The 124,399-nt window shown below is 32.9% G+C and overlaps 9 protein-coding genes, 2 long non-coding RNA genes and 1 pseudogene across 22 annotated transcripts; 4 read left to right on the forward strand and 8 right to left on the reverse strand.

Moving 5' to 3' along the window:
• Positions 1–17,212: 17,212 nt before the first annotated feature.
• LOC107930092 (zinc finger protein CONSTANS-LIKE 13) lies at positions 17,213–20,153 on the reverse strand. Of its 7 annotated transcripts, XR_001692954.2 has the most exons (6): positions 19,398–20,153; positions 18,991–19,161; positions 18,296–18,576; positions 18,082–18,180; positions 17,794–17,857; positions 17,213–17,576 (listed from the first exon to the last, which is right to left on the reverse strand). XR_001692954.2 is itself a non-coding variant. In XM_016861678.2 (5 exons), the coding sequence occupies exons 1-4, from the start codon at positions 19,911–19,913 to the stop codon at positions 18,090–18,092; spliced, it is 1,059 nt and encodes a 352-aa protein (XP_016717167.1). In that variant the 5' UTR covers positions 19,914–20,153; the 3' UTR covers positions 17,213–17,576; positions 18,082–18,089. The 7 variants fall into 7 exon arrangements, 6 of the variants coding, with proteins under 6 accessions (XP_016717167.1, XP_040938335.1, XP_040938333.1 ...); XM_016861678.2 differs by lacking the exon at positions 17,794–17,857; XM_041082399.1 differs by lacking the exon at positions 17,213–17,576 and having other exon boundaries at positions 17,784–17,857.
• A 2,741-nt stretch (positions 20,154–22,894) lies between these two features.
• LOC107930069 (membrane-anchored ubiquitin-fold protein 3) lies at positions 22,895–26,220 on the reverse strand. 4 transcript variants are annotated; one of them, XM_016861637.2, is made up of 5 exons: positions 25,546–26,220; positions 25,001–25,138; positions 24,540–24,764; positions 23,844–24,017; positions 22,895–23,135 (listed from the first exon to the last, which is right to left on the reverse strand). In XM_016861637.2, the coding sequence occupies exons 3-5, from the start codon at positions 24,670–24,672 to the stop codon at positions 23,080–23,082; spliced, it is 363 nt and encodes a 120-aa protein (XP_016717126.1). In that variant the 5' UTR covers positions 24,673–24,764; positions 25,001–25,138; positions 25,546–26,220; the 3' UTR covers positions 22,895–23,079. The 4 variants fall into 4 exon arrangements, with proteins under 4 accessions (XP_016717126.1, XP_016717131.1, XP_040938336.1 ...); XM_016861642.2 differs by having other exon boundaries at positions 25,001–25,163; positions 25,546–25,838; XM_041082402.1 differs by lacking the exon at positions 25,546–26,220 and adding an exon at positions 25,298–25,453.
• Positions 26,221–30,057: 3,837 nt separating this feature from the next.
• LOC107930060 (monothiol glutaredoxin-S9) lies at positions 30,058–30,740 on the reverse strand. Its single transcript, XM_016861623.2, has one exon. The coding sequence runs from the start codon at positions 30,562–30,564 to the stop codon at positions 30,259–30,261; it is 306 nt and encodes a 101-aa protein (XP_016717112.1). The 5' UTR covers positions 30,565–30,740; the 3' UTR covers positions 30,058–30,258.
• A 12,727-nt stretch (positions 30,741–43,467) lies between these two features.
• On the forward strand, positions 43,468–48,721 carry LOC107930051 (OVARIAN TUMOR DOMAIN-containing deubiquitinating enzyme 5-like; annotated as a pseudogene).
• On the reverse strand, positions 45,077–48,207 carry LOC121210799 (uncharacterized). Its single transcript, XR_005905982.1, has 2 exons — positions 48,053–48,207; positions 45,077–45,743 (listed from the first exon to the last, which is right to left on the reverse strand). It is a non-coding gene; the product is annotated as an uncharacterized lncRNA (long non-coding RNA).
• A 7,914-nt stretch (positions 48,722–56,635) lies between the features above and the next one.
• Positions 56,636–57,268, forward strand: LOC121210800 (monothiol glutaredoxin-S1). Its single transcript, XM_041082403.1, has one exon. It carries the CDS (start codon positions 56,711–56,713, stop codon positions 57,017–57,019), a length of 309 nt encoding a protein of 102 aa, XP_040938337.1. The 5' UTR covers positions 56,636–56,710; the 3' UTR covers positions 57,020–57,268.
• Positions 57,269–59,085: 1,817 nt separating this feature from the next.
• Positions 59,086–59,808, forward strand: LOC121210801 (monothiol glutaredoxin-S1). The gene has a single exon (XM_041082404.1). The coding sequence runs from the start codon at positions 59,125–59,127 to the stop codon at positions 59,431–59,433; it is 309 nt and encodes a 102-aa protein (XP_040938338.1). The 5' UTR covers positions 59,086–59,124; the 3' UTR covers positions 59,434–59,808.
• Positions 59,809–61,126: 1,318 nt separating this feature from the next.
• On the reverse strand, positions 61,127–61,826 carry LOC107930043 (uncharacterized). Its single transcript, XM_016861606.2, has 2 exons — positions 61,575–61,826; positions 61,127–61,473 (listed from the first exon to the last, which is right to left on the reverse strand). Exons 1-2 carry the CDS (start codon positions 61,628–61,630, stop codon positions 61,281–61,283), a joined length of 249 nt encoding a protein of 82 aa, XP_016717095.1. The 5' UTR covers positions 61,631–61,826; the 3' UTR covers positions 61,127–61,280.
• A 10,054-nt stretch (positions 61,827–71,880) lies between these two features.
• Positions 71,881–75,954, reverse strand: LOC107930015 (BTB/POZ domain-containing protein At1g03010). Of its 3 annotated transcripts, XM_016861582.2 has the most exons (5): positions 75,328–75,954; positions 74,147–74,213; positions 72,843–74,039; positions 72,386–72,763; positions 71,881–72,308 (listed from the first exon to the last, which is right to left on the reverse strand). In XM_016861582.2, exons 1-5 carry the CDS (start codon positions 75,420–75,422, stop codon positions 72,300–72,302), a joined length of 1,746 nt encoding a protein of 581 aa, XP_016717071.1. In that variant the 5' UTR covers positions 75,423–75,954; the 3' UTR covers positions 71,881–72,299. The 3 variants fall into 3 exon arrangements, with proteins under 3 accessions (XP_016717071.1, XP_016717059.1, XP_016717065.1); XM_016861570.2 differs by having other exon boundaries at positions 71,881–72,763; XM_016861576.2 differs by lacking the exon at positions 75,328–75,954 and adding an exon at positions 74,323–74,707 and having other exon boundaries at positions 71,881–72,763.
• Positions 72,829–77,554, forward strand: LOC121210802 (uncharacterized). The gene is made up of 4 exons (XR_005905984.1): positions 72,829–72,968; positions 73,215–73,630; positions 73,718–74,092; positions 77,234–77,554. It is a non-coding gene; the product is annotated as an uncharacterized lncRNA (long non-coding RNA).
• A 1,202-nt stretch (positions 77,555–78,756) lies between these two features.
• Positions 78,757–83,327, reverse strand: LOC107930036 (zinc finger CCCH domain-containing protein 32). Its single transcript, XM_016861594.2, has 7 exons — positions 82,954–83,327; positions 82,661–82,803; positions 81,924–81,986; positions 81,673–81,792; positions 81,279–81,569; positions 80,880–81,197; positions 78,757–79,457 (listed from the first exon to the last, which is right to left on the reverse strand). The coding sequence occupies exons 1-7, from the start codon at positions 83,045–83,047 to the stop codon at positions 79,059–79,061; spliced, it is 1,428 nt and encodes a 475-aa protein (XP_016717083.2). The 5' UTR covers positions 83,048–83,327; the 3' UTR covers positions 78,757–79,058.
• A 12,728-nt stretch (positions 83,328–96,055) lies between these two features.
• On the reverse strand, positions 96,056–96,478 carry LOC121211278 (uncharacterized). The gene has a single exon (XM_041083916.1). The coding sequence runs from the start codon at positions 96,476–96,478 to the stop codon at positions 96,056–96,058; it is 423 nt and encodes a 140-aa protein (XP_040939850.1).
• Between the last annotated feature and the right edge of the window lie 27,921 nt (positions 96,479–124,399).

The following is a 124,399-nucleotide window of genomic DNA, read 5'->3' on the forward strand; positions in this document are numbered from 1 at the left end:
ACGAAAACAATGACCAATATGTTTGTGTTGTTATCACCCGCACAAGGTAAAGACCCTAGATTTGTGAAAAGGTTGAAGAGTTTGCAGAACCGATGTATAATTGTGATTTTCTTTTCTTTTGAAGAGAATATTCATTATTCATCATTTTCTTTTCTTTTGAAGACTTTTGTAGGCATGCAAAGAATCCTCACTATTCACCTCTTTTATTTTCTTTTGAAATTTTTTGAAGACTCTTGTAGGCAATCATTTCAAAAACTTTACAGGGAATCTCATTATTCATCATTTTTTTCACTTCTTGGTTTTAGTAATTGTCATCGTTGTAATATTATCTGCAAGATCTATCATTTTCATTAGCGATATTGAGGAATTGTCGTCTTTTAAATCGAAGTTCATTGAGCTTAACCTTTTAGCCATAAGTTTTTTTGTATTCTTTTTTTGTATTGGCCTAAGGTAACAATGCTCTGGTAATAGAGCTGTCCATGGACTAGGCCAAGTCTAAACAAGGAGTTTATAGATATTCTTTATGCCCAAGCCCGACCTCACCCAAAATATGAGCTTGATATTTTTCCAAACTCTAACTGTAACACCTCTATCCCGTATCCGTCGCCGGAATAGGTAAAGGGGCATTACCGGACTTGAAACTCATATCAGAACAGTAAAAATTTTGAAAATTTTTTTTAGAACATTCCTTTAGATAAATACTAAAGACAGTCAGGGATACAAATTGAACTTCTATAAGTACACATTCAAAAGATGCCATTTTCGCATGGCTTATATACATTAACCAAAATATTCTTCGGCCACTGGTCTATTCTTTACATGCCATAAAAGAACTCAAAACATAACAGTAACAAGCAGTGGATAGTGATAGTGTGACTAGTTGCTGACGATCCCCGAGCCTGTAGCTTCTGAATGAGATCTATAAAACAGAGGAAACAAAGTAAACGGAGTAAGCATTACAATGCTTAGTAAGTTCTAAGCAGTGTCAACAGATAACAATCAAATTATAACATAGTTGGTCGTATTTTTATTTCACTCTTCCTTCGGGCATACCATCCCTTTACCGAATATGCACATCTCATCATATATAATAGGCAGATAACTTTCACATAAAAGTGAGCTCATGTGACATAGATATATTGTATAATTTCACATAACCCCTCACACTGATCCTATGTCACATAATCATAGGAATAATCTCATAGATTGCTAACGTATGCATCACATAACTACCTTATGATTTAGTTCAAATCAAGCTCACATATAAACTTGGAGTACATACCTGTTTAACCTTTCGCATTGAATATATTTATAAGCAATTCTTATTGCGAAGTCTTATAGCTTTAACCTCTACTCAGATTATCGACGAGACCTTTAGCTCAGATGAAATCTCCACACGAAGTTAGCGGGTCTTAACCCAAACATAGTCACCACATATGGTCATCTGGTCTTTAATCCCAGGTTTACATCATAGAGTTTCATGCATATTTATTCACATGTTACAACATTCACATCGACTATCATATTTGTAATTCATTTACCTCATATCCATCTCATACACATTTCGCATTAGCCATTCGGCTTCGCCACATATATACACTTCCACGTTCATCACATTGGCCATTCTACCTTACCACATATATGCATGTTCACATTCATCACATTGGCCATTCGGCCTTATCACATATTTGCATGTTCACATTCATCACATTGGCCATTCGGCCTTATCACATATTTGCATGTTCACATTCATCACATTGGCCATTCGGCCTCATCACATATTTGCATGTTCACATTCATCACATTGGCCATTCGGCCTCATCACATATTTGCATGTTCACATTCATCACATTGGCCATTCGGCCTTATCACACATATGCATGTTCACATTCATCTCATAGAATCCTAAATCAAAATATAAATTTTCATGTATTCACATCACAATTATCCGAATATACTTCACATACCACATATACTTTCACGTATACACTTTGTCTTGGCTGAATCTACATCTATCATTTTCCAATGAAAAATTCAATTTCATGCCATACTATCATTTCATATTCGAATACTTATAAACTTACAATTTCACAAATTTTAATATCAAAGATCCATCTAACACTCATATATCATTTTACAATATCACAATTTAGAATTCCCGTATGGGTTTAATCAATAGCTTATGAGCAACTAAAACAAGTTTTATCCATGTTTACAACATAACCACAAATTCTCTACAAGCTATTTTTCCTGAGCAACAGTCGTTAAATTATTCGTAATTGGGGCTACGAAATTCCAAATTATGTGCCGTTAATTTTCCATGAAAATAGACTCGTATATCCTCTATCCACAAAATTTTCAGAATTTTTGGTTTGGCCAATCAATACCAGATTTTTCTTAAAGTTTTCCCCTATTTCACTATTTGACTAATCTGACCACTCTTCACTACGAATCAAATTTCTCATTGTACAGAATTCAAAATGTGTTCTATTTAATTTCATTTGAAACTAGACTCATTAAGGAGTCTAAGCATATAAATTTTATCTTATAACCATTTTTGTACAAATTATAATGATTTTCTAAAAACAGAACAGGGGATTTCGAAGTCATTCCGACGCTGTCTCACACAACTTTAAATATCTCTTTATAGGAAATTTCTTTGCTCACATGGTCTCTTTTACAAGAAACTAGACTAATTAAGCTTTGATTACATATTTTATTCAGCCTATAATTCCATACCAAAAATTTATGGTGATTTTCTAAAACCACGTTACTGCTGCTGTCCTAAGCAAATTATTACAATTTGCTCTTAAATTTCTAAGTCCAAACACTTATGAACTTACCATTTGAGTTTAAAACATATCATGGCCACATCTTATCTTATTAAATCAACTCATTATGTCCTATCATGATTGAATTTACTCAACATTTAATCACTTAAAACTTACAAAGGAATCAAACTCAAATACTTAAGAACTTACCTCGGAAATTGCCGAACGATTACAGATCGACTATTCGGTTAGGTAGCTTTTTCTCTTTTCCGAATTAGACTCCCTAAGCTCTTGAGCTTGAATAAACAAATTTAATCTATTACAAACCAATTATACAAACTCATGGCCGAATATAACAAGAAGATTACTAGATTCTACTAGCCACTCATTGCTCTATTATTAACCTTACTTAATTATAAACGCATTCGGCAATTTGATAATTAAGTTAATATCATGGTATCATAACTCAACATTTATCAATATATCATTAACAAAATATGCTCATGTCAAATTTACTCCCAATCACATCTCAAAATTCAGCAAGCTTAGAACTCATTTAATAATTAAATTCGGTAGTTTAATCACTTTGCTAACTACTTATACATATAATTCAATGATTTTTACATCATCTTACAATCACCATTATTCAAGACTTTGAGATTTCCACAAATGTTCATCTAATGCCTCTAGGCCGAATGTAATATTGCATCCAAATTCACATAGTTTTTTGTTATATCTAATTCTAATGTACATAATCATAATTCAATTCAACATATTATAAACCATTATCACCCATTTAGCCGATTATAGGGAATTAAATATAATATCTCTAGGATATACTCTACATGGCCGAATATACCACATTAATTTTTAACATTACCCATGTAATTACCTATAGGTTCTTATACCTTAAATTTACACATTTAACCTTTTAATGCCTATTGATCATTCATTTGGTCTTAACCTAAATGACAGCTCTCATTCCCCATATTTCAACCGAATTTTTCATAGCATCAAGACTAAATTTTTTTTATTTTTGCACCTTGAACTTCATACATTTATAAAAACTTTCATAACTCATTTGGCCTTATCAAGAACCATTTAACATGCAAGGAAAATAATCATAGAGGAAGAAATTAACATTCTAAATAGACTCAATCTTTGACCGAATGTACAAGGTGCCTCTAAGCCACTCATCCAAAAATCTTTACCCCATTCTAGTCATTCCCCCATTGTTCCATACAACATGAAAATAACCCCTAATTCCAACACTTAATCATTCGGCATATTGCTCAAATCACCATAAGAAATCTCAACTTTCTTGACATTACCAAGAATGCATCCACAATTTAACTTAGCATATTATAAAGCCAAATCAACAAATTCAAAGCTTACCTCCTAATAGCTAAAGATGAATGCCGAATTGCTCTAGGTAAGTTTTCCCTTCTTTTTCATCTTTGTTTCGGCTTGAGAGAGGTATGAGAAGAAGATGAACACCATCCTCTTTCTTCTCTTTTATTTAATTCCTTTTATTACAATTATTAAATCATTTGTTAATACAAAATTATTTTAATTTTGAATTAGTGGAGCATTATCTTTCCTTGGCCGGCCACTATGTTTATCATGGGTAAATTGACATGCAAAACCACTCTTTTCAATGCATGTACTATTAGACCATTGTAAGATTAACCTCTCACTTTCCAACAATGTTTCATATAAGTCCATTTTAATAAATTCACATAAAAATGATCAAATTAATGCATGAAACTTTCACACATGCATTTACTCACATCATAAACACATAATATAACTTTTAATTATTTATAAGACTCGGTTTCGTGGTCTCGAAACCACTTTCCGACTAGGGTCAATTTAGGGCTGTCACACTAACCCTATATAAAATATGGTAATTCAGCCCTAATCGGCCCCACTTGTCAAAAGATTAATTGTATTTTTTTAAACCTTTCACTAATAATAAACAAAACAAGATTGAAGTACAATATGATTGTCTAAATACATAGGTATCTTCGTTACACCAATTGCTTGTCCAAGCTAAGTATACTCGTGTCAAGTTACCAATCAATGTTAAATATTTATAACGAAACATTCGATTGCTTGTCCAAGCTAAAAAATATACATGTCAGGTTACCCGTCTGGGCTAAACCTTTAAAATGGTATTAGGTTACCAGTCCAGGCTAACCCTATGTCACATGTATCTTCAAGTCCACAACAAATGTTGGATCTCGGTAATCATCTGTAATTGTCCATATAAGTGTGCACAAGACCCTACTGGCATGCCAGTTGTATTTTAACATTTACTAAGTTCAAACGAGCATTTATTATACAAATTAATATTTCTTTACAATTTACTCCAAATCTTACCTTTCATACCAATTTACCACCAATTAATTCATAATCAATTATAAATATACAAATCAAAAACATAATTATTTAAACACATAAATATCATATGAACTTACTTGGTCAAAACAACTAGAAAATTGAATCCTTAAGGACTATTCAACAATTTTGGCTTTTCTCTTATTATCTCTCGTTTGATTCAATTATTAATCTAAACAATTATTTTAGACAATTCATCAATATCAAACATGTTTATATCATTCCATGATATGCATGAATCTATTTAATTCTATTTTTGAATGTCCCTTAAGTTTTGCATTTGATTCAATTTAGTCCCTAAAATCGAAATAACAATATATTTCAACTTTGAGCTTCGGTTCCAAAACCGATCTCAATCACATCCATTATAGACCGTTTACTATCTATTATTATCAATTTTTACATCAATTTCACATTTTATTCACTTTAGTCCTTTTATAAAAAACTAACAATTTAAACATTATAATCTAGTCTTTTTTCACATATAAGCTTAAAATCTATCAATTTAACACCAATTTCTTCAAGAAATCATAAATGGAAACTTTCAAAAACTTAAACAATTTTGCAAATTGGTACATAGGCTAGCTAAATTAAGCTCTTATGACCTCAAAAACATAAAAATTACAAGAAAATGACTTAATTGAATATACCAATTAGGGGTCGAATGTTTGAAGCTTTTTTAACGGTTTTAATTTCTTTCTTGTTTGGTGGAGAAGAAGATAAATAGAAAATTTGTCTTTCTTTCATTTTTAACTAATATACTTTGATTAAACTTGATTAAAAATTAATTAATTAAACTTTAATTAACCAAACCTTAATCTTAATTAGTCAAATTTAGTGGATTTTAATATCATCCTCCAACATTTGATGAAACAAAATGTTTTATTTACCATTTTGAGCCTTTAGCTATTTAAAAATTCATAGTGATGAGACTTTTACAATTTAGTCCTTGTACCTTACTTAAACAATTAATAAATGAAATTGAAGGACTAAGATTTAATATTATTTTATAATAAATCTATAAATATTCTAATTTAATATTTATGGACTCAGTTTACAGAAATGAGCTCAGTTTATAGAAATGGGGTTCTGAAACCGCCTTTTTCGACACCACTAAAAATCAAGTTGTTACAAATATAATTAAAATTGCTTGTCATCTAGCAAAAAAATGCTTTGAAGAAATATTTTGAACATATTTTTGTAAAACTATTTTTGAAGATATGTAATCAATTCGTGAAAGAAACTTTTTGATTTAACAAATCACTTTGAAATTTTGTAATACACAAAAAAATCGATAATTTTTTTTTATTGTACTATAATTTTGCTGAGTTGGATTTTAATGCCTAGAAGTAAACTAGGCTTCAATTCTCCGACACATCTCTCGATGACTTCTTTTAGGTCGATTAGTTGTAGGAGCCACCTTAAATGTACTAGATTTCGAGATTTATCTGACATTAGAAAACCCTTGATCAACCTTAGTATGAATGCTCGAGTGAATTGTTGTCTTTCAACTACACTAGAAGAGTTGTTAAGATGTGAGAAATTATCTTCAAACCATTTCATATCTATTCGGTTAACTCTAAACTTGTTCGACATCTTACTTAATAGTTGGTGGCAAGTTGTGCTCCAATCATCAATGCGCACTACCCCCATAACGACTGACCCATCAACCGATAGACCAAATTGTAAAGCCACATCCTCGAGTGTAATCGTAGACTCATCGCACAGAAGATGGAATGTGTGTATTTTAGGTCTCCATCTTTCTAGTAAATCATTGATAAGTGCGAGCTCCAATTTAGCAACTACAACTTAAATTTCTCTTCGTTGTTAATTTAAAATATTTTTTCTTGATTATAATTTTTTATAGCTTTTAAAATATCTTCTTATTAGATTGTAGTAAGTGCATGGTTCCACCATCCTTTGAGTTGGCTAGTAAAACCAACAGCTAAAAGATTGGATATATATGATTACTAATTAATTCATTTTGGTTTGGAGTTTTATAAACATTTGAAACCATTGTCATTTATTGTAATAAACTGAAAATATTACATTTAAACATCTTGTTTTTATTTCATTCATAAATGGCATTGACATTGTATTTGTTTTGAAAAACAAGTTTTTCTTCTATATTAAGGTTTAGTGCAATGCTTTTTGGGTAATATAGTTGTTTTGGTTCTTTCCAAGTCATTTTGTTAATTTGTTCTCCATTTGACTGATTAGAGTCAAATTGGAAGGACTGATATAATGTGTTGACTAAGTATTGACCTTGCACTAAGATGTCTAGGTTAACTAATTCGGACTTGTAACTTTCCAAAACATCAAGTATTTTGAATTTCTTTTAAGAAATCATTTGGGGTGGAAAGGTTTTGGTATATCATATGGTATAAATATTGGTTCTTTTGGACATCTTTCGGTAATTTCATTTACCAATTCTTTCCTAATTGGTTGGTTTTCTATCAAATTTTTAATATAGTCCAATTATTTTCTTATTGTATGAAGGTTGAAATTTGTGTTGTTCTGTTCCACTATCATTTTAACATCTTTTGTTGAAATTTGTTCTTTTACATCAGGAGATCTCATTCTTAAAAGGATTGCTTTTATTTCAATATTTTTACGAAGGTATTGAACCTATGTTAAAAGGGATGTTGAGATTCAACTTCTCTTATATTTGTTTTCCATTTAGTAGTATTTTTTTTATTGTATTGACAATTTTCAAATAATGTTCTTCAAACCATTCAAAGAATTTTATATGGATTTTCTGAGTGTTCATAAATTTGTAATATTCTCGAAGAATGCTCTCTTTCTAATTATTGTAATTTTTAAGGTTACCTTTTTGTTGGAATAGAAGTGTTTTTTACACCACTATTTATTGATCTCAAAAGACTTTTCTACTACAAAAATTTTTGTATTTTCTTCTACTCTTGCATTATTCGTCATTGTTGAGTATGTTAGTGACATATTAGGTGAAATTGGGGGGGACTTTCATCTTGTCTATCATAGGTAGGTTGGGATATATTTGAGGAATTATCTATTTCTTTCAGAAATGTAGTTGGCATGAAAGAGATAGAAGCTCTAGCAATCCTAAAATATGTTCTTTGTATTTTTAATAAGGGTTGGGGCTAGGGGTGAAGTTAGAAATTTTTTTAAGGGGTTGAAATTAAATTGTATATTTTTACGATAGTAAAAATGCAATTTCACCATTTTAATAGCCTATTATGATTTTTAAAGGATTAAATCAAATTTTTATCATTTTGGGGATCGAAGTGTAATTTTACCATTGCTAATTTAAAATTTTATAAATTATAAAGGGGCATAAATGGAAAATTTTTCATTTTAGGGGGAGTCGAGGCCCCTTCCAGCCCCCTAACTTCGCCATTGATTGGTGCAATAGGATCTGTAGCATCTAATCTCCACTAGCAAGGAGTTGAATTTCATGTCGCCGTATTATTCTTGAAATTGTGGTATGAGATCTTGAGCTATTTGTGCTATTAAAAATGATTTTTCCGTTTGGGCTATGGACTAAAACCTTAGTGTTGACTATGGAGTACATTAATTTTTCTAAAATTTTTATATCATTTTGCAATTTTTTAATATTTTTAATTATTTTTAAACTAGTCAATGTGGATAAACTTCGATCAACCTACCCAGTCATTTATCATGTCACTAAAATAGCCATTTTCCTTTCCTTTTTCTTTTCCTTCTTGGGTTGAACTTATAAACTTGTGGACTTTTGGCAATTGAGTCCATTGAGTTTTTTCAACTTAAACTAATCTAAACTAGCCCTGTTAAATATGACTCCTATTTTCAGTCAAATTTGAAAAATAGTCTTTCAGTTAAACTCTATTTACTTGTTTCAATCAAACACTGATTAGTTTAGATTATTTTATTATTATTTGATCTATGAATTTAGCCTATAAATAGGCTCTTTTACAACCTTAGAAAATACACCCATTAGAGATTAGAACTCATAACACGTTTAGAGAATTTTGTGTTTACGTTTTGTGGGTTCTTTGTTTTCGGTGTTTAATTTTTATCTCCATCTTTTGTACTCTTCGTTCTTTTGCCATTATAGTAAAATTATCTTTGCCTGTGGTTTTTTATCCTCTTTGGAGGGGTTTTTCCACGTTAAATTTGTGTGTTTAATTTCTCAATTTATTCTACTATTTTCTTGTTCGTTACTTAATTGGGTTAAAATCCTAACAAGTGGTATCAGAGCTAGTTCAATTGTCATAGATCAGCCCGTTCAGAGATGGTAACAACAAGGTTTGAAATTGAGAAGTTCGATGGTGAGACAAATTTCAATCTGTGGCAAGTTCGGATGATGGCAATTCTAGTTCAATCAGGCTTGAAAAAGGTTGTTATCGGGAAAAAGCCTGAGAATCTAAATAAAACAGAATGGGAAGAGCTTGATGAAAATGCTTTATCTGCAATCCAGTTGTGCCTCACAAATACGGTATTGCAGGAGGTATTGATGGAGAAGACCTCATCTGCCTTGTGGAAAAGGTTAGAAACTCTTTATGCGACTAAGTCTCTAGCTAACCGTTTAGTGTTGAAACAACGTCTATTTACGTTTCGCATGAACGAAGGTGAGCTTCTTAGAGATCACATCAGTCAATTCATTACTCTTTTAAATGATTTAAAGAATGTTGAGGTTCATATTGACGATGAAGATCAGGCTATGCTATTATTGTGCTCTTTACCCCCTTCATACAAGTCTTTCAGGGAGACTCTGATTTATGGCAGAGACAAACTCTCGTTCGAAGATGTGAAGGGTCATTTGTTGATTAGAGACAAACTCGACAATAAGCTTCATTTGGATAGCAAGACAGATAGGCAAGCTTCCGTTTTGGTAGCATCAAAGAAACGAGATAAAAGGTGTCGCTATTGTAAAAAGTTAGGTCACGTTAAAGCAGATTGTTATAAACTGCGAAATAAAAAAGCTGTTGAGAGTAACGAGGAAGATGTAACTGGTGCTAATTTGGCCGATGAAAATAGGGATGATTTCTTGTTAGTGTCAACAAGTGATAACACCAAGCTCATGTCCGAGTGGATCCTAGATTTAGGATGTTCTTTCCACATGTGTCCCAATAGAGAATGGTTCTCCACATACAGTTCGATTGAAGGTGGAGTTGTGCGCATGGGAAACGATTCATCTAGTAAGGTAATTGGTATTGATACTGTTAAAATTAAGATGCATGATGGGGCGATTAGGACACTCTCAGATGTCAGATATGTACCTGATTTACGAAAGAATCTCATCTCCTTAAGTATTTTAGACTTGAAAGGATGCAAAATCAACATCCAGTCGAGCAATATTAAAGTATCTCGTGGAGCTCTCGTTTTGTTAAAAGGTAAAAGAACCGGCAGTTTTTATATTCTGGAAGGTTATACAGTGACTGGTGAAATCGGACGTCCCTCGTCCGTTACGGAGTTGAAGTCAACTTGTTTGGAGCAGAGGCAACTTGGTCATAGGAGGGAAAAAGGTATGATTGTTTCGTTGAAGAGAGGTTCTCTTTTAGATGTAGGTTTTGAAAAGTTAAGGCACTGTGTTCGTGAAAATCAGACCCGGGTTAGTTTTGATTTGGCAGTGTACAAGTCGAAGGCTAGAAGTCTTCCAGTTTCTAAGTACAAATTCGACTCAATTAATTCCCTGCATAGTTCAAGATAGGCTCGTGGCGGGCTTTGGCAAAGATGGCGTTGTGGAAATATGAGTCAATGTGGAGATTTGTTAAATATGACTCCTATTTTCAGTCAAATTTGAAAAATAATCTTTCAGTTAACTCTGTTTACTTGTTTCAATCAAACACTGATTAGTTTAAATTATTTTATTATTATTTGATCTATGAATTTAGCCTATAAATAGGCTCTTTTACAACCTTAGAAAATACACCCATTAGAGATTAGAACTCATAACACATTTAGAGAATTTTGTGTTTACGTTTTGTGGGTTCTTTGTTTTCGGGTTTTCGGGGTTTAGTTTTTATCTCCATCTTTTGTACTCTTCGTTCTTTTGCCATTATAGTAAAATTATCTTTACCCGTGGTTTTTTATCCTCTTTGGAGGGGTTTTTTCACGTTAAATTTGTGTGTTTAATTTCTCAATTTATTCTGCTATTTTCTTGTTCGTTACTTAATCGGGTTAAAATCCTAACAAGCCCATTTTTTCAAAAAAGGATCCAATTGGTTTTTTTATTTATGGTTCAACTGTGATTTTTTTCAATTCTCAATACGATCTAATTCAAACAATCATGGCCTTAAATATAATCTAATCGCAAAAAGTGGGTTGACTCCATGACCTGAAATCCCATTCCATGTTGCTTTGCTGTGTTGATTTTAAGGTCTTATGGATTTCGGTTGGTTATATGATAAGGGTAGAGATTTGGAGTTCGTTTAAATAATAATAATAATAATAATAATAATACTTATGATTTAGTATAGATGTGTTGTTATGATAAATTTGAACTCTAGTCTAGTGATCAACCTAAGAACATGCAATTGTCTTTCATAACCTCTCAATAATCCATCTATTTGTGCTTCTAAAATGTGCAACTTTAGAGCTGTTTCCCAACACCTGTTAAAGTTAAGTACTAAACAGCTTAACATTTATCAAACAAAGTTTTGGATTCAAATCAGAATTTTACCTTTCATTTAAGGATATAACTCTGACTCGACTTAGATTTAGTTAGAACCCAGTTTAGCTCACAACTCTTTGTTTATAAACAGCTTGAAAGGCATGCGTACGGGCCCCGGACCAAATTCACTTATTCCATCTTCAGTCTTCACCACTTGCCACCACTAGCAAGACGATGCCAAACAGGTAAGTTGTAGTCTTGATAAGATATTCGCTAAAATCTTCAAACTATAGGTTGTATTATGTAGAAACATGGGAGTTTACTTGAGGGACAAGGTTTAAATTGCACTAGTTTATTGAGGAAGAAACCTACCAGTCAATTAAGCAAGTAGTCACTATTTTTCCATGGAAAAGGTTAACCAATTAGGCATAAATTAAGGTGAAACAAAGAGGTAATTAAAGGAATTGTTTTCTTTTATTTTTTTGAGTAATTTATAATTATTGACGACATTAATAAATTGTATTTCACTCTTAACAAAATTTAAATTTGAAATTTAGAGGTAATATTATTAAAAAACAACTACAACCATAAAAAAATGAATATTTGCTATTACATGGTTGCTTTGTAGCTAGAAGTTTTGGGGCGGGTTTTATTTACTAACAAATGATATTGACATGAGTAGTAAGTATAATTTTCAAAGTGACAAGTAAGGTATGTTTCACCTTTTCTCATATTTAATGTACTGATTAATTAAATATTTTTTTAATTTTTTAAAGTATCTATTAGAGCAAACTTAATAATTAATCTTTTACCTTTTGTAGGGTCATTAAGGGGTAGATGTTGGCCATAAGTTTTAAAGCTGATCTATACTTAGCGCGAAGATTAAACCCTCAACCATTGATTAAGGTAATAAAGACTCTTATTATCTTACTTAACTCCCGTGATTAATTAAATATTATTTTTAATCCAAAGTCATATAATTTTTGGAAAATTAAATATTGTCAGTCCTTTTCAATAAGATTAGTCAATATTTTGATGCTAAGGACCTCCTTTTACCATAAAAATTTCCACATCCGACTTGACTTTAAACAAATGCATTCTATTTTGAAGTAATTCCTTCCTTCCTTCCTCCTCCTCCTTCTTCTTCTTCTCCATTGGGGCATCAACTGGTTTTTTTCTTCATAGCGTTGGAGATGGGGCAGTTCTGCATAGACCTAGACGTGGATATCATGGGACTTGTCCTTGCACTTGTTATTGCCATCGCCCTCATGCTCACCTGTGTCAACCAACCTCCACGCCCACGCCCCCGCCCAGCTATGGTTGTCACTCATCGTATAGCTTGGTAAGGGCTCAAGCAAGGGCTCTTCTTCTTCATCATCATCATCATCAATAGGCTTGTTTCTTTTGGAGTTTTTTTTTTTTTTTAAGTTTCATGGGATAGTTTTTCATGTTTTGAGAATTGGGATTGTGCCAATGAACTGATAAAAGGGTTTAAAAAGTTAATCTAAATTTTGTAACAGAGTTTGCAAACTCCTTTAATGTTATTGAATTCTCATATTATAGTGAATGTTTGTTGATGTAATGTAAGACAGAGATAAAGAGGGAATACAGTAAAAGCAAATTTGTAGTAAATAAAGTTATTTGATGTCAAACATTTGTAACAAAAATCAACCAAATTTCCAATATACATATACTTTCAATACTTACAAAATGCCTCAATTTTAGTTCTCCCAACAGAGGTGGATGACTGCTTCTGGGTCAAAATCCAAGATAATCAACTAAATTTTGAAATATTTATTGTTTATATAACCCGCTTAAAAAAAAGTGATTTAACAATTCTAAAATTTAAATCAATGGTTGGCGGTCGTCTAGGTCTGAAAATCCATCCGAAAAATGAGAGAGTTTGGATAAAAATATAGACTCGAAAAATAGGCTTGAACAAAAAATAAGGCTCGTTTCTTAAATGGGCCAAGCCTCAAATAAGATTTCTTTTATCTCAGGTCTGGCCCGAGCCGAATCTGCCTAATTTTTTTTTTCCTGTTGCTGTTGTTTTGATGTCATTTTGCTATTATATTACTACTATTTTTTTGTTATTGTTTGGATACTGTATAACTCTTGTTTTATTGTTAATTTTGTTAGTATTTTAAAGACATTTACTTGCTAAGTTGCAACTATCTTAGGCTCCATTTGTTTCATTAAAAATGAGTTTCAGAAAATGATTTTCTTTCTGGAAAAGCTAATATTTGATGGTGTTTGGATGAATCTGTATAAAATATTTTCTGTTGTTTGGTAAATTTCTTAAAATTTTTTCATAAAAGTTGTTTTCAATTAAACAAACATACATTTGAGATTTTTTTATTTTTCCATTGTTTAATTGAATTTATTTTATCTATAATTTTATATTTACATTGTTTTTGCATACATTAAAAATATTATGTTAAATTCAGATTCATTACAACGTCATTTTTTAATTACATGACTACTAAGTGAGTATTTTTTTATTTAAAAATGTGACATCAACAAAATTGACAAAAAAAATTAACGATGTTAACAATTGGACTTGATTTTTAAATTTGAAAAGTAAAGGGACTAAATTCTTGAAAATAAAAGTACAAAGACTAAATTACAAATCTATGAAGTGTACATGGACTTATGAATATTTATTATTAATATATTTATAATTGTAATAAATATTTATTATTAAAATATTAATATTAAATATTTTCAATAATATGTGAATAATATTATTTAAAATTATTATTTTTAAAATTTATTGTTAAAATAAAATTAAAATATTAAATAATTTATTAAAATAATAAATTTTATTTATTATATTAATAATTTATTATATCACTAAATATAAATAATTAAATATGTATGTTTAATAATATTAAAAAATATAATATTTTAAATATTTTTAAAAATAAAAATAAAATTTATGATCAATATAATAATATTAAGCTTGATTTAAGTTAATTTTTATATAAAAATAAAATTATTTATAGATGAGCTCTTTTCCGAAAAATGACTTACGATTACCTTGACCTGTAAGTCATTTTCCGTTGACCAAACTATTTTCTATGAAACGAATACAGGAAAATGCAGAAAATATTTTCGATAAAACCTTTTACATGTAAACAAATTGACCCTTAGTGTTATTTAAGTAAAATTTTGTTTAATGTATTTTCAATTTGTTGGGAAACATTTATTTTAATATTTTTAGTGTATTTGATGTATTATATTTTTTTAAAAAAATTTTATAAAAAAAAATTAATATAGGTGGGTTAGGTTGGGCTCAGATTTAGCATTTTTTATCTGGATCGAGCTTGAGCAAAACTTTAGGTCCATTTTTGGGTCGAGTTCGAACCTAGAAAATGGGCCTAAATTTGATATTAATCTGACCCGACTCGACTCATGATCAGGTCTAATGCAATCTTTTCCAAAAGATTCAGCCATATATGTAATTCTTTTTATTTTATTTTTAATCATTTTTATTTTAAAAATTTTAAATTTTATTTTATTTTTTTAATTTTTGGAAAAAAAGTTAACTGAACTGTGCACTGAATTGCAGCCGGCATGAATTATTTTTGAAAATAATTATGGACTTTTTCTTTATAATTTGTTGAATTTTTTAATAATTTGTTGATTTTTTATAAAATATTATGTTAGACTGATTAAAATTTTAAATTTTAATGGCTTAGTTAAATTTTTTCGTCTAAAAAATTTCTAAAATTTAAATGATTAAAAAAGAAAAATTAGAACCATAAAAAGGTTAAACGCTAGGGACTAAAAAATTTATTTAAGCCACAAGTTTTAGGATGTTAGATATGTAACTGATAATTTTGACAAAAATAGCTAAATTTAATGGTAGCAGGTACTAAGCCAACAAAGGTGCTATGTTATCTGAGTATTTGATTATAGGTTGACACTTTCAATGTATTACTTTTCCATAGCCACCCCCATTGAAGCCATTGGTTTCTTTTCTGTTCACTACCCTGTAGACTGTAGTTATGGATATTCCACATTTCACATCTACCCTATACTTTGAAGCTTCTTTTCCAACCCAATGACACTGCACTTAGAATTAAAAGTTTTCTTTCTAAGAACCATTAATGTCCATGGAGTTTGCATCCCTTTCCTCCAACTCTTCTTACCAGAGATGGGAAAAGTTATTTGCTACAAACTAAACAAATACCAAGGCAACGGTTCATATGCATCCCACCACCTCCTCGGCGAGCTATGGTGGTCGCACCGCGTATAGCCTAAGAAGGTCTTTGTTCATTACTTGCTTCCCAATTTAGCTGTCCTAGGAAAGCTTTACATAAGTTATGTTCAGTTGTTCACTTTAATGTTGATGTATGATGATAGTGATGTAAGATTAATTAACCATCTATCATGGAGAGTTAAATACTTGTGAAGGGGGTGTTAAGGTTCATGGGGCTGCTCCTTACGTTGGTAGCACCAGACTCTGACGGCTGTCGACAAAGACAAAGACTGTTTCTGTTGGTTTTTTCGAAAACCATGCTCTCCTTGCATGTCCCTGCTACTGCTACGTGGCACTACATGTCTTTGCCATGGTATATGTGTTCTTATCTTTCAGTTCCGTTGTTCATGGTTTATGTTTAACATAACAATTTACTAGTAACTTTCTTGTTTTGCTCTTGCACCTAGATAATGTTTATTAATGACCATTGCAATAAATGGCTTGGTTTGCATGGTTGGGTCCCACCCTCTTTTACACGTATAGTAAGCAAGTTATAAACCTTGGATCTATCTGTCAATTAAGAGGTTAACAGGACCAGAGATATTTTGTGTCTGTAGATGTAGACAAAAACAATGACAAATGAAATGACGTCATGTTTTAGTTTCACTCTTGAAATGCTCTCTAATTAGAGTTAACTCGTCCTACATCCTATTTAGCTTAAATGTTAATTGCCGATGAGGTTGACTTAATGGCAATGAAGCATTCTGAAAATTTTCAAGTGACAGAATCAGGAATTTTCTGCAAGTGCATATCTTTTGTACCATTATAGTTTCACTATGATGAAAAACATAGGTGATTCCTTTCAAATGCAATTGCAATTGTATGAAAAGTTAGAATATATTTTGTTTTTTTATTTAAAAAATAAATAAATTTAATTTTGTAAATTAGATAAAATAGTAAATGAATTTTTTAGTAAAAAATTCATTCATTTATATGATTAAAAAATATTATTATTTAAATCGAATTGAACTTACTGGTTGGATTGAAAATTAGATAAGATACCGATTTGGAGAAAGGTATTAAACTAATTGAATTATAAATTGATATGAATTGGCAACTGATTAGGTGAAACCGGGTTATTATTATTTTTTATCGAATCGATTGAATCGGTTGAACCAATCAAACTAACAAAATGGTGATCTAATCAATTCGATAATCAGTCCGATTTTAAAAACATTATTAAAAATTATATGATTCACGAAATAATTAAATAATAATATATGACATGACACATATATCTAATGTTCGCATACAAAACTAATTTATTAAATTGTCTATTTTTAATAGAGAGTAAAATGGAATACTCGAAATAAAGGTGCTTCCATGGCATTTAAATACACAGCACTGACAGCAGCATTACTAGTAGTACCATTGTGGGTCAAAACTTCCAGAAACAAGACCGCAATATTTATCGTCATCCTAGACGTCACCACAGGGCAGCAATGGCTGTCAGTATCTTAGGCCAAGAAGGCAACTCGCATGTCCTATCGAAGAAGGACCGGATTTTGTTTTATATGGTTGTTGGCGTCTTTGGTTTTGCATTTGGCTCATAGCACACGCCATATTCAACCTTCACAACAAATCAAGGTAGATGAGCAGTTAAGAAGGTTGATGGGGACTGGGGAGTCATTAGGGGGCTATTAATGGTAGTAAAAAGTAGGTTCGGTGTCGTACATGAGTATTTAATGAACTTCCCAATGGTGTTAAATTTGTAGCCAAGCTGGTTGTGGAATCTCATTACAGTAAAAAATGGAATATTCTCAACATAGAACTCAAATTTCACTAACCATCGTTTTATTTTGCATGACATGATTGCAAAAAGTCCAAGATTCCAAATAAGGGCTTTCACTGCTGTAGCCAATAATCAGCATTTCAATGCACAAACCATCAGCTTAAAGGTTAAAAAATAGCCTACATGATGTAATTATAGGTATTACAATTCAATATTTTACAAGAAACCTTGCATCTTACTAAGATTTTAGCTTCAAAGGAACAAAGAATGAACAAAGGAAAACATTATCTAGTTACAAAAATGATCCATGTTCATAGCAATTCCAGTCTCAAAAGTAGTTTACCAGTAATCTCAATGCTCCACCTTCGCAAAACGTCCTTTAATTCTCGTCCTGCTTTCGGCTCTAACCTTTCTTGATTCGTACCTGATGTGCTTATCGAATCTGTCATGATTCAATGAAACATTGCTCAGCAAAATGCAGAAAGGAATGTTTAATGTGTCAAAAGAACTTCCTGATCTATAATGTTTAATATGTACAAAACAAAGTCAAGCAATACCTCCTTGTTTTCCTTTTCTCCTTGTAGCGCGAGATCGCAGAGTCTCTCTCCTGGCTATTTAACTCGTGGACAGCGACCTTTGGAAGTGCTGACACGGTTCCAGTATCAATTTGATGTTGTTGGTTCCCAAGACTATCACTCACAGGTATAGTCCTACTTGAACCTAGATGTTTATCAGGAACCACAGCACATTCCTCAGTATGACCTCTTAATTCCGAGAAAGGCACAAAAACTTGGTCGGTCATCTCAACGTTGTCGCCGAAGAACCGTAGTGCGCTTGACTGCATGAAGAGAAAAAAGATTAGCCCTCTATTTCTGGTAAACAAGCCAAAACTTTTAGATGCTCCATAAACACAAAAGAAATCTATTGGAACCCATTCAAAGCATATCAAAGGCTGTAATCTATCATCGACATAAACTGTAAGCCATATCAGACTTTACAGCCAAACAACAATACGCCTCTTTGCTAACCTAATTGTCAATTTAACCTCACCCAAATGACAACGAAGGCCAATAAACAAGCCTCTCAATTGTGCTACATATCCATGGCTAATTTGCAGCTGCTTCGGTTTCCAAAATAGCATCTAAAAGTGGTATATTTATCAATCAACATCCCATACAAAACTCAATGTTCTATATTTCAAAAAGGATTATACAAAATCTCTTGGAGAAACAAGAAAAGGACATGATCATGCCTCATAAGCAGGAAATGGAATTGGAGCTGTATCATTTGTGCAACTTGTATGCACAGTTCCTGTCTGCAAATCACCAGTATTATCAAAGCTGAGGATAGGTTCAGATTTTGCTAGTTCACGTAGTTGATGAAGTACTTCCTCTTTATGTTGTCCACAATTAGCATTACGATTCTGAATCAGAAAAAAACAAGGGTACAGTGATCCATGTTATTATGAACTTGAAGCTTCAATAAGCAGAACCCTCACGGGCATCAATGTCAAACAACTAATTCAAGACTTTTTCACAAGCATAGCAGTAGCATTCATAAAAAGGAACAACCTTTTTAGCTTCTTTACATGTCCTAGCCAACCAACATAGACCCAAAATAAATGCAAAAAAGGTGGAAAAGGTTCAGCTCGAAACCTACCTTGGGCAAAGGAAGAACATCAGTTGGCTTAAACCCATGATCAGAATCACTCGAAACAAGCAAATCATCAAAGCTAGAAATCACCGGATTTTCCCAGCTCAACAAATCCAACCACCCATCATCATATCCACAATCATCACCACCTTTCTTTTCACCCAAATCCTCAATCCCAACAATACTCACCAACTCATTCACCGAAGGACACCCAGTAAACCCTTCTATTGGCCTCCTATTATGCAACGAAGACGACGAAAACTTGTGGCTTTCCCAATCACAGTTGGAGCAAAACACCGATTGCTCTGTTTCGCAAAAGATGGAAGCAGGGGAACCATCACAAGCGTCACAGAGCTGTGACCGAGAGTGCTTAGAGAATAGTTGGTTAGCCGAGTGAACTTCCCTGTCACAAGAAAAACATAGCTTGGCGGAGTCAGCTCTGCAATATAAAAGAGCTTTGGATTGGTTGCAATAATCACAGAGTCTCCCCTGTTTTTGGTTACTTCTCCTCTGATCAGTCATGTGTAATTGATATAGGTTGGGTTTTTTTAGGAAGGATTGGTTAAGAAGAAAAGAGAAGAATATATAGCATTTGAATGGCGCCAAGTTTTGGGTGCTTTGGCTGAAGAAAAATGGTGGAAATGGATAGAGGGGTATAGAGTCTAGTAAGTTAGGCTTTTCTTGGTGCGCAAGTTGTCTTTCAATGTGTTAGTTGAATTTTTCGTTCTTTGCTCCTTTTTAACTGGAGAAAGTGATATTTATATATATTCTACATGTCCACCCATAATTAGTATTTGGTTTGGAAGTGACAGGCTGACAGCACAGGTTTTATTATATTATTATTAATTATTCACCTTAAAAAAATATAGGGTAAACTCATAAATAAATTTATATTTTACTCATTTAATTTTTATAAATTATAAAATAATTATTAAATTATTTAATGATTTTTTAATTATCATGTAATACTCGTTAGTCAACCTAAGCTTATTACTAATTTAATAATCTTTGGTGTAGTCTACTAAAAAAATATTATATATAAAAGAATAAATATATGGTTATCCGAAACACAAATCGGCATTATCATATTAGTTCAGATTTGATGTGATACATATTTAAAACATGTGAATTAAAATTTAAATATATATATATGTACATGTTACATTAACAATTTGGATTTGACATTTAAAAAAATAAATTTTCTAAAACTTAATAAGTGTTTTTTTTCTTAAACATATTAAATTCAAACTGTCAATGGAATATATATACACATATTTACAACTTGATCAATATGTTTTAAATATATTACATGTCAAATTTGAATTAAATTTAATGCTCTTGTTGAAATGAATCAATTTATTCAGTATCAAAATTTTAAAAAAATACCATTTCACCAAAAAAATTTAAAAAAGATCAAATTTTTTTTAGCAAATTTGGGAAATTCTACACTACTTACAAATGAAAAATATGGAAAATTTTGTAAAATCAAAGCATTCATGAAGTTGGAGGAAAAAAATTCCTTATAAAGAAGATATTGAATTAAGGAACAACTCCCAATGCCTTTTATATTCATATAGTAGAACCATTACCTTAACCTTTTTTTCCTATTCAATATATGAAATTAGTATCATTTATACTCATCCGAGATTATTATTTATTTCTTAATTAAATTATAATGAAAAATTTTAAAAATTATAATTTGTTCAATGTTTTTGTATTTTCCATCTATTTGGAATTTAATATTTTTATTTTTAATTTTAAAATTTTAATTTCTCTTTTTTTTTTGAATTTTAAAATTTAAGTTTATTTATTAACATTGTTAAAATTCTTGGGTGTTAGTGTGACATTTTAAAAAAAAACTTGGTATCAACATAACAAAAAAAATATTATAAGGAACCTGAATTAAAAAAAAAAGAATTTTAACGGTGAAAGCAATTCTTAAAATTTCAAATCATCAATTTTAATTAGATTTAAACTAACTAATGGATTATAAAAGTTGAAGTACCATATTATGTCAAATTTAAAATATATAAATTAAATCTCAAATATAAACAAAATGTAACAATCAAATTGAAATTTAACCACTTATAATCTAAAAAATAAACAGATTCATAATGTTTACAAGAAAAATATGATCAGATGTTCATTGTGGAAGGCCTTAGGGCTTTCATTATATATATATTTGTATAGATTATGAATGCATTTTTCTAAAATAAAAGCTAATTAAGAGGTCCATAATTACAACAAATGTCGAAATTCTATGATCAGAGTAAACTTTTTAACTTCTTGTTTTATTATAATATTATCCTAAAGCTAATTTCTATTTACAAAAGAAAAGAAATAAATAAAAGGATTAATATAGCATTTAATATAAGTTTAATTTTTTTAATATAGTACTTGTGTTATTTATTGGTCTAATTTGATACTTACTTTTGATAAATATTATATATTTTGATATTAAAAAATAACTATATTAATACAGTCTAATCATGAATATGATAAATTTTCATCAAATTAACTTCTAAAATCTAAATTAAACACTAAAAAATTAATATTGGTATTTTTATATATCAAAATATATAACTTTTGTCAAATATAAATATTATATTGAATAAAAAAATAATATCAAATTTAAGTAACAATTTATATATTTAAGCCTAATAAATTAATGAAAGCCAGATTCAATGAATGATTTATGATAAGATTCGCACAACGAATTTCACGATTGATCACGAGAAATTGCTGTGAAGTATTTGACTGATCAATTTGAGAATAGGTATTATTGGATAAGGCTTAGGTCGATCAGTCGTATCAATGGCATACTTCATGCTAGAAAGTTTTGAGTTTAAAAAGGGAAAAATCTCACATAATTTTAATGTACAACTCGTGACTCATACACAACAGTAGGTCCGACATCAACATTAATGATGGGGATTTATGCGCTAACAACAACGAACCCGTCAAGTCTGTTGAATTTGAAAACTAAACTCAAATTTTCCATATCCAAATAAGATTCAATTTTTTTTCATATGACACCTACATCTCAATTCTAACTTGAATCTAAAAATTTAACTAAATTAATCCGAATTCTTTAATTCAAATATGACCTAATTCAATGCTATTATAAAAAATCAACAACCTAAATTTAAAGATGACTCGAATTAAAAATTATCAAAACCTAAAATAATTTGAATAAGAAATAATCAAAATTCAAAATGATCTAAACTTATAATGACTTGACCAGAAAAATCCAAGTCTCATACCTGACTGACTAGAAAAAAAAAATCAAAATAACCCGAATTTTAAACAACCCAAACACCCAAAATTTGTAAAGCCCGAATTGATCCGATAACCCGACTTGCTCAATTAATATATACTAGGTTGATTGCATGATTAACCTTAACATGCTAGCTACTCAATAATGGAGCAATTAGATATGGATACATAAAAAATGCCAAAAGGTAATTTGCTCAAACCTTGACATGACCATCTCTATCTGTCTCTGTCTGAAAATGCATTTGATTCATCTGTACAATCGTAGCTTTTACAAAATGTACTTCTGAATAGCCTAATTTTACTGATAAGAGGATGGTTACAGAACTCCGTAACCTGAGTAATCACAGTAACAAAGCAGCCACTATACAGATGATAAGTTGAAAAACTAGTGGGAAACATGTTTATGGATTAATTAAAGGATAACACACCGGCATGAATTCAGCTTCTGCATATCCTCCTTGCTCTTTTCTGCATGCAGAGGACCAAAACAAAAGGGCAAAACCAAGTGAAATTAGAGGAAGTTTAGAACTCAGGATTTTTCTCTTATCAAATTTTGATAATGGAACAAAGGAATTTAATTAGAATGCAAAAAGTATCCAACATGGTTTGATGAAATTCCATTGATGACAATCTGATGATGATAAAAGTTTATATTAACCAGGAATTGTTTTCAAATTTTAATTATGAACACAGCAACTAAAAGATTAAGATCAATAATGTATCCTTAAAGACAATTCAAAGTTAGAATCCTTTAACCTCCACTCCCCTTTCGGAAAAAAAAAACATAATAGATTTGGTGAGGGAAAAAGGCAAAATAAGCCTTTGGGGCCTTGTTACTTTGGTGGGTAAGAAAACAAAACTCCAGCCTAACTCAGTTTCTTGCTTCTCCAGTAGCCTCACAACTACTTCATGAGGTTTATTAAAGGGATTGCTTTTTTATAGATTCCTTACTTAAAGTAGATAAATTAAAGAGATTCTTCATTTTGTTCCCCTTTTGTTTATTTATTTTCCTCGAGAAATATGAGGTGTTTAAATGACCACTATATGTGCTATAGACTACATGTTATGAAGAAAATATAGACCTACTGATTCTCGGTAATCTTAAATACCAACGAGATTTCATGAGATACATTCTCCCAAACATTTTTCTTTTATAAGAAAGTGAACTTAACAAACCTGTTTTATTTTTTGCTATAGTAGTGGGCTGCACCACCACGTGCATGGTGATAACACCAACAGGAAGGTCACCAAAGGTTATCCTGGAATCAGCGAGTGATTTGTTGTTTTCCAGAACTCTACCAGCATGTATGAGCTTCAAATCATTTATTGACTTTGGTATGACAGTTTTGTCTGAAAATACACAAAAGAATCCATTAACTCAGACAGCTGTTGCACGGGAGCAGCATCATCAAAGACATTTTAGATTCAAATTTGCTCCTTACGGACATGCCCCATATATGAGTTTGTAGACATGGCCAACATCACACCTTTTCTTCAAGCAGAACGGCATCATCAAATGAAAATAGAGGCCAATTCTGTTCACATGCATGAACACTGTGGCTAAACTATTTTCATTCAAATGAATATAAGCTATTACAATAATTTTAAACATACAATGAAGCAATGTTATCACTATACTGAGACTAATCAATGATAATGCCAGCAACAGGAAACAGAGAAAAGAAACTCGCTAAAGTAGGGAGCAAGTGATCCTCAAACATGCTTAGTTCAAAAGTGATCAGATGAAAGATAGAAAGAAACATAAACAAAGACAATGAAACTGCGCACCAATGATGTTTAATCCAATTATGTAGATTTCGGAAAGGAGTAAGTTAAGAGGAGGAAATATGTAAGCAGAAGCATATTAATAACCTTGTGGCCACTCAGCAACAATCTTTTGTTTAAGGGTTGCAACAGTCATAGATGATGCGTAAGTACTATGTGCAATATCTGTCCCATCATAAATGCGGAACTTAAGCTCAATAAGCTCCTTGCCCTCAGCCATAGTAGTCTTTGTTCTCTATTTCCCAGCACACAGGTCGAATGTGATAGCAAACAAACAGTTTTAGTCTCAGAATTCAGTCTCCCTTCACCCACCTGCACAATAATTCCCGTCACATCGCCTAAAATTTAAACTTGCAATATTTCATAATCAGCTCAATTACCTATCCTAGTTTACTTAGACAGACGCAAAAAGAATTATACGTTATCAATGGTATCAACTAGAAAGCGGAAAATGCAGAACTTGTTGTTACCTTTTTTTCTAAGATTGCTCTCGTACTCAAGTCGAGTTATGCATAAATCTAATTCAAATTGCAAAATATTAAACTAACCTCAATTAATCCTCGGCGAAGTTTGTTTAGTAAGAGTGCAAGTGAATCAACTTCAAGACAACGTCTCAAACAGAGTGAGCACTTCATATGTTCTGATAACTGACAAGGTTCCCGGTCAATATCTCTCAACCAATGTTCCTTTAACAAAAATGCAGAACTCAACCTCAAAAAGAGAACAAAAATATTAATAAAATCTAAATATTCTGCTATCTTCTGATTGGAAAAGAAAATCGAAATCAACAAAACAAGGCTTCTATTAAATATCTAATTAGCTAACAAGAAAAGAGTAATTAAAACCTAAAAGAAATTAATTCGGGTAAGATTTCCTTTTCTTTTTCGTTTTATCAATACACAAAACTGAAACTACGACCAACATCACTTTTCCTTTTTTTTCTTTTTCCTTTCTAATCTTTCCGCTTTATTTTTATTTTTTCAAATTTTCTCACTTACCAAAAAAAATGATAGAATCAAGGAAATTAATCGGAAATAGTACATAAAAATAGAAAAAAAAAGTAATCAAGAGAGGAAATAGGAAAAAAAAATACCTGAGCAAGAAGCCATTGATGAAAGATCGGCGAGATAGAGAGAGAATCGAATCGAGCAAAAGACTTTTTCTGGCCACACGGTCGGTGTTTGATCGAGAAAAAGAAGGGTGAGAAGTAGAAGTCTCCGTTCCTTTCTTTGGTAAATTAAAAAAGAAAATTCATTTTAATTAATTTCCCCAAAATCTCTGTGATAAGATGTCGAAAATCGATATAAGATGGCATGGTGGATCCAATCCCCAAATTTATACTATTACCCCTTCTTTAAATCATTCTTTTTTTTAAGTAATATTTCGGATTTAAATTAAAAAATAATAATTTTAATCTATTTTAAAATTAGCTCAAATTTATCTCTCAAAATTTTAATTTAATCAACCAAAATAATTGTTTTTAAAAAGAAGGAACCCTTTTTTATCCTGAGGAGACAATATGTTAAAGCTCAAAATTTTTCCATTCTCTGTTTGCCACGTGGACTCATAGATTTCTCTGAATGACTAATTTAGCCCAACTTTACACGTGGCATTTAACAATTGGCTTCTTGTGTAATTAAGGGGGATAACTATCCTTAGAGAAAAAGAGGTGGCCGTTACTGTTAGTTATTTTGCCTGAAGACCTGAAAACTTTAAATTTCATTCAACTTCTTAAAATTTCGTTTATTAGAAAAAAACATATTTTTATAGCAAAACAAATAGGCTGTGCAGCCAATTATATACATATAGCTTTTTCCTTATATATGTAGTAATTGAAATTTTTGGTCCATTAGTACAGCTTGGCCATTCCTGTAAAGCTAAGACAAAAGAGAGAAATATAATGCAGAAGATGGTGACTTTGACAACCATGATGCTATTGGTAGTTGTAACCCCACCAAGGCAAGTGAAAGTGGGTAGGCAGATCAAAGAGGGTGAAGTGGAGATGTCCATCATTGGTTGAGAGTCAAACTCGAGTATGGCATTATTGAAGGATTAATTTTTTTTAGAAGAAGTTTTCAAAATGTTATTTATTAGATAATCAATTGGTATTGTTGAAGTTAGTGTTTTTTAATAAGGGTTTTGTCTCTTGTACTCTACTATAAGACAACATAACTCAAGTGGTACCATGATTGTCAGTAAATGATATATATGCCTCAAATTAGTGGTTTGAGTCCCTGCATGCCCAAATGAATCTCATAATTACTACACACTTGATATTGATACCCTTCCCATTGAGTCTTGTAGGTCCACCAACTGAGGTACTCTTGGCTCTGTAACCAAGCCAACTGAGCAGTCACTCTTTGTGTGCTAGCTCTCGACAGAGTATGGGAGACAAAATTCCTTACTTAAGGACAATACCTTTAGTTGTTAAAAGATTGATTGATTGCTTAATTTATTCTCAAAGAAAAATTAGGCTTGAAGGCAACTTTTGAGGTAAATGGACTAGATTTGGAAGTTCAAAGTTAGAACATGATGAACATGGGTTAAGGGGCATCGTACATGTGTTCCAAAAGGTATCCTAATACTTAGTTAATAAAATGTGTAATCAGAGCAAAGAAACAAGAAAGCTTAAGCTAGTAAAGTAAAGTTGAGAGTGTAGATGTCGAAAATGGAGATCTCACTATTCATTGGTTGGTCGTCTAGCCATGTTTGCATGTTGCTTTGTCTAGTCACTAGTTATTCCAAGCTTTTTAACAAATTTACTAATCCGTCTTAGAAACAAGGTTGTTGAAACTAGATCAAGGAATGATAAGATCACAACCGATCAAGAACATTAGTCCAGAATAAGGGAAAAAACATGTTGGCCTGTGAACTTGTACGAACCAATTGAAATGAGATAAAAATTTATTGAACTGATAATTAGACGTGTTTTGTAATTTTTAGTTTTTAATTAAAATCGAACTGGTAATTAAACTAATTAAATCGATCTAACCGGTTCTATCACTAATCCAATTCTGAAAACATTACGTAGAAGACAAGCTCTCTAATAGGCAACCGAGCAAACTAGGGACTTGGGCTGTATAAGATTAGATTTGTTTCTTTTGGACGGTAACCAGTTTCAAAGTTGGGCTTATAAGCTGGTACAACATATCTAACGATGTAGAAAAAAAAGATTCAAAAATAGTGGAAAGGTTTGAGAGTCCCCCACACAGCATGATTAAGACTAACAAGGTGGAGTAATAGAAAGTTGATGCGTTTCCCAATGCTTTGTTTCCATTTACAATGGAGGAATCTGTTGAAGACACTATTGACAGCATAATTTATTATTATTATTATTTTTCTTTCATTTTCTTTTGTCTTTTGGATTAATAATATGCAATAATTAAAACATTTTATGAACATGTAAATGATCTATCTGTTCACTCAGGAAGATACCTTTTCCATATGTTATGCAAAGTGGGAGAATGGGGGACCAGTCCCTATAAACCGCATTTCAACAGCTAAGGTTGTATATAACGAGGTTTAAATTGAATTAATCGATTAAATTGAATTAAATTAATCATTAAAATTAATTTTGATTAAATATTTATCGATTAATTTAGTTTAAAAATAATTAATTAACCGAAATTAATTATAAATAAATATTATATATATACAATCCTAATAAAATAGATCCAAAAAGCAAATGGTAACATGTTATGGAGAAAAAGCAAAATAAAATTAAAATATGACAAAAACAAAAGCTATAACTCAAAAAATGGTTAGAAATTTTGTTTAATTTGAAAATTGATAGAACTAAATTCGATTAATTATTTTCATGAAAATTACAATTCAATTAATGGTTAAATATTTTAAGTTTTTGATTAATTTAATTAATGATAGCTCAATTTTAAACACCCTAATTTCAATGACTGAGGGACTTTGAGTTGATATTGTCCTAATCTTATAGCCTTCATGAACCATAGCTTGTTTAGACTAATATGTGTGTGTACAATATAAAACAACAATCATCAAATTCTCTTAATAACACTTACAAAAGGTCACAGCTCAAAGCCTATAATTATAAGCCATCCCAATAAAATATACCAAAAAAAGAAAGGTATGTATCTTTTTCTCCTTTAGAAAGAAGGGTATTTACACTTGTCAAGAACTTGTTTACACAACATTTCTGAAATAACTGAACCAATGTTGTAACTATTATTCCATTGGATCCAATAGTAGAGGTGAGTGTTGAATCGAATTGAGTGAAAAGATTTTAAATTAATTGAGTTAATGAGTCATATTTTATCATTCTAACTCGATTTGATTTTTTTTTCAAATAGAATCGAGTAAAGTGAAATTCGAGTCTAATCGAATCAAGTGAAATTGTTTGACTTAAAATTAAAAAAGTAAAATATCAAATTAAAATCTGGTTAAAGTATAACTAATTCCATATTAGAGGACATAAATTTGAAACAATATATATTTGAAAATTTTTTAAGCAAAAAAAAATATATATATATACATAATTAATTAACTTATTTAGGTTCCCAAAATTATTGTTTTAGAAATTTTTAAATTTTTTAAATTTTTTTACATATTTTTTAGAATTTTTATTATAATTTTTTTTAAAATATAAGTTTTATAATTTTTAAAAATTATTTTAAATTTTTTTTGTAATTTTTGTTGAGAGAGACCAATTTACTCACTTTTAAAATTGACAGGGACAAAAGGGAGCATTTACACCCATCTATTATTTGAATTATTTGAGTTATTCGAATTTTAAAATTCAACTCGATTCGAACTCGAATTACTTATTCTAGTTGACTCAAATAACTCGAATCTATTAACTCGAAATTTAAATTTTCTTTCAAATTTTTTTAAATCGAATCTAGTTTTACTTACCCCTACAATTAAGTAAATTTCTTTCAAAGACATTAGCAATCTTGTCTCATTTGAGCTAAATTGAGCTCTGCTGTTCAATGTGCTAAACGTAAAGAATATATATATATATATATCACTTTTTACTTGTCAATGCCTAAGTCCAAAAAATTCGGAAGTGAAAACCATCTTTACAGTTTTGCTGTTTCGAAAAAGTTGCCTTGTAAAGAAAAAAGTCCAATCTTTTACCAGTGGAAGTAAAATCAAAGTAAACTAAACTAAAGAATAAAAAGGCAAAGGAATGTAATACCTTTCTTTATATGAGATAAAGTTTTCAGAATTTCTTTTTGCATGTGGAGGAATGTAATAGGGGTTTCCAAAGTTGAGGAACTCAATGAGAAACTTCTGGTATTTTGGGAGTTTTCTTCTTTTCTTTTCTTTTTTTTTTTTGTCTATTTTCAGACAACTATTAGTGTTTTGTTTTTATACATTCAGAACTTTATGTAACTCCTTGTCAATTGTTCATAGGATGTGACTATGGAAAGATTGATATATATCATGAGAGGGGGGGGGAATTTATGTAAAAAGCCAATCACTGAGGTGGTACAATTTGGTGGGTGGACCATTAAAATTGCAAAAAGATGACTTTTTGCATGGCATATTGCTTTTGCAGAAACCATACATCAAAGTTTATTCAAAAAGTTTTTTGGGGTTCATAATTGAAACACACACTCACAATCACAAATTATATTAAGTTAACTTCATTAAGAAATAGGAAGTGATTACATGGTAGAGACTAGGGAGCTAATCCAAAGCTGTTACAGGTACTCATAGAACATAGATGATTACATACAGAGTAATACAATCACAGCTCATGACTAGAGAGACTAGTATTGAGCCAATTTTATTCTTACAATGTGATATTTTTGAAGTTTTACTTTTTTATTTAACACAAAGTCTGATAAGGTTTCAGCATAGGTAAGAGCCCTCCACTTAGGTGGAGGGACATAACTTCATTGGTGGAACCCACTAGCTTCCCGCCAATGAAGATGGCTGGAACAGGACCATTACACCCTAACCTCTTGAGTGCTTTCTCCATTTCCCAGCCTTCAGGGTCTTGATCTATCTCATGAACCATAGGGGTTACCCCAAGCTCTTGGAATAGGATTTTGACTGCATAACACATGCAACATGAGCTCTTGCTGAATAGCACTACCCCTTTCTCTGAGGCCAAACTTGTCACCTTTTCCATGCTGAAAAATCCTGGTTCACAATGTTCTCTGTATTGAACACTGTTAGTAACAGGAGAAACTCCCTTGATTACCTGTAGATATTTCACTTAAATGTTAAAAGCACAGCATTCGAATCCGATTGTAATCGAAGGTTGGACTTTTAGAAGGTGAATTAAGAAAGAAATTAAAGAAGGGTTCAAAGGTTAAGGTGGTTGAAACTTAAGCTTCCATGCTAGAGTATTTATAGGGACTTATAGATGCTACTTTATGGGATGGGGGACTACTGTGTTTCCATGGGCTTAACAAGTTGGCTAATTCAAGTTTCTGCTATGTATTACTCAACTTAAAACATGTTCTGATATAATCACTTCTTTAAATAGATGGTTCAAGAGAGAAAAAAAATAAAACAACACAAGTAGCAAGATTCATGTTAGCTCGATTCCGCAACCTACGTGTTTAGCCTACTAACCATATGTATTCCAACCTTTTTGGTAGAATTTATGGGATTTATACTTTCTAATTCCTATCAAAATGTTACAACAAAAGTACAAAATTCTGAGGCTGGCAAGTCAATTTACACCAGATTCACAAAATCAATTCCCTTTGAATCCTTCTGCAGAAAAGATTACGAATGAGATCGCGAATGGTGATGTCCTTTTTTGTGCACTACAACTTGCAACGATTCTTCACACATGTGAGCATACACATAGGCTCACTTCACTTAATGCATAGCTCTGCTGCTCTTAAACATATAGCAATCCTTTGACATGCTCGAGTGAAGCCTGCGAATGACGAATGGTCATACGTGCAAATGACAACAACTCTTCCTTCATCAATGGTGGGGGCAGGATTCCCCATTCTCAGCTATCTTACTGCAAAGAATAAAGTAATTAGCTTTACAAGAAGTGCTCATTGTATGAGAGCATCATCCATGAGGTAGGTACTGTTAAAGGCTACACGTTTGGAAAAAAACCCTGAATAAATAATTAACAAATGATATACATATAAGTATCCATATGCCATCTAGGAACTTCCAAGCATGTTAAAATAAGTTTTCTATCCTTTAAGGTTTTAGATGGGGTGGAATAGAATGGAAGCATAAAAAAGTTCCAACATCACCTTTTTGTCTCTCAGATAAGTCCATATAGACATCAATTTGATAAAGAAATCATTAACTAAACTTGTTAATGGATACTGTCGTGCCAAGTGTTTGTTCAATGGAGGTGACATGACCAGAAAAGTCAAGAACCAACTAATTTGATATCACTTTTAGTACTAATTAACACCTTAAAAAAATGAAAAAAAGGCACTGAAAACCTGCAATATCCTAAAGAAATTTCATCAGCTTGATGTTGCTTGTGCAATAGTTTACTCATAATACATGTGATTACTTTTTGTAAGTGGGTGAGTTTTCTATTGGGAACATATTTGAGTACCAGAAAGAAGAGCCATGCATTTTGGATGTGGGAACCTTTATTCTATATGTTAGTTTAAAAATATTCTTCAGTGAGAGCTCCATGAACCACTGTGTGAACCTAAATTTGATTTTAAAAAACCAGGAATTTATGTCTGTTTCTGATAGTATAGAATCCTACAAAGTTAAATGCATCATTATATTATCATATCCGTGGAAATGGAAACATGCATTATCCATTAAACAGTGAGCATTTAAGATACTACGTATCTACTAAGTGTCATTTTATACACAATTTTATTCAAGGAACTGAACACAAAGCAAAGCCCTTTATACAACATTTCCCTTTCAACATGGAGGGATATTACAACCCGAGAGGAGGTCAGGTTTACTTGGGGAGAAGTCTGCCAAGTGTTGTCTGGCTAGCAAACCCTAAAGAGGTCCGGTATTGGTCCAGGTGTTTGTGCTTAGTTTTATTCTTAGATTTCAGAGAGTATCGAGGGGTTTAGGGGGTGAGAGCGTCTCTACCCACTAAAAAAAATGTCAACATCTGCTTAGTGGGATTTGAACTTATGCCCTTATATGGAATTTATGGGTAAGATAGTACCATTCACCAAGGGCTGACGGACCCCTCAACCGGGATCGAGACACCGGGTCATACCCGAGCCCTTTTAAGCCAAATCTGCATCTCTCCCACTAGGGTCATGGTCCAGCTCATCAACTATAGGGCTGGCACCAAGCTCATAAGGAAGTGTGTTGATGGTATGGCTCAGGCAACATCATGATGAGGTCTTGGTGAATATCACATATCATGTCTTCCATTGCTCTCATTGATTTTGTTGGACACAAATTCAGTCTGAAGAATTATAAGAAGTTACTAACAATGCAGATAATTGGCAAAAGAAGCTGAAAGAAGGTGTAACTGAAGTAAGCTTGAAAAAGAAAAGGTGAATAGGCAGACTAGGGAGAAGGGCTTTTAGTGTAGGAAGCTTATATGTGCTAAGGCTTGGCTGTGGTAAACTAGGAGATTTCATCATCTCTTATTTATAAGGCCTAGGAAGAGAGAGAATCTATTATATAGAAAAAATTCAGCTTCAGCTTGGAGAATCACAAGTAAAAATGAAAGATTATTACAAACTTAGATTTAAATGCAACAAGGAAGATAAGAAAAATTACACTTTAAGGACTCTCTTTTAAATGATTTTAATTTTAAGTTAAATATTAAATATGATATCAAGTTATATATATATATATATTTTTTTTTAAGTTTATCATACTTTATATTCACTTAAATGTTTATCTATAAATATTTTAAGTAGCATGAGAATTATGATAAATTCATAATATAACTGAAGAAGGCTGATCACCCACTATCAAGCTGACACTGTCTCAATTCACTGTGCTGTAAAATCTCTTGGGCCATTTTAAAAAAAAAAAACATTTTAGTGTCCATTTAGATGGATGGTGAAATTGATTCCGAGGTTATTGAAAACAACAACAATAATAAAATTAATTACGTTTGTGATAAGGTTGAATATTATAATATCAAGATTAAAATTAGAAGTTGTCTCCTAAATATTTTGGTCCATTTCCAATAATGGACAAGGTGGGACAGGTAGCCTATAAATTGTAGTTACCTTCAGGCTCACGCATTCATTCTACTTTTCATGTATCTCAATTGAAGAAGTATGAGGGAGCAGCACCAGTCCAAGCTCAATTTCCTCTAGTGGATGTTCATAGGGCCTTGCTTAAGGATCCAATTAGAGTTTTGGAGAGGAAAATGGTGAAGAAAAGCAACCAAGCGATCATCGAGTTCGTTGTAGAATAGGCAAACACATTTCCTAAAGATACCACTTAGGAACCATTGCAGCAACTACAGGCCACTTTTCCTCATTTTGATCCTTGAGGACAAGGATACTTTTTTGAAAGCAGTATTTATTACGGGGTTTAAGGAATTAAGAAAATAAAACTAGATGAAGTAAACGGTGCATTTAAGGGATGATTCGATGAAGCAAAAAGCGTAGAGTTTTATGTCAGTTAAACGGTGTTATTGGATGAGCTAAATGTAGGAGGAAGTTTTCTATCGAATTAAATGAAAAAAATTTAGTTAATCGAGTTTTTGAATTTTATTTTATTATTTTAATTTAATTTAAAAATTTTATAAATTAAGTTAAGTGAGATAAAATTTGAATCAAATCGAATATATTTGTTCGAGTTAAATTTAAAAAATGATTTTGGTGTTATTTATTTTTATGTATTTTTAAAAAAAATATTTTTTCTTTAAAAAATTTTCCCTGGATTTTTCATTATAGCGATTGGGGGTTTGAATGAACTGATGAATAGGAAGAATAGCTTAGGGTTTAATTAGGGTTTAAAAAAGAAGAAGAAGAAGAAGAAGAGAATAATTGATTTAGGGTTTAAGTATGTTTCAAGTTTGAATGGAGAAGAGAATGGACGGTGGAATCATGACTTTTGGGAAAATTGGGATGGTGAGGTTGGCTAAGCTTTGGGAAATTGGAAAAATGGCAGATGGGCTTTTGAGGGAGAAATAAGGTGGGTTTGGGCTTTGGGAGAACTGAGTATCGTAAAAGGATTCGGATTTAGGATGTGGGGAATATAAATATAAAATTTAAAATTATATAGTTTATATTCAGTTTATTTAAATTATTTAAATTAAAAAATTTAATTTGACTCAACTTCGAAATTTTTAAAATAAAATAAATTTTATTTTAAGGGAAATCGAATTTTACTCAGCCTAACTGGAATGAAAAAATGCTTTGAGATTAACCGCTTGCGCTGGGCTTTTTTATAAAAGTGATCCTAAAAAAAAAAAATTATCAAAATAACCCACTCTTTTAATTATGTACAAAAATAACCTATTTTCTACAGTAAAAAGTGGTGGAGCCATATGATATTGCGCCACCACTTTGCCACGTCAGCCAAGGGTATTAAAAAATTATTTTTTGGTGGAGCCATGTTGAATGGCGCCACCGGTATAAAATATTAGGGAAATACTAAAAAATCTGGAAAAACGGGGACTTAAAAAAAATTCTATTTTTGGGTGGAGCCATTCTAAATGGCGCCACCACTTTTCTGATTTGTCAGGTTCTTATATTTTTTTTTACTTTTTTTATTTTTTTACTTTTTTTCTTATATTTTGTCTCTTTCTTAGATTTTTTTCTTTTTTTAGTTTTATATTATTTTCTTAATTTATTTTGCTTATTTAATTTATATTATTAATTTTAAAAAATTTGTAATATATATTTAAAATGTTTTATAATATTTTTTTAAAATTTTAATTATTATTTTTAAAAATATTTTTTAACTTTATATATATATTTGTGAAATTAATTTTTTATAAATTTTAAAAATGTATTTTTCAAATTAGTTTTGAAATTATTAGTTTTATAATATTTGAAATGTATGTTTAATATTTTATTAATTTTACATACAACTTTAAATATTATTTTTAAATTCTTTTTTTACCATTAGGTATATATATTTAAAGTTTAAAGTTTAAATTAATATATATATGTATATATTTATTATAACTAGTCACATCATGTCAGTGATGTGACTATTAATAAATTTAAATATAAATATAAATTTTAAAAAATATATATTAAATATTATTTTATAAATATTAAATATATTTTTTTGACTCTTTTTATTGTTTTGTTTTTTCTTTTATGTTTAATTATTATTATTAACTTTAAAAAATTTGAAATATTTTATTAATATACATATTTTTAAATTTTAGATATGTATTTTGAGATTTTTTTTAAATTTTAAATACAATTTTTAAATACATTTAATAAATTATAATTTCTTAATAATATAAGAAATCATAATATTTTAAATATTTTTTTAAAATTTTGTCTTTTTCCTTTTTTTTTACTTTTTTGAAATTTTATGTTTTTTTCTTATTTTATTTTGTTTATTTATTTTATTATTAATTTTAAAATTTTTGTATTGTATATTTAAAATGTTTTATAATATTTTTTTACAATTTTAAATATTATTTTTAAATTCTTTTTTTAACATTAGATATATATATTTAAATTTTAAAGTTTAAATTAATATATATATTATAACTTGTCACATCATGTCAGTGATGTGACTATTAATAAATTTAAATATAAATATAAATTTAAAAAAATATATATTGAATATATTTTTTTATTATTTTGACTCTTTTTATTGTTTCGTTTTTTTTTTTTAAATTTGTTATATATGTGGGTGGGGCTTGGTCCCCCCTTGTACAGATGAAGAAGTTGAGTGAGGGAAAAAAAAAGGTACGTTTGTTAAAATTTTATTTTTTTGTTTTTCTATTTTATAATTAATGTAATATAATAAATAATTGTATTATATGTTTGTTTTTTTATATTATACAGATTTGAAGATGTCTTTTGGAGCAAATATAGATCACACTTCATCGATGATCGACGAAACAGTAAAATTTATTATAAATTAAAAAAAATTCGGTTTAGTTTCCCAATTTTTTTTGCTAATCGCTACTCTATTGAACATGTTTTGACTGCTTTAAAATACTTATCTCTAATTAGTTGTTATTTAGCTTCTGTTGAACATTTTAGATTATTAATTTGATTTTACTTTGTAATACTTTATTTTTGTTATAATTGATTTAGATATACATTATTTGTAATTGTATTTGTATACTTTAAAAAAAAAGTTAGTAGCACTCACCTCCAAAGATCTAATTTAATCACACAAATTATAATAGAATAGATATAATATAAAAATAAATTAGGATATTTTCATTTTTTTTAAATAATTACCCCTAAAAATCGACTTACTTAAAACTTTACTCTATTTTTACTAATTTCATACTTAATTTATTAGACGGTGTGTAGGGATTAATACGCAAAACTATTACTTGACGAGCTCGATTTATGAAAAAAAATTCTTTTAATTTTAATATATATATTATTAAAACAATAATAATAAAAGTGAATATATTTGATTATTTACTAGTTAATTTATAAATAACTAGAAAACATAAGTATTTATTTAACAAATACTTTATGTTTTTAAATTTTATCATATAAAAAAATATTAGTATTCCTTGAAAAACAATTTTCCGCTATTACTCACTTTAAAATTTGAATAAGATATCATAAAATTTTAAAATTAGAAATATATATGTATTGTAGCCATTGGTGTCAAATTGAACTTGTTTGAACCAATCATCATCTCTTGGGTTGCTTTCTGGTTTAGACTTATTTTTTACACTGGTGGAGTTTGAGTTGTTGCTCAATGAATTTCTCTTTTCTTGTAATTTTACTAGTCCCCAGTTCATATTCCTGTAATTTCTCCCATTCTTTTATTATTAATATATTTATTTTAATTAATTTAATGCTTAACTATGGTTAGGATATAATAATCACATTTGATTTCTACGTGTTATTATTAATATTTTATGATAAATTTTCATTCTATTATTAATATATTATTACTTATTTAATTTAACTTAAATAAAAAAAATACTTAGAATGGTTACGTTGGCATAATATAAGTGTGATGTTTTTGTTTTCTCAACCTTTTAATTTTACTCTTGAATATATTTTTTTATGTTTAAATTATATAGATAATTGATTTATCATATTTTTATAAAAAAATTATCATACAGGATGGTTATCGAGTTTTGAGGTTGCGGTGTCATTTTCCCAAGTATGATCCGGACGAGCAGATCATGCCATACTTACGGTTAGCCGGATTTAGGGACGCCGCATTGATCCGGAGGTTTAACTTGAGGCCAAACTTACTATCCGCCTTGGTTGACCTTCATTATGCCGTGCGGGGAGTGCACTATCACATTAGAAGACGTCGCTATGCAACTTGGGTTACGAGTTGACGGTGCTGTGGTCACGGGTCGAAGCAAAGTGTTAGAACCTTCTGTAGTATGCCACAGACTGCTTGAACGGTCCCCTCGTGATGGGGAACAGAATTTCACATGCCTGACATTAGCATGGTTGAGAGCAAATTTTAAGCAGTTATCGAGCACTGCCACTGAGCAGGAGGTGATGTATACTGCTCGAGCCTATATTATGCAGCTGATTGGGGGGATACTTCTGCCGAACAACACGTCTAATAGAGTCCACTTAAAGTACTTGCCTCTATTGGAGGATTTTTCTCGTGCCGGTAGTTACAGCTTGGGATCTGCAATGTTGGCTGCATTATACTATGAGCTCTGTCATGAAACAAAACATGGGGTTAGTAATATGGCTGGTTGTCTGGGTCTACTGCAGTCTTGGGCTCTATATAGGATGCCGTTTCTAGCGGCTATTAGGCACCAACCATATTTGTGGCCACTTATAAATAGGTAGAAACAAAATTATACTTAACATTTAACGACTCATAAGTGTGGATAATATTTTTCAAAGTTTAACTGCCAACGTGTTTGTTTCGATTTCAGATGGACGACGTCTCCAGGAATTGGTGCGAGCCAGACATTAATCATTTACCGTCAAATGATAGAGGCGTACGCCGGAGAGAAAGTAATATATATTAATATAGTTTAAGTAACGTTTATTTAACTTATCCACTTACAGTATGTGATGTGAATTGACTCATTATGTTATATTGTGCAGTTTTTGTGGATGCCATATTCTGAAGTAAACATTGCAACCCTTATTCCTCAGAGGGTTCACGCTGAAACTCGTATGTGGTGCATTAACATGCCGGTGCTCAACTTCTCAACCGTTGAGTGGTACAATAGTGATCGAGTTATGCGACAAATTGGGTGTAACCAATTTGTGCCGGTCGAGCCACAACAGTTTGCTGATGTCCACGGTAAGACCATGCAGGAGAGACATACATTAGATTGGAGCGTGGAACATCAATGTTATGTAGCACTATGGAATACCCGGTACGACAGGCGGCCTGAGATGCACTCCTGCATGTTTGACTTCAGTCCCTCGACTGAATATATGCAGTGGTACATGAATCGATGGCGAGTTTATTTATATGGTGGACAACTTATGATAGTACCAGGTTATGGCTACAGACGTGGAAATCAACCTACGATGGAGGTAGAGGATCAACATATAGCGGAGCTCGACTCGGAGGACCAAGTTTTAAACACATCGGAGCAATGGGTTAACACTTTTTGTGATGAGTCCCAGAGCAGTTCATATAACCCGGACATAGGTGGTTCGAGTTCATATCACCCGGACATGGGTGGTTCGAGTTCATATCACCCGGACATGGGTGGTTCGAGTTTATATCACCCGGACATGGGTGGTTCAAGTTCATATCACCCGGATATAGGCGGTTCGAGTCCATTTGACCTAGAGCAACCACCGACATCAGTTGATATGTTTGGTAATAGCATGTACTCCACCCCGCCTCAGGCCACGATCGACCCAGTTGCCAATCCTTCAGATGTGTACAATACACCTCAACGTCCACCCCGTCAACGAAGGCCCGTAAACCGTTATACCCCGAACGATGATACCACTCTTGGTTCTTTCCAATTTTAAGTTATATAAATTTCAAGTATTATGTGATGTTTGTTGTATTGGTTTAAGGTTTCACAACTTATATATTAGTGTTTTTTTGTTTAATTTATTATAAAATTTTTTAAAGTATTAAAAGTTGCAACTATTAATTTTAAATATAATTTTAACACTAAATAATACAAACTTTATTTCTAAAAGATCATAATATAGACAGACCTCAGTTACAACATTTAATTTCTTTCAGACCATGAAGATTGGTCAGTGTAGACGTTTCCATGGGGACATTTGCTCCGATTGTGGCCAATTGTTCTACATATAGTGCAACGCTTTGGATTGACTTGTTCTCTTACATCCATGTCGTTTCAAATCCTCGTTATTGTCGGTCTACCTTTGACTCTCCTACGTAGTGACCGATCAGGCAACATCTCGAATGCAGGCGATTGCACTTCCCATGTCGATATATCCCTTAATACAGGGAACTCGTTACCCTAAATACGCAACGTACGTTCAAGTGTGTATACATCATCGATATATTGTTCGACATTCAAACTATAGGTAGCACAAGCTGCAACCACATGCGCACACGGGTACCGTAGTGCTTGGAACATCCCGCACTCACACTATCTGTTTCAGAGATCAACTCTATAGGACTGTGGCGGGATCCCTGACTGACGACTGATATACTCTGTCACTCGAAAAGTTTCCAAATTTCGAGAATATAGTTCTACATTCATCAACCTAGCCCTTTGAGTGTTATCTTTCATGGCATCTCTGATTTTTTTAACGTACACGTGTCCTGCCTCTAACTGTTTTGGTTGTTTCAACCCCATTTTTGGCATTAAGGTTGCTAACCTGTAAAATGTGGCTGAAAAAACAGCTGAAATTGGTAAGTGACGCGTACGCCTTAAGACGGAGTTAACGGCCTCAACAAGGTTAGTTGTCATATGGCCACAACGGTACCCCTCGTCAAAATATTGAGCCCATTGCCACGACTCCATGCTACTCAACCACTGTGTAAGAGAAGGTTTGCAGCCCACCATATCAGTCTCTAACCTCGCCAACTTATGTCTAAATCGGTGCGGTTTCAGCTCGTACCCTATGTATATATTCCGAAAAAATGTGTTAAAATTAGGAAATGGACTATAAATAATTACAAATACGATATTTTTACCCATGTTGACAATTCATTTGCGCCAGTCTTTGTTATTATACTCATTATGGAAATGGCCATTTGTTTCGCCCACCACGCTTTCCTGTATGACACTCTGTACTGAAATCGAGCTTGCATGTCTGTAATCAATGTCGACACAGGAATGATTAGGCTATCTTTCACCAGTGGCATGATACAGTTGCAAATACTTTTGGCATCCAAATTTCGGTGGTCTTGAGACATGCGTGCGACAGTACATGTATGAAGCCCTTCTAATTTTCGTATTTGCCACTGTTGAGTCCTCTGTATAAATACAGCACGAACTCGCCAACCACACCCATCGTCGGCTCTCCAACATTCCCCAACGTATAATGTCGGTGTAGATTTGGCAACCTTGTAATCAATCAACAACTTCATGCTATATTGTTTGATGGCAAACACACAATCCGCCTTGTTTTCGAACTGTTGCCCAACGAACAACTTGTCGAACTGTGAATTTGACACCAATCTATGAGCAGGTACTATATCAGCGTACTCAGGGAACTCGGATGCATGCGCTGCATCTGGATCTACGTTCAACATGTTGCCCCCAGGTTCATTTAATAAAATAATACCATGACTCGGGTTACAGAATAAAGGGCCGTGAACATCTTCAACCTCCTCCGGGCCTTCATCATCGATATTGTCCGAAACCTCATCAACATCGGGGTCACTAAAATCTTCAACGTCTTGATCAGAATCTTCACCATTATTGGTCATTTCTCTAACATTTGTCTCAGTGCTTATTATCACCTCCGGATGTATTTGTAGACGGGGACCGAGGGTTGGGTTGTTGTACGAACTCCCACCATAATTAGGAATTTTGGGTATCTTCGACGTTCCACCGCATTCTAATTGGCCTGTCCATCCAACATTAAGATCAAAATCAAATTCGCAATGTTGACTTATTGGGCTAACATTCTCAACAGGCTCTAAGTCTGCTAACTCAGCAAATAATTCAACTGGTTGTGGGTTCACACTCCCAGTGGACCACCATATTTCCATCATAGTGCCCAAGTCATCATCATCTAACAGTTGCATCGCACAAAATTTGAATGGATCTGTAGAGATTGAAAACTTGTAAAATAATTTGGACATCGCCTTTCCACAACGGATAGCTATTTTCGCACTGATCTTCCTTTTCATTTCTGCTAGCTTCACATTTTTTTTGAATCGCAAACCTACTCTTTGCCGGCCTTGAAATACACAGCCAATATCACCTTCTACAATTTCACCATAAAAAACAACATACACCAAAAACACCTCATTATTCATTTTTAACAAATTTTTTGAACTTTTCCACTTAACACAACAACTACACCACTCTATATATAGAAGTGAACCAATAGGTGGAGTCATAAAGAATGGCTTCACCAAAATACTGTGATTTTTCAGAGTATAGGGAGCCCCGTAGCAATTTTTCCATTTCCTGGTGGAGCCAAATAATTTGGCGCCACCAGTTTTCAAGTCTGACAGCCAACTTATTTGTTTCAGCCTTTTTTTTTTTAATTTTGACTTTCTTTTTTCTTTTTTAAGTCCTTATTTATTTTATTTATTTCGAAAAACTTGAAATGTATTTTTTAAAAATGTTTTATAATATATTTTTTTATAAATATTAAAAATATATTTTCAAATTATTTTTTAAATATTAAATATATTTTTAATATTATAAAACATTTAAAATGATTTAAAATATTTTTTAATATTTTAAATGATTTTAAATATTTTTTAAATTTTACATAGAATTTTGAAATTTATAATTTTTATTTATTTTTAAAAATATTTAACATTTTTTAAATTTTTTATACAAATTTTATTTAAAAATTTAAATGTTTAAATGTTTTATATTATTAAAAAATAAAAACAAATAATAAATTTGAAAGATCATATCTTTAAATTATTTTAATATTTATGTTATTAAAAATATGGTTAATATTTAAAAAATAATATTTATAATTTTCAAAAATTAATTTGAGAAATATACATTTAAAATTTAAAAAAAATCTAAAACTGATATTTAAAATTTTAACAAATATATATTATAGAACATTTCAAATATACATTACAAACTTTTAAAAATTAATAATAAGAAATAAATAAATTAAATAAACTAAAATAAAATAACAAAAAAATTATAAAATCTTAATTTAAAAATTCTATGTAAAATTAATAATATATTAAACATACATTTCAAATATTATAAAACTAATAAACAAAATACAATAAGAAAATAATATAAAACTTTAAAAAAGAAAAAAAAATAAAGAAAAAGACAAAATCTATGAAAAGCTAATCTAAAATTTAATTTGAAATGTATAATAAAAAAATAGATAAACAAAATAAAATAAGAAAAAAAATTAGACTTCAAAAAACTAAAAAAAGGAAAAAATAATAATTTTTTTTAAATTTTAAAAAATTAATTTGAAAAATACATTTTCAAAATTTATAGATAATTAATTTCACAAATATATATATATAAAGTGAAAAAATATTTTTAAAAATAATAATTAAAAATTAAAAAAATATTATAAAACATTTTAAATATATATTACAAATTTTTAAAATTAATAATATAAATTAAATAAGTAAAATAAATTAAAAAAATAATATAAAACTTAAAAAAGAAAAAAATCTAAGAAAGAGACAAAATATAAAAAAAATAAAAAGTTAAAAAAGTAAAAAAAGTAAAAAAATATAATAACCTGACAAATCAGAAAAGTGATGGCGTTATTTAGAATGGCTCCACCCAAAAATAGAAATTTTTTTTTTAAATCTCCCGTTTTTTCAAATTTTTTAGTATTTCTTTAGTATTTTATACAGATAGCACTATAGTTTCACCACTTTTTAGTATAGAAAATAAGTTATTTTTATATATAATTAAAAAAATAAATTATTTTAATAATTAATTTATTTTTTAAGATTACTTTTATAAAAAAAGCCTTGCGCCGTGAAGGGCTAACTAACTCCCCAAAGGTTATTTTCTTTCTCTTAAAGACACACTATTGTAACCAGAAACTGATATCCAATTTGTTAAGCACAATTTCAGTAAACTTCCTATTTCTCTCGATCGATTCTTCTCCTCTCTTTCTCTGTTTTCTCTGTCAATTTTCTCTTTCAGATTTCCAGTTTCATCAAAAGGTTTCTTCGTTACGCTAACTCTGCTGGATTCTTCTCTGCTAAGGTTAGCTTGTTCGCTGCACTTCGTTTATTAGTTTGCGTATTCTAGAAAATTGAAGAAAACAAGAGAAATTATCAAAGGGAATCCTAATTGTATGTTTTATATGCTTTGCCTTGTTTTTTTAGAACTAAGCTCCGATTCCTAGACACGATTGGCCAATTCTGAATATAGTTTTCTAGTTTGAGGTTTTTATTTTTATTTTTTTATTACCGATGATTGGTAGGATTTACATGAGATTGGGATTTGAGTTTGCGTTAATTTACTGTTTGATTATAAAGTAACAAGAAAAAAGAAAAAAAAAAGAGATTTCCATTGCCAGTTGCTGTTTAATTTCAGTTTAGTGCATGTTTGAACCAATAAATTGCTATCCTTTCTTTTTAGATGAGAATTGAATTTAGGGTTCTGTTTAATTTGTCTCTTTACTCAAATGTGAAACTTCATCAATAGAAACAATTATAAGAATCTTAGGAAAAATGCATGGATTTAGAGTCCTGGAAAGAAGTTGAGTATCTAATCATTTTTTTGAACTTGGTTTATCAAAGTAGATGTTATATGTTAAGGCATCTATAAGTTCATGTTTGCAAAAATGTCGGTTGTCTTCATAGATAGATAGATAATCAATTTCGTTTTGTAAATAAAAGACTATTTAATCTGTTTTGCTGCATACCTGTGGCTTAGACAAACATAACCAGTTGTTTGATTTTAGCATGTTCTTTACATGTCACTATTAGTTCAAAGTGATCTGGATGTTCGTATTGGTTCTTGTATTTTGAAGTTCAAGGTTACCATTTCCTCTGTGTTATTGTCTACCAGGATTTTAGGTGTGCTCAAAATGGCAGATGTTCAAGACATAGATGGCAAACCATGTGAAGAAAAGCTGCCCTCTACATCCCTAAAGCATGAAACTCGTGATAAAATACTTTCGAGGCACAGGTAAATTCGATCACCATTAATTTATGTTTCAATTATTCCTATAGTCCTATCGAAGCTTTTATGAAGTTGATTAATGTGGGTGTTTCATGCTTTTCTTTTATATTTTAATCTAGTTAATTAATGTGGCTTGTATCGTTTTGCCAAAAAAAGATTTAGGCTTATATCCTGGCACAATGTATGGTTTAATAATAAAGTATATTTAGTTGTTATTATGAAATAAGGCCGATACGTGCATAAATATTACTATCCCCTGATTTGGCAAATGTATTTTGGACAAAAAACTGCAGTTTTCTTGCTAGGATTTTGCCCATTCCATGTTTAGTTGGAATTAGTTTTTCAAATAAAATATGATCTTTTTCTTTCTCTATAATACTTGTTTTATTCACCCTCTTCTGCAGGAAAGAGATATCGCAACTGCAGAACAAGGAAATTGAACTGAAAAAGGCAGCAGCGAAGGGTAGCAAGGCTGAACAGAAGGCTAAAAAGAAGCAGGTGGAAGAAGAGATCTCTCAGCTATCTGCTAATCTAAAGGAAAAGCATGCTGAAGAGCTTGCTTCACTAGGCTTCAGTTATAATGGAAATGATAAAAGCAATACGGACAACTTGGTCAAGGCCATCGCTGGGTTGTCTGTTGCCCCTCAGTAGGGTCACCCAAAGACCAGCAAAGGTGCAAAGAGATGAGAGAAAAGAGCTCAGCAAGAAGCGGCAAGAGAACAACGAATACAAGAAGAGCAGAGCAGCATCATGAGCGATAGAATGATTGAAGATGAGAAATTTGAGAGAAAACTCAAACCTTTAGGATTCACAATCAAGGAAATAAAGTCAGACGGACACTGCCCCTACCGAGCTGTTGAAGATCAGCTGTCCCTTCAGTCAGGAGACTCTTCTCCTTATGCATATCAAGAGCTATGGGAAATGGCGGCTGCTTATATGAGGAAACACGTCCGATTTCCTCCTGTTTTTCCTATCTGAAAATGCCATTGATGGAGATTTGGATGACTCACCTGCACAGAGATTCGAGAACTAAAGAAGTGGAGTCAACTGCTGCATGGGGAGGACAGTTAGAGCTTGGAGCTTTAACCCACTCTTTGAGAAAACATATTGTCGAAACCATTTTTTTGAAAAACGGAGATCGACTTTTAAAAACGAAAATGGAGTCGCCACCAATCCTTTGGGTGTGATCGGATCACCTAATAAATATTTTGATTAAAATACTTATTTTGGCCTATGAAAATCAAGAAAACAGGTTCGGGAGTTGGTTATGTGCGAGGAAGGATTAGCACCCTCGCAACGCTCAAAATTGGTACCCAATTGGTTAATTTATGTTCTAATGTCGAAAATTTAAAGAGATTTTAAAATATAATTTCTTTTAAAAGCATTTGAATAACTTAAATTGGATGTTAAGATTCTCTTGTCTCAGGGAAATAAAAAATATCATATTCAGCATGTTAGTATACAATTTTTGAACCCTTGGAATCAAGATCATCTTTTGATTTTCGAAACTCATGCGTTGAAAACTCAAAAGGTATATTTGGCCGTTTGGTCAAACGAAAAAGTCGAAACCCAGCACGTTAGAGCACGATTTCTTGAATTTTCAAACACGAAATATTTCCTTATTTTAAGAAGTTTTTTAAATGAGGGTGATTATAAAAGTAGTGGCGTACATTTTATTCAATTTATTTGAAATAAAAATGAAATGAACAATTCAAGGTGAATGAGTTGACAATCTCAATCGTGTATCAATACACGGAAATACAAAAGCAATGTACCTAATATGGAACATATACATGGGGAATATATTTCACCATTTATCAACAATAATACAAAGGTGCAAATATGTAAAATAAAACACACAAAAACAAACAATAGACAAACAAACAAAACAATACATAAACATTGATGCATAAATATAAAGGTTATCATATAAGTGACTTTCAAAATAAATATTATAAGCTGAAATGTAACATTAATTCTATACAAAACAATTTAAAACTAAAATAAGTAAAAAAATGTAATATCAATTATGTACATAAAAATTGTAATGTATGCCCAGGCCAAATTTTAAAACAAATAATATATATACTAAAAAGTATAAATGAATTATATATACAATCATATAAAAATATACTAAAGAATATGAATTACAATCTATATAATATAAAATCAATAATAAAATTTGTTTATTAACAACATATAGTGTACATAAAGTAAAAACTTAATGAAAATAATATATAAAAATAATAATAAATAATAGAGTTTTAAAAAAAATTAAAGATTTAGTAAAATAGAATCTTTAAAAGAAATAAATTGTACATAAGTAAATTTTTAAGAAAATATAAATATGAAACAACATGAAATTGATAATATACATAGACAAAATTAATTTTAATATAAACCATGTGTATATAATAATATATAAAGAAAATCAAATTTAGTATCATACATAATTTTAAAACTACGTTATATGAAAAGAGTTTTTTAAATAATGACTATATAATTTAAATAAATAAAAAAACAAATACGAATAAAACACCAAATTGAAATGAGGTAAAAAAATGACTAAAGTAATTCACAACGTATATGTAAATAATTTTTAAAAGAAATGAATATTAAGTAAATTAAAAAAAATAAAAGAATTAACTATTGAAATGGAAAAACAAACTTAATTGAAATAGAATTAAACTAAAGGGATAAAATAGAACATTAAAACAGAACTAAGGGCTAAAGCGCAATGAGCGCAAATATGTGGGGATTGAAAACGAAATCACCCCAGATTCTTGAAAGCAACGTTTAAACACGGATCAAAATGAAGCTTATACAAAATTTCTGGGCGAAATTAGAAAAGGTAAAAGACCTAATCACATAACAGCGCAGGAGGGAGGGTCCGATTGCACATAACAGCGTCGTTTAGACGCTTAAACCCCAGGCACAAAACGGTGCCCGTTTTCTCTTTATTATTTAAAGCAATTTTTTTTTGCTTTAAAATCATTTCAACCCTTAGTTAAAAAAAAACTTTTAAAGCTTTAAAACTCTCCCATTTCTCCTTAGATACCAGAACATTCGGCCATTTTTAAAACAAAACCATAAATCGCCTTTTAAAATCCTCCCAGGTGGACCTCGACGGTGCCAAAATATGCTTCCATCTCCGCCATGGCTTCAAACGGTCCCTAGGGATCCGTCTGCCTTTGGGTCGGAGGAGCATACACCGATCAGATCGACGCCAAATGATAGGTAAACACCCTCCTCTTTTGCCTATTTGTAAGATTGATTCAAACGAAATAGAAGAAAAAGGAAAAAAAAAAGAGTGAACTACCTTCAAACTTATTTGATTTTTTTGTGCTTGATGTGTATCTTTTGCTTCGTGTATTCGTGAAAAAAAAACATAAAGATTCCTCATTTTACCTTCCAATCTTCAACCTTTTATAGCCGAATATAATTACAATAATCTTTATTTTGTTGTTATTTTCTCGCCAGATATTGCGGTGGTGCGGGTGTGTTGACGTGGAGGCACGATGGAGCAGCGCACGATGCGGAGAGGCGCGAGACGTGCGGTGCTTAGAGGCTCGGTGAAAGGGCCTGCTAGGGTTTCAAAACCTGCTGAAACTATTTGAAGTTTATGGGCCAATTGGGCCGTAAGTTTTAATTTGGGTCTAGGTCTGTTTTTGGTATTTGGGCTATTTGTAAAAAAAATGGACTATTTTATTTCAGTTTCTAGTTTATGGGCCCCGGGCTAAATTGGGTCATAACACATATCATGATATATTCTAGATCTTTTCCTGATGTGGAGATGGGGAAAGAGTACAAATCCGATGGAGGGTCCAGTTCGTCAGCTGGGACTATCCGGTTGTCATACCATAAGCATGCATTTGGGCGTGGAGAGCATTATAATTCTGTTTTCCCACATTTGAACATACAAGTCTGATGTTCAAGGAACAAGGAACATCTTCTTTTTACCAAAATTTGAAACTTGATTTTGATTGAAGCTAGTTGATTTATTATCTGTATTATTTTTGCACCAAGTTCGTCAATGAAGTAGTAGAAAACTTACTAGGACGGTCCCAGCATATAACACTGGAGGTTGAATATAAGACTTAACAGAAGGAAGGACCGTCGCCTAAGTTCTAATAAAAAAAAGCTGCTAATGCTATGATTGGAAAATTAGGCCATATGCTTATCCATTTAAAAGCATGTACTATGGTGGAAAATAAGGTAACCCTTGTATGTAATGAGCAAACAATGAGTGGTATGGCTACCGTTCTCCCCCTCCCTGATGTTCCCTCCTGCCATACTCGGAATCGCTAGACGAGATGTGATGGAGCTGGGATGTCTACGCACTAGATTTGTAAATTTGGGGATGGGAGCTATATTCAATGGTGATTCTAACCTATGTTGTTTTTCCTTTTGATTCATGGTGGTTCTAGTACCTACTTTTTGGGTTTTATCGCAGAATGGCCTCCCTTATTAAATGCTAACATTCCGATGATGGTTTACGGTGGCTTTAAGCCCTTACTGGTTAGGTAGTCTCTTCTGTTTGTGATTTTAGGCTGTTCTTAATTTTTGAGCTTTGGGTTTTGTTGGCTCATAATTTTTTTTTGGTTTATTATTCTGTGCCATTTAAGCTTTTTGGGAGGCCGAAATTTATACGATAGTAAAAATATATTTTTATTATTTTAATAATCTATATCTTTATAATTTTTAAAGGATTAAATAAAATTTTATGATTTTTTTGGGTCAAAGTATAATTTTTGTCATTACTGATTTAAAATTTTATAAATTATAAAATTATCTAAATGAAAATTTTCCCGGATCAGGGTCCTGCCAGTGGCTTCACCACTAATTTTGTAATACATAAACTTTTATTAGTGAAAAATATATATTTGAAAATAATATGCCAACCTTAGGAATGACAAAAAAAAATGAAGAATAAAGAAACAAATTGATAATAAAATTCAATATCTTAATGATTTAGAGATTAGAGTTTTCTCGACTTCTGCACAGAACACTTGGACATGCAAGCACAGTTCGTGATGTACGAGTACTAGAAGTTGGAATGGAATACCCCAATAAATATGTTTTTCTTGTTGCAATGAAGCGGTACAACATCAACAACGCTGTGAACTACTACGTTACGAAATCTCGCTCCGATAAATTCGAAGGAAAGTACGCAACAAAGGACAGAAGGTGTAAGTAGAAAATCATGGCGTCTTACCGGAAGAAAATCAGGCCATGGACGATAAAGAAATATATCGATCCCCATACATGTGTTACTACGGGTACAAATCAGGACCATCCGAGGTTAGAGTCAGACATGATTGTTGGCATTGTTCTGCCGATGGTGAAGGCCTATCCCTGGATTGAAATATCGGTGCTAATTGCAAACATACATAGCCAGTGCCAATACACTCCAACGTACTACAAAGTATGGGTTGCAAAATAGAAGACTATGGAAAAGTTGCATTACGGGTGGGAGGGTTCATATAACTATTTATAGAAATGCTGTCAGGTATTTGATTGATACATACCAGGTTCCGTAACTGATCTTGAAACGCGTCCAGGGTACTGAGGTAATCAGATAGTCTCTAGGAAAAGAGTATATCACCGGTTCTTTTAGACCTTCGAGCAATGTAGAAAGGCATTTCAGCACTGTAAACCTATGGTCCAAATTGATGGCACCTAGCTGTACAGAAGGCATCAAGAGCGTCTATTGCTTGCCGTTGCTCAAAATGGTAATTGGAAGATTCTGCCTATAGCATTTGCAATAACTCCTAGAGAAACGGCAGATGACTGAAATTCTTTCATGAGCCGGTCGCACCGCGTCGTTTGCCTGTAGCCCAACATATGTGTCATATTGGACAGGGGAACCAAAATACTTTCGGCGATTGATCGTTATAGATCCCTTTTTAATCGCACTCATCATTGGTATTGCATACATGTGAGATCCAACTACTATAGAAAAAAATCCTTCGATGACTGAGGAGATCTAGTCACCAACATGGTTTGTAGTTCCAAATATGTATTCATTGCAAATCGAATTTTCAATTACGTGGTTATTTCATTGCACTAAATAATATCTATTTATCGACAGGTTACAAGCTTGTCCAATATGTTTTCCATCAAAAGTTGAACAACAGAAACACCATTAATGCCTACGGACAACAGAAGCACCATTAATGCCTACGGTGCGACGTATGTTTTGAATATACCGTTCGAACAGTAGACGTAGTCATACGACGGGGGTCTACGATATGGGTACATGACACCAAACTTGGCGAATTACATCAATTCGTTACTAAAGAAGATGCATCATTTACTGGTAACATCGCTTTTCAAAGAGACATACTTTCGATTAGCTGTCTTGTTCCCTAAAAGGGAGTCGGTGTATGCTGGACAAATAGCGAACAGCTGTACATTCTACTAAGACGTGATAAAAGAGATTCGATGCAGTACAGTGAGAACGAACATGATGTATGTAGTGTGTCACTCACATCATAACCTTGATTTTTGAGTTACCAAGCATGTTAGGCTTGACCAGGAAATGTCAGATGCATCCTATCATGTAAACCTAACGGAAGAGACCTGCGATTGTGGGAGCTTCCAAGCACTTCGGTTTCTATGCACATATGCAATTGTCACATGTGGGAACATATAAATTGAGTACGTACCTTACATCAACGACGTCTATCGACTACAACACATTCAAAGTGTGTGGAGTCCTAAATTCCCACCCGTCCCAAATGAGAATATATGGCTGCCTGTGTCCAGTGTGCCATTCGAGCTGGTGCCAAATAAAAACCTACGTCACATAAAAAAGGTCAATTGAATTTCTCCCAGATAAAGAATAATATAGATATTTGGGAGAGGCATGATCAATAGAAATTATGCGGGTATTGTAGAAACTCAGAGCATATGAAGCCTACTTGTTCTCTGTATAGTGAAATATTGGGGCCCCAGCGTCAATAACATTGCTTTCAACCAGTAGATGTTGTCATTCCCCCACATGTCCACCTTGTGCAGTTCCTTCAGGTCTTACGGTGGCAACGGAATTCGTTGCCTCCACCCGAACTGCCTCAACACCCTGTCTATTTCGTGCATTTCCATCATCGCATATACTATCAACGGCACTTTCACGTCACACATCTATCAATTTTCCAACACTTTCAGCGAAATGTAGGATATGACATCGATGTTGGCTACAACATCCATTCAAACTGATAAGTAAAATTGTAAATACCATTATTTATTTATTTTTTTACGAATCATTACGTAATTAATATAAGTTTGAAATAATATGTAACTAACCTTAGCTCCTGACCGTTGATTTAATAATAGCCTAATATCTTCTAGAACCTCAGGTAGTCCTACGTAGCTTGGCCCATGGTTCCACCTCTACAAGTGATATGCTTGTCAAAAAGTATAATAATAAAAATTATTATACAAATTACGTATTTATTAATAAATGATGTTTACCTTGTCACCAATGGAAACATATATGGGTCAGTCACCTTGAGACATAGAATCGGTAGTCACCACCAAGCCCACGACTGCAACAAAACCAACCAACCACCGATCGATGCCGACCTCAATTGCGTGGCCCAACACATCTCCTAGTATAACATGGATAATACAACAAATCCCCAACTTAGTTTCTTGCAATCATTGAAGTCCACTAGATGTAATAGCCACCTTATGTGCACTAAATTTTGAGATTTTTCAAGCATTAAAATGCCTTCGATTAACCTCATGATGTATGCTCGGGCATATTTTTGTATCACCTCCTCTATTCAGTCTTTAAGGTCTTCAGCGAGCTCGTCGAAATTATCCTTCAACCAGTTCATTAATATTTGACCACTTCGAACTTCTCCAGGACCTTCCCCAACGGTGATTGACAAAAGGTCAGTTTGTCCAAAACAATCCCAAATCCCGTGATAACTGGCCTATCCACTGCCAGATTGAGTTGTAGCATTACGTCTTCGAGTGTGATTGTACACTCGTTGCTATAAAGTGGAAAGTGTATGTTTCAGGCCTCCATATTTCCACCAATGTGCTGATTAGTTACAAGTTGAGTTTGTAGCCCCCGAACATGCAAGACGCATGTAAGAATCCAGTCATTTACAAGTGGCCATGAATTTTAAGAATCGCAGGCTTTCCCATATTATGGATGAAGCCCTCCAGAACACGATCATCCGTCTATTTACACACAAAAAAATATAATTATAATAAAAATTAAATTTAAAATTATTGAAATTAACAAAATTTAAACTCTGGTCTTACCATTACTAATTGGGTGGCGGAAATATGTTTGTCGTTGAAGCAGATTAGGGAGGCAGCCATTAGTAAGAAATCAATTTAAAAGAATAAAAACAAAATAATTTAAAAAATATATTTTTAAATAAAAACTTCGAAAATTATTAAAAATGAGAGAATTGAGAGAAGAATGTAAATAAAAAAAATGAAATTTGAGGGGTATTTATAGGGTAAAAAAAAGTTACCGTTATTAGGGTTTATTCTATTGGGATCTGACCGTTAGCTAGAAAGCGCGTATAAGCCTTATTTTGCCGATTTTGATATAGTTTTTAAAATGTGTATTTACTATTCAATATTGCATATGGGTTGGATTGACATTCCTCATATTTGAAAATACAAAAAAAAATTGCTTTTAAACAATTTCTTTTGATAAATAACCGGGCTGGATTAATAGAAGAAACAAATTAAAAAAATAAGTCTGACCCATCAAGGCAACCCAGTAAACAAGGAAGCCCAATCTGAAAAAAGCAAAAGAAGCAGAAATAGGAAACATTTTAATATAAGTAAATAAAGGAATATTTTTTAAATTATGATGAAAAGTAAAGCCTTTAGCCATAAAATACGAGAGAGGTTTTATTGATCATCATTAACGAAAAAATATCTTTATCGTATCTCAGTAATTCACTTGAATAGTACAAAATAATGATTTTTAAGTTTGACTCTAATCACATCGATTAACTCCTTTAATAAATTTATTTATTTATTTATTTATAAACAAGGAGATTATAACTAAATATTAATATTTTAATTTTAATTTTTTTTATAGCACGTAATTAATAATGTATTGGTTTTGAGCATCACAAGAATGTTATTTTATCGTACATAATTAACATAAACTTAAAATTATCTTTAATTTTTATTTTTTAAAATTAATTTTATAAGTATCCAATTACACCTGATAAAAAAATACTAGTGATAACTCTTTATTTTAAAATAAAATCTCATATTTTAATTTTTTTAAGCTATAGTCGAGCTGATTTTTAATTAGTACCGGATAAAAATGGGATCAAATTCATATACTTATCTTTATTTTAATTAAATTAACCAATCCAATGGGTCTAGAAAGTGATACCAGTTGATCTCCATGGAGTCACCATCAACTTTCACGTCGAGGCATGAAAGATAAGAAACATGGAATAGCGAGGCAAGTGGTTCAACCTAAAGAGGAAAACAACAACTGATCCATCAAACATGAAAGATACATACATATATATGTATAAATATATATGCCATCACCCCCATGCAGCTGTTGTTGTCATTGGGAATTTTTGTGACACTGTAAAAGATATTCAGCTTCCAGTTCAAGACGATTATCAATATTTGCAGAATAACACTTTAGATTTTCATCAACAACAGTGAAATCATGTTTTTTTTTTGTACCTTGATATGGGAAATCTTCATAAACAAAACTTCCTAACATGCATTACTGATTCAAAGAACGTTAATAAAAATCCATGTTGCTGTGATGCCAGGAGCCGCCTTCGTATTCTTCTTTCTCTTACTGCTTTGTTTTAGTGGTTCAATCAAGTACTACTTCAGATGAATCCACCAAAGTTGACATTTTTCGAACTGTCGGTTTCTTCACCATATCCATATGTACTTGTTGTCTCTATTATCTCTTTCATTCAAATCAAAGAATATATCTTTTATATATAAATACATGTATATATATGTGTGATGGAAATTTTTTCTAGTGTGCTTAAAATGAATGGTTCTGCAAAAAAGATATCAGAAGACAAAAAATGAAAACGTCTATATCTTTCACATTTTTATATTCCTTGATAAATATTATTAGTAGCGTATAGATCAATTCATGCAGGTGCTGAAGTAAATTGATATGAATTCACACATTTATCTGTTAACTGAATATGTCCATTAAAAATATTACAGTGAATCCAGGGGTTTTCTTTTTAAAGAAAAAATCTAAGTGAAATGGGTTAAAGTGACCCTGGCCTTTGGCTTTATCATGAGCCAGGGTAACGGGGCAGATATATATATATATATGCCTGGCTGGCTGGTGATAATATTACGTGGTGATATCTGGTACGTACTCAAAGGTTGTATATATAGATTACGTACAACGCGTTTTACACTCAGAAAAACAAAAGTCTTAGTTTTGTTGATGCTGTTATCAAAAGACAAAGAAGAAAAGCAGATGCACCATAACTGTCATTCACTTTGGTGGGATTGATATAGTTGATGGATAAAGCGATAGATCATGATATGGATCCAGTTGTTGTAACATGATGAGAATATATTCTGAGTACTGATTAAATTAACACCAATATATATATGTAGAGATTATGCTAATATTAGCTAGCTCCAAGTCGAACCCACATTCTTGAATGGGAAGTCAAAGGACCAAATACCCCCATTGTGGAGTGTTATCAACACAATGACTGCATCCCCCACAGTTTAAAACTTTATAAAACCTGCTAATGGATCATTAGCTTCACATGCAATCCACTAAATTGAACTAGAAAAAGAAAAACAAGAGAGAAGTTATCATACTAGAGTTTAATCTCGTATGAAGTAGCTTTAAAAAATTTGTGATTAAAGTCATTTTTTTTAATGGGTCTGAACACAGAATTAATGAATGGACTAGCTCTTCTCATTTCTTTTTGATTTTTTTCTGACAAGTTTTCTCATCAGCTTTAGTCAAATTGAAGATAAGGGGCAAAGATATGTTAAGAATCCCAATCTGGCGATTAGCCAACCCCCTTTTTCTATTGATAATTTAATGTTTACTATTAGCAGCATTTGAAATCAAACCTATTAAAATTATTTGAAATCGCATGAAAAACTATGCTTTAGACTAAGTCGGTGTTGATGTAATATGCTATACCAATTAACCAACCATTGGGTGCATATTTCAACCTAAATCATAGGGCGATTACTATTAATGCAAGGCATTTCTCAACAGTTGAGTGCACTAACAATGGCGGTTCCAATGTGGTGGAATATCTCAGCTTCATTACATTCTTTTCCACGTGCAAGTAATAGATAACGTTGTGGGTCCTCAAGGCATCTTCTTCATGCTTCTTTGTACGGTCAATAACTTCGCTTTCACTGTTACCTTTCGGTTTTCCTGAACTGGAACTTATGCGAATCATTGGGATATGAAGGAACCTAAAAACGATAACAAAAGTGCTAACTCGTATATTGGATAGACCCACCTTCTTTTTCCGGTTTACATTTACATGTGAAAGATAATTAGAACACAAATGTATCAAAATTTATACAAAGATAGAATGTCTCGAAAAAAATCTTGATAAGCAACCAAGTTGATGTACTCGAAAGGAGAAATAATATCTCATGGCTCATGCATGGAACACTTTGCCCTCCCTCTTCTCTAAATGTTAAGGATAGTGTAGCCGTTTTAAATATATATATATGTTGTATATTTATCATACTGTAACTGCTGTGCAACTTGTTAGTACTGAATGCAAGGACTAGGAGATATGGATGTCCTTTTCAGTTTAATCATCAAGATCTTTTGGATTATTTTATTCCAATTCTCAGCATCTACTGTTCATGGACATTATAAATATGGTCTCAAGGGGTGGCTAGTTCCTCATCAAGGCCTAAGCAGTTTAAACATATTCCCAATAAGCTTCATTTAGCTCTCACATTACCAGGATCTCTTTTCTCTGCTGCATATATAACAATGGATGTGGTCACAAGTATGGTTGCTGACAGACCAGTGGTCATTTTTAGCAGGACTACCTGTTGCATGAGCCATAGCATCAAGACTCTCATCAATGGGTTCGGGGCGAACCCCACGGTTTACGAGCTCGATGAAATTCAGAATGGGCAACAAGTTGAAAGGGAACTGCAGCAGATGGGGTGCAATCCCAGTGTACCAGCTGTTTTCATAGGGCAGCGGCTTGTTGGAGGTGCTAACCAAGTCATGTCCCTCCAACTCAGGAACCAGCTTGTCCCATTGCTCAAAAGGGCTGGTGCTATATGGATTTGAAACATAAAGTAGACTTTCATTAACTTAAAAGTTCAATACCATGCATGCTATTAAGCAAAAATAAAGTGAGAAATGGTTTTGTTGTCTGTGTCCACATATATTTGCAGAGCATAGTTGTACACCATTTTTTGGGGCCGAGCAGGGTCATAGCATTTACCTTTTACTAAATTTTAACTAGGTAGAACTTGTAATTTAACTTGCTTATGTAATATCCCTTGTCTATTCTAAATAAAGGTATATCTGCTATTAGTGGCTTGAACCTTGACTTGGCATGCAATGCAGCATGAGCTGAAAATAAATTAGTGAGGTTAATTACTTGTTTTAACTAGGTTGATCTTTTAATGGAAAAAATAATCAAGTATCAAATAAGCTCTTCATTTGTAGGCATCAATGACCCTTTAATGTTGTAAAACAAAGTAAATTTGTTGATGCTATCAACAGACAAAGAAGAAAAGCAGATTCAAATTGGTGGATTGAATGTTGTTCTAACATGGCCACATATTCTGACTTGATAAATTAATACCAAAAAACTGTGCAGAGATTATTATAATATAAGCTAGCTCACTTGAGATAGATGGATGTAGGGATGGCAATGGAGGGGTGTCGAGGCGAGGATTGCCTTACGTTTCCATGAAGCACCTTACTATATTTATTACTTAATTTTCAATTTAAATTATACATAATTTTTTCATTCAAGTTATATATCATTTTTAGCATATCAATTATAAATCATATATTCATATTTCTATTATTTTAGTGTATATATATAACATACAAAGGTAAAATAGTGATTTACAAATTAGAACAAAGTAGAGCGAAATAAGCATTTACTCGCTACAATTGTCCCATTTCATCACATACATTCACTTTTTTTTAAAAAAAATTCCTCATTTGAAATGAATCAATGCAAAGTTCGTAGAGTGACTCGAATTTTGCCAGTTCCTAAATAAATGATGACAAAAATGTGTAAATTTTTAAAGGGAAGTCAAGCAACTTAACAAAAGTAGTAACCCATTATTATTATTATTATTATTATTATTATTATATACAGTTTTTATTATTGTCCATAACTCTCCAGAACCTTTAAACAAGTCATGATATAATATATGCTTAAGTTTGTTCAAACCAAAATCTTTTTTGTCGTTATAATAGTAACAGAGTCAACTGAACTAATATTCAACTGGCAGTAGTAATTCATTATTATTTCATGTGATAAATATTGTGGAGGTATCAAACCCAATGGTTAACACTTTTTAAGAAAGTTCTAAATTTGCTTCAACTTCTTTAAAAACTGCAAATCTACAATTACCTTAATATGCTATCCATTGTAATCATGGTGATTACTATTAATTCAAGGCATTTTCCAATAGTTGAGTGCACTAACAATAGGGTTCCACATGTGGAGGAATATCTCAGCTTCATCACATTCTTTTGCAAGTAAAGAACGCAATTAATGTAAAGAGGAAGTACTAGATAATGCAGTGGGTCATCAAGGCATCTTCTTCTTGCTTCTTTGTACGGTCCTTACGTTTGTTTTTTTCCTTTTAGTCCTTAAATGCTATTAAAGATCAAGGTTCCATTTTTCTCTTCTTTTTTTCCTTTTGCTTTCTCTAGTAACTTATGCTAATTATTGGAATTTGAGGGGAAAATTGGATAAACCCAACTTCTTTCTCCACTTCAGCAGAGATGCTGCAAAGATGATAGAAAGCAGAAAATTAGTCATACCAGATAGACTTTGTTAACATAATACGAGAAAAAAATAATTACAACACGAATACTTGAATGTGTCAATCTATATAATGCAAATTATTAGCGCATCAAAGTTTATCTCAAATCAATTGTTCTTCCATATTTTGAGAGGTGTTGAAGGAGAAATATCTCATGGCCCATGCATGGTTTCACTTTGAGTATGTTATGGATGTCCTTATCAACTTAATCATCAAGGGGGCAAATATATGAAGGAAGATCTTTTGGATTATTTTATTCTTTCTCAGCAGATCTACTGTTGATGGACAGTATAAATAAGGTCTCCATTGTGGTTAGTTCCTCATCAAGTCTAAGCAGTTTAAACATTTCCCAAGAAACTCTTTCTCTGCTGCATAACAATGGATGTAGTTACAAGGATGGTTGCTGACAGGCCAGTGGTCATCTTTAGCAGGACAACTTGTTGCATGAGCCATACCATCAAGACTCTCATCAGTGGGTTTGGGGCGAACCCGACGGTTTACGAGCTCGATGAAATTCCGAATGGGCAACAAGTTGAAAGGGCACTGCAGCAGATGGGGTGCAATCCCAGTGTACCTGCTGTTTTCATAGGGCAACAGCTGGTTGGAGGTCCTAACCAAGTCATGTCCCTTCAACTCAGGAACCAGCTTGTCCCACTGCTCATAAGGGCTGGAGCAATATGGATTTGAAAGATAAAAGTAAACTTTCATTAACTCAAAATTCAACACCATGCAAGCTACTAAACAAAAATAAAGTTATAAATGGCTTTGTTATGTGTTTCCCTATTATCACCATCCTTGTACACCATTTTTGGGGCTGAGTAGGGTCATAGTATTTTCCTTGTACTGATCTTTAATTAAGTGGAACTTATATTTTAACTTGCTTATGTAACATCCCATGTCTATGATAAATAAAGGTGTATATATATATATGCTATTATTTGCTGCATTTAGTAACCTTGACTTGACAGTGTAGTTTCATTATGTCCTGGGAACACTTGGCACCTAAAAATATAGGAGTAGAAACAGGACAATAAGCTTAAGGGTGAGCAGGCAATGTAATAGCAGCATGAACTGAAAATCAGTGAGATTAATAACTTGAATTAACAAGGTCGATCTTTTAATGGAAGAACAGTGGAGTATCGAATGAGTTCTTCATTTGTAGGCATTGATGACCTTTCAATGGAAAAATAATATTGAGACTTGTGTTAACAAAGGTCTGTCTTCTGCATTATGGTGAGATCATCTAGAGTTTCAATCAACAAAAAACAAGTTAATCCCAGTTTAATGAACTGCTTCATATTGGTTTTCAATCACTAGCCTTCACAAACTTCATAGCAAATGTTTCCAAATTTATCTCCTTTGTGTACCCAAGGAGATCTTCAGCAGCAGCAGTTATTGCACATGCCATATCATAGAGAGACTCAAATTTGACTTGGCGGCATACTGTACTGCAAACCAGCTGAACCAGATTCTGAATACCAAGCAAATCAATAAGGCACAACAGCAGTTGTATTCATAGGGCAAGATCTCATTGGAAGTCTCCATCAGGTTATATGGTCCTCCATGTGGATCTTCAGCGAGAAATATGAACATGGAACACATGTACTTTCTCAACTAGGCTTTGATACTGAGTTGCAAAACAATATAAAGACCGTGACTCTCTTCTTTTCTTTTCTTTTTTCCATTTTGGCATGAAGAAAATGGATAACTATTGACAATTTTAGATACTTCAGAGACTGAAGAGACTCCTTACATAGTAAACTTTCTTGGGAAAGCAAGATTCCTCGTGTACCACCCCTGGCCTATGCTTTGAATTACATGCAACATTTAATGGCATAAACATGGATTCGAGTAATCAACCTGATAGCAATACTGGATCAATTATCTGAAACAACAACTTGCAACAGAGAATCATCCACGGACTCTTTGCAGATATATGCCAAAATATGGCATTGGAAGCATCCCAAAGTTTTAAGGCCAAGAATTCTAAGAAGCATTAAGATACAGACAAAAGATACCTGCTGAGATTAAATTCAAAGCAGATAACTGCATAATGATATTAGCATTGTTCCATTTCTTCCCAAGGATTAAAAACCAGTTTTTGGTCATTAAGACAATCATTCACCCTGAGTCCTGTTAAGAAACACATGAACCAGTAAAATGAAACAGGTAAATGAACATCTAACGTCTGCCGAGATAACCACTCCGAACGAAATTCATCTTGCCACAAATACTGATAATTTTTATTAACTAGTTAAAAATTAAACAAGGGGTCACATTGGTTTTTGTTCATTCTGTTTCAAAGATCTTAACTTGCAATGTATTAGAGGATTTTCTCCTATATTTGAAAGGGCAGACCAATATACAGGAATAAGAACACTGAAAGGAAAATTTAATAACTTTATTCATAACTGATGGCAAAGTCTACATACCGAAATAAACACTAACCAAAAAGGTTTTACTTTTTAACGTATCTCTACAAAATTCCTTCCTCAATCGTCAACTGAAAATGAACACAGCGGCATGATAATTGTTCACCTGTGAATGTAATCTTTCAAAATGCCATTTCTGTGCTCTATAATTGCATTCCTCCGCCAATTCTCGACGGCTTTACGAACCGTGGCGTTTGCTTCGCGGATTTCTTCAGCGGAGAATTTATGCTCGATGATTCCCAAGGGTCCAGGTTGTAACACCTTGATAACAGTTTCCATTTCTTGCTCCAATTGCCTGAAAAAAGAAAATTCGAGAAAAAAATTCAATCTTTTCGAGATTTTGGAATTTGGAAAACCCTAAAAACAAGGAAATTCAAAGGGTGAAGTTTGTAGTACCGGAAGAGCTTGGGAATGGGCAAGATATTGCCCAATTGAGAAAGAGAAGCCCGCATCTCGTCGGCACCGTGCTAAAGCCGATAGGTCGAGGGAGACAATGAAAGTGGATTACTCAGCCTTCGTGTCGCAATCAAAGAACCGGCAAACCAGAAGGACACTCTGATCATTGATACTATAGAACCGGAAGTATGAGTAGACCTGTAATGGACCGGGTGACTCCACTGTCCGGTTTACATCGATTTCAATTTAAATAATAAAAATATTTTAGTTTATATTTATAAATATTTTTAATATTTTATTAATATATGAATGGTAAAAAGTATAGTTTAAGTTTAGTTCAAACGTAAGAGATTTACGGGCATTTCCCTCTATTTAGATTCGATCTGGTCTGAAATATAAACTTAATATTTTATTTAAGAATAATTCTATATAAAATATGACAATTCGTATTTGACTCGAATCAATTATATTTGTTCATACTTTGAATCAATAATAAGCGAAATAGGATTAAAATATGAAGATTATCTAATTATTTTGATAAGAACTAACTTTTTAAGTAGATAAAATATGTATGTGGAATAAAATCTTTTTATAGCTAAGATGTTATAACCTCACATGAATAAATAAAGAAAATTTTAGAATCGTATTAAAAAAATTTTAATTAAGGTCTAACTTTGATTATTCGAGTAAATTTTTTTGTATATTAAAAACTCATAACTATAAAATACAAAATATATATTAATAATACATATATTTATAATTTGATCGAGCTTAAAAAAAGTTCAAAACTCAATCCGATTAAAAAATAGGTTTTTTCTTTATTTTTTGAGTTTTGTCTATTTGATCGAACCCTCCAATATTTCAAGTGAGTCTTCGAGCCCAAGCAGATAACTTAATCTTTAGAGCTTTAAATATAAGTAAGAATAATTGAAGTGAATATATTCCTATTGATCTTTTATTGCCCTCAACTTTAGATATATAAAATATTTTCTCTGAGTAAATTTTCATTAATTAATTTAATATATACTAGATTAATCCATGCCTACTATACAAGTAAACATTTTAGGTATTACATTTATAAAAAATATATATGAAAATTAAATGTAATTTTATTTGAAATAATAAAGTTGAGATAATAAATATTTTGATGTTTTGGATTCAATTACAATATTTTTTTAAATTTTATATAAAAATATAAAAAAATAAAAATAAAAGGTTTTTGATAATTTTACAACTGAATTAGAAATAGATAACACTAATTCAATCAAACTCTTAAGTGATAATTTATGTCAACAATAAATTAAGCAACTTAAGTCATTTATCATTACATACGTGATTAGTTCATCAACTTGAATTTTGAGCTAAAAAAATTGTGACTTCACGTAACATTTTTGTTTGAACAAAATGAATGAAACGGTGCCCACTACCAAGCATGGTTTTTAAAACTAACTTGATGGTCGTACTGATCAAATCATCAACTCTCGGTGGACCGATTCACTATTAAAATCTAAAAAAATTTAAAAAAATCAGGAAAATAGAAAAAATTCTGCAAAAGAAAAGTCAGGAAAATTCATAAAAATACTTTAAAAATTTTTTATAAACAATTTAAATAATAATAACACTTTTAATTTTGTTTTGGATTTGAGTTGGGTTTGGGCCAGTTGATTAGTGGGTTTAAGGTTGGGTTCCATTCATATTTGTATCAATTTTTTTTTTTGGATAATTGAATTGAATTTCATAGAAGAAACCTATACAATATATCAAACCCCAAATTGAACAAATATGAATATTAAGAGCATATACCCTACTAATTTGCTTTCCCATCAACTTAATATGTATAGTTTGTTTAATTTGCACCAAGATTACACACTCATTAGAATGAGGCTTGCCAAAATACCTCCCATCCCTTTCACACAAAATTGAATGAATATATGTCAATCTAAGCACAGCAACAATAAGGGACTTGCCTTTGAGCTTAGAAACAGCCCAAGCCAGCTCCTAATCCCAAGTTCCAACATCAGTGTTAATATTACAAAGCTGCAATACCCTCTCCCAAACCTTCAAAGAAAATATGGTTTCTAGTTTCAACAAAGCAAGCAACATTGAGACCAAAGGAACTTAAATGATCCCTAGTAGGCAACCAATTCAAAACTGCCACCCAAGCAGCAATAGAATGTTTAGGAATATATGCAAAAGAAACTAAAATAATCGATCCTAACACCCTTTCCTCCCCTTATCTCTAATATCCTCCCACTACCTTGAAAAAGCAATCTTACTGCTAATAGGAATTCTTTGTACACTACCAACAGCAAGCTCCTTCAGCTTCCAGCTACTTGTAAAATTAGGAACAACATCCCAAAAGCTCCTCCTTTTCATAACATACTCTTTAATCCAAGCAATCCAAGGAGAACCTTCCTCTGCAAGAATACTTTGAATATGCTGCAAAATGCAAACCTAATTCCATACTTCAAGATCCCTTAGCCTCAGCCCACCTTCTGATTTAGGAGAATGTATAAAAGTCCTGCTAACTCTAGCACCATGTGCAACACAATCCTAACCTTTTCGAAAGAATTAAACACAAATTTGAGTGATCTTTCTAAGAACAACTTTTGGAAGAAGAAATTACCTGCATCAATAAGACTGTGTTGAACTTTGGCCTGCAATGTAATATCAGACCAGTATGGAAGCTAAAACAGCGCAGCAACAACATTTTGTTCATTTGTAACTTGTTTTAGTTGTTTTGTAATTTGACTTTGAGGTTAGTAAGATTAGTTGCTGACTTTATATGATTTCCAATGTGATGTAATAGCTGATTTGTCAGCTTCTTTTGTGTGTAATTTAAGCTAAGTTTTAGTCAAGTATTAGTGGGAGCAGTTACACAGTAGGTGGTTGTCTTGTCTCACATATATGTTCATCATCTTAATGAAATATACAAGTGATTTTTCAGTCATCTTCTTGTTCAAATTCTCTTTGCATTTGTTCTTTACTTCAATTCTCCTTAGTTTACATGTCCAAACACCAACAAATGGTAATCAAAGCCTGTCATCTTTGAGGACCTCTGTTGTTGGTAGCTTCCTTTGTGAGAAACCTTGTAGAGAAAGAAACTGAAGCTATCATTTTCTTTTTTACTGTAATATGAGCTTTACACCACCACAACCACTTGTCTTTGCTGGTGAGAACTACCACATTTAGGTAGTAAAGATGAAAACTTACCTACAAACACATGATTTGTGGAATGTAGTCGAGAATGACACAGAACCAGCTCCGTTGAGGGCCAATCCCATTATTGCACAAATCAGACAACATAGTAAAGAGTGTGCTAAGAAGCACAAAGCAATGGCATGCTTGCAAAATGGTATGTCTAATGTGATCTTCACCCTAATAATGGCATGTGACACTCTAAAGCAAGCTTGAGAGAACCTAAAGGAAGAGTTTTTGGGGTCAAACAAGACAATGCAGTAGCAGTTGATTAACCTCAAGAGGGACTTTGAGAACTTGAAGGTGAGAAAGTCTGAGACATTCAAGCAGTACTTTGATAGGATAATGGTCATAATCAACAACATCAGGCTCCTTGAAGATGATTTCAATGAGAGCAGAGTTGTTGAGAAGGTCATTACAACTCTTCCTAAAAAATTTAAGTTAAAAATATCCTCATTGGAGGACTCAAGAGATTTATCAACCATCTCATTATCTAAGTTGATAAATTCTTTATATGCACTTGAGCAAAGAAGGGCCAATAAGCTAGAGGAGCATTCTGAAGGTGTTTTCCAAGAAAAAGCCAAAGAAAGCTCAAGTTTGAATTACAAAGGGAAGAAACCATGGCTTAACAAAAGGGAGAAACCAAAGAGGGGTGCAGGAAAGAAGAAATTTCCACTATGTATTCACTGCAAAAGGTCCACACATTTGGAGAGGTGCTGCTGGTACAAGCTTGATATTTAGTGTAGGAGCTGTAAGCAATTTGGTCATATTGAGAAGGTTTGCAAAAACAAAAAAATGGCACAAGCTCAGCAACAAAATCAAGCTCAAGCTGCTGAGGATATTCAAGCTCAAGAGGAGCATGTCTTCACTGCATCATGCTTTGCAACTTTAAGTAAAGTTAGAAGGGATTGGTTAGTAGATAGTGACTATTCAAGGATCTCGATAAAAGCTTTGTTTCAAAATTTAGGATTAGAAATGGAAACCTCATTAAAGCTAGAGGCAGGGGCAATGTTGTAATCAGCGCACACTCAAGTAACAAAGTAATTTCAGATGTTCTTTTTGTACCTGATATAGACCAAAATCTGCTTAGTGTTGGTCAATTGATAGAAAAGGGCTACTCACTTACTTTCAAGAACAACTCCTGTATTATTGAGGATCTACTTGGTCAAGAACTAGCCATAGTAGCTATGACTAGAGATGCTTTGTGTTGGATATAAATCAGTTGGAAATGAAGGTCTATACTAGTATTGCTGATAAAGCTAGTTTATAGCACAAGAGGCTAAGCCATGTCAACTATAGATCACTTGGTTTGCTGCACAAACTGAATTTGATTAAAGACATGTCCAAGGTTAAAGTTAAAGAAAAAGTTTGTAAGATTTGTCAGCTTGGAAAACAAGTGAGATTGCCTTTTCTAGTTAACAAGGCATAGAGAGCTCGAGACAAGTTTCAATTGGTCCATACTGACATTTGTGGACCAATGAAGACTTCTTCTTTGAATGACAGCAGATACTTGGTGTTGTTAATAGATGATTTCACTAGATTTTTTTAGATTTATTTTCTGAAGCAAAAGTTTGAAGTATTTGAGGCAATTAGCAAATTTAAAGCCTTAGCTGAGAATCAATCAAGTTGCAAGATTAAGGCATTAAGATCAGATAATGGCACTGATTACTTGTCAGATAAGTTTCAGAGGCTGTGTGAGCAAGCTAGAATTCATCATCAGCTGACAACCATCTATACTCCTCAACAGAATAGAGTTTGTGAAAGAAAGAATCGAACAATGCTTGGCATGGCTAGATGCCTATTGTTTAAAAGTAAATTGCCAAGCAAATTTTGGGCTGAAGCTGTGAACACCTCAGTGTACCTGCTTAATAGATTTCCAACCAATGTTGTTAAAGAAAAGACTCATTTTGAAGCTTGGTATGAACTCAAGCCAATAGTGTCACACCTAAAGGTGTTTGGTTGTGTCTGCTATACTCTCATCCCAGCTGAGAAGAGAACCAAACTTGAAAAAAGATCTGTGCTAGGGATTTTTGTTGGCTACAGCAGCACAAATAAAGGCTATAGGATCTTTGATCCCTTGATAAAGAAGATTATTGTTAGTAGGGATGTAAAATTTGATAAGGAAAATGTTTGGAATTGGAATGACACAAATGCAAGCTTGAGTGAGCAAGGTCTACAGGACAGTGATTTGCAACCAGCTGATGAAGAATAGTAAATTGTTGATGATTTTGATGATGTACCTGTGAGAGGCACAAGAACCGTTACTGACATCTATCAGAGATGTGATGTTGCAATACTGGATCTTACTAATTTTGATAAAGCTGCCAGAGAAGAGTGTTGGAAAAGGGCCATGCAAGCTGAAATAGAGATGATACACAAGAATGACATTTGGGAATTAGTTGATAGACTAGACCAGAAAAGGGTTATTGGTGTGAAGTGGGTGTTAGGGTCAAATACAATGCTGATGGGACTCTAAAAAAACACAAGGAAAAACTTATGGTGAAGGGATATAGCCAACAGTGTGGGATCGACTTCATTAAAACCTTTGCTCCTGTTGCAAGGTTAGATACAATAAGGCTTCTGCTTGCCTTGGTTGCTCAGAAGCAATGGAGGGTACATCAACTGAATGTTAAGTCTGCATTTCTGAATGGCTTTCTCAAGGAAGAAATCTTCATTGAACAACCAGATGGGTTCAAGGTTCCTGATGAAGAGAATAAGGTCTACAAGATAAAAAAGGCATTATATGGTCTGAAGTAGGCATCAAGGGCCTGGTATAACAGGGTTTATACATGCCTGTCTGGGCTCGGGTTCGAGAAAAGTTACTCAAATTCATGATTGGGCATCTAAACGACTCGAATCATCACCGAAACGAGTTCGTATAAAAAAGTGTCAGTGAGCCTACACTTTATGTGAAGAAATCAAAGAATGAAACTCTGTTGATTGTGTCACTTTATGTGGATGACTTGTTAGTAACTGGAAGCAAATGGGAGCTAGTTAATAAGTTCAAAATACAGATGTAAGATGTTTTTGAAATGACTGACTTGGGAGAAATGACATATTTTTTTGGCATGGAAGTAATTCAGATAGACCAAGCTATCTTCATATCCAACAATGGCAACCATGAGAAAGTTGATAAAAAAGAGTATAGAAGCCTTATAGGTTGTCTGCTCTACTTGACAGCTACAAGGCCTGATATCATGTTTGTTGTTAGCCTTCTGTCAAGATTCATGCATTGCTACGATGTTGTTCATTTTAAAGTAGCCAAAAGAGTTCTTAGATATATGAAAGGGACTTTAAATTATGGAGTAAAGTTTGAGAAGACAAAAGAGCTTAAGTTGATAGGGTATTCAGATAGTGATTGGGCTGGATCAATTGATGACATGAAAAGTACTTCTGGCTACTTCTTCACTTTTGGCTCAGGGGTCTTTTGTTGGAGTTCAAAGAAGCTACTAAAATTAGAGTTGACAATCAGTCAGCTGTTGCCATAGTTAAAAATCTAGTATTTCATGGCAAGACCAAGCATTTCAAGATTAAATTTCATTTTGTCAGAAAGGCTGAACAATCAAATGAGGTAAATTTGATTCATTGCAGCTCAGAAAATTAGTTTGCTAATATTCTAACTAAGTCTCTCGATGCTACAAAGTTTGATATTTTAGGGAGAAGTATTGGTGTTTGTTGCATACAGTCCAAGGAGGAGTGTAAAACTTTGGCCTACAATGCAACATCAGACCAGCATGGAAGCTAAACCAGTGCAGTAGCAACATTTTGTTCGTTTGTAACTTCTTTTAGTTGTTTTGTAATTTGACTTTGAGTTAGTAGGATTAGCTACTGACTTTATATGATTTCCAATATGATGTAATAGCTAATATGTCAACTTCTTTTATGTGTAATTTAAGCTAAGTTTTAGTCAAGTATTAGTGGAAGCAGTTACACATTAGGTGGCTGACTTGTCTCACATATATGTTCATCATCTTAATGAAATATACAAGTGATTTTTCAGTCACCTTCTTGTTCAAATTCTCTTTGTATTTGTTCTTTGCTTCAATTCTCCTTAGTTTACATGTCCAAACATCAACAGATTGCATATTGGAAATAATAGCTTTAATAAGCTAAAGCCTACTAGCATAACTCTAATATCTAGTAGACCAGCCCCCTTGCTCAATATCTTGCCAATCAAAACACTACAGTCTGAAAAAGTCAGTTTCCTAGATACAAGAGGCACTCCAAAATATCTTACAAGAAGTTGACCAATCTTGAACCCAGTAATACTTCTTATAAGCTCAACCTCCTCTTCAGAAATACCAACAACAAATAGCTCACTTTTTGAAGCATTAACCTACAGCCCAGAATACCTATAAAACTCCTCCAGTAAACACCAAATACCAACTACCAAGTCAACAGAACCCTTGGCAAATATAAGAAGATCATCTGCAAAGGATAGATGAGAAATCTTAACACAGAGACATTTAGGATGATACTTGAAAACACAACATTGAGCTGCCTCTTCTAAAATCCTGGATAGGGCATTGATTGCAACCAGAAAGAGATAGAGAAACAGAGGATCTCCATGTTTGATTCCTCTTTCCCCTCTAAAAAAAAGATAAAGCCCCCATTAAAAGAAATGAAAAACCGAGGAGTAATGATGCAAGTAGCAACCCACTTGATGAATAGCTTAGGAATACCTATAGCCTTCAAGACTGAGAGAATAAAGCCCCATTTCAAATAGTCAAAGGCTTTCTGTAAGTCCACCTTCAAAGCACACCTAGGTGAAGTATACTTTCTATTATAGCCCCTTAACAACTCATGAACCAAAAGAGTGTTATCAGTAATACTCCTACCCTTAATGAAAGCACCCTGGCTTTTAGAGATTAAAGCATGCAAGTATTAAGTAATTCGATTAACAAGTACCTTTAAAATACATTTATACACAACACTACAACAGGAAATAGGCCTAAATTCCTTGATGTGCCTAGGATTCTAACATTTAGGAATTAGAGTAATGATGTTAGCATTAAAAGCAGGCAAAAACTTTGAAGAAACAAAGAAAAACTGGGGTAAATTTGAAGAAAATGCCAATTTAAAAAAAATGATGGGAATGTATCACTTTTTTCAAGAAATAAGCAAATTTTGAAAAGTGAAAGTAAAAGCGTGCCATGGAGGGTGTGTTTTCATTATGAAAATTTTCTAATTTTTTTAACATATCAGTTCCTTTAGTCAAATGGTTAAATGTTAATGGTTTTGTTACCAAGCTTGGTTTTGATTCCTCTCCTACTCATACTTGTATTTTTTATTTCATCTTTGTTTCAAGATTTTTTTTATTTTTAATTAATATTTTTATCACATCACTTCCTCTAGTTACATGGTTAAATAATAATGATTTCATACTTAGTTCTAAGCTTGATTCCTCTCCTCTAAGTACATTTGTATTTTTTATTTCATGTTGTTTCAATTTTTTATTTTTAATTAATGTTTTTAATTAATAAATATATTGTTTTCAAGTTTTTATTTTTAATTCATTTTTTAATTAATAACTCTTTTATTTATAAAATCAAATAATTATTGCAAATATCATTATTTTTAGTAAAAATAATTTTTGTAGGTGTAATTTATTTTTCAATCCATATCTTGAGTGTTGTAAATTTAAGTATTATATAATTTTGTATGTGTATTTGAAATAATTATTTGAAATATTTCACATATAAACGTAATGATATTTGAAATAATTAATTCATATATAAAAATATTTGAAAAATCATACCCACAATGTAGATGAAAAAAAAATAATATTTGAAATATTTACATATAAAAATAATAATGATATTTGAAATAATTTATTTCATTTTATAATATTAGAAATCACGGTACCCATAATATAGGTGGAAAACATAAATATTTGACATATAAATATTATATATATAAATTAGTTGATGTTTTTTAAAAAATAAAATATATTTAGTATAATGATAAATATCAAAATTATATATTTTTATTATATAATTATTATAATTATTAATTTATTTATATAAATAAAGGAGTTATTAATTTCAAATATTTTAACATAATAATATATATAAAAAATATATTTTTTAATATATAATTATATATTTATTATTTGATTTTATAAATTAAAGAGTTATTAATTAAAAAAAACTCGAAACAGTATGAAATAAAAAATATAAGTGTGCTTAAAAGAAGAATTGAACTTAGGACTCGATAATGAAATTATTATTATTTAACTATTTAACTAAAAGAATTAATATAATTAAAATATTAATTAAAAATAATAAAAATTTTTGAAACATGACCATTAACATTTAACAATTTGACTAAAGAAACTGATGTGTCAAAAAAGTTAAAAAACGCGTCATATAGAACTTGTTTTCACTTCCTATTTATTTTCCTAAATTTTAAAAAAAAATAACCTATTTCTCTAATTTTTTTTTAAATTAGCATTTTCTTCAAATTTGCTCAAAAAACTGCGCAGCATCAAGAAAATACTCCTCAACAATATCCCATGCTGATTTGAAAAAATAAGCCGTAAAATTGTGCAGCTTTCTCTTTCCCCTATCCAAAAATACCTATCTTAATTTCATCCCAGGGTTTTTTTTAGTTGTCTAATTTTTATCTTTTTTTATCACCCAATTATCTTAGATTTTTTAGTGTTTTCTAATTTTATACGTTAGTCAGCTAGTGATTAAAAAAGACAAAATTAAATAGTTGAGTGACTATTTTATAACTTTTCATAGTTGGGTAACTAAAAAAAATTTTACTAATAATTAGATGTTCATTTTATAACTTTTCATAGTTAGGTGATAAAAAAATTATCATAATTGGGTGACTACTAATAAATTTACCCATTTATTTTTTTATTAATTTCTTTTAAATTTGGGTGGTCGGTTGAGTTTATAGTTGGACTTTTTTCTCTCTGTTTGGGCTAAGAATTTTTGCCCCAAAACATTTTTATTCTTAATTTGCAATCCAACCACAATTTAAAATGGTTTCTCCAAACCAATACCCTACCTATTCTTGATTCAACTATTCTTACGAACGAATTTGGTCCAATTTAAACAACAATGCTGCCAAGAAAATATGAAAAACAAAAAAAAAATGGCTTAAAAGGCTGTTCCTTTGTTCTACTTTGGTTCATACATAGATTCTCAGCAGTCAACGCATTTTAACATACACCAGTTTTGAATGAGTAATGCCCCTTCTCTCAAGACTCTTTTCAAAATGTCAAGGCAATGATCTTACCAAACAAAGCAATCCCAGAATCCAACACTCCAAAAAAAAAAAAAACAATGTAATACATACATACATGCAAACATACATACATACATACATAGCTACCATCAACCCTGCAATTAGACCACAAATTTCACACTACATACACATATAATTTACCCTATACACTCTTTCAACTTATCCACACCTAGTTTAAAAAAAAAAAATTATGATATTGAGTGACGCCTTCTCCTTTGGAACAAGAAACGAGATTCTGCATTTGGTTTACTCCCTATTGGCTTCAAATTATTGATCCTGAATAACGAGTTGAGTTGCTTGCTTAATTTCTTAGTGAATGATTTGAATATCTTGTTAGCAGGGTGTGACCTTACCAGCTCTTGTTTCATTGACACGTGATCTTTTTCTAAATCCGTTAGCCTCATCCTCATCCTTGCCACTTCGAGTTTCAGCTCTCGGTTTTCTCGTCTGACCGACGCGTAGTTATCTCTAGGCGAGATGGCTCCACTCCCTGCACCACTGCTCGATCTTTGAGGGAACTGGCTGTTGATTGTGCCAAAAAAGAATTGGTTGTGACCTCCGTTCATCGCGTTCCGGAGCCTGATTTGCTCGAAATATAACACCTGGACCGCCATTTGGACAGGTAACCTTTCGTTCTGTGCTGCATGGCTACAAGCTTCTTGTGATAATTTCTGACAGTCTATTGTTTTGCATAGTCTATAGCGTTCCGAGTCCTTTATGTTCGGATGAACCTGTAAAACAGATTGCTTAATGTTAAACTTAGTCTATGGAAATTGTGGACTATTTAGTACTTTCTTGTGAGACGATCACCTTGAGGAAGATATCGACGGCTCGGTATAGCCCGTCGCTAATGATCCGAGCATGATCAGGAAGTAACTCTGCAAGTGCTATGAATTTTGATGGCAACAAGTTTGTGTCCAGTGCAATTTCTGCAAGGTAAGTGTCAAGTAACTTGGATACTTTGAGGATTGAACTTTGTTTTGGGGATCCAGGACTGTCAAAATCATATGCCATTTCACTTTCATCTCTCATGCGATTATCTTCATCATCATCCTCACCCAAGTTCAAAAATATGGAGAAGATCCTCAAGATCGACTCCGTATCATACATGGTTCCGTGATTGTTACCATATGAATTAGCTGGTATAAGGATATCTTCAAGGATTGCCTGGTCTAGTAGCAGGCCTATCCTCCTCTCTAGATCAGATCTGCATGAAGTGGATGCTGATGAAGCTATTGCAGTTTTCAGTAAACTAGACAGGAAAGCCATGGGAACTGAGCTCCTCCTTGATTGAGTTGGCAGTAAGCTAACCATGGCTTCAACAATGACCCTTTGTTTCTTTTGCAGTTCCATGTCCAACAGGCTTCCCCTTACAATGTGAGGGTCCCTAATGACCAGGCCTTGAAGAGAATTATGGGTGTAATTTATCAAAATCTTGCTGATCATATCCTGTTTTAGACCCTTAGACTTCACGGCCGTTAAAACTCGTTGGAAGAACTCGAGATTAAGAACCGACAGTGACTTTCCCCACCAGTCAGATGGCGTTTCCGGTTCGATGTTTGGCATAGTTTTCATTGGAAAGTTGTGATCAAGTTTAAGTAAGCCTGAAGCAAGCTGCTCTTTGCATGCATTATTGGCAATTGCATTGATAAGCCTATTAACCAAGTTGATCTCTTCGGATACAGGCGAGAGGCATTCGCAACGGTGAAGAACAGATATCGAGTTTGATATGTTCGGAAGTACCGTGTCCTTCAGATACGCTTCTGTACGAGCTTCCAAGTTCTTCTGCACAAACTCTTCCGTCATTTCCAAAAAATGCGCTGCACATCGTAACATCGCGACGTTCGATAATGTAATCTCGATATTTATTCCATAGCAGAACTTTGCAGCTAGCTCAAATGCTTCCGGTCCACCAGGAATCAAAGAGAGATTCATACGCGAAATCGTTGCATCCTTTGCTTCGATCAACAGTCTACGAATTCGTCCACTCCGAGAAACTAGAGGGAACTGAAAACAAAATTTACAAATCACAATGGTGCAACAAATTCTTGGTCACAAAGGTAAACATCTTTCAAACATCATAAACATAGACACCATGATAGATTAAATATTACCTTGTGAAGTGCAAAGCTTGATGCTCCTATTTCAATGGTAACATCACTAGAAACATCAGAAATAGGCCTGCAAGATTGAAAAAACTAGGTCAAAGCATGTTGCATAGGGACTAAAGCTATAAAACGAAACAAAAACAAAAACAAAAAATTTAAACGAGAGATGAATGTATTTCTACATGCTTGTTAGTGCCAAAAATTTAGATATCATGATGTTTTGTTTAGCATAGTCCTGCAATCCCATGCTTTAACTCATTAATTTCCCCACTGCTTCAGTCAATATGTAAATTCCATTGAACATCTCAATCAATAGAAAAAAAAAACTATATTTGGTTCCATGGTTGGACAAGGAGGACCCATGTGGGAAAACTAACAACTCAATAATTATAGCATGAGTGGTGGTAAAAATTTTCAAAAAAAACAACCACTGAAGAACTGGTTTTAGTTGTGGAAGTGGAAAACAAGTACACTATTTCACTTTCTTTCATGGATATGAATTGCTAGGAACCAAATGGGACCCTTAGTTTTTGTTGGATAGATGTGTGTTTTTTGTTATTTTATGGGAGAATGTATCAATAGGGCAGCTTATGAGAATTTTATAAGAACACATCCCCATATCCGACAATCGAGCCTTGTGGTACCATTACTTGGTATGGAAGAATTCTGAGGCCAGGATCTTAAGCTCAAAGGGGTTAATCTGTCACAGTCAAACATGTCTGTATTCCAGGGCTTATCAACAACTAGTGCTGTCTAATTTTAATTTACTTGAGGGACCTTATATGAACATGATAATTGACTGAAATCAAACTTTTAAGAAAAGAAAAAGCTGAAATTCATGTACTTTTCTGATAACAGTTAGTTCTTTCAGATTATCGGAAAAAAATTATTATAGAAAGAAAAAGATTGCACTCTTTGCATAAAATTATGAACCTAGGAAATAAAACAAAGCAAGATATAGATTTTGTTGATCTGTTCTTGTCAGATATGAAGACTGAAGTTGGAAAACATCATTTTCACGATTAAATGAAAAATCTGAAACTGTGTGACAAGTAAAACTCAATGGTCTAAACTCAATTAAACAGTAAGATTTTTTCAAAGTTTAATATATTAAATGCAAAAACAACCCACTAACTTAAATTCTAGTGAAAATCACTCTGCAACAAAATAAGAAACAAGAAGGTTACCATTCGGTGGCAGCATGCCTTATAGTTGAACTTGGACGAAAAGATCTCTTCCCAGATATACTTGTTTTAAGTTCACCAACTGTAACAACACCCATCTTCACAAAAACCTGGAAAAAGCTCAGATTTTTAGCCTTCAGAAAGTTGTAATCTTCGGCAAAATATCTCTTTTTTGTCAGTTCAATACTTCATGGTTTGTGCTGCTGACAGGTGGTTTAGAGATTGTATTATGAAAGAGGAAGGGGTGGATTATGGAGTGAGGTAAAAGTCACATGAATTCATGCAGGATTAAAGGGTGGTAATGGCTTTTAAAATATACTTTTTTTAATGAGTGTTAATGTAGAGAATATGCCTAATCTAAAGTTTTAACTATGAACTTTTCGGTGAAAGCCAGTGAGAAGGTGGCCTTTTTCTTTTACATGGTGTTTGTGTTTATGAAGAAGAAAGAAAAAAAAAATATTGCAGGAATCCTGAAGGGTTGCAGTGCTTTTTGGGGATATAATCATGGCTATTGAAAGCTACCTATATAAAAGATTAAGCTTAATTAACTCTTTATATTATGTGTAAAGTCTTAGTAAAGTAAGGGTATTAAGAAGATGAGTTGGATTACATGATATAATTAATACCACACTCCTTTGCCCATATTACATCACCCAAAAACTACTTTTTAAGTTCTGCAGGATATATATATATAAGTATTATATATAGCCTATTTTAAGTCCTAGCTAGAAGCCAAGGCCTTCAACTATAGGCATTTTCTTCGCCACAATCACCATGACATTACCTTAACATGCTACAGTTTCTTCAGATGACATTCCTTCTCCCTTTACAGAAACTTTTGTGAAACATTTATAGTTTTGCTCCGTTGATTTTGGAAAACATTTGAATAGCACTGTTTTCGATATTAAATACCAAAACTTACTCAAGAAACTTTTGGTTGATAGGTTAGTAGTCTTATCCCTCACATAAGAGTGAAAATATAAATTCGAACTTCGAGAGAAAGAATTTTACTTTTAAATACTCTCGAAACCAACAAACCATACACGAAATGTACCACAAAAATATCATGGTGTTGGTTTTATTGTGTCAAGCTCCCCTTTACAGAATCAAACAAATATACCCAAAATTTTATTGGGCAAATTGAGTGTATATACGTACTCTGTTTGCTTAATTATGACCTAAGATTGCATGGATCAAGTGATAATAATGACCCCATCAATTCATGCTTTTTTTGTGTGTGTGTGTGGCTTGAGTAAGTGGTATGCAGTATTTAATTAGCCTCAAAGTTTGCTGATCAAATGCTTTTATTTTTCTTTCTTGGTTAAGCTTTGGAGGCAAAAAAATTAAGGTAAATGAACATAATTTGCAGTTAATTGTTAATATTATCTCTTAGGTAGGTACATCATGAAGATGTTATAGGTCTCTTGTGACAAAGACATCTTCGTTTTTATTTTTATTTTTATTTTATTCCATTTATTTTTAGCTAAACTTTTATATTTTAAAAAGTTTTGAGTCCATGAGCAACCACACCTTAAGAACTTGGTTTTGAATTTTTTAGGAGAACATATTATCAGACAGATTATTGAAGGTGGCATGAATTTAATATACCAAATATATTGGTGTAGCCACTCACAGTTATCATTATATATATAGATATGATCCTTCAAATATATTACCAAACATATATATGTATACATAAGTGGTTGATCTTCAGTTTTACATCAGAAATCCCAGTTGCAGATCACTAAAAAAAACAGATATATACAAAGTAAAAAGTATAAAGAATGGTGAGGATCTTGCTTCCCTTTAATCTGTATCAGCCAAGAAAATGGGAGTATAGCCCAGTGCCAGACATAGATACTAAAAGCCAAAAGGGAATTTCCTTTTCTCATATATATTTTTTTTACAGGTGAAAGCAATTTTGAATCATTAGTGCAGCAAGGTGATGAACAAAGCAAAGTTGGTGGCTACAATTATAGTTACAGAAAACATGTGAGCCCACACTCTTTTGAAACCCTTCTCCCTTCCTTCCCCATAATAGCCATATACTTTACTGATTAGCTCCCCTATTATCAAATTAAGGGTGGTCGATGATACTTGATCGTGTGGGTGGGTGTGTATATATTTTCCTTAACTATGATCCTACTATTAATCATTTTGTTAACCTGTTTTGCACTTACTGGTCTTTGCCATGTTAGAATCAATGGGTTATTTTCAAATCATTGAACTATGGAGTGTTCCAAGTGTCTTCTTGCACGTGGGTTTGTTCAGTCAAGTTTTCTTCATATCCAAGCCTGCTGAGGAAATTATTTTCGTCACGTATAAGTTTGGTAAAAGCTATTCCTTTTAAAACCCAGCAGTAATGATGGTTATAAGGGAAACTGCACAGTTACTTTCATGGTTAAATTGGTGAACAAGGAAAACACGGGTGTTTCTTTATAGCTTTTTTTTACAAGAAGAAAACAAAACCCGTTACTTTTAAAGTGAATTGTTGCGCATGCTCAACTTCAGTAAGTGATTTGATGAAATAAGGTTAGAGTTATTCAAAGAAATGAATTTATGCGTGTGCCCCATCCAAGTTGTTTTTGTTCATTGAATCTGGTGAAAACCAAATGATTAACCTTTTTTTAACTTCACCTATTTCATTTACGTTGCTTAATTTTGATGGTTTAAAAAAGATAAATTCAACCTCCTTAGTACAATGGATAAACAGTGGACTAATTGAAAATGTTTCCTAATAAAAGATGAAAAAACTTTTGTTACTTCAATGTTTTTAGAATCGAAATCTTGAAATCTAATCAATTAGATCAATCTTGAAATCTAATCAATTAGATCAATCCGGACAGTTTAAAATAAATTATTAAAAATAAAATATATATAAATTAATTAAACCGACCAGTTTAATCAATTTACAGGTCCATCAATTTTATATCTCATCAAATGGATACTCTGACCAATTTCTGATCCAATCCAGCAACATCACCAAAAGCTTTGTGATCCTATTGAAATTAGAATCCAAAAGTGTGCGTTTCATTTACGTTGTAACCTAATGAACCTAAGATGGGGTTCTAAATGTTTGAGACATGTTGTAAAACCTAAAGAATCAAAGAGAAAAATTTTCCATTATTGCATTGTTAATTAGTTGACCCCTCAAAGACGGTACAAATTTTGTCTGCAATGAAACGCCTCTATCAAACCATTCAAAGCTTTTTAAGAGCTACACCCATAAAGAAAAGCAGCAATACCGACATCTTTTTACAATTTTGATATTAAAAAACAAGCACACCAATAGGAAAGTTGAAAGTCGGGTAAAAGAAAGGGTGGGGGGGGGGGGAAGGGGCATGGAGAACATTTAAGCAACTTGCAATCCACCTCTTGCAAAATGATGAGTTCAAAAAAAAAACATCAAGCTGAAATGCTAAGTCACAGAGCTAACCTGACATGATCGCTTTATCTTGTGATTATTTGGAAGAAAGGAATAGTAGTTCATACTCTGTTTGCTACAAACGCTTATTGCAGATAATATTTGATGATAATAAAAAGACAAGCTAGGCATTAAATACAATCAGTCCTACTGTTGAGGTAAAGCAGATTGGTTGATAAGCCTTGCTGCTGAGAAATGTAACTTTGCACAATTGACTATAATTTACTCAGATCTATTAACAGAAAAGCATATCATGGTTGGTGAAAACCACATCTGCATAGATAATGAAGAATGGCTCTAGCATTTTACATCAATTTGTGCGACGAACCTCACCACCCTGTCTTGTGCTTCTGCTACTGCTTAGTGGAACCGAACTCTGACTTGAAAGCTGCAAATCAGAAAGGGGAACAGAACCTGTCTGCGAAAAAATCAAACCAACTGAACTACTAGATGTGCTAGCAGAAGAAGGGATTCGGCTCAAATAGGAATCCTTCTTAGACGAAATCAGCTCAGGCCGTAAATCAGAAGAAGAGGAAGAAGGCGCCAATGTAGCCAGTAAAGACCCAAATTGGTAGGGAGCAACTGGCATGTCAATGAAAGATGATGCTGATGGATTATATCTCATTGCTCCTACTGGGTGGTCGAATTTGCACGTGGACCCAAACTTGCAGTGTCCATTCTGCAAGTAGAATGAACAAGGCTGCACCCCCTGTTTACAAGAAAGAATAAAATCCAACATGTAAAAACTGAAGTCTAATGTCTTAGCATAGACACTGCATGTCAACAACATGAAATCGTAAAGGTAATAAACTAGCAGTTCAAGATAGCAATACCAAAGTTAAGCCTGAATTGAATTTATTTCCCACAATAAGTAGTCATGGATAGATAATTATCATTTCTTGACCCACACAGACTGAGATATAAAATGAATCGACATGGTGAAGTCATGATGAAATTGTTACCAAACTAACTTTAAGACAATGCCTATTTCCTTGTTATGAACAAGGAATGAAATAATAGTAAAAAAGAAAAGTTACATAAGATCAAGCAGTTGCATTGAATTAAACATGAAGGCAATTTAAGAATCAAATGACATCACTCCAAAAACCCCATTCCCTGTGTCATGTAGTTGAGTTACTAAAGCATAAGATGGTACATAATTGCTATAATAAAGTTTACAATACATATGATCACTAAGGTCATAGTTCATCGGAAAATAGGGGACGTGAAAACTATAGTGAGAACTTGCAACTGTTGACTCAACATAGCATTCTTATATCTCTGTTTCAATCAAAACACTACAACTTGAAGTAAGCATGTCATTCAGTAAGTATATTATCAGGCAAATACAACAACTCAAGAAGAGACAAAAATATTTTGCAGCAAAAAGGAAACATTCTCAATTGAATAGATAACAGATATTACCAGCAAAGTAGAAAGATCTATGTTAGTGATAAAATATCTAATAAGTTAATGAATCACGACAACTCCATTCTATATTTCTATGCAAATTTGATTATGAAGAATCTACTTGATTCTCTCCTTAACTAACCTTGACTCACATTAATACAAACAATATAAAGAAAGATAAAAACAAAGATTAAACGCATACACCTCATATAGACATGTATGCATGTTTCTCAATTGGGCCAAGTTGACAAGAGTGACTGAGACCATAACTTATCAAAGCCACCACTGGATTAGGAAGGGTGCAAATAAGGACCACAGTATATAAAGTTAAAGGTGGCTACTACTTTGAAAGCTAGTTTTTCCTAGCCAAAACATACTAAAAATATTTAATAAGATTAATAAAAACCTTGATGATGTCCCCTTATAAGGCAATGGCCAAAAGTCATCACTTTCTTTCTTTACCCTAAGTAACTTAACTTCCAACTCCATAGCAGATAAAGTAAAAAACAAAATGTTGGACTTCTAGGGCAGTCAAAGTCAATGTCAGAGGCATTTAAATATATTAATCTAACAAAACATTTAATCTAGTGCAACATTTTGAAGGTCAAGATCCCTATAAAAGCCAACCCCAAGTGCCAGGAACGTAACAAAATGTCATCTTCAGCATAAAACACAATACAAAGGGCAAATTAAGACAAAGAGATTAAGAGTGTTAACATACTGGACGTAAAGGAAGTCCCATTGGACTGAGGATGCAATTTGTTCGTGGCACAACCCTATCTCTGGGATGATGATACCTACAAGTTGATCCAAATTTACAGTCACCGGTTCTCAAATAGTATTGGCATTCAGGTTCACCGGGTCTCTCTGGAAATGTTTGATCCTTCTGGTTACTGCTTGAAGGGCCAGTGGAAGAGGGCAAGGAAGGATATGGTCCTGCAAGTGAAGGTGTTGAAGAAGATAGCTGCGTTAGTCCATAGAGAGAAGTTGCTCCAACAGCAGGTTGCGCACCAGGAGAGAGTACTGGGCTCACAGGTGCCTGCACCAATTAAGTTAAAAACAGCTTCAGGAATCCCTATACTTTGGCAGTACCTTAATGCAACAATGCTGATTATCCTACCGAGTAATGACTCCAGCCCGGAATAGGAACCACTCCAGGGGAAAAGAGTACAGGACCATAAGCCCCTTGAACATATGAACCTGGTAATAGTGGAGGCCTAGCCACTCTCACACTGGCGGATGCTCCCCCATACTGTTCAGGCATAGGAACTGAAGGAGACTGCACCGGCTGATAAAATTGAGGTGCAGATACTGGCATTGATGTACCAGCAGGTTGAGGATGATGGAATTTACAAGTAACGCCAAATTTGCAATGCCCCATTTTCAAATAGTAGGAGCATTCTTCCTCACCCTGTTATATACGCATATCAAACCAGCTCTGGATGTTTTACGAATACTCAAAAAGATTAATATAAATTGAGAAAGAAAAGAAAACAAGAAGAGATCATCCAAACCGGTCGTAATGGGTATCCATATATATTCAGTGGAACTTGGCTAAAGGATCCACCTCCATGTTTTGGATGGTGAAACTTACAGGATGCACCAAATTTACAAGTCCCAGTTTTTAAATAAAACTGCAACAACCACAAAAGCATAAGTTAGAAGAAAGAAAGAAAGAAAGAAAAGATCTTCCCAGCATTAATTAGCAAAGGGGTTCTTTCGTTAACAACGATTTTGCATTTTCCATAAACAATTTTTCCTTTACCTGGCATGCAGGTTCCCCTGGTCGTTCAGGGTACTCCCCTGTAGCTCTTACTGCAGCCTCAACCTAAATGGCATCACAACCAAATAAATATCTCCGACAAAATCCTTAAAATAGAGTGCAAGACAAAAGATCAATCAGCCTAGACAGCAGACACGTCATTAAGAAACAGTGTAAGAAAAGGGCTGCTCATATTACCAGTGTTAGGGAAGATGATGAAAAAATACAGACATAAGTTGCACGCAATTTGTTTAAATCTAGAGCAGAGGATGTCAATCATAACTTGTAATTCGAAGTACTTAGCTTCTATAAATATCACATTAGAAATATCATCTCCATCAAATTCCTATGAGTTATAAGCAACAAAAATATATACACATGAATGGAAGTATATGGGGAAAAAACCACTTATGATAATAACTACTATATAAGAGTTTTAATGCATTGTTACAGCACATAGAGATTATAACCAGAGAAGGTTGCTTCATTTATCCACTACTACCGTGCAAGTTCATTATTCCTAGTGCATTTTGCACTTTCATAGTCGGATATTAAATTATTAAGTATACTTAGTTACACCCCATCTGTCGCCAATAACAGTCAAATTCAACAACATCAATGTACATTCTACATGCTATTTCCATAACTCAATATCAGTTCAATGCAAAAAACCAGCAACGGAATCAAATAAAGAAAAGGAAATCCCTCATTAATTGAAGCAAACGATAAAAGGAATATACCGCAGCACGGTTGCGAGGGTGATTGTAACGGCACCTGCTACCATATCCGCACAAACCGGTTCGCATGTAGTAAACACAGTCAGGTACCCCGGGCCGTTCCGGGTACGATTCGGCCCCCCTCAACGACAATTGCCACATCGATTCTGCAAGTGCACCAAAGAAAGTTGAATAAAACACCTAATTCGCACTCCGCATGGTAAAAACCCTAAAGCCCCAAATAAAAATAAGCTTAACCGAAGTGATATCGTTACAATGCGGGTAGAAAACCGAGGAAAAAACACAACGGAAAATACCTTCCAGGCCGGTTCCGGGACCGGCGGGGCTCCATTCGGGTTGGTGAACCGATTGCGACCCATTCCGTCCCGGGTTTCGACCGTATAACTCCATCGAAACGGGTTCTATTTTTCCTGTTGGGGGGCGGCTTCTGATACTTGGTAATACCTTACCGAGTTCACAGAAGAAAAAAATTAAGAAAAAAATGGAAGATTCTAAAAAGAAGAATGGAATGTTCTAGAATAATCGGGGAGAGGTCGATCGATAGTGGAAATTTTGGGAGTAAAGGGAAGAAGAAGAGAGATAGAGATTCTTTGGTATTCCCTGTATTCGAGCTTTTTTTGTTTTCTTCTCTCTCTACTCTCCCCCTTTCTCTCTCTAGTACCGTACGTCTGGGTTCGGGCCTCTTTTAGCTTTGTTTCTTTTCTTGTGGTTTAATTATGTCCTAGCCCTTGTACAATTTGAACTTTAAAATTTAGTCATTTTGGTTTTTTTATAAGCATAATTATAAATTTAGCCTTAAAGTTTACATACTTTATCAATTTAGCTCTTTTTTTTTGTTTTAGTTAAATTTCGTCCTCATCCTTTTAATCAACCTTTTAGAAAAAGTCTAATTCTTATTTTTTTAATGGAAATATAGACTAAAATGTTAAATTATTTAACATGGTAGCCTACATAGTAATAAACATGTACTTCGACTATAGCAAATTAAGCTTTTAGCGGCATTTTTAGTGGCGTTTAGATCGAAAACACCGCAAAGGTTGAACTTTTAACGACGTTTGTATTGAAAAATGCCACAAATATATTCCATTAGTGGCGCTAACCGAAAAACGCCGCAATAAGTTGTTATATAGTGGCGTTTATGGAAATTGCACCACAAATAGTACATATTTAGCAGTGTTTTTATGCTACACACTGCAAATGTATACACAGAATGGGAGCAGCGTTGGTGGCGTTTTTTCCATATCGTTGTGTGAGTCTTAAATATCGAAGACTATATTCCCTAAAATCACATGATTATCACATATTGATGCAAGATTTACTATTAGTTACTTTACGCTATTGTATGTCAAAAAAGGTGATGTCTTATATAATTGAACTATCTAATATAATGAAAGTTATTTGTGGCCAAGTTTTGATTATTGAAAAACTTGAGAAAGTACAAGATCCAGGTGCATTGAATTTATGCAACTCAGAGAATATATTTCCACATTCGTTCTTCACAATTATGGTGCACTTGCTAATCCATCTCCCTCATGAAGCAAAACTTGGTGGACTAATTTTCTATCGATGGATGTTTTGCAAAGTTTTTGTTCATTCATGAATATACCTTTAATTACAACTTTTGATAATGTTATATATTGTGTTTAGGTTCTTATGCAAATTGAAGTCTTACTGTCGTAATAAGCATTATCCAGAATAATCAATTATTGAAGGTTACTTAGCAGAGGATTGTATGCTTTCTACTCTAGATATTTAGAAGATGTTGAAACAAGACTGAATAGACCAAGTAGAAATGTTGGGCTCACTAATCATAACTTAGCTAAAACTTATCTATTTTGAAGTTATGGACAACTAATCGGTAAAGTTGAAATTGCATACTTAGATGATAGATCTTGGGTACAAGCACATCAGTATGTTATTTTTCACCACGATTCAATTGAACCATTACGCAAGTAAGTTTTAGAATTTGATAAATATTCATCTTTTTCTTTGTTTATTTTCTACTAAGTAATCCACTTTTTAACATAGTGAATTTAAATAAGTCTTGAGATTTTGTTCACGCTCCCGAAGATTACAACTGTAACGCCCCAATTTTCGGGAATTCTGTGAATGTTGGCATAGGTTTAATTATGTTAGTGGGCCTCTAGAAGGCCCAAGCTTAAGATAGAACCCGGTAATTTTAGTTAATTTTTTTTTGTTCCATAAGAAAAAGGGGGTGAAATTATGAAATAGGACCTATGTGAAAATGTTTGAAAATGCTATAGGCTAAATTGAAGTGGCCAAATAAATAGGAGTGCAAAATAGGAGGATTTGCATGACAAACCTCCCATTTTACATGAAGTGGCCAGCCATCACGTTGTTGTAGACAATATGAGCACTTGATATCCATAATTCATGGTACAAATTGATAATGGGCTAGGTAAATGTTCCATGATAATGGATTAGGTAAATATTCCATGATAATGGGTTAGGTAAATGTTCCATGATAATGGTTTAGGTAAATGTTCCATGATAGGAATTTCATGTCTTTTGTATTAAAGAATTAAATGGATGAAATATGAAATTTTATTAAAAGAAAAAGGGGTGAAAAGAACAAAGTTTTGTCCATCTTTGTTCATCATAGCCTAAAGTTAGAGAAGAGAAAGGAGAGGAGAAAGCTCTTGAATGTTCGGTCACTTAGGGAAGAAAATTGAAGGTAAGTTCATAGTAGTTTGCTTCTATCTTGATGTTCATGAGTTCTTCTTGATTCTACCTTAACTCTTGAAGCATATTTTAGTTTTTGGTTGTGTTGTGAGCATTTGGTCATGAATTAAAATGAAGAGTGGTCAGATTAGTCAAACAGTGAAACATGGGAAACTTTAAGAAAAATCTGGTATTGATTGGCTAAACCAAAAATTCTGAAAATTTTATGGATAGAAGATATATGAGTCTATTTTCAGGTAAAATTAATGGCACTTGATTTGGAGTTTCGTAGCTCCAGTTATAAATGATTTAGTGACTGTTGTTCAGGAAGACAGCTTGCAGTGAGATTATGATTATGTGGTAAACATTGACAAAAATTTGTTAGTGAGTTGCTTATTGATTTCTTATAAGCTTACTATGATCTGTAGGTGTGGTTGGCCGAATATTGTAAGGGGTTAATACGTAGTTCGTATTTGAATAGTTAGATTAATGTGTTAGTAATCCAATTGTAGGCAGTTCGTGTGTGGATCTCGTCAGCATATCGTCGCAAACAGGTGTGTAACTGACACCCTCTCATAGACTAGATTGGCAAAAGCCGAAAAGCCGAAACGCCGAAAAGTCGGTATTTTGGGAATTTGCGAGTGTGTGAATGCTCGTAAGATAGTTGGGTTTGTATATTTGGTAATCTAAAGTAATAAACTGCAGTACGCACGATTTCGTACATTTTGATAATTTGGGCTTAATGGGCCAAATATCGGGTTCATGGGCCAACGGGCCCAATTCGGTAAGTATGCGTGGTAAGTGTTCTGATAGTACGTAAATAGTTAGGATATGCATGAAAACCCTAAAAGTAGCTAAATTACTATAATACCCGTATGTATGGAAAATTACTGTTATACCCCTAGGTACAAAATTACCGTTATACCCCTAGGGTTAATTTTGACTGAAAAGCATGACGATCTGATTCTGTATGATGTATGCCATGATTATATATCTGTTGCATGGGGACATGGGTTATATTATGGAGGAAGCGTCCTGGTGGCTATGCCACAATTATCTGATCTGCTGGCTCTGCCACATATATCTGTTCTGGTGGCTATGCCACGATTATCTGATCTGGTGGCTCTGCCACATATATCTGTTCTGGTGGCTCTGCCACAATATCTGTATCTGGTGACTTCATCACAATATCTGGCAGCCTCGCTGCGATTTCTGTGGTGTGTAGCGGTTGGGTGGGTCGAGTAGTCTCCCCACATGGTGTAAGGCTTGTACGGGGGTGTTATGGATGAATTTGGGTTGGGTTTCTGCATAAACATGTAATATCTGTTCTGTTTTTTTATGGGCCTATTGGCTTTATTCTGAATTTCTATTCTGGGCTAAGGCCAACTTATTTTGTTTCTGTGGGTTGAGCTAATTTAGACTATGGTTGGGTTATTTTACACACTGAGTTTCCCCAAACTCACCCCTTTTATTTTCATCCACGCAGGTAATCCTCAACCATAGTGGGCTTGGAGCTGTGAAGGAATTCGGAGTGGCCACCCGTTCTGAAAGTTTAATTTTCTTCTGGTGAACTAGACATCCTTTTAATTGCGTTTGAGGTTTTGGGCTTTTAAATGTAATAAGGCCGCTTATTTATTTTTTATGGTTTTATATGTTTTATTAAGATAGGTAATATTTATATTTAACTGTTGAAATTGGATAGCTTTAGGGCGCGTTTTCAAAAACAACAATTGATTTCAAAATAACACGACAACAAGCAAAGCTTCCGCAATGAAAGTATTTTCCAAAATTAATCACTTTTCCTAAAAATGACTTAATCAAATCGGTTTCCTAGAAATATCCATGACGTTAAGGTGTGGCAATCGCGGTATGCATGTCTAGGATTGGATCCGAAGGGAGCTTGGTACTTAAGCAGTCCGATGGACTCACCACCTCTTTTCCGATTTCCTACCTGGTGCACAACTTCCATTCACTTTAACCTATAATGAAATTATCTTTTAAAACACTAAGTAAGTTTTTCTAGATCAACAATATAAAATGTTTTGAACGCTTCGATGTGGCATGTCTGATCCGGTCACAACGTCTGGGCCGGGTTTGGGGTGTTACAACAACATCGAGAGATTTATAAGTTATTCATAAAATCTTTTCATGAATGGTTAGGGCAGACAGTATGCAATTGAAGCCTTTGATGACAAATAATAATATTTTCATATAACATTATAATTAATCAATTTACTTTCAATTCAATAGGTTTAGAGTGAAAAGGACGTCAATGGAGAAATTAAATGGCTTTCCCAAGATCCAAATAGAGTAGTAAAAAGATATAATGCCTTCTTCATTAATGGATTTAGGTTTTATACAAAATCTCGCAAAAGATTGAGGAGGACTCAAAATTGTGGAATAGTTGTTAATTATTCAATTACAAGTTATGCTAGTGCTAGGGACAGTAATCCTATTGAGGGAAATGTAGAGTATTACGGACTTCTTACGGACATTATTGAGTTGGATTACTATGGCAAAGGGAAGGTTGTCTTATTTCGATGTGATTGGGCTGATGTTAATATTACTCGTGAAATTAAAAAAGATCAATTTGGTTTTACAATTGTGAACTTCTCTCAATTAATTCACACTGGACAACAATTGATAGACGAGCCGTATGTATTTTATTACTTGAAATATCCAACTGATGAGGGTTGGTACGTTGTACTCCGCAACACCCCTAGAGACTTTTTTAACATGAGCAATGGAAGTAGAGATGACATCGATGAAAGATCAAAAACTTTGCCTTTTCCAAAACAAAACTTAAATGACACTATCTCTAATGCTAGTACACAATTTCAATGGGTTCATCAGGATGTGGATGAAGATATTTACTAATCATGATGTAGTAAGATTTTACATTTTTTTAATTATATGTAATATTATAATTTAAATATTGATCTTGTTAAATATATTCATTACTATTATTATTATTAGTTACTGATATTTCAACTATTTTATATGTATTGTAGATAATATGCCTAGAAGAAGATTGCGAGATCTAAATATTATTCCAATTCCTCTAAATTCGGAAGAAACAAATAGTGATTAATAAACTGCTATTGGATCTTCGAATGTTCTGAACACAGTTGAAGAACCTGTAGAAATTCAAATTAATGTTAACTTTAATTTACATGCATGTTGACTTTTATTGTTAATTTTTGTTTCAAATTCTTATATTATCATATCCAATTTTTTTAGTTGAAAATGTGGGAGGCCCAAAACTCGAGGACGTATGCTATTAAAGGATTTATACAATCTAAATTCTGTAGAACGTGTCAAAGTATCTAGAAACAGTCATGGCCAGCCTATTGGATCAAAAGCTCGAGTTTTAGCAGGATACTTGGGCATTATAGCACGAAATGTCAATCTGTTGCCAATCAACTATGAGTCATGGCATTATTTGCCTGATAGTAACAAAAATCATGCTCTGGATAATATTAAGGTAATAATGTGAATGTAATTTATAATACTTTGGTTTAATTTTCATTTGTATTTACTTTCTAAACTTGTGTTTTTTGCAAGAAAGATTTACTTTAGAAGTCTCGGATAATTATGTGAAAAAGCATTAGCAAAGAAATAGAGAGATCATAAAAGTACTTTAAAAAAGGAATATTTTAAGAAAAATATAAGCCTCAAAGAGAAATTGCGAAATGTCCCGCCGGGAATGCTGAGATACCAACGGGAAGGTACAATTAGATTTTGGAATTCAAAGAAATGAGAGGTATTACGTACTTCCAAACTCTTATAATTATTTCAATTTATAGTATTTACTATATACGTAATAATAATTTTGTAAGGTAGGATCGTGAGCAAGTTGGAAGTACAAGTAGGCAAAAATAAAAACTTAAGCACACAGCTGGGTCAAAAAGTTTTGCTTGTGTAGCTGATGACAATATATTTTGAATGTATTAATTGTGTCAAATATTAATTACTTTTTACTAAATAATATTTTTCCTACTATATGGTAGGAATTGTTGTCTGGTCAAAAAGTTGGATGCCTTCAGCTTTTTGACATTACACATAAAAAGAAAGATGAATCTTCTATGACTACTGAAGCTGCAGAAATTATGGTATATTTACTTAATAAAATTTGAATAAATTTAAATATTTATCATGTTTAATTATAATGGTTTAATTCGCCATTTGTAATGCAAATAATGTCAAGTTATGTTGCATTTGCTTGATTATATATTTCGCTTCTAACTCCTTAATTGATTTATTAGGAGAAACTAAAGGATAAAAGGGCGGGGTATGAAGCTACGGCTTCAAGTGATAGTTCTGTTAATCTGGACGACATTGATAACCGAGTTATTACTAAAGTTTTGGGTCCTGAAAGGTATGGTCGGGTTCGATTTCAAGGATCTTTCATTAGCCCAACCCAATATTTTGGATCCAACTTGAAGCAGTACATGCCTTCGACGAATCAAGCTCAAGCTGAAGTTCAGAGGTTAAGAGACGAGATGGCTCAGATACAAGTGAGCACAGTTGAGCACATTGCTCAACTTAAAGCGGAAGCAGCATCAAGAGAATTAGAGGCTAAAAGAAAATATGATGAACTCCAGCTACACCTTAAAGCAGAAGCAGCAGTAGGGGCAGTAGAGGCAATAAGAAAATATGACGAACTCTAGCTACAACTTCAAAATATGATGAAGATGTTTCAGCAGAATCAATCGCAGAACCTACCATTTTAGACTTTTGTTTTCTTATTGTGAAAATAGCTTAACAATATAACTTTTGAATATATTTTGTTATTTCAGTTATTAATGTAGATCATATACATATTTATTTCATGATAGTATCAGTTAGATTTGAAGTTTGTTGTTGGATTTGACGTGATAGGAAAAAATGTTGAAAATTCAGGTTCTATATGAAATAAAATGGGTCGGTAAAATCTGTTAATGTTAGTGGCATTTTCCCACAAACGTCGTTATAAAACATGATCTTTAGCAACGCTTTTACTACAAATACCGCTAAAGAACATGATCTTTTGTGGCGTTTCTAGCTACAAATGCCACAACATGCTCGACTCTCTTGTGGCATTTTACCCCATAAACGCCGCAAATTTTAGCAAACGCCACTATAGGTCCAAAAAAATGTCGCTAAAAACATGTTTTACTGTAGTGTTCATGTTAATTTTTTGAATTACTATGAACTATTTATATATTTTTATTTTTTTGAATGTTCTATAATTTTTAAATTATTTGTTGATATATAACAAATGGTGTCGTGTCAGCATGAAGTACGTGTAGACTGCTGCACAAGTTGTCATGCCAACATTGTTAAAAATAATATTTTAGTCAAAATTTTCAATAAAAAAGCTATATAACTTTTTTTTGAAAGGTGAAAGGCCAAATTTAACTAAAAAAATAAGAACCAAATTGATAAAAAAAAAGTATAGACATTGAAAGCTAAATTTATCATTATGCCTTTTCCATACATGTGTAATTTTTTTGCCCTCAGACAATTTGATTCATTTTAGTGATTATTACTTTTTAATCAATTTTGACACTTAAACTTAACAATTAGATCTATTTTAATACCTATAGTTCTATAAAAATGTGATGACATAACACTTTAAAATCGTATTTTATCATCATTTGGATTTTTTAAAAAATTTTATATAAAATCTAAACAAAATTATATATATTTTTTAAGTTTCATCTACAAGCTCGGTGTCACTTAATTGTAATTTAATGAAATTCAAATTCAAGATAAAATAAAATAAAATAAAATAAAAAAGTTATCAAGTTTAAATACTAAAGTTGACCAAAAAAATACAAGTAGCAAAATCAAAGTAATCACTGGTCAATACCACACGGATGAATGACTTTTTTTATATAAGAATTGGTGCATATCTATACCAATTTGCTTCGATGTATCATTATGAATTTATTGATATTTTTTAAAAAAAATTATATGTATATAGAAATATTTACAAATATTGAATGAATTACAATACATAAATTTCAAAAATAAAATATTTATGAATAGACGGATGCACAATGCTTCAATAAAAATTTTTATTATTTATTATCATAAAGATAAAAAAATAGAAATTTTATATTTTTTTTAATATTATTCATACACTAATCAGTACACAATGTTTCGACCAGAGTGATTGAAATTAAGTGAAATGGATCATTACAATTAATACAGACAAAAAATTTAACCAGTGCGGAAAAGAAAATTGATTGCACTAATTTATTATTAGAATTTAGAACTACGAGAACCAATACGAAACCAACTACACCAACCACAATAGACCTAATTACTAGATTTACATAAAAAAAATCACATCAACCCTTTTATATACAATCTCTTTGTTTTTAGTTTTAATAATCTAGTCCAAATTTTAGTTTTAATAATCTAGTCCAAAACTAAAGACAAGTTATAACATTATTAATAACGTTCGAGGGTGACCTTTTGAAATTCAAATATTTAATTAAATATTAAAATTCAACTGATTTTTTAATATTTTACATCAGACTAATAAAGTGATTAAATTTCTAAATTTAAAAATAAGACAAATTTTTCAAAAAAAAAATCGAATAAACATAGGAGATAAAATTGCACTTTTCTTTTTTATTGTTTACTGATATTATAAATTAATAAAAGAAACATATATTTTATAAAAAATAATTAACAAAGATTATTATATGAGATTTCCCTTTTTGTTGTGTTTAACCACGAAATAAAGCGTGCTGGGAAATTGATAAAAATTTCTGTGGAATCGTTTAAAACCCGACTTTAGTAAAAGTAAAATAGGTAACCGACAGACATTTGTACTTTGTTCCCACCTCATCAATCAATTGCATTCTACTTCATATATTTATTATATTTAAGCTTTTAAACTTATTGACAAAAGGTGAAGAGTTAAAGTCATGTAATTTTGAGTATTTGGATACAAATATATATTGGTACAAGAGGAAGGAATAAATTATAACTACACTAAACGAGACCAAGCCATTCCAGAGTAGTCATCTTACAGTAATTTGAGCACTTCATCCGACGGTTGCATGAAAATATATCTACACAACAATCTTGAGAACGCCATTGAAGCCAAACTATCAGCAACCCTATTACCCTCTCTGAAGATATGTTCAATCCTAACCATCCAAGGAAGTTGGAGTAGATTCTTGATGGTTCAACTTAAAGCAGAATATTATTGATCTGCTTCAATTGTTTGAATCACTTGGATCGCTTCAGTGCGATCCATCTTAAGAATTACTTGTTCAAGCCCAAGATTCAAGGCTAATTGGAGATATTCCAATACAACCCAAAGTTCGGCAGTGATGACCGAACAACAACCGATATTTCTTGAAAAACCAGTAATCTATCTCCCATGCTTGTCATAGATTAGTCCACCTGTTGACACATGCCTAATTCCATTACAAACAACAACATTTGTGTTCACTTTTAGCCATCCATCATCTGGCGGAATCCATATTATTAACCTGTAAATTTTACAACTTGTATGCCTCGACAGACTTACAAGCACACAATTGGATGCCAGATAATACTCTGATGCGGTCGTTGAGAGCACCAAAAATAACCTATTCCCTGTAAAATAATAAAAATAGAAAAAGAATAGTAAAGGGGAAGTAGGGTCGAATCCTCAGGGACCGGATTATACGAATGCTTGTTTCTCGAAATCCTAGGCAGAATTGTGCCCAAGAAAACCTGCGTTACTGGAAAAAAAAACAGATTTTAAGAATTGATTTTGGAAGCGAAAATAAAATAAAAACAGGGTTTAAAGTTTACTGAAATTATGATTACGAAAATAATAAAAATAATAAAGAGAGTTTTAAGTGAAAAGAAATTCTTATGGGAAAGTTCCAGCCTCCGGTTGTCTCATTCCGCCTTGGGCTCAATCCTTGGCTTTTGGATGATCCTTCTCGACTCGAGTAAGCCAGTTATAATGGAAGAGAACGCCTACAACCACCAACTCCAAAGATTAGACTTACGATTTTTAGGGAACCTGACTCTAGCCAGTAATCTATGCTAGATCAACGCTTCTCAATGGCGAATCCCACGCCATTTTGTCTCTTTGGCTCGCCAACCTCTGACGCAGTAAGTTAACGAACCGACTATGCAATCCTTCCAAAACATACAAAGCAGCCGCCTTTGCATATGCTGAAAAGCTTACTTCTTAAGGGCCATGGACGGAAGCGTCAGCCCGTAGTGCGGAGAAACGATGAATACTTGGCGAGAAGGCTAAGTACGGATTCTAGGCCTCAAGAACCTTTTTTTGGGGGAAATATTGACAACTTTTGGCTAGAAGGGTTTTAGTGGCTCATGATAATTGTGGGAAAGAAAATAAATAAAAATATGGAAAAAAGAAATTTTATTGAAAAGAAATATGAAAGAACAAAAGACTTTTGGGAGAGAGTGTTTACAGAAAAAGATCCTCCCAAATAGAGTCACTTCACCCCCTATTTATAGTGCTAGGGAGATAGTCTAATTGAACTTAAATTCTAAAAAGATAAATACATTTAATTAAAAATAAACAAAGATAATTAAAATAAAATCCTAAATTTGAATAATCCTAATAATTATCTTAATATTAATTATCCTAATAGAATAAAATAAAATAGAGTCTTCCAAAATAAAATCTCTTCTATTTGCTTTTAAGTCCTTGTGCCTTCCATATTCGCGCTTTTGGCACCATATTTGTCCCACATTGCATATTGGCCCATTTAATCTCTGAATTGACGCTTTTTCCCTTGAATTTACTTTTCACCTCCAATTTAGTCCCTAAAAGATAAAAAGACATAAATAGCTCAAATTAGTAGGCTCAAGCTCAAAATAAACACATGATTAATATATAAAAACACATCATTTTAGAGTATTATCAAATTCCCCCTACTTAGCCCATGCTTGCCCTTAAGTATGGTTCCTATCGACTGTGAAAGCTAGATTATTCTATAAAAGAAATACCACTCCAAAGTTTCATAAAAATTAGTTAAAAACGCATATGAAAAATAAAGAGATCTCTAAGCTTGCTTTAAGTAAAACAGAAAAAGTATTCCAATTATTTCACACAAAAATTAAGATCGACTTGAGTTATGCCATTTAGGTAAATTACCAAACCTACTAAGACACCTTAATTATTTCCTCCTTTAGTCCCCGAAGTGCAACTTTATTAGTACTTATTTTTTTCTTCTCTTTTTTTTTTCCTTTTTTGATTTTTTTATATATTTTTTTAAATTTTATTATTATTTATTTACTTAAGAATATATTAAACCTTTTGACGCGAAGAGAGATGACAACCCAAGCACCCCACCCCGGTTACTCAGCCCAACATACTCTTAAAATTATTTATTTCCGGTTAGCAGAGTTTTACCCAACACGTCACACAACCTTTTGACGCGAAGTAGAATGACAACCTAAGCACCCTACCCCGGTTGCTCAGTCAGTCACGATTTGAGCCATACTCATAACCTCGGCTAGCGGAGTTTTACTTGTCACGTCACACAACCTTTTGACGCGAAGTAGAATGACAACCCAAGCACCCTACCCCGGTTACTTAGTCAGTCACGATCTAAGTTGTACTCATAACCATGGAAAACATTTATTAAAAATTAAACGATATTTAAAATTCTTGAGAACTCAGGAAAGAAAAAAATTTAAGTGTCAAAAATAAGTTTCAATAATCACCTAATAGCCATGAACATTAATTAAGCATGCAATCATTTTAAGTGTTCACTTTATATTAAACTTGATCAATTTTACGAAAAGCAAGATAGAATTAACCCTATTAATCACAATTATTTTTAGCCTAATAAAAATAAAACAGTGGAGATGACATCAATTATGGGAAAAATCATAACTTCCTTAGAAGGTAAGAATCATGCTTGTAGGTCAAACAGTGGGCAATTCCTGGTAAAATCTTGGGCATGAAAAGCGGCAAGATATTCTTAAAATAAATGGGCAGAAACGAGCACAAAGCAGCAGCAACAACAATATGACAGCAAAAATAGTAGATAATAACAACGAAGAATGCTCCCCCCACTTAAAACACATAGTCCTCGATGTGAAAGTAAAAGGAAAACAAATAGGTGGAGAAAAAAAAGTTTAGAAAAACTCCCCATGTAGTTACCGTCAGTAGGCGCACACGGTGGAGAAAAAGATGGCGAAACGGCAAGAGGTGGAGACGGGATGGGTGACGTGGCAACGGCGATTCAGCTTCGAGTTCTCACCATGGTGGCTGAGAAATCATCGGTGGGTGGTGGATGAGAAAGGAGTTGGCGGTTATGGAGAAATTTGGGAAAAGAAGAAAAAAAATGTAAGGTTTGGGGGTTTTATTTGCTGAAAAGGGGTGTTTGGCTGCAGGTTTTGGGGATTCTAAGGCTGGAATAGGACTGTTTGGCTGCAGAGATATGGCATTCTGGGCTGGAATAGAACTGTTTGGCAGCATGGATAGGGTTGTTTTGGTGCACACTTTCTGCCTTTTTTTTTCTTCGTATTTTCGCTTCATTTCACCTAGATGGAAGAATAGAAATTTATTAATATTTAACTAAAATAAAATAAAAATAAAAGAAAATAATAAATAATAAAAAGAAAAAGAAAAAAAAGATTGGGTTGCCTCCCAACAAGCGCTTGTTTAACGTCGTTAGCTCGACGCCTTGAATGGTTTTATGGTGGTTCTAATTGAATTTTCTCGACCGTGTGGGCCTAGAAATTCTCGTAAAATGGCTTCAGCCGTTGACCATTGACTGTGAACCGCTTTCCTGATTCTTCACTCTCTATTTCAACTGCGCCATTTGTAAATACTTCAGTCACAATAAAAGGTCCTTGCCACCGAGATCGAAGCTTACCTGGGAATAGCTTTAATACGGAGTTATAAAGCAAAACTCTTTGTCCTACTGAGAAATGCTTCTGAACTATATTTTTGTCATGAAACATCTTGTCCTTATAAATTCGAGCATTCTCGTAGGCATCATTGCGAATTTCCTCTAATTCTTGAATGTCCAATTTCCTTGCCTTCCCCGTGGGCTCTAACTCCATGTTACATTGTCGAATAGCCCAATAAGCTTTATGCTCCAACTCTACTGGTAGATGACATGCTTTGCCAAAAACAAGTCGATACGGGGTCATGCCAATTGGTCCCTTATACGCCGTCCGATAGGCTCAAAGCGCGTCATTGAGCCGAAGACTCCAATCCTTACGGTTGGGTCGAACCGTTTTTTCCAAAATTGACTTGATCTCCCTGTTTGAAACCTATGCTAGGCCGTTCGTTTGGGGATGGTAGGCTGTTGCTATACGATGATGAACCCCATATTTTGATAATAGTGCCTCCATGACCTTATTGCAAAGGTGGGTACCACGATCACTGATCAAAGCTCGAGGTGTTCCAAACCTAGAAAAAATAGTTCGTTTTAGAAACTCCACAACAGTATTAGCATTATCATTGTGAGTAGGCTTTGCTTCTATCCACTTAGAAACATAGTCTACTGCAAGAAGTATATATACGTTTCCAAACGCAGAAATAAAGGGGCCCATAAAATCAATGCCCCATACATCAAAAATCTCACATACATGAATCGGGGATAGGGGCATTTGATTTCGTCTAGTGATATTACCTGTATGCTGACATTTATCGCAAGACTTACAGAAGTTAAACGCGTCGCGAAAGATTGTAGGCCAATATAGCCCACACTCCAATACCTTGTGAGCTGTCCGCTTAGGGCCAAAGTGACCTCCACAAGCTTGTGTGACAAAAAGTAAGGATAGAGGTTACCTCAGTTTCTGGAACACATCGTCGTATTATCTGATCTGAGCAATGTTTCCACAAGTATGGATCGTCTCATATGTAATACCGAGCTTCTCGTCTAAGCTTTTTTTTATGGATTGAGCTAACTCAGTGGGCAGCGATCCCGTGGTTAAGAGATTAACTATGTCTGCATACCACGGATAGTAAGCCTCGGTTGAAAATAAGCTTTCGTCGGGGAACTCATCCTTTATGGGATCATCATCAAATGGAGTTTTTATCCTACTTAAGTGGTCGGCCACCAGGTTTTCACACCCCTTTTTATCACGAATCTCGATGTCAAATTCTTGGAGAGTAAAATCCACCTAATGAGCATTGGCTTTGCTTCCTTCTTTGCGATTAAGTACCTAAGAGCTGCATGGTCAGAAAAAATAATCACCTTAGATCCCAGTAAATATGATTGAAATTTATCTAAAGCAAACACAATAGCTAAAAGTTCTTTTTCTGTGGTTGTGTAGTTGCTTTGTGCAGCATCTAGGGTCTTTGAGGCGTAACAGATGACATGAGGCTCTTTCGCTATCTTTTGTCCCAATACGGCTCTCACGCTACGTTCGCTTGCATCGCACATAATTTCAAAGGGATAGTTCCAGTCTGGTGCTTGTACTATAGGGGCGGTTACCAACTTTTGCTTAAGTGTATCAAAAGCCTCCTTACATTTTGAGTCAAACTCAAATTTTTTGTCTTTCTGCAATAGCTCGCACAATGGTTCAGCTATTTTTGAGAAGTTTTTTATAAAACGCCTGTAAAATCCTGCATGGCCAAGAAAAGAACGTATCTCTCTAACAGTAGAGGGATATGGCAAAGAATTTATAATGTCAATTTTGGCCTTATCAACCTCAATTCCCTTAGATGAGACTATATGACATAGAATCAAACCTTTGTCTACCATAAAATGACACTTTTCATAGTTCAAGACAAGATTAAATTCTATGCACCTGTTCAAAATTATCGTAAGGTTTTCAAGGCATTCAGTAAAACAGTTTCCATATACGGTAAAATCATCTATAAAAACTTCAATAATTTTTTCTACATATTCAGAAAATATACTCATCATGCATCTCTGGAAGGTAGCTGGTGCGTTGCAAAGTCCAAATGGCATCCTCCTGTATGCAAATGTGCCGAACGGGCATGTAAAAGTGGTCTTTTCCTGGTCTTCTGGCTCAACAGGGATCTGGAAGAAACCTGAATATCCATCAAGACAACAAAAGTGAGTTTTACCAGCTAAATGTTCAAGCATTTGATCTATGAAAGGAAGAGGGAAATGATCTTTTCTAGTATAAGCGTTCAACTTCCTGTAATCGATGCAGATATGCCACCCGTTCTGCACTCGGACCGGTACTAAGTCGCCCTCAGCATTTTTCTTTACTGTCACGCCCGTTTTTTTTGGGCACGACTTGTACCAGACTTACCCATCTGCTGTCAGAAATAGGAAAAATGATGTCAGCATCCAACAGCTTAATTATTTCTTTTTTCACTACCTCCACCATATTCGGGTTTAAACGTCTTTGTGCCTCTCTCCTTGGTTTCGTGTTCTCCTCCAAGTAAATCTTGTGGGTGCATGTCAAGGGGCTTATCCCCTTCAAGTCAGTAATGGTCCAGCCAATTGCCTCCTTATGACTCTTTAGTACTTGGATCAAACTTTCCCCCTCGGGTTTAGAGAGTTTATTTGAAATTATAATGGGTAAGGTATTACCTTTTCCTAAAAATACATACTTGAGATGCGCGGGAAGTGGTTTCAATTCCAAATCTGGAGCCTGCACAACAGAAGGTAGAAGTTTAGTTTCTGATGGTGATAATAATGTCTTAACAAATTCATAATCATCATATCTATATTCAGATTCGTCTTCATAAGTTGACTCAAAAGTCTCGTCCACTAATGAGTCAATCAGGTCGACGCGGTTTACGCTCAAGATTTCACTTGGATGGCTAATGGCATTGTAAACATTGAATTTCACGATCTCCCCATCAAATTCTATCGTAAGAGTGCCGCTTCGGACATCGATCTTGGTGCTAGCAGTACTAAGGAAGGGTCGGCCCAACAGGAGGTCTGAAGATCCAGCAGTGTTGTCCTCCTCCATCTTAATTACGTAGAAATCTGCAGGGAAAATAAGTTCATTAACTTTTACCAAGACGTCCTCGAGGACTCCTTCGGGATGCACAATAGACCTGTCTGCCAATTGAATAATAACACCTGTCTTTGTCAAAAAACCCGCGTTAAGTGATTCATAAATAGAATAAGGCATTACATTTATTGAGGCCCCTAGATCACACATAGCCTTCTTAATTCCCAAATGGCCAATTTTGCATGGAATAGCGAACATACCCCTATCTTTGCATTTAACCGGCATTTTTCGCTGTAGAACTGCGGAAACATTCTCACCAACACTTACCTTTTCATTACCTGTTAGTTTTTGTTTGTTGGTGCAAAGTTCTTTGAGGAACTTGGCATACCGCGGAATCTGTCTAATGGCATCTAACAGTGGTAAGTTGATCTCAACATTCCTGAATGTTTCGAGGATCTCCTTGTCTTCCTTATTTTTTCGACCCTGATTTAATCGTCCTGGGAATGGAGGTTGGATTTTCGGCAGTGGGGGTTTCGCTCGGATCTGTTCATCATTTTCTAGAGTTTCCTGGGCGATTTCTTGACCAAGATTCTTGCCAGGAATTGGTTCCAGCACCTTTCCACTTCGCAACATTACTGCATTCGTATTCTGCCTCGGGTTTGGTTCTGTTTGTGATTGCAGTTTCCCTTGAGAGTTTAATTTCTCAATTGATGTGGTTAACTCCCTTATGGATGCTTCAGTTTTCTGCTGAAAACCCTTTATTTCTCTTTGGAAATTGAGAGTTTGCTGTTGAAAATCAAGGACATTAGTTGTTAATTTATTGACCAAAGTTTCTAAAGAATTACCTGAATCTTGCGACTGTTGTGGGGCCTGATTTTGGTATGGTTGGTTATATCGTGGATTAGCCCCATAACTAAAATTGGGGTGGTCCCTCCATTCTGGGTTGTAGGTATTGGCGTAAGGGTCGTATCGTCTTTGTGGTGGCCCAGGAAAATTTCCCACTGCATCTAAATGGGCCATAGAATCGTCACACAGACTAGGGCATGCATCAGTCGTATGTTCAGGTGTAGCACATATTCTACATACTCGGGCTGGTTTCGATTTTTCTGTAACAAAGGAATTCACAATATTAGTAAGTCTATCAAGTCTATCTTCAATGGTAGAATTACTTAGCTGGTGAACCCTTCTAGGGGGTTCAGGATTGGCTCGAAATTGCTGGGAATTCACAGCCATTGTAGAGATTAAGTTTCTTGCTTGTTGTAGAGTCATGTTGACTAATGCTCCTCCACTCGCGGCATCTACCATATTCATCTCCATGGGTTTCAAGCCTTCATAAAAGTACTGGAGCAAAGACTGTTCCGTTATACCGTGTTGTGGGCAACTTGCACACAACTTCTTAAATCGCTCTCAATAGTCGTATAGAGTCTCTGCATCTTTTTGCCTTATACCCACAATTTCTTTTCTTAACTCAGCCGTTCGTGATGCAGGGAAAAACCTGTTAAGAAATAAACGAGATAGATCAGCCCAAGTTGTAATGGATCCAGGAGGTAAATAAAATAACCATTCCCTAGCTGAATCTGCTAGGGAAAAAGGGAAAGCGCGCAATTTAATTTGATCCTCAGTTACCCCCTGAGGTTTCATACTCAAACAAACCATATGGAATTCTTTTAAATGCTTATGGGGGTTTTCATTTTGTAACCCACGGAAAGTTGGCAGTAGCTGAATCAAGCCTGACTTTAATTCAAATCAGTATCCATAGTAGGATACGCGATGCATAGTGGCGGTTGTTCTGTCGGCGCTTCGGCCAGTTGCCGAATTGTCTAAGCCATAAGTTGAGGTGTTAAATTAGGGTTTTCGTCAACCCTAGTGTTCAGCACTTCTTCAGGGGAATCGACTTCTTCTTCTTTACTTTCTAACGTTTGAGTAGGGTTTTCGTTAACCCCAGACTCTATTTCGTCGCCGATTCTAATTTTTGGCGGTGGATTGCTTTGAGTTCCAACCACCGCTGACTGCTTTTTCCTTAGTTTTGTTTCCTTTCAATTAGCTTTCGCAGTCTTTTAGATTTTTGAGTCGAACGCAAGAGTACCTGGAGCAGATCTGGTCATAGAAAATAAAGAAAAACAAGATTAGTATGTTGCCGATCCCCGGCAACGGCGCCAAAATTTGATGCGGTCGTTGAGAGCACCAAAAATAACCTATTCCCTGTAAAATAATAAAAATAGAAAAAGAATAGTAAATGGGAAGTAGGGTCGAATCCTCAGGGACCGGATTATACGAATGCTTGTTTCTCGAAATCCTAAGCAGAATCGTGCCCAAGAAAACCTGCGTTACTGGAAAAAAAAAACAGATTTTAAGAATTGATTTTGGAAGCGAAAATAAAATAAAAACAGAGTTTAAAGTTTACTGAAATTATGATTACGAAAATAGTAAAAATAATAAAGAGAGTTTTAAGTGAAAAGAAATTCTTATGGGAAAGTTCCAGCCTCCGGTTGTCTCATTCCGCCTTGGTCTCATTCCGCCTTGGGCTTAATCCTTGGCTTTTGGATGATCCTTCTCCACTCGAGTAAGCCAGTTATAGTGGAAGAGGACGCCTACGACCACCAGCTCCAAAGATTAGACTTACGATTTTTAGGGAACCTGACTCTAACCAGTAATCTATGCTAGATCAATGCTTCTCAATGGCGAATCCCACGCCATTTTGTCTCTTTGGCTCGCCAACCTCTGACGCAGTAAGTTAACGAACCGACTATGCAATCCTTCCAAAACATACAAAGCGGCCGCCTTTGCATATGCTGAAAAGCTTACTTCTTAAGGGCCATGGACGGAAGCGTCAGCCCGTAGTGCGGAGAAACGATGAATACTTGGCGAGAAGGCTAAGTACGGATTCTAGGCCTCAAGAACCTTTTTTTGGGGGAAATATTGACAACTTTTGGCTAGAAGGGTTTTAGTGGTTCATGATAATTGTGGGAAAGAAAATAAATAAAAATATGGAAAAAAGAAATTTTATTGAAAAGAAATATGAAAGAACAAAAGACTTTTGGGGGAGAGTGTTTACAGAAAAAGATCCTCCCAAATAGAGTCACTTCACCCCCTATTTATAGTGCTAGGGAGATAGTCTAATTGAACTTAAATTCTAAAAAGATAAATACATTTAACTAAAAATAAACAAAGATAATTAAAATAAAATCCTAAATTTGAATAATCCTAATAATTATCTTAATATTAATTATCCTAATAGAATAAAATAAAATAGAGTCTTCCAAAATAAAATCTCTTCTATTTGCTTTTAAGTCCTTGTGCCTTCCATGTTCGCACTTTTGGCACAATATTTGTCCCACATTGCATATTGGCCCATTTAATCTCCGAATTGACGCTTTTTCCCTTGAATTTACTTTTCGCCTCCAATTTAGTCCCTAAAAGATAAAAAGACATAAATAGCTCAAATTAGTAGGCTCAAGCTCAAAATAAACACATGGTTAATATATAAAAACACGTCATTTTAGAGTATTATCATACTCCCTCATGTGATAGCTCTTCTTCAAGACATTTCCACTTTCCACGAAATCTGCATTAAAAACATAATTGTTCCTTCTGATCCAAAGCTGCTAGCAAATGATGCTAAAAATTGACTATCAGTCAGTAGGATCACAAGCAAAATATCGAGGGTCAGAGAGATTAATCTCGAACCACTTTACGAACCCAATAGAGAAAAACTTGCATCTCTTTACAGCCTTAATCACCAAATGTCAAGTTGCTACAGTTGGGGTACACATATGTAGCACGTGATCGGCGCTTTCAGATAGGCTTCCACATATCTTACAACTTGCATCCGAAGTTAGGTGTTTTCTCACTTGGTTCTCATTAGTGAGGATCTTGTTTTAAAAAAAGCCAGGCAAAAAAAAACACGTACCTTTTGAGGTCCTAGATTATGCCAAATTTGATGCCAAATGCTACAGTTTCTAGCCATTTCCATTCTGCAATTAGTGGAGTAACGAACGAAGAAAGTAGACTTCTTTTCATGCCGCCACCCAATCAAGTCATCCACATCAAAAAATGATAGAGGTTTATAAGAAGAAATGCTCAAAAGAACCTGGGTTGGTAAGGATAGACTAACCGCAGACCAATTCCACTCCCCATTCGACTTAACAATATTTTTAACAGGAACATGCTTTATAGGGACATTTTTGGATTGAGTACACACATTAATAAGTGGTCCCCAATTTTTAACCCAATAATCTCTTCAAAAATCCATATACGATCCATTCCCAACATTCCATATAATACCATCTCAAAATGACTCCAAACGCAACCTATCCCTTTCTATAATCGTGACGCATTTCTAGCAGATAAAACAGTAGGTAGGTCACCCTTCTATTTGTATTTAGATTTAAACACTTGAACCCAAAATTACTCGGGGTTCTTGATAATATTAAAACCAATTTTCACGAGGAAAGCGTTATTGAGGCAGTCGAGCTTCTTGAAATTAAGGCCCCATTGTTTTGTATCTTTGCAAATATCATCCCACTTAACCAGATTACGCTCTTTTTTCTCCTCAGTGTTCCCCCATACAAAATTAAAATGATCTTCTCCATTTCATATAAGACTCCCTTCAAAATAACTATCGATTACATAGCATAAATAGGAATAGCTGCTAAAATAGCTTTAGCCAACGTAATCCTCCCAACTAGCGACAGCAGTTTAGTCTTCTACCCTACTAATTTTTCATCATATTATCGATGAGGTATTGAAAAATGACTTTTTTCACTCTTTGATGTAAAATCAGAACCCCTGCGTACCTCCCCAAGTTGTCCACATGAGAGAAACCAATACCAAAGTTGATCTACATTTTCAACTCCTAGAGAACATTTTTAGAGAAAAATATCTGAGTTTTTTATGCATTGACTTTGTGCCTAGAGCTAACACAAAAGTTTTCAATCACTCTTTTTAAAAGCACCATTTGTTCAATCGTCGCTTCACTGAATAAAACTAAATCATCTACAAAAAGGAGGTGAAAAATATTATGCCCGTCTTTTGAAAGTCTTATAGGTCCCTACACTCCTTTCTGGACTTCCACATTAATAAGATGAGCCAATCGCTCCATACAAAGTACAAAAAGATAAGGTGATAAAGGATCACATTGTCTTATTCCATGAGACGGATTGATGACACAGATAGATTCCCATTCCAAATCACATGCATGGTTAATGAGCTAACACAATGCATAATAATATTTTGAATAGCACTTAGAATGCGATGTCAGTTAACATATCTTCGATGAATCCCCAATCAAATCTATTATAAGCTTTTTCCAAGTCAATTTTTACCGCCATCCATCCTGATTTTAGAGTTGAAATTGTTTATATTAGTCACCATATCAACATCCAAAGCCTAAGAATCTTTCAACACCGAATCAAATTGTTCATGTTTCAACCAACTAAAAATAAAGCAAAATGGCCTTCTTTTAATGGATGAGGACTGCACACTTGGAGATAAACAAATCGATCAAAACCAATATGTTGAAGATGAGCTATAGAGGAATCAGGGAAGCTCTCCATCTAATCAGTATTGCAGATGAACCTGTCTAGGCATTGAAAAAGTGAGCCTTGACTCCAAGTGAAAGTCGGACCTTTGAACCTCATATCGAGTAGACCATTATCAAACAAGAAATCACGGAATAAATGGTCAATGTCCACATGATTCTCTACCCTTCCTTTCCTTTCCTCACTAGAGACAATAATATTTAAGTCAACCCTAATGAGCCACAATATACAATCCTAGGGAGTCAAGGATGCAAGTTGGTTCCATAATAGTTTTCGTTTACCTACATTAGGACTCGTATATATCGTAGTGAATAAAAAACTCTTTTTCATACCTTGACTAAGAACCCGACAATGGATTAATTGATTGAAAATCTTAATAACCTTTACTACCATATTATCCCTCTAGAAAAGTTAGATACCTCCCGAAAAACCCTTCAATTCAATCATGTATGAATAAGCAAAAGAAGTTTTCTGTATGATATCGTCAACCCTTCCCCCACTAAATCTTGTTTCCATCAACACTATTATATTTTGTTTCTATAACTGCAAAATATTCTTTAAAACAACATAAAATTTGGGACTTGACACCCCTTGCTAGTTCCAGCATAAAATTTTTATATCTATAAAAAAGAACTAAAAGAGAAGGGCACACTTGCTGTGAATGTGGCAAACCTGCAACTTCAATACTTACATCTATTCTTTGCACGACATCCTGTCCATATTGTGTTTGATCTCACACAACTGAATCCTCTAACATATTATTCTCGCCTAAACTATCGAACTCCCTAAGCACTACTTCCATAGGAACTTCGTGCTTGAATTCGAAATCGAGAGCCTTAGCCAACACATAAAGCTCGTTCAAAATTGATTCTACCAATTCTGTCATACCTTGAGTAGACGGTTTTTTGTGTTCCACCCTTTTACGTACCTTATGCCTTTCTTAGTGATTTCCTTCATGGTTATTGCTTTATGTTTAAAACCGTAGCTTTTTTTGTTTTGCATGACCCATACACACTACGGTCAGATATATTTTAGTCAGTACCCTTTTTAATTATAACCACTTTGTGACACATACTTTTAAACTTATGGGTTTTTCAATAATGATCGGGCTTTTGCATATAATTTCATTTTACTTGGTCCCACTTGGCCCACCTGTTACATCTTCCAAAATGTCATTTTGATTCTTTGGCCCACTACTTGTCTTATCAAATCCTTGGCCCACCACTATGTCCTCTTCTCTTAATTGCACAATTGCCTCATGTTTTTTTATTCTTTCCCTTGTTTATAGTTGATGAGCTTTCCATTTTTTGGTTATTTTTCCTTTTCAATGTGCTCTTAACATTTTTTGTTTCCATTAGAGAACCAAATTTTTTGCTTTCATATCCTCGGTTATCTTCCTCAAAACCTATTTCTTTTAAATTAGTGAGGATATCAAAGCGAGAATTTTTTGCTACATCGGTCTTCTTTTCTTGCCCTGAGCTTGCATTCATGGATTGAAACAACTATGACCAGCAACCATTTTTTTTGCCATCGGTGGTGAGGGTTTAGTCGTACTCGCTGTGGGATGACTCATCTCCATGTTTTTAATCAACTTCAAGTAGTTTTCTTGAGTATGTCCATAGCATCCGTATTGGTAACAAATTGATGACAGCCCCTCATATTCAACACAGTAAGGAGTTCCATTGTCCTGAGCTTTCAGTGTTATAGTCCACTTTGATCACTTTCCCCAATGTCCCTGCTAGATATCTTAGGAGTTTTTTTATTATAAAATTTATACGAAAGACTTGGCATCCTTATCCACACTACGATTTTAGAGGGATGTTGTTCTTACATGAAAAAATCGAGGCTCCAAGGTTAAACCGTTAGGTAATTACCGTACACCACCCAAGGACCCTCTGTCAATGCTTTAGTATAATCTTGGATGATTGGGAATTTTACCAAAAAGTAATTATCCTCGACGTCAATCACCTGGAAAGAACCTGTAGGTTTCCAAAGGGCTTGTATTCTATTAAGAAGTGCTCTATAACCGATCGCTTTACCCAGTAGTCTCACCATCACCGTTTGCTCCATGCTTTTTTTAATATTTCCTGCACACAGTTAAAAAGAAAAACATCAGGATATGGATCATCTGTTGATACTCTAAAATCACCTTCTATTAATACAATATCATCATTTTCCTCAATCAAATCTGCAACACCACCATTGCTCTCAACATTAGCCATCATTTTCTCTTTAAATAATTCTTTCCCAGAAATTGTTTCTTCCATGGACAGGTCCATTGGAATAAAGTCTTATGTCTACTTATTTCGGACTTTCTTGGTTGCTTGCTCAATCTCCTAAGGAAACGACGAGCAATGTTGCTCAAACATAGGCAAGGAACTTTTTGCATTCTACTTTAGATAATTTTATATTTTATTTTAATGTACCAAAAATATATAATTTACATAATGTAAGTGAACGAGATAATAATAAATTATTTGGTTTTAAAAAAAAAGTCATCAATTTTCATTTTAGGTAATATATCATTAATCAAATTATTAGTTTTTGGGAGTCTAGTAAAATTTTTAAAACATGTAAGAATTTAATGAGAGTTTCTTTTAATACAAATTTAAGAATTTAATGAGAATTTCTTTTAATACAAATTTAAGGGTCAAATAAAAAAATTGTAGATTAATGAGAATTTCTAAAAAAAAATCAAAATTTTAGGGGTTGCCTTTGCCAGATTATACAAAATCAAACATGACAACCACTAAGTTTTTTATACAAATTATATTACTAATCATAACACCCAAGCCGTAAGGATGAGACTTCTCTCTTTCTTTCTCCTTTTAATTTCTTTTTGTTTTTCATTTTGAATTTTTTCTTCCTGATTTCACAACTCTAAGTTCACTAAATTTGGAGCTCCCTCTTTCTCTTTGAAGCATGGTTGTTGTTACACAATTTATTGGTTGAATTTTTATTAAGTTTTAAGTGAGGCTTTAACAGTATCAAGGGCTAGAAGATGGAGTTTGATAATAAGCTGGGGGACGATAGTTGTATTTATAGGAATGAAATGGTGCTTTGAGGTTGTGTGGTTGTGTAACGACCCAATTTCTAATGGTGTCAGAAAAGGCAATTTTGGGATCCCATTTTTGGGAACTGAGTCCATAAATATTTAATAGAGATATTTATAGAGTTAGTGTATTAATAAATTGAAATTTGGATAGTCAAATTTAGTCAAGATTATGGTTAATTAGGTCCCAGGGACTAAATTATAAAGCCCAACCACTATAGATATTTAATTAGTAAATGGATTGATGACTTAAATTACAATTAACCGAAGTTTCAAAACAGCAATTATACCATGTTAACTCATATGTTAGTGGACGACATGCTTAATTAGCTATTAACTTAGTTTGATTAAGGATTGATTAGTAAAAATATGATTAATTAAATTAAATTATAAATTAATCCTAATATATACATGTATATTGGTGGAAATTACTTTTTCTCCACCGATTAAAAAGAAATAAAAGAAGAGAAACTCCATAGCCAAGGGTTTTCAAGCTTTTGGCTCTAATTTCAAGTAAGTCTCTAACCATTTTTCTTTGATTTTTATGGAAATTGAATCACAAGAGCTTACTAATTTGCAAAAATTTAAAGTTTTATAAAGTTTTCATGGTAGAGAATTGAATGATTTTGGTGTTAAATCGTTAGAAATTAAGCTTAGTATATGAAAATGACTAAATTGTAAAGCTTAATTGCTAGTTTCGTACATTAGGGACCAAATTGAATAAAATGAAAAACTATCATGAATTATTGGTATGAATAAAAAATAGAGGGTCCCTAATGAGTTTTGGTCGAATCGAAATTTAATCCGGGGCTTTAAATTGAAAATTATAATTGTCCTGGTTTTAGTGGCTAAATTGAATAATTTGCAAAATTTGTAAAAAAAATTGGTATTTGATTTTGTTTCAATTGGAATTTGATATTGGGATGTGTTTTATGATTATTCATAGTTAACATCGAATCAAAAATTTCTAGAGGGAAAGGAAAAACAAAAGTGATCGACAAGTAATTAAAAATTTTGATTTGTGCATTTATAATTTAAGTCGTATAAATTGTTTGCATTTTCATGTTTACATGTATACGAGAGTACTAATGTAAGTATATAGTAATTATATAAGTTGTTGGATCGAGTTTAAATGCGAATTCTCAAAATAGAGAACTAAATTGAATAAAATAGAAAATAACATATATTATTTGAGATATGAGATATGCCATGGAATTGATTGAGAATATTATTGAATGATATGAAATATACATGTTATGTTAATGAATTGAATTGTTATTGTGCATATGATTGAAAAATTGATATGTGTACTAAATTATAAATGGAATTAAAATTAGATACCCTATTAACTAGACAGACTGAGTGAGATATAATTGGCATGCCATAGGATTGGACTGAGTATGTAACAGCCCATTTTTAGTGAAATCGGAACAGTGATTTCGGGACCACAAATCCGAGCTGGAAAGATAATTTTTTTTATATTTTTGCATGGTTAGTTTTTGATAGGAATTTCATAAGAAAATTCTGATAAGAAAATTTTATCGATTTTGGGCTTAATTACGGATAAGACCAAATTGCATAAAATGCAAAAGTTGGATTCTAGAAGCTAGAAGGATCAAATAGCTATGGAATTCAACACTTGAGGTCTTTATATGGTAATTAGACCATTAAAGAAAAGTTAGTAGATATTTTTGATGATTCATCCATGGAAAAATTAAAAAGGGCAAGGACTAAATTGGAAAAGAGAAAAATTAATGGATGATAAATAATTAATATGAAATAAAAATCATTTTATATCATCTTCTTCCTCAGATATTCCATGGAAACCCTAGGAAAGAGAAAACAAGCTTTCTTCACATAATTGGGTAAGTATTCAAGCCCCGTTTTTAGTAATTTTTATATTTTTGAAACCATGATAGTCTAATCTATCTATTTGGGGGATTAATTTGAAAAGTTATCAAAGTATAGAATTTTTTCATGGATGAATATGCTAAAAATTTGAAATTTATGGTAGAAGATGAAAGGTTGTTGATAGATAAACAACTTTTACAAAGTGAATTTTTATAAAATTGTGATTTAGGGACTAAATTATAAATTTGTGAAAATTGAAGAAAAATTCTGAATTTTATAGAATGCAAGTGCTGTAAATTTTATATTGAAATTTTGGTGAGGCTTGGAATAAGGAGTAAATTGCATGAATTTCATTTTCCGAGCCTAGGGATGAAATTGAAATTTATAAAAAGTTTAGGGGTAAAATGGTAATTTTTCTTAGGATGTAAATTGATTTCAATAGAATATGAATTGTGAGAAATTTATGATTAAATTCATTTATATAGATCCGAATAACACAAATTCAAAGCTAGATCGAGAAAAAGAGAAAGTTTCGGATTAATAGATTTTCTTGTTCAAATTATTATCGAGGTAAGTTCATGTAACTTATTTATGTATATTAACATGTTTGAATTGAATGTTATATTTAATTTGAATGAAGTAAATGTTTATGTGACTAAATGAATGTTATAAAATACATGAATGATCACATGATAGAAAAGATTATTAAAATGTTAAGTTCCGTTTGAATAATGAAAATCGATGGATACATGTGATTTCCCGTATATGAATATGATTCTGCATATGTTGCAAAAGGGATTTAGCTTGGACGAGTAATCCCAATATAGCCTCTCGAGCATTCTATTATATAGTTCCTGCGAGCATCCTGATCGGTAGTGATTTAGCATGTGTTGCGCACTACCGCTACTCTTTGTGAGCGTCCTGACATACGATCGATTGTGATCCTGCATATAATGCGGACACAAATGTAACTCTTCATGAGCGTCCTGTTAAGCTCGCTTGAACTCTCTGTTACCTTATCTGAAGCTCTCTGATATTATCTCTTCGAAGATATCTGAAAGGCTCTATGAGCTTCCTGAGTAAAAACTCTTATGAGTTTCCTGATTTGTTTGGATAAGTGTCCTGTTACATGATTACATGGCTCGTTTGAGCATCTTGACATATGGCTTGGAAGTATGCTCCCTGAATAAGAATTGACGATTTATAGATACACCTTGAGTGTACTATTTAAGTATTTATCGATATTTGAGTAATTCAACGGATAAAACTCCTGACAAGAGAAAGCGATGAGATAAGTAAAATTATATTTTGAACAATTCTGAGTAATCTAATGGATTGTTTTATGATGAGCTCATCTATACTTATTTGATATACATGAGACTTATGTAACTAACTTATTTGATTAAGTGTATGTCTTAGCCAAATTGCCAAGTTGATGGAAAAACATGTTATTGTATGCTTAATTTTAATAAATGGGATTATAAGTTTAATTCATGTTATACGAACTTACAAGCATATAATGCTTACTAGGTTTTATTTTCTCTGTTTTATAGTGCTCGGAAGCTCGCGAAGGTTGGAGATTGGTTGAAGCATCATCACACTATCCTCTAACTTATTTTGGTATAAAGAGTAAAGTCATTTTGGTATAATGGCATGTATAGGTAACTTAGCCGTTGTTGGCTTATAAATGTTGTTTGTAACCTAGCCATTGGAATGGCTAGTGATGGTTATGTTTTGGTATATCTATTAAAGTCATTCTATGGCAATATCATGAGTATATATGTTATGGATTGATTGAGTTATGCTAAAAGAATATACTCATTAAAGATAAAATTATAAATATGTATGCATGTAATGATATACCATGTTAGATGTCAAAATTAATTTGGTTATAATGCTTGGATTGGCTGGTATATATTTGTAAGTGTTGGTGTAGGTTATTGGCAAATTTGGGCGAGATATAAAGCTAGGAAATGACTTTATTTCATCCATACGGATAGACACACGGGCATGTGTCTTGACCGTGTGTGACAGACGACCTGGCACATGGGCGTATGGTTTAGTTGCGTGTCCGCTGCATTTCAAAAATGAGAAACATAATGCTTAGAATTGAGCACATGGGCGGAGACACGAACGTGTGTCTCAGTCGTGTGTGCTAGACGGCCTAGAACACGGGCGTATGTCTTGGCCTTGTGAACCCTGCACCTAATTTTTGAAATTTAAATTGGTCACACAACCTACTCACACAGGCATGTGGCTAGCAGTGTGGCACAAGTCAGAGAGTTACACGGGGTCAGACACGGTCTGCAGCATGGGCGTGTCCTATGGTCACACGGGCATGTCCCTTAGCCACATGGGTGTGTGAGCCCTATTTTTAGGAAAAAACTGAAATATCGCAAAAAATTCTCTGAGATCCCAATTTAGTCTCGACTCGATTCCAATGTTTATATTAGGCCTCGAGGGTCTATTCAAGGGACAATAAGACCATTTACGGAAATTGTATAGTAATTAAAATGAATTATTTGTAATTATTCTGTAAACTCTGGTAATACTCTGTAACCCTATTTCAGCGACGGATACGGGTTAGGGGTGTTACGGGGTATGGGATTATGTGTTTATGCGTCAGGATTCACTTCATGTGTTAGATACGCACTTATGTGCCAGGATATATTTCGTGCGTCAAGTATGCGCTTTATACGCTAAGATATACTTCGGTGCCAGTTTAGTGTGCTGGTTGGACGATCCGAGCATTCGTCCGAGTTAGGTCAATAGGGGTTAATATTGTAACTTGGTGAATGATATGAATTTGAATAAATAATTTTATTTGAATGATTTGTACTTAAATGTGAAAGACATGTTGAAATCACACAATTGAGTATACGAATCAAATAAAATCGAGCCCTGGGGGTCAAAACGAATCCAAATGAGTTGGTAGACTTCAGAAATGAGTGAATTATGTGATATTATAAACGATATATCGAAAATAGGAATTAATTGAATTTTTGACATTGGCATGTTTGAAATATTGTAATTATAAGTAAAATGAAATGTCTATATAGGTTGAATTAATTTGGGATGAATTAGTGTTTGTTTTATGTACTTAACATGTTTAGATTGAGGATGCAAAGCTTGGTATCTCCTATAAGCATATGGTTTATATGTACATATAGTTATACATATTTACTTTAAGATTGATTTATTAATGCTTATATTATATACTTGAATTATAAATGTACTACTGAGCCTATTGCTCAGTGTACAGTTTATTTTCTCCGTGTGCAGGTTCAAGTATTTCTTGAAGCCCCGGAACTTAAAGCCAGCATCCAAACCATTATCTATGACACAATAAAGTTTTTACATTGTTCTACATTTTGGTCTTATGGCATGTACTTAGGAATCTTATGCTAATGCATTGAAATGGTGTTTTGGATATGTTCATTTAGTTATCTTTGAAGCTTAAGGTTGTGAATATGTTTTGGTTGGTTTTTGGAAGCATGTATAGTAGGTGGCAAATTGAGTAGTTGATATTGGAGTTAGTAGTTGTTGGTACTTGGAAATGCCATATTTTGCACAAAATGCATTTTATGCTTTGATAGATAGTTGATATGGTAGTATGGAATGTACTAAAACTTGTTTTTAGGTCATTCAAACTTGTACTAGGTTCATTCTTTTGAAAACAATAAGTCACGTCATGACGTGAAACCTCTGACATCGTAACAATAAACAAAGCAAAATTTTAGGTGGCGACGTCATTACTCAAGGTCATGACAAGCTTCAAAACAAATAGTCACGTTGCGACGACGGACTCTTGACGTTGGGAAGAGACAAGACATCGAGTTGCGTTGTGACGAAGAACCCCCAATGTCACGACATCAACCGAAAAATTTAACTTTTTTACAATTTAGTCTTATTTTGACCTCAATTTAGTAAAAGAGCTTTCATAAGCTTGTATTAGACTTGGAAATGGTTATGTATCAATTTTATACACTTGTATTAGTACATTTGAATGTTTAAAGGGTTTGGAAATGAATTTGAATTGTTAGTAGTTTCTCCGGCAAAAAATGTGACACCTTGTAACTTAGATCAGACGATTGAGTCGAGTATTGGGGTGTTACAGGATGGATGGTTAATGTAATAGTGGTGGGTAGTGAAAGTTGCAATGTTGTTGGTATAAAGATGGTATGGGAGTGAAGAGAAATGATTGGATGGTTTAAGGGATATGAGTGGTTGAGAGTGAAAAAGTTTATTGTGATCCAAACAAAAGAGAAATAACCAAAAAAGGCAAAGAAGCAAAAGAGAGAATGAAGAAGACTCCATTAGTGCCAGTGACTAGAGTAAGTCACCGGAAGTGTGGTCGACCATAGCTACAGCAAAATGGGAGTTAATTTAGTTTATTTCTTTTTTAAAAATGATTTTGACCTTAAAAATAAAAATGGGATCATTTTTACCAAGCCCCTATGGTCAGCACGTTCAATTTTTTTTATGGCCCACAAAGCCACGTAGCATTATAACAGCGAGCCACATGTCAATTACAGTAAATACTTAACACCGTTAATTCAAATTATCAAAGTGATAAAAGGAAAAATAGTACAAGCACCACATTGGACAATTCAAAAATTAACACGTAATAATTTAGCCTTTTTTTATAAAAAAAATTATAAAATGTGTTACATGCATAGTAAATCTATCTAGTATGACGAATCACTTTTGAAGATAGAAAATCTACAATATTTTTCTAAATAATTTAAGATCACTCATTTTTCTAAATATTTTTTTAAAAGTAAAATATTTTACACTAATATTTAAATATATATATGTACACTACTATCGAAAATTTTATAAAAACAAAGTTGAGAACTTGATTTAAATATTTTAATTTAAAACAAATTATTTTTAAAAATTGAAAGAATCTCTAATATTTTAATTTAAAATGTAAAATATCACAAAATTTAAAATATTTGTTGCCATCCTCCTTTGCGTCGCTACACTTTTTTGTTTTAAATTGATTTTTCTGCTTTGGAATTAACGATGGCAGAATTGGGACTGGGCGGCTTCGTAAATGTCTCCTTTATTAACCTTTTAATCTTAAACCTACACATGTCGTGCTTAGAGATCCCTTGTCCATGAAGTGAAGCAAACTTTAGCTTCTAAATTGAAAAGAACTCTTCTAGATTTGAATTTAGAAATACACATTTTCTAATAGTAAGGGATATAGGATCACAACAATTAAATTGCTGGATGAATAATTATGGTATTTGATTATTTCATCTAGCTCTATTATATGAAATTACTCTTTTACTATGTATATTGTAATTATTAAAAAGACAAAGTGTAAAAATGTGTTTTAAAAAATTCATCTATTTTATGTTTAAATATTATTTTGAAGAATTATGTTTAAATATTTATATGCTTTTAAAAAAATGAAAATATTAAAAATAATCAACAAAAGTTAAATTGAAGTGGGGATGGATACATCCAATCTCCGTAGAAGTGGTGGTGGTTTGTAATATTACAAATTCATAGTGAAGTGAGATGGATGATAGAACAAAGCATGTCAATTGTGGAGTGGTAATGAGTTTATCAATATCTACCCCATCTTTAAAGAGATCTCTAGGAAAAATATGTGTACAAGTTAGTTGAAAGCTAATAAATGTATGATTGAGAAAGCAAATTTGACATTTAGTTGAAGAGACTAACCCTTTTCTCTTGAGAAGAAAAGACTTCCAAAGTTCAAACTTTAGTATTGTTCCCCTCCTAATAGTGTTGTTGTCTTAGTGATTGATTAGTTCATTATCATTTCTCTCATATGGCATAATCTCTTTGTTGTTGCATTGTTTTATCCCTTTTCTTTTCTTTTCCTTTTCCTTTGCTTGAAGGGTGTTTCAATGGCCTCCTCTAGTTTATTGGTCGTTGTTTGCCTTCCTTTGGCTTTCGAGTGTTTTGTTGAGCTTTAACATTTTCTCTCTTGACCTTAAGTTGTTTTTTTTTTTCGACATGATAACACGTCATCATCAACTTATTGGTTGCTAATTTTGCGTCTTTCCCCATTGATTGTGGGTCGGGGGATCTAACTCATTACAATGTTGGCCCACTTTCAAGTGATTTTGATTCTCGATTGATTTCTTCAGCCTTCTCATGACTTGCTCTAATGTTTCTGAGTTTTCTTTCTCAATTGTTGTTCTAGGTGTGTAGTAGTTATCTCATTTGTCACGTGGCTAGGGTCTAAAACGTGGCTTTATCAAATCAAGGATGCTTTTGCTTGTCGTGATGGTTAATCATCAATATTATCAACGCTGTGTAACACCCCTCGCCCGTATCCCTCGCCGGAACAGGGTTCGAGGTGTTGCCCGACTTAAACTCAGTCAATCACACAAAAATAGTGCCGAAAAATTTCAATCAATTTAAAACTTTTCTTTTCACATGCAATCTGTCCCATATATGGGCTTACGAGGCCCAAAACATCACTAGCCAACACCTTTGGCTAAATTATAATATCACATACTCAACATTAAAACCCTATACATGCCATAGACTCGAAATACTAGGATTTACTTACACCAATAGCGTAAGCTCGACAGTGTGATAATATCTCCGGCGAACTCCAACCCGAGCAGGTAACCGAAGTCAACAATCTATAAAACAGAGGAATGTAACGACGGAGTAAGCTTTCATAAGCTTAGTAAGTCTTAAGCAATGCAAACAAATAAACGCAATTATACTTCGATTATTCAATTTCTTAAGTGGCCATATTCTAGGTATATTGTCATCTGACCGAATACACACAAACACATAATGCACGTTCAGCATTCTTATCACACTTAATCTGAATTCGTTTAACATAATTAAATCGAATACTTTCACATACTTTCACACCCTGACCCGGTGTATCATGATCATAGATATAGTTATAACATTTATTCACGTATGTATCATAATGCACGCTTATGATTCATTGCAGATCAAACTCACATATGAGTACATAATGCGTACTTGGCCCACTTAACGTACTGAATGTATTCATTTGTCAACCTAACACGAGGTACCTTAGTCATGGACTTTTCTCAAATCACCGGCATTTCGCCTGTTAGGCTCGAGGCCCGATATCAGTTCACCGGCATTATAGCCTGCTAAGCTTGAAGGCCCGAATAGTATCTCACCGGCATTATAGTTTGCTAAGCTCAAAGGCCCGAATAATCAAGTCAACAAGTTCCATATAACATATTCATATCAATTAAGTACTAACATCATTCGAACATATATAATTATACATCTCAAACACTTTTCTTTCATCTCATTTTCACACTTAGCATTTGATAGCTTATGCATAACATTTCACTCACGTTCATTTCAAACTTATCATTCGATTATAAAAGCATATTGCATTTTTACCAACATCTTATACTTGCCATTAGGCCATATAAGCATGATACAATACACTATCATTTCATCTTTAACATTCGGCTAAACCCTTATCTTACAAGGAACACCGAATTCACATAACATATCATTTCACCGGCATTACGCCTGCTAGGCAAGAAGGCCCGAATACATATCACCAGCACGAAGCCTGCTAGGCATGAAGGCCCGAATACACATCACCGGCACTAAGCCTACTAGGCACAAAGGCCCGAATATAATACCAGCACTAGGCCTGCGGGATTTATCCTGGATATAACACCAGCACGAAGCCTGCGGGATTTAACCCGAATACACATCAAATATCATGCATATTTAATCATATATTAATACATCTCATTCAACATATCACATCCGTAGTCATTTGCAACATTCGGATATAAGCTCCATATGAACACCATCGTTTACATTTCGGTTCAAAAGTCATTCATAAATATCACTTATCCATTTCACCATTCAAACTTAACCCATAGTGACCATTCGACTATAAGTCATATACATAAATTATTTATCGCACAACTTAATTCAAGTAGAACCAAAAGGTCACGATTCATCTAATATATACATATTACTCACTGATTCACATACAACCTTTCAAATTAGCAATTATAAGATGGTTCCGCACATAGCCCATCTTTATCGATAATTTACGATGGTTTTACCCTTACTCACATATATGTCATAGGCATTTTTACCTATGCTTCGCAATTCACATTCATGATTCAATTCCAATCGATTTAACATGCATAAGTACATATCACATACCTTAATAATTTACTTTACGGAACGAATCCACATATCGTATTAGCCCATAGTCTTATAGCACCACACTTTTAATAGTTTACCTCATCGAAGTTCACATTTAATCACTTTAGTGCCAAGCCATACTCGGCTACCACAAAGGACTAATAATAATAATTTTATAAACATCATGGTTTCTTTTAGGTATTTAATAATCACAAATCATGATATCTCCACCAGCACATATACGGAACAGTTTATTCATTGTAACACTCATTTAGTGGATCAAATTTCCAAATCCAATTCAACTTAAGCATAATAGCCATAATCGGCTTATAGCCTTAAATCATTACATATTCGGCACATTAACTAAATAAAATTTACATTCCCTTTTCCATATTAATTTAACTCTTGGGCATATAAAAAGGAATCAAGCTTAAACACTTAAGAACTTACCTTGAATGTTTCCGAACGATTACAACGGCTATTCGATTACTTTCTCTTTTCCCTTATCCGAATTTTGCCCCTCTATGCTCTTGAGCTTAAATTCAAAGATTTTAAACTAGTCATTATTCGACTATTCGAGCATCACTTTAAAAATATAATATATACATATATATATTCGACTTTCACACCCACTGATCATAGTAAGCTTATAAGAAATCAATAAGCAACTCATTAACAAATTTTTGTCAATGTTTACCACATAATCATAATTTCACTGCAAGCTGTCTTCCTGAGCAACAGTCACTAAATCATTTATAACTGGAGCTACGAAACTCCAAATCAAGTGCCGTTAATTTTTCCTGAAGATAGACTCATATATCTTTCATCCATAAAATTTTCAGAATTTTTGGTTTGGCCAATCAATACCAGATTTTTCTTAAAGTTTCCCCTATTTCACTGTTTGACTAATCTGACCACTCCTCACTACAAATCAAATTTCTCATTGTACAGAATTCAAAATATGTTCTCGTTTATTTCATTTGAAACTAGACTCATTAAGGAGTCTAAGAATATAAATTTCATCTTATGAACATTTTTTTACAATTTATAATGATTTTATAAAGACAGAACAGAGGATTTAGAAGTCATTCTGACCCTGTCCCACATCACTTCAAATATCTCATTATCGGAAATTCTTTTGCTTACACGGTTTGTTTTATAAAAAACTAGACTCATTAAGATTTAATTAAATAATTTATTCAGCTTCTAACTCATCTCCCACAATTTATGATGATTTTCCAAAATCACGTTACTGCTGCTGTCTCAAACAGATTTATTACCAAATCACTCTTTCACACATACCTTGCATGCATGTTATTTAAACATGCATATCACCAATCAATCATCACATATCTATAATTTTACTTAACCATAATCTTCATTTCATCATTTTAAAGCACAACATGTTAGCCGATTTTTCTCTTAGCATCTAAGGTACATGCATGCTCATTTGCTTGGCTCAACTTCACCTATCTTCCATTTTTCATCAAAAGGACATGAATCAACAACCATTTCCTTCATTTTAATTCATGACTGAATGCTTACAACACAACCAAAAATCAAAATATGCTTCATGAGTTAGGGTAGAATCAAGAAGAACTCATGAACATCAAGATAGAAGCAAACTACCATGAACTTACCTTGGATTTTTCTTCCCCAAGTGACCGAACATTCAAGAGCTCTTTTCCTCTCCTTTATCTTCTATTTTCAGCTTTCATGAACAAGAATGAACAAAAACCTTCCTTTTCTTCCTTTTTGTTATTCTATTACTAAACATTTTATGACACAAAATAACATATATTATTTGTGCCATACTTATGCCATAACTTCAATAAAAAATTTGCACATGTTGTCTACCATTAACACCATGGCCGGCCACTACACATAAAATGGGGAGTTTGACATGCAAATCCTCCTATTTTGCACAACTATTTATTAGGCCACTACATATTAGCCTATAGTATTTTTAAAAATTTTCACATAGGTCCTATTTCATAATTTTACTCACAAATGACAGAATCAAAGCATGGGATTTTTACACATGCACTTTCACATGAAATAAACACATAATATAACATTTGATTATTTTTGAGACTCGGTTTTGTGATCCCGAAACCACTTTCCGACTATGACCAAATTACGGCTGTCACACGCTGAACCCTCCTTTGCTTCTTTTTTTTTTTTTAGCAAAGATTGTTGCTTTCCTCCACAAATCAAAAATATATATATATTGTTACTTGCAAATGTTATAGTAATATCCTAAGCATGTAAGTCTTGAGATAGCTTTCACCAACGTCACAAATGAACAAAACATTTAATAAATGGTTTACAAATGTACATGTCGAATTATATATTTTTAAAAGTGAACTGAAACTAATAATAAATAAATAAATAAAAATTATTTATTTACATTTATGGCCTTTTTTTTAATTATCTTTCCGTGGAAGAGCCTTTCTTTTTTCTTTTAAGATGAAAAAAAAGAAGAAGAAGAAGAATATTAAGAGCTTGAAGAAATATTAAAATATTGAAAGGTCAAACTAAATAAAAGGTCAACTTTCAAATTACGACACGTTGTACAAAAGAAAAAGGCATGATTCAAATTAACATTCAAACAAAGAAAGAATGTGCTTTGTTATTACAGCATGATTCTAAAGAAGACAGTTGTAAGTAAAGGATGGGTTGTGTTGTGTAAAGCTTTGGGATGGTCCGAAGGGAGACGGCATTTCAAATTACGCTCATGGTATGCTGTTGTACCACTGTTTTGGAGGAACATTGGGACATCACTTTCCACATAAGGCTTTTTATTTTATATGAATGATATAAAAAATTAATTAATTATGAAAATATATTGAGGAATAAATTATTTATGAAAATAGACTATTTGCTACAGTACTTATTAGTGTCGCCTGATATATTTAAGGGCAAAGTTAGAAAAAAATTTTTAGGGAGAGTCAAAATAAAATTTTAATTTTTAATAGTCTATATATTATAATTTTTAAATGATTAAAATAAATTTTCATAATTTTAAGAGAGCAAAATATAATTTTATCTTTACTAATTTAAATTTTTAAAATTTTATAAAAAGTTAAAAAATAATTTTCTATTTTAGGAGAGTTGGGATCCCTACCAGCCCCTAAATTCGCTTCTAAATACATCGACGGCATCACTCCCCTTTTTTCAATTAATCATCACGTAATCATTAGATTTTTAAAAAATAATAATTTGTTTGTGTCACCACTATGTTTAGCGACATCCAAATTTATTTTAAAAATACCTGTAAAAATATGAGTATACACAATAAAAAAAATAAAAAATATATTTTTTTATAGGTGTTGTCGGGTTATCAAGCGACACCACTTTAAGTTTTTTAATTAATTGATAGTCTGCTAGCTATTGAGAGCTATTATATTTTTGCTTTTAGACTTTTGAGAAATTGTTTTACATTATGGATTTTACTTATGGTCATTCCTCTTGCAAGTGAGGACTTTGATAGTGTTATGGAATACTTTATTAAATTAATTAAGAAAAAACATGGAAATGACATCAGCAAGGATAACAGGGCTCTTGGGAAGCTTAAGAGGGAAGCTGAGCCTCCCAAGATAGCTCTCAACAGCCAGCAGCCTGTCAGTTAAATTTTTTAAAAATTAAAGTTGTGTCGCCTAACACCCATAAATTTTTTCATTTTTCATACACTGTGTATACTCGTATTTTCATAGATATTTTAAAAAGTACATATAAGTGCCGCTTGATATAATGACAACACAAAAAAGAATATATTTTTAAAAGCCTAATAATTGCATGATGATTAGTAAAAAAGGAAGGTGGTGCTGTTAGTGTGTCAGACGGCACCAACGCTCACTGTAACAGACGATCCATTCCTATAATTAATTTTTCTCCATCCCATTTTTATAATTAATTAATTTTTATATTATTTTTATAAAAAACATATAATTAAAATTGTCTAAAAATGAAATTTGAAGTTAATATTTGTTAAAAATTTAAAAATTAATCTTTATATTTCTTTTAATTAAAAGTTCACATCTTTATACAATAATAAAACTTAACCCAAAAATTTGAAGAGAAGGCAAAACCTTAAAAAAGTTAAAAAGTTAACAAAATTCACTTTAAAAAATAATGAAATTATTATTACAATAAATTAATAGCAACATTTCTAAAATATATTAAAAATCCTATTAAACAGGCATACTTGTGAAGTTCGTGGATTTAATATATAAATGTGTAAATAATGTCATAATAATACATAAAATATATATAATATTAAAATAAATAAAAATATTAAATTGTGAATAAAAATGAAATTTAAACATATAAATACATTAGATAAATAATACTTAATGCGCTACAATTATTTATCAAGATTTTGTCAACAGTTGTGAGTTAGTTTCGAGTTGACTTATGACACCAACTCAATTAACAACATTATTAATATACACAACTAATGAAGATAGCAACTTGTGCATATTAAAATAAAAATGTATAAAATACATCAAAATTAAGCTTTAGTTGAGTGGTAAATTTAACATTTTATTAGTTCAATTGGTACGAGTTTGAATCCCACAATATGCTTATTTTAATTATTTTTTGTTAAAATAAAACAAAAAAAAACTAAAATGTCCTCAAATAGTATAAATAATATAGATTATTGAGATTTTTTTAAAGCTAATGGTTATTAATAAAAAAGGGCATAAAGGTAAATTTAACTTTTAATGTTTACATATTTTGTCAATTTGGTCCTTATTATATTTTTGAGCTAAATATGACCATTAACTCTAAAAAAGCGTCAAATAGTTTTTTTTAAACAGAAATGATGTTTAAAACATTAATTTTTCAATGATTTTAGCATGGCAACTTGCATGGTCATCCATGTGTTATTCTTGCTAAAATATCACTACTTGTCTTATATATCACATCAACAGATTTAAAAATATAAAATATTCAAAAATGAAAATTTAAAAATAGAAAAAAAAGTTTTTAAAATTAAAATAAAAAATTATATTATCATATGGACTGCCATGTTTAAAAATTTAGGCTATATTTAATTTCTAAAGATAGTTTTTATTTTCATTTTTAGAAAACAACTTTCATTTTCTATTTAAAAAAATTAAAAAACACATTTGGTAAATAAAAATAAAAAAACATTTGTTTTCAATAGTGAAAACATGTTTGATAACTATTTTTCTATAACAAAAACACAATAAATAAAATAAATAAATTTTATATTAATATCAATTCAAACCAGGGTACTAGATTTAATATTTAAAAAATAGTGTTTTTTTTTTGTTTATACAGATTTGAACCCGTGTCAATTAATTTAAAGTTAAAAAACTATTGTTTTCAGTCGATTGAGTCTTAGCTCGATTGGCATTGCCATTATTACTAGTGCAATAGTATTTGGGTTCTAATTAAAAAACAAAGCCTTGATGTTTTAGTTAGTATTTCTATTAAAAAAATTAGTAGTTCAACTTTTTTTGAAAGGTTAGTTGTCAATTTCGACTCTTTTTAGAATACTAATGATCAAATTAAACTAAAAATAGCAATAAGGGTCAAATTGAAAAAAATATGTAAACATTAAGAAAATCTTGAGATATATGATGGGTTTGTGGGAAAAAGTCTGGGGAGTTGAAATTTGTAAAGAGAAAAAGCTCAAAGCTAGAAGCGTTTCTAGTGCACTGCAAGAAAAAGGCTTCCAAGGTTAGTATGCACACTAGAATAAGACGAGTCATACTAACTAGAAGGTGGTGCGGCTATTGGTGTCAGTTCTTGTGTAGGTGTTGACAATGGTCCCGCCTTGCCAGACCTTGGATGTATAGGCAGCCATCTTGGCCTCCTCGTATGCAGTTGTTGACCCCTCACCTCTTCCCCTAGCAAGTATGGCATGTACTTTGGATTGTAGGCTAACTCAGGAGCAACAATGGCCTTGTGAGTAGGTAAAAACTCATACCTATTATTCCACATGTTTATATATTGTGCATGGAATGCAGGCCAATTTTCATCCGTTCTCCCCCGTAAGTCGATTTGATGCAGATCTTCAATATTTTCTGGTCCGGTGGAATCCTTTGCCTGAAACCGAATTACCACAACATTCTATCTAACTCGTGCATCTCCATAATAGCGTACACTACCAATTGCACCTTCACGTGCTAGATGTTAGGATTCACTATGAATTGCCAGATCCTCGTATGACATCCATTCAAACTATATTAAAATAATAAAAAAATTAGTTATATATATATACTACTAATTTTCAAATAAACTACGTTAATATTATATAATTCAAATTTAAAAAAAAACCTACCTCCTCTTCCAATTGTTAGTTTAACATCTCAAAAAATTATAAAAAAATAAATAACATATAATAAATTTAAAAATATAAACAAAAATAAAACAAAACCCTAAATCATAAAATCCAAAAAAAAACCCATACTTTAAAAATCCTAAACCCTATCCTTACTTTAAAAAAACCAAATCCTAACTCTAAAAAAAACAGGGAAAAATGCTTCTCATTGAAACCGTGTTTGTTATTTAAATCTAGTCCGATAATTATTTTGAAAAAACGGC

Source organism: Gossypium hirsutum, chromosome A12 (genome assembly GCF_007990345.1).
Source record: "Gossypium hirsutum isolate 1008001.06 chromosome A12, Gossypium_hirsutum_v2.1, whole genome shotgun sequence".
Taxonomy (NCBI): domain Eukaryota; kingdom Viridiplantae; phylum Streptophyta; class Magnoliopsida; order Malvales; family Malvaceae; genus Gossypium; species Gossypium hirsutum.

Coding starts and splice junctions, on each gene's coding strand:
- LOC107930060 (XM_016861623.2), bottom strand. CDS start 30,564: ATGGAAAAGGTGACAAGTTTGGCCTCAGAGAAAGGGGTAGTGCTATTC.
- LOC121210801 (XM_041082404.1), top strand. CDS start 59,125: ATGGATGTAGTTACAAGGATGGTTGCTGACAGGCCAGTGGTCATCTTT.
- LOC107930036 (XM_016861594.2), bottom strand. CDS start 83,047: ATGGAGTTATACGGTCGAAACCCGGGACGGAATGGGTCGCAATCGGTT. Junction 81,793..81,923: donor CAGGGGAACCTGCATGCCAG/GTAAAGGAAAAA, acceptor TGGTTGTTGCAG/TTTTATTTAAAAACTGGGAC. Junction 79,458..80,879: donor TGGGACTTCCTTTACGTCCA/GTATGTTAACAC, acceptor TCTTGTAAACAG/GGGGTGCAGCCTTGTTCATT.
- LOC121211278 (XM_041083916.1), bottom strand. CDS start 96,478: ATGACCCCGTATCGACTTGTTTTTGGCAAAGCATGTCATCTACCAGTA.
- LOC107930092 (XM_016861678.2), bottom strand. CDS start 19,913: ATGACTGATCAGAGGAGAAGTAACCAAAAACAGGGGAGACTCTGTGAT. Junction 19,162..19,397: donor ATGTTCTTCCTTTGCCCAAG/GTAGGTTTCGAG, acceptor TTTCTGATTCAG/AATCGTAATGCTAATTGTGG. Junction 18,181..18,295: donor GAGAAAAGGAAAACAAGGAG/GTATTGCTTGAC, acceptor GAATCATGACAG/ATTCGATAAGCACATCAGGT.
- LOC107930043 (XM_016861606.2), bottom strand. CDS start 61,630: ATGCGGGCTTCTCTTTCTCAATTGGGCAATATCTTGCCCATTCCCAAG. Junction 61,474..61,574: donor CCCATTCCCAAGCTCTTCCG/GTACTACAAACT, acceptor TTCTTTTTTCAG/GCAATTGGAGCAAGAAATGG.
- LOC107930069 (XM_016861637.2), bottom strand. CDS start 24,672: ATGGCTGAGGGCAAGGAGCTTATTGAGCTTAAGTTCCGCATTTATGAT. Junction 24,018..24,539: donor TGTTGCTGAGTGGCCACAAG/GTTATTAATATG, acceptor GTGTATTTTCAG/ACAAAACTGTCATACCAAAG. Junction 23,136..23,843: donor TATAGCAAAAAATAAAACAG/GTTTGTTAAGTT, acceptor CTCTGCATGCAG/AAAAGAGCAAGGAGGATATG.
- LOC107930015 (XM_016861570.2), bottom strand. CDS start 75,422: ATGGGTGTTGTTACAGTTGGTGAACTTAAAACAAGTATATCTGGGAAG. Junction 74,214..75,327: donor AGGCATGCTGCCACCGAATG/GTAACCTTCTTG, acceptor TCAATCTTGCAG/GCCTATTTCTGATGTTTCTA. Junction 72,764..72,842: donor CCGTCGATATCTTCCTCAAG/GTGATCGTCTCA, acceptor TCTGTTTTACAG/GTTCATCCGAACATAAAGGA.
- LOC121210800 (XM_041082403.1), top strand. CDS start 56,711: ATGGATGTGGTCACAAGTATGGTTGCTGACAGACCAGTGGTCATTTTT.